Source organism: Carex rostrata, chromosome 13 (assembly GCF_964058835.1).
Source record: "Carex rostrata chromosome 13, lpCarRost1.2, whole genome shotgun sequence".
Classification (NCBI taxonomy): domain Eukaryota; kingdom Viridiplantae; phylum Streptophyta; class Magnoliopsida; order Poales; family Cyperaceae; genus Carex; species Carex rostrata.
Genome location: NC_135930.1, coordinates 11575888 through 11694436, shown reverse-complemented (window position 1 = coordinate 11694436; position 118549 = coordinate 11575888). Strand labels below are relative to the sequence as shown.

The 118549-nt window shown below is 35.5% G+C and overlaps 12 protein-coding genes, 2 long non-coding RNA genes and 1 other non-coding gene across 20 annotated transcripts; 9 read left to right on the top strand and 6 right to left on the bottom strand.

Moving 5' to 3' along the window:
• Window positions 1–19258: 19258 nt before the first annotated feature.
• On the top strand, window positions 19259–19612 carry LOC144563832 (uncharacterized). Its single transcript, XR_013514490.1, has 2 exons — window positions 19259–19398; window positions 19443–19612. It is a non-coding gene; the product is annotated as an uncharacterized LOC144563832 (long non-coding RNA).
• Window positions 19613–28563: 8951 nt separating this feature from the next.
• Window positions 28564–31930, bottom strand: LOC144564562 (thioredoxin Y, chloroplastic-like). 2 transcript variants are annotated; one of them, XM_078314161.1, is made up of 5 exons: window positions 31620–31930; window positions 30921–31009; window positions 30084–30261; window positions 29536–29609; window positions 28564–28834 (listed from the first exon to the last, which is right to left on the bottom strand). In XM_078314161.1, exons 1-4 carry the CDS (start codon window positions 31794–31796, stop codon window positions 29544–29546), a joined length of 510 nt encoding a protein of 169 aa, XP_078170287.1. In that variant the 5' UTR covers window positions 31797–31930; the 3' UTR covers window positions 28564–28834; window positions 29536–29543. The 2 variants fall into 2 exon arrangements, with proteins under 2 accessions (XP_078170287.1, XP_078170286.1); XM_078314160.1 differs by having other exon boundaries at window positions 28564–28863; window positions 31620–31867.
• Window positions 31931–38136: 6206 nt separating this feature from the next.
• LOC144564548 (HIT-type Zinc finger family protein) lies at window positions 38137–42594 on the top strand. The gene is made up of 6 exons (XM_078314146.1): window positions 38137–38466; window positions 38929–39130; window positions 39610–39678; window positions 40918–41050; window positions 41316–41643; window positions 42092–42594. Exons 1-6 carry the CDS (start codon window positions 38238–38240, stop codon window positions 42367–42369), a joined length of 1239 nt encoding a protein of 412 aa, XP_078170272.1. The 5' UTR covers window positions 38137–38237; the 3' UTR covers window positions 42370–42594.
• Window positions 42595–43775: 1181 nt separating this feature from the next.
• NDF5 (NDH-dependent cyclic electron flow 5) lies at window positions 43776–46394 on the top strand. Its single transcript, XM_078314097.1, has 3 exons — window positions 43776–44394; window positions 44954–45376; window positions 45963–46394. The coding sequence occupies exons 1-3, from the start codon at window positions 43867–43869 to the stop codon at window positions 46152–46154; spliced, it is 1143 nt and encodes a 380-aa protein (XP_078170223.1). The 5' UTR covers window positions 43776–43866; the 3' UTR covers window positions 46155–46394.
• A 166-nt stretch (window positions 46395–46560) lies between these two features.
• Window positions 46561–49946, bottom strand: LOC144563800 (uncharacterized). 3 transcript variants are annotated; one of them, XM_078313255.1, is made up of 5 exons: window positions 49661–49946; window positions 48553–48780; window positions 48091–48288; window positions 47197–47348; window positions 46565–47095 (listed from the first exon to the last, which is right to left on the bottom strand). In XM_078313255.1, exons 1-4 carry the CDS (start codon window positions 49667–49669, stop codon window positions 47205–47207), a joined length of 579 nt encoding a protein of 192 aa, XP_078169381.1. In that variant the 5' UTR covers window positions 49670–49946; the 3' UTR covers window positions 46565–47095; window positions 47197–47204. The 3 variants fall into 3 exon arrangements, with proteins under 3 accessions (XP_078169379.1, XP_078169380.1, XP_078169381.1); XM_078313253.1 differs by lacking the exon at window positions 47197–47348 and having other exon boundaries at window positions 46561–47095; XM_078313254.1 differs by having other exon boundaries at window positions 46563–47348.
• Window positions 49947–51911: 1965 nt separating this feature from the next.
• Window positions 51912–52733, top strand: LOC144564643 (uncharacterized). The gene is made up of 2 exons (XR_013514685.1): window positions 51912–52088; window positions 52391–52733. It is a non-coding gene; the product is annotated as an uncharacterized LOC144564643 (long non-coding RNA).
• Window positions 52734–61421: 8688 nt separating this feature from the next.
• SAG18 (senescence associated gene 18) lies at window positions 61422–65113 on the top strand. The gene is made up of 7 exons (XM_078314369.1): window positions 61422–61688; window positions 62177–62276; window positions 62787–62907; window positions 63235–63356; window positions 63896–64017; window positions 64391–64550; window positions 64838–65113. The coding sequence occupies exons 1-7, from the start codon at window positions 61559–61561 to the stop codon at window positions 64962–64964; spliced, it is 882 nt and encodes a 293-aa protein (XP_078170495.1). The 5' UTR covers window positions 61422–61558; the 3' UTR covers window positions 64965–65113.
• A 2910-nt stretch (window positions 65114–68023) lies between these two features.
• Window positions 68024–72787, top strand: CH1 (Pheophorbide a oxygenase family protein with Rieske 2Fe-2S domain-containing protein). The gene is made up of 9 exons (XM_078314368.1): window positions 68024–68340; window positions 68741–68992; window positions 69144–69248; window positions 69640–69936; window positions 70267–70414; window positions 70926–71110; window positions 71237–71349; window positions 71632–71926; window positions 72248–72787. Exons 1-9 carry the CDS (start codon window positions 68266–68268, stop codon window positions 72434–72436), a joined length of 1659 nt encoding a protein of 552 aa, XP_078170494.1. The 5' UTR covers window positions 68024–68265; the 3' UTR covers window positions 72437–72787.
• Window positions 72788–74517: 1730 nt separating this feature from the next.
• On the bottom strand, window positions 74518–82199 carry LOC144564178 (CBS domain-containing protein CBSCBSPB3-like). 3 transcript variants are annotated; one of them, XM_078313719.1, is made up of 14 exons: window positions 81901–82199; window positions 80458–80617; window positions 79957–80089; window positions 79329–79505; window positions 78841–78928; window positions 78346–78459; window positions 77954–78020; window positions 77745–77850; window positions 77598–77659; window positions 77179–77288; window positions 76628–76764; window positions 76238–76320; window positions 75374–75463; window positions 74518–75008 (listed from the first exon to the last, which is right to left on the bottom strand). In XM_078313719.1, the coding sequence occupies exons 1-14, from the start codon at window positions 82035–82037 to the stop codon at window positions 74832–74834; spliced, it is 1641 nt and encodes a 546-aa protein (XP_078169845.1). In that variant the 5' UTR covers window positions 82038–82199; the 3' UTR covers window positions 74518–74831. The 3 variants fall into 3 exon arrangements, with proteins under 3 accessions (XP_078169845.1, XP_078169846.1, XP_078169847.1); XM_078313720.1 differs by having other exon boundaries at window positions 76628–76761; XM_078313721.1 differs by lacking the exon at window positions 81901–82199 and adding an exon at window positions 81029–81263.
• Window positions 82200–88265: 6066 nt separating this feature from the next.
• LOC144564710 (mitochondrial import inner membrane translocase subunit PAM16 like 2-like) lies at window positions 88266–90918 on the top strand. The gene is made up of 4 exons (XM_078314307.1): window positions 88266–88442; window positions 89328–89415; window positions 89777–89907; window positions 90507–90918. The coding sequence occupies exons 1-4, from the start codon at window positions 88440–88442 to the stop codon at window positions 90627–90629; spliced, it is 345 nt and encodes a 114-aa protein (XP_078170433.1). The 5' UTR covers window positions 88266–88439; the 3' UTR covers window positions 90630–90918.
• Window positions 90919–93924: 3006 nt separating this feature from the next.
• On the bottom strand, window positions 93925–95760 carry LOC144564846 (protein MAINTENANCE OF MERISTEMS-like). Its single transcript, XM_078314455.1, has 5 exons — window positions 95532–95760; window positions 95219–95443; window positions 94739–95135; window positions 94501–94654; window positions 93925–94413 (listed from the first exon to the last, which is right to left on the bottom strand). The coding sequence occupies exons 1-5, from the start codon at window positions 95743–95745 to the stop codon at window positions 93973–93975; spliced, it is 1431 nt and encodes a 476-aa protein (XP_078170581.1). The 5' UTR covers window positions 95746–95760; the 3' UTR covers window positions 93925–93972.
• Window positions 95761–100146: 4386 nt separating this feature from the next.
• NDHO (NAD(P)H:plastoquinone dehydrogenase complex subunit O) lies at window positions 100147–102544 on the top strand. The gene is made up of 6 exons (XM_078313941.1): window positions 100147–100447; window positions 101019–101074; window positions 101322–101387; window positions 101838–101879; window positions 102199–102258; window positions 102340–102544. Exons 1-6 carry the CDS (start codon window positions 100213–100215, stop codon window positions 102367–102369), a joined length of 489 nt encoding a protein of 162 aa, XP_078170067.1. The 5' UTR covers window positions 100147–100212; the 3' UTR covers window positions 102370–102544.
• A 758-nt stretch (window positions 102545–103302) lies between these two features.
• Window positions 103303–104810, bottom strand: LOC144564338 (gamma-secretase subunit). Its single transcript, XM_078313943.1, has 2 exons — window positions 104424–104810; window positions 103303–103497 (listed from the first exon to the last, which is right to left on the bottom strand). Exons 1-2 carry the CDS (start codon window positions 104704–104706, stop codon window positions 103337–103339), a joined length of 444 nt encoding a protein of 147 aa, XP_078170069.1. The 5' UTR covers window positions 104707–104810; the 3' UTR covers window positions 103303–103336.
• A 1807-nt stretch (window positions 104811–106617) lies between these two features.
• On the bottom strand, window positions 106618–106690 carry TRNAF-GAA (transfer RNA phenylalanine (anticodon GAA)). The gene has a single exon. It is a non-coding gene; the product is annotated as a tRNA-Phe (tRNA).
• Window positions 106691–112284: 5594 nt separating this feature from the next.
• LOC144564007 (zinc finger transcription factor YY1-like) lies at window positions 112285–116626 on the top strand. Its single transcript, XM_078313488.1, has 6 exons — window positions 112285–112537; window positions 113322–113380; window positions 113806–114008; window positions 114891–114980; window positions 115154–115297; window positions 115817–116626. Exons 1-6 carry the CDS (start codon window positions 112449–112451, stop codon window positions 116396–116398), a joined length of 1167 nt encoding a protein of 388 aa, XP_078169614.1. The 5' UTR covers window positions 112285–112448; the 3' UTR covers window positions 116399–116626.
• Window positions 116627–118549: the final 1923 nt, after the last annotated feature.

Genomic DNA, 118549 nt, shown 5'->3' with positions numbered 1-118549 from the left:
ATACTACTAGAGTGCTAGAAACACCTTCAATTGAAGTGCTATATTAGGGTTGTAAATGTCTTATTATCTTGCAAACTGAAGACACTACTAGAGTGCTCCAAACACCTTCAATTGGAGTGTTGTATTGGGGTTGTAAATGCCCTATTATCTTGCCATATGAAAACACTACTAAAGTGCTCCAAATACCTTAAATTGGAGTGCTGTATTAGGGTTGTAAATGCATCATTATCTTGCCATCTGAAGACACTACTAGAGTGCTCCAAACACCTTCAATTGGAGTATTGTATTATGGTTGTAAATGCCCAATTATCTTGCCATATAGAGACACTACTGCAGTGCTCCAAACACATTCAATTGGACTATTGTATTAGGGTTGTAAATGTCATATTCTCTTACCATCTGGAGACCCTATAAGAATGATTCAAACACCTTCAATTCAAGTGTTGTATTAGGGTTGTAAATGCCCTATTATCTTGACATCAGGAGACACTACTCGAGTGCTCCAAACACCTTCTATTGGAGTGTTGTATTACACTTGTAAATGCCCTATTATCTTGCCATCTGGAGACACTACTAGAGTGCTCCAAACACCTTCAATTAGAGTGTTTTATTAGGGTTGTAAATGCCCTTTTATCTTGCCATCTGGAGACCTAACAAGAGCGCTCCAACCACATTCAATTGGAGTGTCGTATTAGGGTTGTAAATGGCCTATTATCTTGCTATATGGAGACACTACTAGAATGCTCCCAACACCTTCATTTGGATTATTGTATAAGAGTTGTAAATACCTTATTATCTTGCCAACTAGACATACTAGAGTGCTCCAAACACCTTCAATTGGAGTGTTGTATGAAGGTTGTAAATGACATATTATCTTACCATCTAGAGACACTACTCCATCAATTGGAGTATTGTATAAGGGATGTACATGCCATTTTATCCTGCCATATAGAAACACTACTGGAGTGCTTGACAGACCATAAATTAGAGTGTTGTATTAGGGTTGTAAATGCTCTATTATCTTGCCATCTGGAGACACCACTAGAGTGCTCCAAACACCTTCAATTGGAGTGTAGTATTAGGGTTGTAAAAACCCTATTATCTTGCCATATGGAGACACTACTAGGGTGCTCGAAACACCTTCAATTGGAGTGTTGTATTAGGGTTGTAAATGCCCTATTATCTTGCCATCTAAAGACACTAGTAGAGTGCTGCAATAACCTTCAATTGGAGTATTGTATTAGGGTTGTAAATGACCTATTATATTGCCATATAGACACACTACTGGTGTGCTCCAAACACATTCAATTGGAGTATTGTACTTGGGTTGTAAATGCCCTTTTATCTTCTAATATAGAGACTACTAGAGTGCTCCAAACACATTCAATTGGAGTGTTCTATTAGAGTTGTAAATGCCCTATTATCTTGCCATGTAGAGACACCACTATAGTGCTCCAAAACCTTCAATTGGAGTGTTTTATTTGGGTTTTAAATGTCATATTATCTTGCCATATGGAGACACTACTAAAGTGCTCTAAACACCTTCATTTGGATTGTTGTATTAGGGTTGAAAATGCCCAATTATCTTGTCATTTGGAGACCCTACTAGAGTGCTCCAAGCACCTTCAATCGGAGTGTTGTATTAGGGTTGCAAATGGCATATTATCTTGCCATATGGAAACACTACTATAGTGCTCCAAACAACTTCAATTGGAGTATTGTATAAGTGTTCTAAATGCCCTTTTTTCTGGCCATATAGAGAAACTACTAGACTGCTCTTGAGACCTATAATTGGAGTGTGGTAAAGTCATCCAAACACTTTCTTTTGGAGTGTTGCATTAGGGTTGTAAATGCCTTATTATCTTGCCATTTGGAGACAGTACTAAAGGGATCCAAACACCTTCATTTGGAGTGTTGTATTAGGGTTGCAAATGCCCTATTATCTTGACAAAGAGAGACACTATTAGAGTGCTCGAAATACCTTTAGTTCGAATGTTGTATTAGGATTGTAAATGCCCTATTATCTTGCCATATAGAGACACTACTGGAGTGCTCCAAACACCTTCAATTGGAGTGTTGTATTAGGGTTGTAATTGCCCTATTCTTTTACCATCTGGAAACCCTACAAGAGTGCCCCAAACACCTTCACTTGAATTTTGTATTAGTGTTGCAAATGCCCTATTATCTTGCCATTTGAAGATACTACTAGAGTTCTCTAAACACCTTCAATTGGAATGGTGCACGAGGTTTGTAAATACCCTATTATCTTGCCATAAAAAGATACTACTAGAGTGCTCCAAACACCTTAAATTGGAGAGTCATATTCGAGTTGTAAATGCCCTGTTATCTTGTCATATAGAGACACTACTATAGTGCTTCAAACACCTTCAATTGGAGTGTTTTATTAGAATTGTCAGTGAATATTATAGTGCCATATGGAGACACAACTAGAGGGCAATAAGCACCTTCATTTGGAGTGTTATATTAGGGTTGTAAATGCCCTATAATCTTGCCATCTAGAGAAGTACTAGAGGGCTCTAAACACCTTCATTTCAAGTGTTCAATTAGGGTTGTAAATCGCCTATTATCTTACCATCTGGAGACATTACTCGAGTGCTCCAAACACCTTCAATTGGAGTGTTGTATTAGTGTTGTAAATGCCCTATTGTCTTGCCAAATAGAGACACTATTGTAGTATCTCCCAAACACCTTCAACTGGAGTGTTGTATTAGGGTTGTAAATCCCCTGTTACCTTGCTATCTAGAGACACAACAAGAGTGCTCCAAGCACTTTCAATTGGAGAGTTGTATTATGGTTGAAAATCTCATATTATCTTGCCAGGTGGAGACACTAGTTGCTCCAAACACCTTTATTTGGAGTGTTGTATTGGGGTTGTAAATGCCCTATTATCTTGTCATATAGAGACACTACTAGAGTGCAACAAACACCTTCATTTGGAGTGATCTATTAGGGTTGTAAATGTCCTATTATCTTCCCATATAGAGATACTATTGGAGTACCCCAAACACCATCAATTGGAGTTTTGTATTTGGGTTGTAAACGCCCTATTATCTTGCCATCTGGATACACTACTAGAGTTCTCCAAATACCTTCAATTAGAGAGTTGTATTAGGGTTATAAATTCCCTATTATCTTGCCATATAGAGATACTATTGGAGTACCCCAAACACCACCAATTGCAGTGTTGTATTTGGGTTGTCATGCCCTATTATATTGCCATCTGGAGACATTACTAGAGTGCTCCAAACACATTCAATTGGAGTGTTGTATTAGGGTTATAAATGCCCTATTATCTTGCCATATAGAGACACTACTAGAGTTCTCCGAACACATTCAATTGGAGTGTTGTATTAGGGTTCTAAATGCCCTATTATCTTACCATATAGAGACACCACAAGAGTGCTCTAAACACATTCAATTCGAGTGTTGTATTAGAGTTATAAATGCCCTATTATCTTGCCATCTGGAGACACTACTAGAGTGCCCCAAACACATTCAATTGGAGTGTTGTATTAGGGTTGTAAATGCCCTATTATCTTGCCATATCAAGACACGACTGGAGTGTTCTAAACACATTCAATTGGACTGTAGTATTATGGTTGTAAATGCCCTATTATCTTGCCATCTGGAGACACTACTAGAGTGCTCCAAACACATTCAATTGGGGTGTTGTATTAGGGTTGTAAATGCCCTATTCTCTTGCCATATAGAGACACCAGTTGAGTGTTCTAAACAACTTCATTTCGAGTGTTAAATTCAGGTGGTAAATGCCTTATTATCTTCCCATATATGCACACTATTGGAGTGCTCCAGACACCTTCAATTGAAGTTTTGTATTGCGGTTGTAAATGCCCTAATATCTTGCAATCTGGAGACACTACTAGAGTGCTCCAAACATCTTCAATTGAAGTGTTGTATTGGGGTTGTAAATGCCCAATTATCTTGCCATCTGGAGACACTACTAGAGTGCTCTAAACAACTTCATTTGGAGTGTTATTTTAGGGTTGTAAATGCCCTATTGTCTTGGAATTTGGAGACACTACTAGAGTGCTCCACACATCTCCCATTGGAGTGTTGCATTGGGGTTGTAAATGCCCTATTATCTTGCCATCTGGAGACACTGCTCGAGTGCTCTAAACAACTTCATTTGGAGTATTATTTTAGGGTAGTAAATATACCCAATTATCTTGTGATATGGAGACACTACAAGAGTGCTCCAAACACCTTCAATTGAAGTGTTGTATTGGGGTTATAAATGTCCTATTATCTCGCCACCTGGACACACTACTAGAGTGCTCCAAATACCTTCAATTGGAGTGTTGTATTAGGGTTATAAATGCCTTATTATCTTGCCATCTTGAGACATTACTAGAGTGCTCCAAACACATTCAATTGGAGTGTTGTATTAGGGTTGTAAATGCCCTATTATCTTGCCATATAGATACACCACGAGATTGCTCCAAATATCTTCAATTAGAGTGTTGTATTAGGTTTATAAATGCCCTATTATCTTGCCATATAGAGATACTATTCGAGTGCTCCAGACACCTTCAATTGAAGTGTTGTATTGCGGTTGTAAATGCCCTATTATTTTATCATTTGGAGACACTACTAGAGTGTTCCAAACACCTTTATTTGGAGTGTTGTATGAAGGTTCTAAATGACTTATTATCATGCCATCTGTAGACACTACTAGAGTGCTCCAAACTCCTTCACTGGGAGTGTTGTATAAGGCTTATAAATGCCCTTTTACCATGCCATATAGAGACACTACTAGAGTGCCCAGAACACCTTCAATTGGAGTGTTGCATTAGGGTTGTAAATGCCCGATTATCATGCCATCTGGAGACACTACTAAAGTTCTCCAAACACATTCAATTGGAGTGTTGAATTAGGGTTCTAAATGCCCTATTATCTTACCATATAGAGACACCACGAGAGTGCACTAAACACATTCAATTGGAGTGTTGTATTAGAGTTATAAATGCCCTATTATCTTGCCATCTGGAGACACTACTAGAGTGCCCCAAACACATTCAATTGGAGTGTTGTATTAGGGTTGTAAATGCCCTATTATCTTGCCATATCAAGACACGACTGGAGTGTTCTAAACACATTCAATTGGACTGTAGTATTATGGTTGTAAATGCCCTATTATCTTGCCATCTGGAGACACTACTAGAGTGCTCCAAACACATTCAATTGGGGTGTTGTATTAGGGTTGTAAATGCCCTATTATCTTGCCATATAGAGACACCAGTTGAGTGTTCTAAACAACTTCATTTCGAGTGTTAAATTCAGGTGGTAAATGCCTTATTATCTTCCCATATATGGACACTAATGGAGTGCTCCAGACACCTTCAATTGAAGTTTTGTATTGCGGTTGTAAATGCCCTAATATCTTGCAATCTGGAGACACTACTAGAGTGCTCCAAACATCTTCAATTGAAGTGTTGTATTGGGGTTGTAAATGCCCAATTATCTTGCCATCTGGAGACACTACTAGAGTGGTCGAAACAACTTCATTTGGAGTGTTATTTTAGGGTTGTAAATGCCCTATTATCGTGGCATTTGGAGACACTACTAGAGTGCTCCACACACCTCCCATTGGAGTGTTGCATTGGGGTTGTAAATGTCCTATTTTCTTGCCATCTGGAGACACTACTCGAGTGCTCTAAACAAATTGATTTGGAGTATTATATTAGGGTAGCAAATATACCCAATTATCTTGCGATATGGAGACACTACAAGAGTGCTCCAAACACCTTCAATTGAAGTGTTGTATTAGGGTTATAAATGTCCTATTATCTTGCCACCTGGACACACTACTAGAGTGCTCCAAATACCTTCAATTGGAGTGTTGTATTAGGGTTATAACTGCCTTATTATCTTGCCATCTTGAGACATTACTAGAGTGCTCCAAACACATTCAATTGGAGTGTTGTATTAGGGTTGTAAATGCCCTATTATCTTGCCATATAGATACACCACTAGAGTGCTCCAAATATCTTCAATTGGAGTGTTGTATTAGGGTTATAAATGCCTTATTATCTTGCCATATAGAGATACTATTCGAGTGCGCCAGACACCTTCAATTGAAGTGTTGTATTGCGGTTGTAAATGCCCTATTATCTTGTCATTTGGAGACACTACTAGTGTGCTCCAAACACCTTCACTGGGAGTGTTGTATAAGGCTTATAAATGCCCTTTTACCATGCCGTATAGAGACACTACTAGAGTGCCCGGAACACCTTCAATTGGAGTGTTGCATTAGGGTTGTAAATGCCCGATTATCATGCCATCTGGAGACACTACTAGAGTTCTCCAAACACATTCAATTGGAGTGTTGTATTAGGGTTCTAAATGCCCTATTATCTTACCATATAGAGACACCACGAGAGTGTTGTAAACACATTCAATTGGAGTGTTGTATTAGGGTTATAAATGCCCTATTATCTTGCCATCTGGAGACACTACTAGAGTGCCCCAAACACATTCAATTGGAGTATTGTATTAGGGTTGTAAATGTCCTATTATCTTGCCATCTGGAGACACTACTAGAGTGCTCCAAATACCTTCAATTGGAGTGTCGTATTAGGGTTATAAATGTCCTATTATCTTGCCATATAGAGATACTATTGGAGTACTCCAAACACCACCAATTGGAGTGTTGTATTTGGGTTGTAAAAGCCCTATTATCTTGCCATCTGGAGACACTACTAGATTGCTCCAAACACATTCAAATGGAGTGTTGTATTAGGGTTATAAATGCCATATTATCTTGCCATATAGAGACACTACTATAGTGCTCCAAACACATTCAATTGGAGTGTTGTATTAGGGTTGTAAATGCCAAATTGTCTTACCATATAGAGTCACAACTAGAGTGCTCTAAACACATTTAATTGGAGTGCTGTATTAGGATTATAAATGCTCTATTATCTTGCCATCTGGAGACACTACTAGAGTACTCCAAATATCTTCAATTGGAGTGTTGTATTAGGGTTATAAATGCCCTTTTATCTTGCCATATAGAGACACCACTTGAGTGCTCTAAACACCTTCAATTTGAGTGTTATTTTAGGATTGTAAATGCCCTATTATCTTGCCATCTGGAGACACTGGTTGAGTGCTCTAAACAACTTAATTTGGAGAATTATATTAGGGTAGTAAATATACCCAATTATCTTGCGATATGGAGACACTACAAAAGTGCTACAAACACCTTCAATTGAAGTGTTGCATTTGGGTTGTGAATGCCCTTTTATCTTGCCATCTGGACACACTACAAGTGTGCTCCAAACACCTTCAATTGGAGTGTTGTATTAGGGTTATAAATGTCCTATTATCTTGCCATCTGTAGACATTACTAGAGTGCTCCAAACACATTCAATTGCAGTGTTGTATTAGGGATGTACATGCCCAATTATCTTGCCATATAGATACACCACTAGAGTGCTCCAAATATCTTCAATTGGAGTGTTGTATTAGGTTTATAAATGTCCTATTATCTTGCCATATAGAAATACTATTCGAGTGCTCCAGACACCTTCAATTGAAGTGTTGTATTGCGGTTATAAATGCCCTATTGTCTTGCCATCCGGAGACACTACTAGAGTGCTCCAAACACATTCAATTGGAGTGTTGTATTAGGGTTGTAAATGCCCTATTATCTTGCCATATAGAGACACCACTACAGTGCACTAAACACATTCAATAGGTGTGTTGTACTAAGGTTATAAATGCCCTATTATCTTGCCATCTGGAGACACTACTAGAGTACTCCAAACACATTCAATTGGAGTGTTGTATTTGGGTTGTAAATGCCCTATAATCTTATTAGGGTAATAAATGCCCTATTATCTTGCCATATAGAGATACTATTGGAGTATCCCAAACACCACCAATTGGAGTGTTGTATTTGGGTTGTAAATGCCCTATTATCTTGCCATCTGGAGACACTGCTGGAGTGCTCCAAACACATTCAATTGAAGTGTTGTATTAGGGTTGTAAATGTCCTATTATCTTGCTATATAGAGACACTACTAGAGTGCTTCAAACACATTCAATTGGAGTGTTGTATAAGGTTAGTAAATGCCCTTTTATCTTGCCATATAGAGACACCACTAGAGTGCTCCAAATATCTTCAATTGGAGTGTTGTATTAGGGTTATTAATGCCCTATTATCTTGCCATATAGAGATACTATTGGAGTCCAGACACCTTGAATTGAAGTGTTGTATTGCGGTTGTAAATGCCCTAATATCTTGCCATCCGGAGACACTACTAAAGTGCTCCAAACACCTTCAATTGAGGTGTTGTATTGCGGTTGTAAATGCCCTAATATCTTGCCATCTGGAGACACTACCAGAGTACTCCAAACATCTTCAATTGAAGTGTTGTATTGGGGTTGTAAATGCCTAATTATCTTGCCATATGGAGACACTACTAGAGTGCTCTAAACAACTTCATTTGGAGTGTTATTTTAGGGTTCTAAATGCTCTATTATCTTGGCATTTGGAGACACTACTAGAGTGCTCCACACACCTCCCATTGGAGTGTTGCGTTGGGGTTGTAAAAGCCCTATTGTATTGCCATATGGAGACACTACTAGAGTGCTCCAAACACATTCAATTGGATTGTTGTATTAAAGTTATAAATGCCATATTTTCTTGCCATATAGAGACACTACTAGAGTGCTCCAAACACATTCAATTGGAGTGTTGTATTAGGGTTGTAAATGCCCTATTATCTTAGAGTGCTCCAAACACTATTAGGGTTGTAAATGCCCTATTATAAATGCTCTATTATCTTGCCATATGGAGACACTACTAGAGTACTCCAAATATCTTCAATTGGAGTGTTGTATTAGGGTTGTAAATGCCCTATTATAAATGCTCTATTATCTTGCCATATGGAGACACTACTAGAGTACTCCAAATATCTTCAATTGGAGTGTTGTATTAGGGTTATAAATGCTCTTTTATCTTGCCATATAGAGACACTATTGGAGTATTATTTGGAGTATTATTTCAGGGTAGTAAAAAACCTATTATCTTGCGATATGGAGACACTACTAGAGTGCTCCAGACACCTTCAATTGAAGTGTTGTATGGCGGTTGTAAATGCCCCATTATCTTGACATCTAGAGACACTACTAGAGTGCTCCAAACACCTTCAATTGCAGTGTTGTATCAGGGTTATAAATGCCCTATTATCTTGCCATATAGAGACACTATTGGAGTACCCCAAACACCAACAGTTGGAGTGTTGTATTTGGGTTGGAAATGCCCTATTATCTTGCCATCTGGAGACACTACTAAAGTGCTCCGAACACATTCGATTGGAGTGTTGTATTAGGGTTGTAAATGCCTTATTCTCTTGCCATATCAAGAAACGACTGAAGTGTTCTAAACACCTTCAATTGGAGTGTTATATTAGGGTTGTAAATGCCCTATTATCTTGCCAGATATATACACTATTGGAGTGCTCCAGAGAACATCAATTGAAGTGTTGTATTGGGGTTGTAAATGCCCTATTATTTTGCCATTTGGAGACATTACCAGAGTGCTCCTTGCACCTTCAATTGGAGTGTTGTATTTGTGTTTCTAAAATCTCTTTATCTTGCCATATAGAGACACTATTGTAGTATCCCAAACACATTCAACTGGAGTGTTGTATTATGGTTGTAAATCTCCTGTTACCTTGCTAACTAGAGACATAACAAGAGTGCTCCAAGCACCTTCAATTGGGGAGTTGTATTATGGTTGTAAATCTCATATTATCTTGCCAGCTGGAGACACTAGTACAGTGCTCCAAACACCTTTATTTGGAGTGTTGTATTGTAAATGCAGTATTACCTTACCATCTGGAGAAACTACTAGAGTGCTCCGAACACCTCTATTTGAAGTGTTGTATTGGGTTTGTAAATGCCCTAATATCTTTCCATCTAGAGACACTACTAGAGTGCTCCAAACACCTTCAATTGAAGTGTTGTGTTGGGGTTGTAACTGCCCTATTATCTTGCCATCTGGAGACACTACTAGAGTGCTCTAAACAAGTTCATTTGGAGTGTTATTTTAGAGTTGTAAATGCCCTATTATCTTAGCATTTGGAGACACTACTAGAGTTCTCCACATACCTCCCATTGGAGTGTTGCATTGGTAAATGCCCTATTATTTTGCAATCTCGAGACACTACTAGAGTGCTCCAAACAACTTCAATTGGAGTATTATTTCAGGGTAGTAAATACCCTATTATCTTGCGATATGGAGACACTACTAGCGTGCTCGAAGCTCCTTCAATTGAAGTGTTGTATTGGGGTTGTAAATGCCCTATTATCTTGCCATCTGGAGAAACTACTAGAGTGCTCCAAACACCTTTCAATTGGAGTGTCTATTAGGGTTATAAATGTCCTATTATCTTGCTATATAGAGACACTATTGGAGTACCCCAAACACCATCAATTGGAGTGTTGTATTTGGGTCGTAAAAGCCGTATTATCTTGTCATCTGGAGACACTACTAGAGTGCTCCAAACACAATCAGCTGGAGTGTTGTATTAGGGTTCTAAATGCCCTATTATCTTGTCATATAGAGACACCACTAGAGTGCTATAAACACCTTCAATTTGAGTGTGATAGGGTTGTATATGCCCTATTATCTTGCCAGCTGGCGACACTACTAGAGTGATCCAAACACCTCCAATTGGACTGTTGTATTAGTGTTGTAATTGCCCTATTATCTTGCCATATAAAGACACGACTAGAGTGCTATAAGCACCTTCAATTGGAGTGTTATATTCGGGTGGTAAATGACCTATTATCTTGCCATATATGGTCACTATTGGAGTGCTCCAGACACCTTCAATTGAAGTGTTATATTGATGTTGTAAATGCCCTATAATCTTGCCATATCGAGACACTACTCAGGTTCTCCAAACACCATCAATTGGAGTGTTGTATAGTGTTGTAAATGCCATGTTATCTTGCCATACAGAGACACTATTATAATACCCCAAACACCATCAATTGGAGTGTTGTATTTGGGTTGTAAATGCCCTATTATCTTGCAATCTAGAGACATAGCTAGAGTGCTCCAAGCACCTTCAATTGGAGTGTTTTATTAAGGTCGTAAATTCCTAATTATCTGGCCATCTAGGAACACTACTAGAGTGCTCCAAACACCTCGAATTGGATTGTTGTATTAGGGTTGTAAATGCCATATTATCTTGCCATATCAAGACACGACTGGAGTGTTCTAGACACCTTCAATTGGAGTGTCATATTTTGGGTTGTAAATGCCATATTATCTTGCCATATATAGACATTATTGGAGTGCTCCAGACACCATCAATTAAAGTGTTGTATTGGGGTTGTAAATGCCCTATTATCATGCCATTTGGAGACACTACCAGAGTGCCCCGACCACCTTCAATTGGAGTGTTGTATTAGTGTAGTAAATGCCCTATTATCTTGCCATATAGAGACCCAAACACTTCAATTGGAGTGTTGTATTAGGATTGTGAATCCCCTGTTACCTTGCTATCTGGAGATACAACAAGAGTGCTCCAAGCACCTTCAATTGGAGAGTTTTATTAAGGTCGTAAATCTCAAATTTTCTTGCCAGGTGGAGACACCAGTAGAGTGGTCCAAACACCTTTATTTGGAGTGTTGTATGAAGGTTCTAAATGCCCTATTATCTTGCCATATGTAGACATTACTAGAGTGCTCCAAACTCCTTCAATGAGAGTATTGTATAAGGGTTGTAAATGCCCTTTTACCTTGCCATATAGAGACACTACTAGAGTGCCCGGAACACCTTCAAAGAGAGTGTTGCATTAGGGTTGTAAATGCCCTATTATCCTGCAATATAGAGACATTACAATAGTGCTCGAGATATCTTCAGTTGGAGTGATCTATTAGGGCTGTAAATGCTATATTATCTTGCCATCTGTAGACACTACTAGAGTGCTCCAAACTCCTTCAGTTGGAGTGCTGTAGTACAGTTGTAAATGCCTTATTATCTTGCCATCTGGAGACACTACTAGAGTGTTCCAAACACCTTCAATTGGAGTGTAGTATTAGGGTTGTCAATGCCCTATCATCTTGTTATATGGAGTCACTACTACAGTGCTCCAAACACCTTGATTGCAGTGTTGTATTAGGGTTGTAAATGCCCTATTATCTTGCCATATAGAGACACTACAAGAGTGCTTGAAACATCTTCAGTTGGAGTGTTGTATTAGGATTGTAAATGCTCTATTATCTTGCCATCTGAAGACACTACTAGAGTGCTCCAAACTCCATCAGTTGGAGTGTTGTAGTACAGTTGTAAATGCCCTATTATCTTGCCATCTGGAGACACCACTAGAGTGCTCCAAACACCTCCCATTATTAGGGTTGTAAATGCCCTATCATCTTGTTATATGGAGTCACTACTAGAGTGCTCCAAGCACCTTGATTGCAGTGTTGTATTAGGGTTGTAAATGCCCTATTATCTTGCCATATAGAGACACTACAAGAGTGCTCCAAACATCTTTAGTTGGAGTGTTGTATTAGGGTTGTAAATGCTCTATTATCTTGCCATCTGAAGACACTACTAGAGTGCTCCAAACTCCTTCAGTTGGAGTGTTGTAGTACAGTTGTAAATGCCCTATTATCTTGCCATCTGGAGACACCACTAGAGTGCTCCAAACACCTCCCATTGGAGTGTTGTATTAGGGTTTTAAATGCCCAATTATCTTGCCATATAAAGACACGACTAGAGTACCCTAAACACCTTCAATTGGAGTGTTATATTAGGGTTGTAAATGTCCTATTATCTTGCCATATATAGACACTATTGGCGTGCTCCAGACACCTTTAATTGAAGTGTTGTATTGGGGTTGTAAATACCCTATTATCATACCATCTAGAGACACTACTAGAGTCCTGGAAACACCTTCAATTGTAGTGTAGTATTAGAGTTGTAAATGCCCTATTATCTTGCCATATAGGGACACTATTGGAGTACCCCAAACACCTTCAATGGAATTGTTTTATTAGGGTTGTAAATCCCCTATTACCTTGCCATCCAGACACACAACTAGAGTGCTCCGATCACCTTTATTTGGAGTGTTCTATTAGGGATGTAAATGCCCTATTATCTTGCCATATAAAGACACTATTGGAGTATCCCCAAACACAATCAATTGGAGTATTGTATTTGGGTTGTAAATGTCCTATTATCTTACCATCTGGAGACACTACTAGAGTGCTTCAAACACCTTCAATTGGAGTGTTGTATTGGGGTTGTAAATGCCCTAATTATAAAGACACGACAAGAGTGCTCTAAACACCTTCAATTTGAGTGTTATATTCGAGTTGTAAATGCCCTATTGTCTTGCCATATATAGACACTATTAGCGTGCTCCAGACACCTTCTATTGAAGTGTTGTATTGGGGTTGTAAATGCCCTATTATCATGCCATCTGAAGACGCTACTAGAGTGCTCCACGCACCTCTCATTGGAGTGTTACATTGGGGTTGTAAATACCCTATAATCTTGCCATCTGGAGACACTACTACAGTACTCCAAACAAGTTCAATTTGAGTATTATATTAGGGTAGTACATACCCTATTATCTTGCGATATGGAGATAATAAGAGAGTGCTCCGAACACCATCAATTGAAGTATTGTATTGTAAATGTTATATTATCTTGCCATCTACACTAGTAGAGTTACCCAAACACCTTCAATTGGAGTGTTGTATTAGAGTTATAAATGCCCTATTATCTTGTCATCCAGAGACACTACTAGGATGCTCCAAACATCTTCAATTGGAGTGTTGTATTAGGGTTATAAATGCCTTATTATCTTGTCGTATAGAGACACTATTGGAGTACCCCCAAACACCATCAATTCGAGTGTTGTATTTGGGTTGTAAATGTCCTATTATCTTGCCATCTGGAGACACTACTAGAGTGCTCCAAACAACTTCAATTGGAGTATTATTTCAGGGTAGTAAATACCCTATTATCTTGCGATATCGAGACACTACTAGAGTGCTCCAAACACCTTTAATTGAAGTGTTGTATTGGGGTTGTAAATGCCCTATTATCTTGCCATCTGGAGACACTACTAGAGTGCTCCACACAACTCTCATTGGAGTGTTACATTGGGGTTGTAAATACCCTATAATATTGCCATCTGGAGACACTACTAGACTACTCCAAACAAGTTCAATTGGAGTGTTGTATTTGAGTTGTAAATGCCCTATTATCTGGCCATCTAGAGACACTACCAGAGTGCTCCAATCACATTCGATTGGAGTGTTGTTTTAGGGTTGTAAATGCACTGTTAGCTTGCCATATAATGAAATGACAAGAGTGCTCTAGACACCTTCAATTTGGGTGTTATATTCGGGTATAAAATGCTCAATTATCTTGCCATATATAGACACTATTGGAGTGCTCCAGACACTTTCAATTGAAGTGTTGTATTGGGGTTGTAAATGCCCTATTATCTTTCCATCTGGAGACACTACTCGAGTACTCCAAACACCTTCAATTGGACTGTTGAATTAATGTTGTAAATGCCCTATTATCTTGCGATATAGAGATACTATTGTAGTACCCCCAAACATCATCAATTGGAGTGTTGTATTTGGGTTGTGAATGCCTTATTATCTTGTCATCCGGAGACACAGCTAGAGTGCTCCATGCACCTTCAATTGGAGTGTTGTATTAAGGTCGTAAATTCTCAATTATCTTACCATCTGGAGACACTACTAGAGTGCTCCAAACACTTTCAATTGGAATGTTGTATTAGGGTTGCAAATGTCATATTATCTTACCAGATAGAAAACCACTAGAGTGCTCTAAACACCTTCAATTCGAGTGTTGTATTAGGGTTGTAAATATCCTATTGTCTTGCCATATGGATAGAATACTAGAGTACTTCAAACACCTCCAATTGGACTGTTATATTAGGGTTGTAATTGCCATATTATGTTGCTATATATAGACACTATTGGAGTGCTCCAGACACCATCAATTGAAGTGTTGTATTGGAGTTGTAAATGCCCTATTATCATGCCATATGGACGTACTACTAGAGTGCTCCAAACAACTTCAATTGGAGACACTACTCGAGTACTCCAAACACCTTCAATTGGACTGTTGTATTAGGGTTCTAAATGCCCTATTATCTTGCGATATAGAGATACTATTGTAGTACCCCCAAACATCATCAATTGGAGTGTTGTATTTGGGTTGTGAATGCCCTATTATGTTGTTATCCGGAGACACAGCTAGAGTGCTCCATGCACCTTCAATTGGAGTGTTGTATTAAGGTCGTAAATTCTCAATTATCTTACCATCTGGAGACACCACTAGAGTGCTCCAAACATCTCCCATTGGAGTGTTGTATTAGGGTTGCAAATGCCCAATTATCTTGCCATATAAAGACACAACTAGAGTACCCTAAACACCTTCAATTGGAGTGTTATATTAGGGTTGTAAATGCCCTATTGTCTTGCCATATGGATAGAATACTAGAGTGCTCCAAACACCTCCAATTGAACCTGTTATATTAGGGTTGTAATTGCCATATTATGTTGCCATATATAGACATTATTGGAGTGCTCCAGATACCTTCAATTGAAGTGTTGTATTGGAGTTGTAAATGCCCTATTGTCATGCCATATGGAGATACTACTAGAGTGCTCCGAACACCTTCAATTGGAGTGTTGTATTAGTATTGTAAATGTCCTATTATCTTGCCATCTAGAGACACTACTTGAGTGCTCCAAACACCTTCAATTGGAGTGTTGTATTAGTGTTGTAAATGCCCTATTATCTTGCCATACAGGACACTATTGTAGTATCCCAAACACCTTCAACTGGAGTGTTGTATTAAGGTTGTAAATCCCCTGTTACCTTGCTATCTGGAGACACAATAAGAGGGCTCCAAGCACCTTCAATTGGAGAGTTGTATGATGGTTGTAAATCTCATATTATCTTGCCAGCTTGAGACACTAGTACAGTGCACCAAACACCTTTATTTGGAGTGTTGTATTAGGGTTGTAAATGCCCTATTGCCTTGTCATATAGAGACACCACTAGAGTGCTCTAAACACCATCAATTTGAGGGTTATTTTAGGATTTTAAATGCCCTATTATATTGCCATCTGGAGACACTACTAGAGTACTCCGAACACCTTTATTTGGAGTGTTCTATTAGCACATTCAATTGGAGAGTTGTATTATGGTTGTAAATCTCATATTATCTTGCCAGCTGGAGACACTAGTACAGTGCACCAAACACCTTTATTTGGACTGTTGTATTAGGGTTGTAAATGCCCTATTGTCTTGTCATATAGAGACACCACTAGAGTGTTCTAAACACCATCAATTTGAGGGTTATTTTAGGGTTGTAAATGCCCTATTATATTGCCATCTGGAGACACTACTAGAGTACTCTGAACACCTTTATTTGGAGTGTTCTATTAGGGTTGTTAATGCCATATTATCTTGCCATATAAAGACACAACTAGTGTGCTCTAAACACCTTCAATTTGAGTGTTATTATAAGGTTGTAAATGCCCTATTATCTTGCCATATATAGACACTATTGGCGTGCTCCAGACACCTTCTATTGAAGTGTTGTATTGGGGTTGTAAATGCCCTATTATCATGCCATCTGGAGACACTACTAGAGTGCTCCAAACACCTCTCATTGGAGTGTTACATTGGGGTTGTAAATATCCTATAATCTTGTCATCTGGAGACACTACTAGACTACTCCAAACAAGTTCAATTGGAGTATTATATTAGGGATATACAGTTTATTTGGGACGGGGAATGCACCAATATGTGTCAAGAGAAATATTTTTTGGTTCAAATGTCATAGTTATACTTCCTACCTGTAACTAAAATGAATCTTAATCTTATTTAAATGTCTAAAGAGAGACTTTTTTTTTTGCAAACAAGACCGTAGACATTACATCACATTCCCTTTCTCATATTCCATTACATTCATGATTTATATATATACATAATCCTAATAAAAATCAACCTAAAGTTGGTATGTATGACTTGTGTATTGTCATCCTTCAATCCTCCCTTTTCGCTAAAGAATCGGCCAACTCATTGTGACCTCTCCTTATGTGACTGCACGCATATTTTCTGTTCTCCTTCCGCGCATTCCAACATTTAAAAATTTCAGTATAGGCCCTCCATTCTCTAATGGTGATGGAGATAAACTTGTGCCTTTGCAAGATTCTCACAGTCTGTATAGAACATGCACTCATTTTTACCCATTCTTGACACCTCCTGTGTTGCCTACCATAGAGCCATAGCCTCCCTATGTAGTGGTCCACTGACATGAACCCTTGCCGAGTGGTAGCATAACATCTCAAGACCCTTGTTAATTACGTAACTCACACCTCCCAACCATCCATTCTTGTATGATCCATCCACATGGCACGACAATTTAAACTCTCATGTTGTTGTTCCTATATTTGAGTAATATTTTCTGAATTTAGAGAAGCAAAGATTGAGGTTTTAGCTGATACAGCTGCTAGGTACTTTCTGAACTAATCCTTTGTTGGGTGTTTTGCTCCATAAGTCTTGTCATTTCTTACCCGCCAAAGTGCCCATGCAATTGCACAGAACTGCTCCCACTGCCCATTAGTTGTTGTTTGAGAAATGCACATTATAGTCTTCAAATGGTAGATTGAATGCATGTGACCTGATGGGCAAAGTGACCTAAACCAACACCTTCTAGCAAATGAACATAAAAACAACATATGATTGAGATCCTCCTGCTCTACACCACACACAACACATATACCCCCATCAGTTCTGATCCCTCTAGATGCTAATCTATTCCCCAATGGCAATGCATTATGCATTAGTTTCTATACAAATAATTTCATCCTCGCAACACCTTTCATTTACTTCAAATATCCCTCTATATAATTTTACTGATCTTGTTCTATTGGTCAGCTCCAAGTTACCAGCCAAGTGATTATACATTTTTTTTTACCAAAAATTTACCATTTGGTTGAAGGGCAAACAGCCGCATCTTCTCTATCCTCCTTGTTTTGGTACCCTTTAGAAGAAATAATAGTAACACACGCCTCATACTCGAACAGTTCCGCTAACATTGCATGTCTCATGTACCGGTTTCATGCACAATCAAATCACTTACCCGTAGACTTCTATGCTCCCTAGTTCTCGGCAGACTATTTATGGAAAGCAAATAAATTAAGACTTAATCAAAATGGCAACTAATTAATAAGGCAGTATCTCCATTCCTCTTAATTGAATTAAGGGTAATTATATCTTCTCCCATCTATCATTCTTTAATTTCTTTCCCCAACTAACTAGTTTTATTTTCTAACTATAATTATCAATTATAACTATTTTTGTTTCTTTCATCTCTCTACCTTCGCCTCCCACCTCCGCCTCTGCCTCCCTCTCTCACCTCTGCATCTCTCACGCCTGCCTCTCTGTCTTCATTTTTCCATCGATAAGATTCCTCCCTCTCTCACACCTCGAAATGTTAAATACAATAAGCTCCCTCCCTCTCCAACCTTCGCCTCCACCTCTACTTTTCCATCTATGCCAGCTGCTCCCGCTCCAGTGGACGTTCTGCCGGAGATTATCTGCCACTCTATCCCAATGAAGCACGCCTTTGCCGGGTATGAATAAATACTCAACGTGTATGAATAAATACTTCAATGTGTATGAATAAATACGTGATATACTCCATCTCAATCAAGCACGTCTCCGCCAAGTCAGATCCATCATGTCGACCGTCTCAAAATGAGTGCTAAATGAATCGAGTTCAACTAATTTTGTCTCTTTGGATGCAATTAATCCCTTTCGTGTCTATGTTCCTCTTTCTCATGAAGTAGCGAGTTAATTAGCAGAGAACAAAGCTTTATTAATAGTGAATTAGGCCAGTGCATACTAAGTACTAAGAAATGACAGAAAAAAACAATTTGAAAAAAAATAGAGATGTATGAATGAATACTTGATGTTTTAGGTATGAATACTTCAACATGTATGAATAAATACTTGATATCTTAGGTATGAATACTTCAATGTATATGTATGAATACTTCAATGAAGTATGTTTTATTTTTTTTTCTAAATGTTGTTTTTTTTGTAACATTTCAATTACATGATTTGTAAAATTTGATAGATTATTTTTGTTTCGACAGTGAATTATGTGGCAACTATTTTTTTTATTCCAAAAAATAAAATTGAATTAGAAATCAATAAAGCAATGTTCAATACTATTTAGCTGCTTTCGCAAAATTAATCGAGGTATGCACATATGCTTGTAATACTCTTGATACATGAACTATTTACACTTACATGACGAGGTATGAATACTTGCTTGATGATATATTAATACTTGTATGAAGAGGTATGAATACTTGCTCGATGATATATTAATACTTGTATGAAGAGGTATGAATACTTGTGCAACGGACTACTCGAAAGTATGTCATCATGGATCTCATTTGCAAGAGAAATTTGTGTAGAAGACGTTCGTGGTTTTAGATTTGCAAAATTTCTCACAGATTGTCAAAAATATTGGTTAGATTGAACGGAGAAAAAAAAAACCACCTTTAAAAACGTGTGAAAGATGGGTGAGTGGTGTGTTCAGTTTTTTTTTTTAAAATACTTGATATATCATAGATGAATACTTTATGTATTATATATGAAGCACGCGCCAGTTGTAAAATCTTTCAAATATTAGGCGGTTCCCAAATAATAAGTGGTCCCTGAAGGTAGTTAGTAGTGTTGGCTTTTGGGAGCCCTCGACTTATTTGTTTGACTAGATTTGCAAAACATACATAATTGCATTTTACACTCCTCCTCTTGAGTATATGTGCAAGTTCATGACAAGTGAAGGAATAGTAATTATACATCAAGGATGTATTAATACACTGCAATATAACATCATGGATGTGGTCATGAAGGCACAAGACATTGGATAACAAAAGTATTAACTCAAGATTAAGGATAACGTATATGTAAGATTGATAAAATAAGCTTGAGATTGACCTAAGTGAGGCCTACCGTTGTCACGGTCCAGTGACCGTGATAAAGGAATAAATAAATCCTGTACAAATCCCGGAACGCATAAAATAGAATTTAGCGTCACCGCATCGCTAAACCTTCCAGAGGATTACCGTGGTGGGTACCGTTGTCACGGTCATCTACCATGATCAACAGTAACCACCGTTACACTACAAACCACTCCGATTGATTTACCGTTGGCACGGTCCCCTGTACCGTTACAACGGTCATCACCACTTATTTCTTTTTTATCAGCTCTCTATAAATAGAAGCTATACCAAGGTTTGGAGTATCACTCTAGCTGCCTTCAACTTCAATATTTCGTAGTTATAGATCTAGAGAAAGCCGTTGTTGTTTGTGCACTCCAACTTCAATATACACAATCAATCTCAAGCTTATTCAATCAATCAATCAACTCCTAGAGTGATCCTGCGTGATCGAATCATTTACTACTTCGAGCCTTGTGCTCATCTTGCAATCCTTGAAGTCCTTGCGACTCGGATTGTGTTGTTAGGGCCGTGTGACTTCCCAGAAGAATTGTAAGGGCTCACCGATTTCACCTTGTATTCCTTTCTCATTGGGTAAAGAAAGACGCGTCATCTAGAAGGTCGCGAGCGCCGGAGACATAGGCGTTAGTGCTGAACTTCGTAAACAACTCTCGTGTCAAGTGTCTCTAAACTCTACTATTTATTTTACTTACTTTACATTTAGTTTTGGACAGTTATTCTAGTTTCCGCCAAGAATAACTTATAGACTTGTTAGAATATTATTAGTTAGACCAAAAATATAAAAATGCCTATTCACCCCCCCCCCCCCCCCCCCCAGGTGCCTTTGGGACCAACAAGTGGTATCAGAGCAGGAAATTCAAATTAAGGCACACTTAATTTGAAAATTTTATTTGGATCTTTAATGGCACCAATGTTACCAAGACATGTTAAGGAACCTCTAATCTTTGGTCAAGAAACAAATAACTTTAGCCATTGGAAAAATCATATGATTAATTTTTTCAAAACCAATGAGGTTTGGGATATTGTAGAAAATGGTTATGTACCAAAATTTAATGAAAATCATGTATTGACCACCGAATCCAAACTTGAAAGGAAGGATAACCTTTATGCAATAAATTATATAATTAATTCGGTTAGTGGTCATGTCTTTTCATTACTTAAAAGATGTGGATAGTGCCCATAAACTATGGGAGGATCTAATAAATCTATATGAAGTAAATACTCAAATTAAAAGGAGTGAGACAAAGACGGATGGTCAAGATCTCAACCTTGCGTTGATGGCAAAGGGAAATGAAAGATTAATGATGGTGGATGTCGACTCAATTGTCACAAGCAAGAACATCACCAACAAGAAAACCATTGAGGGTCCAACAAACATTGCCAAAACCAAAAACAAGAAGATGGACTCGGATGTTTCAAATGAAGCATCAACAAGCTCCGCCAATGAGGTAACTCTAGCACTTGAAAATAATAATCAAGAGTTGAAAATTGAATTGATAAATAGATGTGTAGAAATTGATGATACAAGTAGTTCTTTGGATAAGGATCAAACACATAGGAATGAAATTAAATTGAGATTTCTTCTTGATAAATCGTATAAGACATTACTTAGGAAAGAAGAAATTATACAAAACTTGAGGTCTAAGATTGTTGCTCTAGAATCTAAGGTAAATGAATTTGAGTCAATGACCATTGAATCACACAATTGTATATTATACTTAGACGAATTAGAATCGGTGAGAATAAGAGCTAATAAATTACAAGATGATAATAGAACCTTAAAAGCAACTAATGTTATAAATAAAATGTTAGAAAGTAAGCTTAAAAGTTATGAATCCAAAATTGGAGAATTGGAAATGATTAGTAAAAGTAACAATTGCCAATCACAATTGAGTGAAATAGAATTTTTAAAAGTTAGAATACAAACCTTAGAAACCAAAAATAAGACTTTAAGATCATGTAACAAGTTTAAAAATATAATTAATCTTGAGCAAAATAAGGTAGGTAATTTGATCATGAATTGCAAAAATACCAAGAGCACTAAAGAAGGAGAGAAACATACACTAAACTCAAAGGTTAATAATAATCGAAAGTCACATAACTATGCATTTAAGTATAGATATAATAATAAAAGTTATAAGGATAATAAGATACCCAACAATTCACAAATATCAAACAAGGATTATTCTAAATGATCAAATCAATGGTTTCATGATTTAAAAGATAAAAATATCTCACAAAATAGAGTCCAGACTAAGAATTCAACTAGGAATATTTCCCAACATCATAATAAATTTAAATCCTTCCAAAATAAAAATGGTTCACCTAAAATAGTGAATTGGAGTTCAAATAAACCTTGGAAACAAACTCAAGAGTTAAAATATCACTTTCAAAATCACTTCAAACAAGGTCCAACCTTGAACTTACCTCACCCCTCAACAACTCTCAAATCCTCTCTTACATTTTGCAATTATTGTTGTAAGATTGGACATACTTCATTAGAGTGTAGGTTTAGGATGAAGTATATTGTTTGTTATTTGGATGCCTAAATTAATCTAGAAAAGAATAATTAGATGGTCAAATTGTCTCCCCACTAAATTCTAATTTCAAAATTACTGAGGGGGAGATAAATTCAAGGTATGTGCTAGTAACCTTGACTAGTATATATCTAAATACGTATGGTTGATTAAGTATATTCAAGAAAATATTTGAACCATTAAAATGATGCATGTGCTATAATTTCAATTACACATATTATGATAGGGTCACACGTATAGATATAATATTATTGAATTAAAATTACTATATGACACCTACATATTAGTACTAAAGAGCATGACCATCATTAAAGTTGAATTTCTTATAATATAATTATCAAAATAAGCAAAGTCTTCCATATCTAAAAATGAATGAATGAATGAATGAGATCTAATGTCACAATTTTGCAAATTAACCCTTGTCAAAAATTAATATTTCAAGATAATAAGACCGAAAATTATAAAATTTTCAGTTTTGATCTGCTACGCATCAATCATTGTTTCCTATGTCCAAGATTGTGTGTTTCAAACTAAAATTCAAGCCATACATATTTGAAAACTATATTTTATCACCTCTCTGAAAATATAAAGAACACAAAAAATTGTTTACTAGTTTGTGAGAAAATTACATTTCAATCTGGGGTTCCAATTCTGAAAACATATTGTAGTTGTCTCCATAATTTTTAGTTTCACACCAAATCCGTGATATTTGTGTATTGCAAAATATAGTTTTTCAAAAACTAGGCTTCATTATCTTTCTAAATTAGGCGGGAATATTGAGATCATATTTTTGTCCTTTTATTTAGGCACTTTAAATGTGGTCAAATAAATGTATAAAATTTATCGATCTCCGCTAGAGGTTGAATAATACCCTTAACGGGTATACCCGCCCGTACCCGCCCGTACCCGCCCGTACCCGCCCGTACCCGCCAGCTAGGGTACCCGTGCCCGAGCCCGGGTATGGGTCGGGTACTCGGGTACGCGGGTACGGGCAAAATCCGGACCGGACCCGTTATTTTAGACCAATACCCGAGTTTACCCTACCCGAGTTAACCCGTACCCGACTAAACCCGTACCCGACTACCCGAGTACCCATACCCGTATACCCGAGTACTGTTCATCACAGTTCAAAATTAAAAAAATTTGATTTTTCCCCCCAAAAAAATCAGAAAAAAACCAGAAAAAATCAGGAAAAACCAGAAAAAACCAGAAAAAATCAGAAAAAACCAGAAAAAAACAGAAAAAAAACAGCAAAAAAAAAAAAATACCCGTACCCGCCCTACCCGTACCCGTACCCGCCTTACCCGTCAAGGGTACACGGGTAAGGGTATAGGACGGGTAGGGTATGGGTTTTGAAAATTATACCCGCCATACCCGTACCCGAATACCCTTGTACCCGAGTATACCCGTACCCGAGACGAACCCGTACCCGAGACGGGTATACCCGGGGTACCCGTACCCGCCCGAGTTGCAAACCACTAATCTCCGCTTTCAATTAGGAATGCTAGAATTAGAAAACTAATATCTGGTATACAAAATAAAACTGTAAATATAAAATTTTCATTTCTATTTCTAAAACTTAATAATAGAAGGCTATGTAGCATCTACCGTGACCACGATACACAGACCGTGATAACGGTTCCCAACGGCAGACCAGAATTTAGACTGATTTTCTTCCAGTTTTTACTGTATTTCCTTCAACAAACCTTCCAAATCTTTATTAATTGATATTATTCCAAAATTCAGTATATTTCTCAATTACAAATTGATATGTTCCTCATTCAATACCAATGTTTCCATATAATTAAAAATGCGTAGCCCTAACTACATCTCTTATTTAAGCACATCTTCAAGTACACATTTCGTATAATCATTTCTCATTCTTTCTCACCCTTCTCATCTCGTATTTCGAATCAAACATGTCTTCCAATTGCTCACAAGACTCTCAAAATGAATACTCTTTTCATGCTTTTCTTCCTTATCTTAAGTCCGATGCTAAGTCTCCAATTTAATACTATGTCTTGGAGTATGTTCACATGCAATGATTGCAACAAAGCCTTTCATCCTCGATGTGTTTTCATCAATCCGGTCCATCCTACTGATCCGATATTCAATTTCTTTATATGCGTCGACTGCAAATGCATTCGTGAAGCACAAGAAATCACAAGAAATCACAAGAGGAAGCCTAATGAATAAATCAACAAGAAGGATGCCAAAAGGTCAAATGAGGAGAAAGAAATAGAAGTGGAGAGTAAGCCCATAAAGAAATAAGTAATAGGAGTTTAGAAAAGAGTTTATTTAATCATCTATTCGTATTTCTATATTTTTGAATTAAATTTCCTTTCAATGATGTATCCTAGGGTATTATTACTATTTTCAATATATTCCATTAAATCTTGTTCTCTAGTGATCATCATGACTATAATCTAATTTCTACACTCCATCTACCTGAGAGACATATGTATCAAATCTCATCCAAAACAAAATAATTTAAAAAAAAAATTGACTCCATCAATATAACTTCGATTATTCCGCCTATTTTAGAAGCACCGACAGTTGATCATTTGTTAAAATTCAAAATTATATCGATTAGAATAATCATTATAATGATCAATTTAAGTTTAAAGAAAATATATTTTCTAAATTTTAATGTTTTGCCTAAAATCAGAGGCATAAGCACTTGATCAATATCTAACCTCAATATTCTCTTAGTTCAAAAGATTTGATTGATCAAGTTAGGTCAAATTTAATTTCAACAATTCTTTGACCAATAAGGAGTCAAAAGTTTCAAATATTGCACCATATAATTTCAAAATTCATAGTTAGTGCAAATTGTCGTGCTTTAATTTCAATATTTTATTGTTGGCCTTAATTTACAATTTTACCAAATTAAGGGGGAGTGCATGAATTGAGGGGGAGCCCTCTCTTCGTTTTGAGCATAACTATGTTTTATTTTTCTACCCTTTTGACCATTTCCAAAAAAGGGGAGAGATATTACAAGTTCATGCTATATTGGTATTCCATGACATATGATACATAGACAAGCAAAATAACAAGGGAAAACAAAAACATCAAAAATTTGAATTTTCCGTACTTTGTGGGAATAACCAATTTATGCACTCACTTGACATGCATGTTTTGTAAATTGTCAAAAGGGGGAGATTGTTGGTTTTTGGGAGCCCTCGACTTATCTGTTTTACTAGATTTACAAAACATACATAATTGCATTTTACAGTTCTCCTCTTGAGTATATGTGCAGGTTCATGACAAGTGACGAAATAGTAATTATACATCAAGGATGAATTAATACACTGCAATATAACATCATGGATGTGGTCATGAAGGCACAAGACATTGGATAGCAAAAGTATTAACTCAAGATTAAGGTAACGTATATGTAAGATTGATAAAATAAGCTTGAGATTGACCTAAGTGAGGCCTACCGTTGTCACGGTCCAGTGACCGTGATAACGGAATAAATAAATCCTGTACAAATCTTGTAACGCATAAAATAGGATTTAGCGTCACCGCATCGCTAAACCTTCCAGAGGATTACTGTGATGGGTACCGTTGTCACGGTCATCTATCGTGATCAACAGTAACCACCGTTACACTCCAAACTACTCTGATTGACCTACCATTATCACGATTCCCTGTACCATTACAACGGTCAGCACCACTTACTTCCTTTTTATTAGCTCTCTATCAATAGAAGCTATACCAAGGTTTGGAGTATCACTCTAGCCGCCTCCAACTTCAATATTTCGTATTTACAGATCTAAAGAAAGTCATTGTTGTTTGTGCACTCCAACTTCAATATACACAATCAATCTCAAGCTTATTCAATCAATCAACCAACTCCTAGAGTGATCCTGCGTGATCGAATCATTTACTACTTCGAGCCTTGTGCTCATCTTGCAATCCTTGAAGTCCTTGCGACTCGGATTGTGTTGTTAGGACCGTGTGACTTCCCAAAAGAATTGTAAATGCTCACCGGTTCCACCTTGTATTTATTTCTCATTGGGTAAAGAAAGACGCGTCATCTAGAAGGTCGCAAGCCCCAGAGACATAGGTGTTAGTGCCGAACTCCGTAAACAACTCTCGTGTCAAGTGTCTCTAAACTCTACTATTTACTTTACTTAGTTTACATTTAGTTTATGACAAAGTTATTCTAGTTTCCGCCAATAATAGCTTATAGACTTGTTAGAATATTATTACTTAGACCAAAAATATAAAAAAGGCCTATTCACCCCCTTTAGGTGCCTTTGAGACTAACAAGTAGTTACTCAAGTAGTTAATAACTGAAGAAAAAAATAGGAGAAGGTTACGGGGAATAGTTAGGTGCTCCCTTGAATTAATGTAAAACATAAAAGAAATATTAATTTGATACATCATCAGATTTCTAGAAGATATTTTGATAAAAATAACAAGTCAACTGCCTAACATATATAATCCTGAACTTCTTTAAAATATAGAAATGTTGTAGTAAAAAAAATAGTGACCCAAAAATAGTTATTAATTAATTAACAATAAATGAATTCTTTATTTGAAATAAATGTATTCAGTTATATAGTGTACCTTTTATAACTTTTTTAGCATTCTCCAATATCTTATGATGTGAATGAAATATGTACTGACATTGTTTGAACAATTAATAGATTTTGGTAAAGGATCATACTATATGGTTTATAATATCATTTCCTCGACCCTAGCAGGCTAGGTCTCACTATTGTACGTAGATTAAAAAACAAATGAAGTGTCATTCTTAAAGGATGATTGCGGCCATAATATATATGCACATTCATGACCTTTTTATTTACTTTCTTAAGTGGTAATTTTTGTATGACTATGCAAGTTAGCATGACTTTATTGCATGTTATCGGAAATAACATATTGTAACAATGAAACATGAAAGTTCAATTGTTGGCAACATTCAAAATAAATAAAAAATAAAAACTTTTGACAAAATTTAATAAGCATCACCACTGGCATCATCACGTGCACATATATTTAATTAAGATTTAGTTAATTAAGAGTATCTATTTTCCATTTTCTTTTGTTGAAAATTAGTTGACAATTATCTTTTAGTAACAGATTGGACTTGAAATTTCTATCTTTAGTCAGAGCTAATTTTGATCACAGTTAATTAAGATTCGACAATTGATTCGTTTCTTCAACAAACATAATGGCTTTAGCAGAAGATGCTACTATATTATAGGAGCTTCTCAGGTTTTATGTATAGGCATCCAGGATAATTCTATTTTTTTCTCGAGTACAGAAGATGTTTAACATTTCAAAGAGGTACAAAAATGAACTCCCTCTACAAAAACACACTTCAACTAAAAGAAATATGAGTATGGCTAATTTGCTGCTGGTAGCACTTCACCGAAGTGCTGTCAGCAGCAAATTAGCCGGTCCCTAGAAATATATGAAGTTCCTCAGCAAAAAATTATAAATTATTGTGTAAATAAATATACCTATGAAAATAGACATGATCAATAATTTAGATTCAACATTAGTCTTAAATTTCAAAACATTATAAAAAAAAAAATTGAGTTTGCAATATTACGTGACGCTAAAAAAGTGTGGTATTAAATTCCTCCACGTTCAAGTAAACTAAATGATAAAACTATTAAATTATATGATGAAGCTAAAAACAAACTCTAAAGATTATAGTAATGAACTAATGATACAATCAACCCCAGTACAGATATGATTGATATCGTTTCTTTCTTTCTTTTTGTTAATTTATGCAACCACCAATGGTTCATGGTAAAGAGATCAAAATAGATTAGCGAATAAGAAAACACCATCCATGCTTTGATAGCTACCCCTAGTTTAGCACCAAAACAATTGGATCACCTTTCCAATTGAGGGGCTTACAAAAAGAGGCGAAATCAATGTTTTGTCATATGCGAAATCAATGTTTTGTCATTTGTTAAGTGACCGATAACTAAATAAGTGACAGCAGAATTAGATAATTTAACGAACAAAAAAAAAAAAAAAGTAACCACAATAAGATGTTTATTGACATTTTACAAGTAATTTCAAGAAAAAACTTGTACAGTCTCATTCCCACTCCACCACTCCCCAACCCCGTTTTTCATCATAGCACCACGGTTCGCAGGTCCATCTTCATCCCATATATAGATTATTTAAAGAATTAATCAAAGCCTCCAACGCAAGTCCTGCCATCCAAATAACCATTTTTTTTACACTGTGGCACTCAAAAATAAAAAATAAAATTAACTTCTGCATAAAGCAAAACCTATTTTTGAAATGGTCCTTGAATTTTTAAGTTTTGTTCAATGTTGCCCTTACCCCTAAAACTTTTGTTCAATGGGGCCAGGCAGCTAGTAATATGCTGCTGGCTCAGGCATACCGGCAAAACAAAAATAATCTCCTCCATCCAATCAAGCTAAAGGCCAGATTGAACAAAAGTTACAGGTCCAGGGGCCATTTTCCAGATTTCTCTCTTTCGAGGTATATATAATATAAAAAAAAAAAAATTGACCATTACTATGGTGGTATCCCCCAAAGAAAACAAGCAGGCTGAATCACACAGTGTAGTTATGTGTTACATTTGTTTGTATGGTCAATCTATGGCTAATATAAGTACCGGCTGACATACTTCAATTCTGCAATTATTCTGTGTGGAAATTGGGACAGAGACAAAAAAGGAATAAACAAGCGTGCAATGAAGTCTCAGGAATAAGCTATCCAATGACTTCAATTAAAATGAACCAACCAAAATTTTAAGGGCAAAAACAGTAGTCATTGCCAATAATATATAGCCTGGTCAAACTAGATGAACTGTCTGATCATTTTAAAGAGGCCTGAAATTTTCCAATCCAAGATGATTTTAATCATAGAAAAGACGAGAATATACCTTAAAAATTACTTAGTAACTTGAAGAGCTTCTTCAATCCGTTGAATGAGCTGATTAGCATTCAATGCTCCCTCCTGTTGATATATAACAAGGAAAAAATGGTAGCAAAATTAAGTAATTGTTGCATTTATCAATGTATCCATAATTCCAATTTTTATTTTTTGTCTTTTCTTTTGGGCCCGATTAGCATTCCTAGTTTTGCATTTATCAATCTACCTACAGTTTACTCCCTGAGGTCTTGCATTGGCTTTGACTACACTAGTACCAAAAATGATTAGAACTAAGAGATTCATAATTCTTAGAAGAACATACTGACAGACGCTTACACAAACTCCAAACCTCTAAAATGGGGATTGCTTTGCAACAGTTTAGCACTGTTATACTCAAGAAAATTTACATATGGTTTTATTTCCTCTCCTTCCAGCCATAATGATACCTTTCTCCTTCTGAGCAGAAAATCATAAGAAACTAAAAGAAAATGAAAAGGATGATTTTGAACTGGAAAGCCTTTTTAGTTAATAAAAAAAGGTGACAATTTTATAACTTACAAATCGGTCGCATGGTTTGCCATCCTTGAAAATGATGAAAGTAGGCAAAGCCTCAATGCTGTATTTGCTTGCGATATTAACATATTTCTCAGTGTCAATCTTCACCACTATTATCTTGTCATTTAGCTTCTCACTCACTTCTTCTAAGACTGGTACCATGAACTGACATGGTCCACACCTATAATTAAATAAATAAAGATACAAACAAATTTAAGCCAACAATTATGTCAATTATACCTCAGTTGAGACTAATGTTAAAACTAAGCCAGAATTCAGCATTTAATCACAATATGGTGTATTTCATTGTTGAGCTTTCAAGTTACTTCTTGTTAGGAATTAAACAAACATACAAAAAAAAAAAATTTAATCAAATTTATAGAGAATTTGACCAACATATTTTAAGTCTTTACAGAGCATGTCCTTACCAGATAATGGACCATATTACTGTCCAGAATTTTGTAGCTACTATGTACAGCAAAGTCCAATTCGGTCCTCAAAAAGTTGCAGATTATTACCCGATTCCATTAAAACAAAACGTAATGCTTAAAGCAGTTTGACAATTTCAAATTGCAAAACATAGAGTCCCATTTTTTTCATATTAACAGAGACTCCTGATTATCACCGTATAACAAACAAATACAAACTTCTAAATGATTAACAGGCATTAGACATTGAAACAAAACACAGAGAAATTTCATGTGAATAAAAACATATACTAAATAAGTGAATAAGTGAATAGGAACATATTAAATAAAAGGGAAAGAGACAAAATGTGCACATTCATAATTATAGGAAAGAAGATAGAAAGATGGAGGAGGAGGAAGAGCTCAATATTACCAAGTTGCATAGAAGTCAACAAGCACGGGCATATCTGATTGCGCAAGTAATTCATCAAATGAGGAGAAGGTTTGCTTCTTTGCTTCAATCTATCAGAAATATCACTTTATTAGTATATTGAGATAGCAATATAAAAATACAAAACAAATACAGCAAATTGAAACTTTCATTGTCTGTGATAAACAGAACAAATACTGTAAGGTGGTGTATGGGCATGAAAAATGCTTGTACACGTGCAGATTGGCAAATTTTGTAGAAAATCCTATGAAATCCATACATATCTTTTGGTTTTCAACAGCAATCATTCCTCTTTTAACAATTTTCATTTTCTTTTTTTCCTCGTTTCTTTATTTTTTTTCATTTAATTGTGAGTGTCGGTGGCGAAACTGAGGAAAAATTAAAGCTGGTTACTAAAATTGAGCTTTATTCCATCTCAGTTTTTTTTTTTTTTTTTTGAAAAAGCGGTCACCCACCGATTTCATTCGAAACCATAATAGTGTTTGCTTCCAATCTCCAAATAATCGGAGAAGGAAACGCATACAGTTTGTACCAAGAAAAAACAAACATAAAAAACCAAAAAGACTGGTCCACAGTGTTTCTAGGCTCAGTTAAATCATAGAATAGCAAAAGCAGATTAGATTTGGGGGGACAGTACAAAAAGTAGCTGAAAACAAAAGAGGTGCTAAATTGGATAATTACCCGAGTGGCAGTGCGGCGGGGAATCAAGGCCGCGAGTCGCGGGAATCTCGACGGTGAGCAGCTGTGAGGCGCGGCCTGGAACGAATGGACGGCTAGGAACTTTGGAGTGGGTAGCAAGGAGCCGATCGGACGGGCGAGATTAGGTGATGTTGTTGAAGACGAAATCGACATCGACATCCTGTTTAGCTAGCCTAGTACTCTTTGCTCCGGATATTTTGGACCTACGAGTCGGCTCGGCTTCTAGTTACTCTTGTTTCTCTGGGCGATGAGGATATATATACGGCTCTTTTGCTAAGTAATCTCAAATTCTCTCCTCTTCTCTTTTTTTTTTTTTTTTTTTTTTTTTTGAGTGAGTCTATGGTTCTATGCATATTACAATTTGTTACTGTACTACGGCTCTATATTCAAGTTTTCAAATCCTAACGGTCGATCCGAACCGTTCATCTTGTTTTCCATATTAATGTGTTTGGAGACCAAATTTTACATTTTTTGAAATTTTTTTACTATTTTTTTAGATTTATTGAAAATCACTGTTTTTGGATGGTCCAGAATTTTCAGATCAAGTGATTTTCTAAATATCTAAAAAAATAGTAAATTTTTTTCAAAAAATGTAAAATTTGGTCTCCAAACACATGTTAATATGGAGAACAAGATGAACGGTTCGGATCGACCGTTAGAATTTGAAAACTCAAATATTAAACCGTAGCACGGTAACAACCCGTGATATGCATATTACCATAGACTCACTCTTTTTTTTTTTCAACAAAATGAATTGACTCTTTTGCTAAGTAATCTCAAATTCTCTTCTCTTTTTTTTTTAATATCTATTTCTCAACAAAACGAATTATCTCGATATATATGGCTCTTTTGCGGAGTAGTCTCAAACTCTTTTTTTTTATTTAATTTCTAACTTTTACTCTGTTAACTTATCTATGCCTTCCAAATGTGTCTTTATTATTACATTAATTGGTTAAATATGCTCGATTGTAAATGACTCCGAATTTATTCTGATTTTTTTTGGGTTACATCGAATAACAAAGATGGGTCGGGATTTGAGAATTTGTAAAGGGGATTTATGAAAATGGATAATTATTAATGCTCATTTGATTTCTTATTTAAATTGAAGACGTTGTCGCTTTCTTAATACACATTTTTCTGGGTTATACACTTTCTTAATATTCTTTTTTTGGGCTATACATTTTCTTAATATACATTTTTTTGGCTAAAATTTAAATTGAAGACGTTGTCGCTTTCTTATTTTTATTAACGATTAAGACTTTTTTATTAGTAAATTGAAATAAATAGTTTCCATTAAGTGTATAAATTTGGAGACTAAAGATTGTGATTCAATTTTCTTTATGTAAAAGATTTATACTTAAAGTTGATTATTATTAGAAATTACTTTCCCTCACTTTGGAAAAAATAATAATTATTATCATTCTAGATGTACATTAAAACAAGTGTGTGTGTGTGTGTATGTGTGTGTGTATGAGAAGGGTTCAAATGCACTCAAATTTTTGTGCATCCAAATGCATTCTATTCTTTTTCTCCGTTTTTAAAGTCCGAATAGTCAATCCGAACCCTCCTCATATATATATATAGGGTCTGTCTAAATTGCTGCTGGCAGCATTTCGGCAGAGGTGCTGCCGGGGCTATATTTAGCCGTGTGATGTCCAAACAACAAATCCAAACCGTTAGATGTTTAATCTATATTATAATCTACTTGGAGACCAAATTTTACATTTTTTTTGAATTTTTTTACTATATATTAAGCTGGTTTGAAAACCGCTGATTTCAGTAAATTTCTGCAGCATTGAAATCAGCGGTTTTCAAACCAGCTTAATATATAGTAAAAAAATTCCAAAAAATGTAAAATTTGGTCTCCAAGTAGATTATAATATAGATTAAACATCTAACGGTTTAGATTTATCGTTTGAACATCAAAAAATAGAAAAAACAGTGGCAGCACCACCGGCAGAAATGCTGCCGGCAGCAAATTAGCCACAGCCTATATATATATATATATATATATATATATATAGCATCAGTACATATAAACTTAAATGCGCATCAAAATTACCGTATTAAGATCTACATAGTATCGAGTTCTTATTTTTTTTCATTAAAAAATAAATCAATAGACTTGTATCAGTCATCTTCATCGTCTATTCTAATTTAATGATACTTGGAATATAATAATTAGGGTAGTTAAGAAGTTCCTTTCATGTCCTTGGCGTAACGGCTCAGAAAACATGCAATCAAGTATTTTTTTTTTCCGGACACGAGAGCTAAAAGTCTAATGAATTTGATTCGGTATCTAAGATTGAATCGTTTAATCTGCATTCTCCTTATCTTCCGAATTTTTTTTATGTACCATAATAAAAAATAAAAATAAACCAACACATCTATTTTGGAAGAATTTCATCTTTAATCAAGTTGCAGATTGGTCTTGCAGTTCCATTTTAGTGGGACCGCACAACCAATATGCGGCCCCAATCAAAAGGTCACACAGCCAATCTGCAGCTCTATATAATCAAACAATTATGTATTATGTTAGTTTGTTTGATTATATTTTGTTATTTTGTATAAAATATCGTTCATTTCTTGTTTGTCGTAGATGACAGAAGTATATCGATGATCTATTTAGAAATGTGGTTTCATCCACATCCATATGTTAGTTATATAAGTTAGTTTTTCTGAAGAGCGATTCCTCTTTTTTTTTCAATAGAGATTTCATCCACATCCACATCCATATGTTAGTTCTAATAAATTATCATCCATACTGTCATACTGACAAATAGAGAGTAGCTCAATGTTAGTTCATCCACATCCACATGTAGCTTTATCCACCAAAGCCGAAAAACAATAAAAAAAAAACTACTAAATATATAGTAGACTGTGTTGTTCAAGCAATAATCTTTTTTGTCTATGTGACTAATTTGCAAAAACATATAATTATTGAATTTTATGATTTTTTTCTATTTTTGAAAGATATATAGGTTCAAGTCAAATGAAATTGTATTATGAAATACTTGGACTGAAGAAATCATGAAGATATGTATCAAGAATACAAATTATAAAATTAGAAACTTGGTAAAGTAAATTTAAGATTGTTTAAACAGGGATCAAACGTTGGTAACATTTGTAAAACGTTATAACATTTTAGGCCTGTCAGAAACGCTGAAGTAACAGATTCATCAAACTCAGAAATAACTTTAAACGTTGTAACGTTTTATGATTGTCAGAACTGCTGAAGCACAGCTGTACAGAATCAACTTAAAACGTTGTAAAGTTTTAGGAATGTCAGAACGTTAAGTACAGCTGTATCAAATTCAAAATTCAATTTACAAGCGTTGTAACATTTGTCAATTGTTACAACGATTTAATTTAATCAGCATTGTAACGTTTTAAATAAATCTGAGCTTCAGAAATTTCTGTTTTTGATCAAGATTTTACAGTGCAAAACGTTATACAATCGTTGTAACGTTTTACTAAGCTGTTATAAAATTGAAACCCTAAATCCCATTTTGAACTAAAACGTTGGCAACGTTATAAGTCAAACAGCTTGTTTTTGAGCTATCTCTATAAATAGGGCTTTCTTCCCAAAGTAATCTACGCCGACCCTAAACTTCTAAAAAGCAATTTTCTGAGAGCTTAGCTTACTCCATTGTAGTGAGAGCTTAAAACTTCAAAATTTCTCAAACAACCTCAAACCCACTTCACTAATCTTGAGTTAGATTAGGTTAGAGTGATCTATTGAGTATTTTTCTTGAGTAACTTAAACTTTGAGACCTTGTTCTCATCTCTTTAAGTTGGCCGGTTGACTTTCCGCTTGGATTGTAAGGGCTCAACGGTTCACAAATTGTAATCTTTTCGTATTGGGTAAGAGGTTGCGAAGTCCCGGAGATGTAGGCCTTTGTTTTGCCGAACTCCGTTAACATCCCGCGTGTCAAATTTCTCTAAACTCATATATTTACTTTTAATTGCAATTATTTTCAATTTTTAGAGCAATTAGTGGTGCAACTAGTATAACAGGCTGGTGTCATACAAAATATTCCTTCCAAGATAAAACTAATTATCCACTAAAACATAAATTTGTTCTGACGAGTACAATAAAAATACTAAATATAAAGAGACAATGTTCTTATATTATTACGAATACAATTGAAATATTCAATAAAACAAAAACATCCTAAAAAATACATAAAGAAACATAAATTGCCTCTCAAACTGCAAATTGATAAAATAATAGTAACTATTAAATCTCATTGGCTCAATAATTCTTGTGTATCTCAGTTGGCTTGGTGTCATTTTCTCCTCTTATGTAGTAAATCCAACCACATCGGAATCTTGTTGTGTCTTCTCCCCAAAGTATCGAGCCTATGTTATAGAATAAGGACATGGCCCTCGTGTTCAGGCCATTCCGACTGATTGTCATAGACATGCCATTCATCGCTTCATGAGTTGATCAATGTCTGAATGTGGTAGTAGTAACTTACAAAATTACCAGGGTTGATGCCTCAAAAACGGCGCACGGTCAGAACATGAGAACACGATATTATGTCCAATTGAGACTTTTGGCATGTGTATTCCACTGTGTTATTTTCTCTGATGATCACAGTGTATTTGAAATTGGCCTTACTAAATCGGCCAAAATCATCAGGTATGAATGCGTGAACTCTCTCTTGTGTAGATGTTACTTCAAACTCATTGAAGTTGTCAAATCTTCTAAACATCTTCATACTATTTGTTTTCTCGAATCTTTTGTTAATAAAGATAAAAAAATGAATTAATAATTTATTTAAATGAATTTGTTCAAACTAAATGAAGGAAAAAAGTACCTTATGAACCTAACATGAGAACTGTTAGCCTTGCCTTGCTTCAAATTCCGCTTTGGCCATCCTTTGCCCAAACCATGTGACACATTTATAAAATGTGTCATCAATTATTGCGGCCACCGGTAACTTATGAGATAACCTGAAGACATTATTAAGCGACTCAGACCCATTTGTAGTCATAATTTCCCAACGGGAACCACCGTCTAGCGCTTGAAATATATTTCATGGTTTTGGACACTCATTCTCATCTTGATCCAAATGTTTACCCCCCCCCCCCCCCCCCCATCCAACCAGTTGAGAACATGGTCACACACATTCTCCATTGCTTGTATCGCCTCATCTTCCTCTTCGCCACACATATACTGAAGAACTTGATTACCTCATCATTGCAGTGGTTCTTCTTCATGTTCTCGGCTATGTGAGTAGCACAAAAATGGTGGACGCACTGATCCTCATCATTCTCATTCCAATCTAAATCATCTTGTCTGAACACCTTTATAATACCCTTCCCCCTATCAGTGATGACACACACGAACCTAAATCGAACTACATTTTTCTGACTTGAGCAAAATCCTAAATTGAAAATCAAGATTGAGATGAAATCGAGAAAGAATCACCAAATTAACAACATAGAAGCTCAATGGAGATTGATTACTCACAAATTATACATAAAATTCGGGTTTAAGCAAAAACCCTAACAATGGTGAAAATTTCAAATTTTGAATAAGAGGAAGGAATTACCAATGGAGAGCTTGATGGAGATATTCAACCAATTTCTCACTTATTTCTTTGATTTTACAAGAGATTGGGTGGGTTTTAGAGGGAGAAGATGGTCTCTCTCTCTTTTTCTTTCTTTTGGCGAAACACAGGAAGGGGGAAGGGACAGAGAGAAAGAAGGAGAGACAACAGAAATTTTGCTAAATAGACTCTCAAGGTGTTGGATAAAACATTAGTAACGTTGTGTAAATCATTATGACGATTCAGCTGGTGAGAAACCCAGGAAAGATTGATCAAACGCATAATATAGTGTATAAAACGTTAGTAACGTTTATTAAAACGTTATAACGTTTTAATTGAATCCAGCTTTCATACAATTGCTATTTTTTTATCAAGTTTTACAGTGAAAAATGTTACATACTGTTTGACAATCGTTCGTAATGTTTTAATTAAATTCAGCCTTCAAACAATTATTATTTTTGATCAAGTTTACAGTGCAAAATGTTACATAATATTTTTTTTTTCTAAAGTTCCTTCTGAACGTAACAGTGCTCCAGTTGAAGGGAACTCATCAAAAGGAAGGAATGGAAGAAGAGGGGAAAGGCCAGCAAACCAGATTTACCCGAGCTCGTTATCTTACTCCAGAAGAGGAAAATCAGGGAAGAAGCAGAGGGGAGTGGAGGAGAGAAAGAGAGAACTAGCTGTAGAAAAGTTCCGAAGTTTGTCACATCTGAATCGAAGTGTAAACAGAATAAACGGCCGGCGGCCCCTTCCCCTTCCGTTTTGTGGAGCACACCTAAGGCACCTAATCCTTTGAACTTGAATCTGGTCCGTTCGTTGTATATTGAATGTGGATCCGGTGCTTTATTACAAGTTTGAACCGGAATGATCTGAATTTGATCGGACGGCTCAGATTCAATTTCAAACGGTGAGGTAACACAGAGGATCCGGACTCTACGATTCACCTCTCCTGATTTCAATAACGAGAAACCCTAAACCTCTTTGTTTGCTCCTAATTCACCGACTACAGTTCGGTCGGCTCCTCGTCTCCGCCACGCCAATAATGGCGGACTCTCAATCCCCATCAAACCCTAATCCCGTCTCTAAGAAGTCCGACCTATGCGAAGAGTGCGGAGAGAACAAATGGAAGTACAGGTGCCCGGGCTGTGGCCTCCTGTCGTGTAGCGTTCCCTGCGTTAAGTTGCACAAGGAAAGGCTTCAATGCACCGGGAAACGGCCTCGCACTGATTTTATACCCATTTCTGAGTTCGATGACAAAGCTCTCTTGTCAGGTCTGTGTGTGAACCCCACCTACTCATACAATATACACTGAAAATGATTTACTTCAACTCTAGTATACTAATATATTAATGGTATCAGTTAATGTATAGTTTGCTTCCATCTGGTCGTGGTAAGCGGAAGTCACTTTGTTTAAATAACAGAGATTCTATTTTAATGAAATTCACTCATTCTAGGATTGCATAATTCAGTTCCTGTCAAGGCTCTATAGATAGTTAACTTCACAATTACGAACTGTTTGACTTAAATGTTTTACCCTGGGTCTTTAATGCACCACCTATTTTCAATTGAGGCGGTTGTGCATGTTATTTGGGCCTTAATGTTTTGAATTTTTTGAGTTGAACCTGATTTTGCCTCAATTTTAATTTCCATTGAGTCCGATTTGACCCAACATAAGATTTGCTGTTGATGTGAATTATCATCCTTTTTCATGATCTTTGTTGTCGTGGAAACAGATTACAACTTTTTGGAGGAAACAAAACGGGTTGCGGAGGCGGCCCGTAGAATCATATCAGGTTTCGGGGCGAGCTATACAGGTTATTTGCCACATAGACTCCAAATTTTAAGGAAGGCGGCTTTTAAAAGGAGAACCACTCTCTATTTTCTTCCGAAGGGGATGTCAAAAAGAGAGTCTAACCAGTCTCACTTTGACATAAGGTCCTAGTTCTTATAATCTGCTCTTCCACTTTATACCATTAAATGTCAGCTTTATAGTTAGTTTATAATGATCATTCAATTGGGTCATGTTTTAATTTTGCAAAATGTGACTGAAATGGCTGTAACCGAGGATAATAAAGTCTACTTGGAATAACTGGGGAAATTGAAGCTTGAGAGTTTATACAGCATAATTGGGAAGAGATTTGGTCTAAATGGGGCTGAAATGTGTTTTGCTTTCGAATTAACTTTTAAATCTTGCTCAATTTACCTATTTTGTCTGATGAGCCATTAGTTCCATCAAATTTTGTGTCATTTAACCCTCACATTTGTGAGTCTCTGACACGTTAAACAACACTAGGCCTCGATCCCCATGTCCATGCAACTGAGTACCAAAAGAAGTCGATATTATGTATGCTATTTTGCATGCAAAACTTCAAAGGAGCTCACTTTCCTAACTGTAAGAATATTTTTTCTTTCAGGACAGATTGCATCTACTGGACCATAGAATGGAGGTTTCATTCCGTGCATTCCACACTTATAGACCACGAGTGAGTTTCCAATTTTTGTTCCTTCACTACAATTTGGCTGGTATTCTAAACTTTTACCTGTATGGTCCAGATAAATAGTTGGCAACAATAGTGCTCAATTAAACCTAAATTGACTCATAGACTGTGCTTTAAGTCTCAATTTGCCCTCAACTTGTTATTAAGAGCCTGTTTGCTCCTTTGAATTTAGGCGGGAAGTAATTCTTTTTTTTCTTAAAAGCTAAGAGAGGCGTTCAGTGACCTAATAGCAAACCAAGGCTAACTGGAGTTGTGCTCCAATAAATACCTCAGATTCTCCGCCTTTTGTGAAAATCCAGTCTCATAGTTTTGGTTGACATTGGATGCTTCTCTTCAATTATCTAATTGTACTGAAATGTAGAATATGGTACAATTTGCCATTTACCCCACTGGAACAATTACCAAGTATTCTATGTTGGTGTACTGTTACAGATGCAAAATGTGTTGTGCTGCAGTACATTTATCATTGATTTGAGATATATTTTTGGAAGTAACAAACTAGAAAACAAAGCACTGTTTTTTTATTACCCAACTATGGTCTGACTTTTTGGTCTTGTTCCTGTGGTTTCTCATGGTTACATCAACACTTTACCATGCCATAGCTTTTGAAAATCTTACTCCTACCTTCCTGAGACTATGGCTTGCTATGAAAAATAACATCACAGGACAGGGCCTAAGCACCAAGTGAGTGGTGAAAACCTAAAGGCACTGTTGTTACATTCATGTTTAAACATGAATATCACCTGCAGTGCTCCAGGGTTGAATAAAGTCAAAGATGACTGAGCTAACATTGATTGAGGGTAGGAGGGATGAAAGGAGAATAATACTGTCAGATGGACTTCGAAAGAATAGCTTGAAACTGTAAAACTTTTTTGAGTTAATTTCAATAAGATCAAGAGGTTGAGAAGTTTGTTTGGTGGAATCCCTTATCAGCGACATCTATTTCTTGATTTTTAACAAACAGACTAAAATAATTACAAATTTGGGATGTTCAGAAAGTAGATCAAGATATAGTGTTTTGTTTATCTTTTCAAGTCCATCCAACCATACAGAAGGTAAAGCCAGAAACCCCTTTCACTCCACTCCTTTTTTCTTAACACAGACATGCTCCTGTACATCCTTAATAGTAAACAGAAGTCCATGTCTGAAATGATGAATACTAAAGGTGAAAATGGGTTTGGTTGATTTTTGAGGATTTAATCCATCTACAATTTATTTTTCCAGTGTACCTGAAACTGAAAGGTTGGAAAGATTGATAGAGAAGCATTTATCTCCTACTCCATGGAATGACAACCTTACCTCTTATCGCAAGGTTCCTTTGTCGGACTTGAGGTTCTTTGTCCAAAAGCACGCCAAGGTAAATTTCATAATTCTGTAGAGCTGATTCAGAATTAATCTGGAATGAGCACTCTATACCAGTTTCTTGGTACAAGGAGAAAGAATTTTTTCTCAGATGTTTTGCAGTAAACAGCCACAGAATATAGCTGTGAATTGCAAATATTTGATAACTCGTGTTCTTTTTGTTTTGTTTTTTTTTTTCTGAGGAAAGCAACTGCAGACTAATGTAATCTTAAAATCCAGAGACATAATAATTTTCTTAAAGGTTATATTTGTTTTTTCAGACATCTAAGTCTTCGTTCAGGGAACTAGACATCAAATTACCGATGTGTTCACAGCTCAGAAGTGTTCTCATTTTAGAGCATCCAGTGATACATGTATATTTACCGACAGAGACACCTGATTTCAATATTGAAAAACATGTAATGCCTAAGAATGCTGAAGGTAGGAATGTGTGTTCCTCGAACCAAGATAGCAATTTACTAGCTGGGGAACCAGCTGCAAAATGTAGCGTCTATAAAGAGGAGGAGATCGAGGAAGGTGAGACAGAGTCAGAGACGCAAGTTGTTGATTTGAGTGAACATGTAGCACAAGATAGCAAATTTGGGAGAGGTAAGAGGCTTCATCCTTGTATGTTTTCGTCTTTGGATTTTTTTTTTTTGTCTCATGTACATAGAAATCTGAATGTTGCTGTTTAAGATGATCATTCTCGATATTTCTAATCTTCTTACATAACGGAATTTCCTGATAAAGCTCAAAAAGTGGTTTTATTGTCTGTAGGGTTTGTGTACTTGACACAGTTTTGCAGTACCAAAGTTTTATTAAATGTATCTGCATCCCATAAACTGTGGCCTACTGCATCTAGACAAATTACTACAAATCCTGCCTAACTCAACTCAAAATCTACTTTGATATAATCTGGTAGAAATATGATATTAACTACATTGATGTTAGATGAAAAATGAAAACTTCTTTGTCCTTTCTCAAATGGTCTGCTGAGAGGTGTATCATAGCCGATCATTTTTTATTTATTTGTTTGTTTATTGGGCATAATTATCAGGGGGAGGCATGCATAAGTGCAGTACAGTGGCAAGTCCAGCAAAGAAAGCGAGACATTCCCGCAATAGTACGGAAGGGACGATACAAGAAGAGGGACAAGGGCTTGATTTTGACCAGGAGGTCGAAAGGGCATACAGCGACCTGATAGGAGGAATAGACCCAGATGATTTCTTGTGTTTTGATGATGATGGTTTCATTAACAGTGTCCATAATTACGAGAATAACACTCCTGGTCCTGGACTTGGAGAGGAACTAGAGGATGGGGAGATCCCTGCATAATTAGTAGCTTTCCTTAAATCTTTTTGGAAGTTTTTTAAGAGCCACTTAAACTTTGAAATTTTGGAAATATAGGACCTTCGTGGTGTTTGCAATAGGTTGAGAATTTAGAGTAACTAACTTTTGTTGCCCATAAAGTTCTTTTTTTTTTTTTTTTACTTGTTGAATATTGAATGAAAAGAATGCAAGCAGTTAACCGTGGAAAGAGATTTTTGTCCGTTCTTTTAATGTGGATTCAAAATATATGTTACACAAGGTATATGAAATTTGGCACTGCCTTGTGACTTTTTGAGACATTTACACAAGGTATATGAAAATTTGTTCACAGCAGCGGTTTTCTTTTCGCGTAATCTCTATCAGATCTCAGCAACTGAGTTATTAAACCAAAAACAGAGGCATACGTAGTGCTAATTATAGTTGGTGCACAATCAATATACAACCCAATTAACTAGCTAGACATTTTATTTGTGCTGATTGATTTTGAGGCAGAGAAGTTAATAAATTATAATGTCTGACGACTACAGCTGCAGCCAATTTCTAAATAAAATGGTTAACATAGAGTTTCGCAGGCACCTCTGTGCATAGTGACAAATGAATTATTCGGGTTCGGTTCGGCGAGATCAAAAATTCGTGATTCGGGTATAATTCAGGTATAATTCGGGAATGATTCGGAATTATCCGGATCAGAAATCTCAGTCTTGCAAAGGAGCAACAAAATAAAAATTCGTGAATAATTCGTGAATAATTCGTAAAATCCGGGAGAAGTTTGTAAAATTCGGGAATTATTTGGGTTTAATTCGGTCAAAGTTTGGTCAACCGAATAATTCGGTGTTCGATTCGGCATCACCTCAAAAAAGAATTAAACGGCTATAATTTGAGTATAAGTCTTGCAAAGGAGCAAAAAAATAAAAATTCGTGAATAATTCGTGAATAATTCGTAAAATCCGGGAGAAGTTTGTAAAATTCGGGAATTATTTGGGTTTAATTCGGTCAAAGTTTGGTCAACCGAATAATTCGGTGTTCGATTCGGCATCACCTCAAAAAAGAATTAAACGGCTATAATTTGAGTATAAGTCTTGCAAAGGAGCAAAAAAATAAAAATTCGTGAATAATTCGTAAAATCCGGGAGAAGTTTGTAAAATTCGGGAATTATTTGGGTTTAATTCGGTCAAAGTTTGGTCAACCGAATAATTCGGTGTTTGATTCGGCATCACCTCAAAAAAGAATTAAACAGCTATAATTTGAGTATAATTCGAGTATCTTGTTACTATACCTCTGTGGACTTTAGTTAACTTAATATCCGACTGCAGTACATGATTCACTGCATCCGTCGCACCACAGAGAATCCTCTCTGAATTTTCATGCATCCAAACAAAGTAATTATAATTACAAACCTTTTCTTCCTCGTGTATTTGAGACAAAAATATCCTAAAATCTTGGTAGAGATAAGGCTTTGCACGCCTCACTGCACACTCTAGAGAAGAACGTAAGCAAATCCAAATGATAACTAAAAATTTAAGGGTTACCGGAAAACTTCCTGACCCCATGGCCATGGCGAACACTTCTCCTTTTCTCCCTACCTCAAAATACCAGAACTTGGTTATTTCTTCAACAATTCAAAGCACGAGAAAACGAAAGAAAAGCTTCTCACTACACGCCTCATCTCAATCCACACAACACCCTCCTCTGAACCTTGACTACCTCAAGCGCGAGTTTGCCGGGCCCGGCGTCAGCTTTGAGTCAATCGGATCAGGTCTTGGATGTGCTATCAGCCTTAAATTAGACAACAAAAGCACGGTCAATATGACAATGCCAGGTGGCATGATCACGTCATATCGGCCAATGATGTGGCACGGCGCCGTTGAGGAGGTGCTCCACACAATAGTTTCCGACACTGGCGATGGAACAGCGAAATTGCAGGGAGGTGTCTCTGTTGATTTTCAATGTATCGGCAATGACACTGACGTGTGGGCCCCGCGGGGGTGGATGTTGCGTGGAGTTAAAGGGAGACCTAACCAATCTATCCAGGTACAGCGAGTTCATAGTGCAGTAATTAGTATAAACTAAAAAGGGAAATTGTTTTTATAACCCATCTATCTAGGCCTAGCACTGATTAAAAGTTTCATTATTCGTAAGATATATCAAAACAGAAGTAGATACCGGAGTTAATAAAAGCTTTATTTCAAAAGAAAAAATAATACTAAAATTACTAGTTAAAACAATTAAGCTACCAATTTGATGTTTTCAGAATTTGCTCAAATCAGACCCATTTTTTTTTCCCAATTATGCAACTAAGCCCTAAACCTAATTTGAATCAGTGAATCGTCAAACTAAAATTCTACACTAAATATGACTCTACTTATTTCTCTACACATATATATGATTCCACTAATATCTGTCTAAGCTTGGCTCAATGTCCAATTCAAGGTAACTGCCCCAATTTACACCAATTTGTAAATTAAAGAAAATAGTTTATACAGAAAGAGGTCCATAGGTGATTGTGTAATATGCCAGTTATGTACCCAACAGAAACATTGTAATCAGTTTCAGATATTTGAATTTCTATTTCATTTGTTCTTATTTTCAGATAGAATTTTTTTGTTCATCTCCGTTGCATGGCAGTGAAGCCCGGTATGCAGTGAGTCTTTGGCCAGACCTAATTTCCACTGAACTCTCAATCACAAACAATAGTTTGTCACCTCTTCACATCACGGGTATTATACTGAACCATCTAAAGGCGAGCACACCTGACGCAACTTACTTAAATGGTATGGAACGGTCTAGTTACTTTACCTGTGGGCCCATCATGTCAGAGTTGGGAATTGTCCCTGGGCCTACATCAAAGACTGGTCTGGGGTGGGCTGAAAAGGGGTTCGATGGATTGTTTGGAGGGAGGAGAGATGAGTTCAGAGGTGAAGAGAGAGAAGAGGAGAGTGACTCTGTGCATTTGTCAGAGGAGTCATACCGATTCTATAGAAATTCACCCAGGGAGTTCACAGTCCTTGATAGAGTAAGTATATATATATATTAGTTAGTCAAGTTCTTATTGTCAAATATCAAATATCAAATATCAAACTTTTGTGCATGAACTGATCCTTACTGTTAGATAGTTTGAGTATGATTTTGATCCTATAGATTGCTTGTATTTTATTTTGAGCAAATTTGTCAGAGGTTCTTAAACTTTGCCTTTTGCCATGAATGAATTGGATTAGAGAGGAGAAAAGTACAGTCAACTGTCAGTCAAATGAAGTGATTTGGAAGGACCAGTGGCAGTGGGGTGGGAAATAGTTGGTGTTGATGAAATATGATGAGTTGTGTGAAGTTGTTACTCATGTCAGCTTCCTTCGCTGTGTTGGGTGGAAATAGTAGCAGAATGATTTCATCGGTACAAAAAAAAGTCCTGCTGATAGCGAAGGACAACTTAAAGTTGAATGACTAATTTATGACGCAAGGCTAAGTTTCATTGATGCACACAGAGAATACTGGCTAGCTTGAAAATTATGCGAGTTAGTATATAACAGGCACAGGTGAAATAACACTAGTCTTTGGAATGACAACTTGACCATCTAACATTTGAATTTAATGGCAATGTACAGGGGAGAAGAAACTCCATCAAAATAGGAAATAATGGATTTGATGAGCTATACATCATGAGCCCGGGATCGAATCATGAATGGTATGGGCAATATGCTTATGTCTGTGTGGGCCCCGCTGTACAACAACCAGTTGTTTTGCATCCTGGAGATGTTTGGCATGGATCACAGTATTTGTACAACCCTAACATGTAAATGAGTACTACCATACATATCAGTTGTCTATGTTGTCTTTCCTTCTATTGGTTTTTTTTTTGTTCTTCTTCCAAGGGGATTGGTGAGTTGGACATTTGGGGCTGTGAATTCTCGGTTATATGAAAGCTGCACAGTTTATTCATTTATTTTGGCAATATGCTTATGTCTGTGTGGGTACAGTCGTATTGGTTTGCAACAAATCTAATCAATAAAGTCAAACTGTATTTTCAGATTGTGATTGATGATGTAATTTATATGAATATCAGCAGTTGCAGTACTGTGTTTCAATTACATGAACAGTTTTCTTTTGTATCCTCTTCTGTACTTTCTGCACTTGATTTCTTTCCACCAGATTCATGCCGTTTTGGTAAGCCTTACGAATGACAAGGAATTTTTTTTTTTTTGTGCATCATTTGCATATATGATCCAAAAATTGCGAAGGTGAAATCCACAAGAAAGAAGCTAAAACAAAATTTAACAAACAATATCACATTTTATCGTCCCATAATTTTTTATACTTCTCACAAAAGATCCTTACCCTCGCAGAATTTGGCAGTTAATAGTAGATATACCATGCTAAAATTGAAGTCTAACAAGATGCATATTCTTCAAGAACCATGCTAGAGACAAGATTTTCTCCTACTTTCAGATTTTATACAATAATCTAGAAGGGATTTTTGGCCATTGCGTACGGCACATGTTTCTTCCATATGCCTCTTTAGTGTAGTTGTGGAACCGTCTTTAGGAATAGTAAACAACTTTTTGCACTTCTTGCATTTTAGTTTCTTTACTTTAAAATTTAACCCCTTTGGTTTCTTTTCAGTGACCACAACTTCAAATTGGGACCACACATCAGATCTTCTCCTAGTTTCCCCCATTTTTGCAGTTTTGTCAGTCTCTGAAACTTCAGCTCTCACCATATCTTCATTCTGAAAAGAGACCTGAAAATGAATTGATTAATAAAGATATCAATAAGTAGAGTGCAACTGTCTTTAGGCATAGTAAACAACTTTTTGCACTTCTTGCAGTTAAGTTTCTCTACTTTAAAATTTAACCCCTTTTGTTTCTTTTCAGTGACCACAACTTCTTCAAACTGGGCCCACACATCAGACATTCTCCTAGTCCCCCCATTATTGAAGTTTTGTCAGTCTCTGAAACTTCAGCTCTCGCCATATCTTCATTCTGAGAAGATACCTAAAAACAGGGGCGGATCTAAAGCCATTCAAAGAGTGTCTGAGCCGCCCCTATGATTTTAAATTTTAGTTATGTGTACTAAAATTTAATTGAATTTTACTTTCTAAGAGCATATTTGATATTATATAGTATAGCCCCCTCTTACAAATATCACATGTTTACTTGTAGTCTAGTGGTTAGAGCTTATTTTGTATTGGTGGTGAACTTGAGTTCAATTTCTACCAACCACAATTTGTGCATTTTAAGTTTTTAGCCCCTTCTATGAAGATTTTCTAGTTCCGCTCCTGCCTAAAAGTGAATTGATTGATAAAGATATCAACAAGTAGATATGTGTTTCCAGTTGAATAAAGTGAAACAAAGATAATGATATTCCAATATTAAGCACTCCTTCGGGATGAGGCCAAAAAAACATTGCAGTTTCATTTTGCTACAGACACAGCCAAGCCCTATAGAAGTATGTTCTGTGCTCACTACCATCCCAATATGGAAATTTAACCTAAGATGATGACAACTAAACACTTGGGCATGACAAAATAAAGTAGCTGAGAGTATCCTCTTAGTACTGTATATAGCAGTCAATGCTCACATGCTGTAAGGATAAGTAATTATTTAATACTGATCTAGATGGCGTGTTTACCAAAGCAAAGCGTCCCTCAGTGGTAGTGTTAAAGACCATGATTGTGGTAACATACCATGTGGTGCAGTAATAGTACTGCTAGTGATCTTGTAATTCAGAGTGTACCTGTTGAAGATGTGGGTGCCGTGCTTCAATGTGCCTCTTTAATCTGGAGGTGGTACCGCTCTTTGACTTGGTGAAATACTGGTTACAGTCCTTGCATTTCATTTTCACAACCTTTTGTAGTATGCCATTGCTAGTTTTTGAAGAAATTTCCACTTCTTCGAAGTGGGTCCACACATCAGATCTTCTCCTACCTCCCCCCTTGATTGATAAAGATATCAACAAGTATATATGTAGTTCCAAATGAATAAAGTGAACAAAGATAATGGAATTTCGATATTAAGCACTACTTCAGGACAAGGCCAAAAAAGCATTGCAGTTTCATTTTAGCTGAGCCCTGTAGAAGTATGTACTGCTCACTAACATCCCAATATGGACATTTTACCTAAAAAGACCATGATTCTGGTAAAATACCATGCCATACAGCAGTGGTACTGCTACTAATCTTGTAATTTCCGAGCATACCTGTTGCAGGCAGCGTACTTCAATGTGCCTCTTTAATGTGGAGGTGCTACTGCACTTTGACTTGGTGAAATACTGGTTACAGCCCTTGCATTTTATTTTCACAACCTTTTGTAGTATGCCATCACTGGTTTTTGAAGAAATTTCCACTTCTTCGAAGTGGGTCCACACATCAGACCACTTCCTCCTTTTCCCGTTTGCATTGATAGGTTCTTCAATTTCCACCGAGGTCTAATATACAAAAGAATTAAAGATTGCTACAAAATAAACTTTTGAAAGAAAGAAAGACCCTAAAACAGGGCAAAAATGGTAAAACAGATTCACAGCCAATTTTGCTATTAACCGCCAAATTAGTCATTTGACTATTCAGCTGTGCAATGCACCTCAATTTAACCTAATTTGACTCTACAGTTTTGCAATTGGACCTCATTTTAACCTAATTTAGCATACATAACCCAAATGTTGCATTCGATCAACTTAGGATTAAATTGAAATTCCGCAACACGCAATGCAATTTGTTGCTTCGATACAGTAGCAAATTTTAGCCATATACACATTTCTTCGCATTTTTTTTTTTTGGCATATTACTTGCATGAATCACTATGATGTGAAATAGAAATAATAACATATCGGTTTATTCAGTTAGAACTTAACATGAACTTAAAAAGTATCTGTATCTCTCTAAAATACCAGTTGAAACAGGTGGGAATCAATGCAAAGTCAATTTTCAAAGAGAAGGTTCAGAAAACTTATCTTTTGCCAGTGGCAAACAAAAATCAGGAAATTTACACAGTAAAACTCTCATTTAGTCTCAAAGAAGTACATAACACTGTCATGCACACCCCTTTTTTGTTCAAATAGGTGAATAATGCATGCCTTTTGAAAGATATTTACTAAAAAATATTGTAACGACTAACGAGTTAAATATCGTTTTAATCAACCCTTCTTTTTCCTAGAACAACCAAAGAAAGAAATTCTGAAGTTTCTAATTGGGGAGCTCCAAGGCTCTCAATAGAAAAAAACATTCCAAGATTTCAAAGAACTTTCAAGAAGTAGACCAACGAACTATAAAGAGCAGATATACAAAAAGAGAAGACTTAAGATTGCATACACGATCCATTGTAGGAAGTTGAAAACCGGAGAGGTGATCTTGGATTCTTCTCCCCCAACCTATACCTTCTGTTTATCTCCGGAATTTCTTTTCCTTTGCTTATATTTGATCTTCTTTAAAGATATATCTCGATTTTATAGTTGTGATGAAAAACACAAGCAGTTCCTGGCACCTCTCCCTTCCCGCCAAAAAAAATCGCAAAATAAATTCTCCCGCGTAAAATTATACATTTCCGATGACGAGTCAGAAATCGAACCGAACCGAGCCAGCTCATTAACAGCTCGTTTTTAGAATTTAGCAAAGTCAAGGGGTGAAATTTCAAAATGAATATGAGGGCCCTGTGGGCGAGGAGAGAAGGAAGCGCCGTGAGCCAGTGAAGCAGCAAGGAGTCCAAAGCTCTCAATTAATGAAGTTAGTATGTGGGAAGGCGATGGAAGAATGGGAATAAAATGGAGCCTTTCATTTAACTCTCTTGTTCTTCCTGCCTATGCTACCTGTTTCTTCGTATCTATAGAAAGGAATATGCCATGTCCCCATTGTATAGGCTGTGTGTTTAACGAGCGGATGGGAAATTCAAGAGGTTTGGATCACCGGTGAGGAGGTGAGGCCTGTTAGCAAGTGGAGAGAGGCGGTGAGAAGGTGAGGCCTGTTAGCTGCGAGACTGCGAGAAAGAAGAGGTTGAGGACGAGCGAGTCGCGAGCTGATACAAACTCGAACTCGGTTCATGAGCTAAGATCGAAAGTCTACTCGTTAGCAGAATTTGAGTGTGACAGTTGCGAGTTATTGTAGAAAGCGGGGCGTCCGATGGGATCCGCACGAATATTAATTAAAGTGGTGTGTACAAATATTGAACAAGGATTGCATGAATTATAAAACGAATCAAACAGTTCTGAACAGACATTGAATTAACAGATTTAAATCTAATGTACATTTGACGCGCCTCGCTCCTTCAGTCCTAATCATGTTCCTGTATTGATAAATTCTGATAGAATTTGATCATGTTCGTGGTTCCAGTCAAATTCGGATCGGATTATGAAAGGAGGTCGGTTCTTTTACTTCCGTGTTTGTAACTTGTAAATTTTCTGGTCCTTGCAGTATATTGATGTTCGTATTTGCGAAGCTCTACCTCGTTCTATGAAATCATATTTTTTTCATGCAAATAATATAAACTATACAGTGATGATGACTTAACAATGAGCACATATTTTCTATTTTGCCCCGTGTTGAGAACTAAGTAGGATTAGGAACTAATAATAGCCTCAGATTATACCATTAAGATTGTTTGTTCATCATAGGCTAGTATAGACATTAAAGGGAGTAACTAAAGTGTATATAAAGTTACTCAACCTTTATTGTTGTTTTAGAAAAGTTACCGTTACTATTCCAACAGCTCTTTGTACATCGTAGCTTATAAAAGCTTTCTGTAAAAAACAACAACAAGAATATACAACACAATTCCACAATTCACTTTCTAGCTGTCTCACTGTCTCCATTATTTTTCCGCAAATTCAACATGGTATCAGAGCACTGATCCATCAGTAAACAAACAAGAGCCTCCAAGAGGTCACCAAAGAACTGCGCAGAAAAATATTGCTACAGTCAACCCAAAAAAAAAATCCCCAAAGACTGATTCAATTCAGCACCAATATCAGAAACTGAGTTTCATCACTATGTCTCAACAATTCGATAATTCCAAACTCACATCCATAACCCTCAATGGTAGCAAAACCACTAGAACCAACCGACGAAGAAACAGAAAAAATCGAGGAATGGCAACAAACAGACCACATGGTCATGTCATGGATAATCAATACTATGGAGCCCCAAATTGCTCAACCATTCATGTATGCCAATTCTTCAAAAGAAGTGTGGGAGAAAGCGAAGAAACGGTTTGGGCAGCAACGCAATTTTGCTCATATATTCAATCTCAAACAAGAACTTGCACAAATCAAGCAAACAACCCAAACCAACTCACAAATGGTAACCGAAATCACAACAAAATGGGAAGAACTCAAAGTATACCTTCCACCAACAGATGATCCAGATGAAATACAAAAAAGAGCCGATCAAGACTTAATTTTTACTTATCTCCCTAGAACTGAGATGCAGGGAGACCCGGCCCTCAGGTGCGATCACTGCAAGAAAGAAGGACATTGGCGGGAGGGATGCTGGTTCCTCTACCCGCATCTCCGGCCTAATCGCAAGGGGAACGGGGGTTTCAACAAAGGGGGAGAGAAGAGACAGTGGGAAGGTCACGATGAGAAGAAGGAGAAGAAGAGGTTTGTGGCATCGGTGACTCAATTTGAGTCGGGCTCGAGTCAGGGGAACGGGTCTCACCCAACCAACTCAACCTCATCTAATCTGGATCCAATGCGGCAGCTTCTGGAGTTCCTATCTGTGCTGCTAAAGAATAATAACAAAAATTCTGGTATGGCAACACATTTAACTTACAATTTAAATTCAATAAATTGGATTTTAGACTCGGTTGCAACTGACCACATGACCGGTAATAAAACATTGTTAAATAATTTTGAGGAATGCCCAAATGACAAATTGTGACCGTGGCTAATGGTGAAAAAATGCAAATCAAAGGAATCGGTACAATTAATATTTTTTCCAAAGAATGTGTTATATCTAGAAAATTGTTCATCAAACTTGTTATCCATTAGTAAAATCACAGACGAATTGGAATGTGAAGCCATTTTTACATCTAAAAATGTGATTTTTTAGGAATGGATAACGAAGAGGATGATTGGTAAAGGAGTTTTAGAGAATGGACTTTATATTTTGAGTCAAGAAAAAATAAATCTAAGTGTCAAGAGACAAGAAGATTTAAGCACTCTTTGGCATAGGCGAATTGGACATCCTTCCGATAAAATTTTAAAATGTATTTTTAATTTTTCAAAAGTAGATTGTAGCAATTGTGAGGTGTGTAAATTAGGAAAACACACTAGATTACCTTTTTACTCATCAAGTTGTAAGAGTGAAAAACCGTTTGATTTAATTCATTCGGATGTATGGGGACCGGCACCCATAGAATCATTTAATGGTAACAAATATTTTGTTCTCTTTATCGATGATTTTTCTCGCACAACTTGGTTGTATTTAATGAAAAATAAAAGTGAAGTTTTTTCACATTTTCAAGAATTCTACAATTTTATAGAAAATCAATTTAATGCAAAAATTAAAATATTTAGAACCGATAATGGAACGGAATTTGTAAATCAAACTTTTTCAAATTTCTTTAAACAAAAAGAAATTTTGCATCAAACTACTTGTGTATACACACCCGAACAAAATGGAGTGTCGGAAAGAAAAAATCGTCATCTTCTAGAAATGACACGAGTATTATTATTTCAAAATAATGTTCCGAAAAGATTTTGGTCAGATGCCGTCCTTACCTCAACATATTTAATAAATAAATTGTCAAGTGCTATGCTAGAGTATAAAAGTCCATTAGAACTCATTTATCAAAGAAAAATTAAGATAAACCATTTGAGAGTATTTGGATGTACTTGTTTCATACACAAACAAAAACAAGATAAATTGGATTATACATCAATTAAAACAATTTTTTGGGATACTCATCACAAAAAAAGGGTTATAAATGTTATGATCCAATTAATCACAAGTTTCATATTTCTAGAGATGTGACTTTCTTAGAAAATGAACCATATTACAAAAATGTTGAAAATGAGATCAACATCCAAGAGCCACTAAAATTGTCCATAATGCCACAAATTGAATACTTGGAGAGAGATAGACCTCAAATAGAAAATGAAAATGAGATAGAAGAAATCTCACAAAATGAGGACAATGAGGAAAATATGGAAGAAAATAGTGTAGAAACGGAAGAAAATAGTATGGAGAAAACTCCACGAAGAAGATCTACAAGGTCTACACAACCGTCGACAAGGTTAAGGGACTTTGTGACATATAAGGTACAATATCATATTGAAAATTTTATTTTTTATAAAGAAATTTCAATTCCACATAAATTATTTCTCACCTCTATTTCTAAAGAACACGAACCAAACAATTATCTTGAAGCCATAAAAAACCCTATTTGGATCAAGGCCATGAAAAAAGAGTTGAAGACTCTTGAAAAAAACAAAACATGGGTAATTGTACAACAACCAAATAATAAAAAACCCGTAGGGTGTAGATGGATATATAAAATTAAGTATAATAGTGATGGTACCATAGAACGGTACAAGGCACGCTTCGTTGCTAAAGGGTACACACAAACCTACGGTATAGACTATTATGAGACATTTGCACCGGTGGCCAAAATGAATACTGTAAGGATTTTATTTTCTATCGCGGTAAACCAAAATTGGAAGTTACACCAAATGGACGTAAAAAATGTCTTTCTTCAAGGAACACTTGAAGAAGAGGTGTATATGAATTTACCACCCGGTCATGAGAAAGAAAATGATCATGCTTTAGTTTGCAAATTGAAGAAGTTAATTTATGGATTAAAGCAATCTCCAAGAGCATGGTATGACAAACTAAGCTCTTATTTAATTTCTTGCAATTTTAAAATTAGTAATGCCGATCATTCATTATTTGTTAAAAAAATAAGAACCGACACTACTATTGTATTAGTTTATGTAAATGATCTTATAATCACCGGAAATAACCAAGAAGAAATTAAAAAAATAAAATTTCAATTGAGGAAACAATTTGACATTAAGGATTTAGGTTATTTGAAATATTTTTTAGGAATAGAAATAGCTTATTCAAAAAAAAGATTATTTATCTCTCAAAGAAAATATATATTGGATTTATTGAAAGAAACCAGTAAGCTAGGTTGCAAACCGGCCTCCACACCAATAGATGATAGGTACAAATTAAATATTGAAGATGGTGAACCTTTAGAAGATGTGAATCAATTCCAAAGACTTGTAGGAAAATTAATATACCTAACAGTAACTCGTCCAGATATTTCTTTTTCGGTAAACCAAATTAGTAAATTTATGCACGCACCAAGAACACCTCATTTGGAAGTAATTGATAGGATTTTAAAATATCTAAAAAGAATACCGGGAAAAGGAGTTTGCATGAGAAATAATAATTCTAACAATGTGTGTGGCTATTCCGATGCAGATTGGGCCGGGAGCTTCGATCGAAAAACGACAACCGGTTTTTGCACATTTGTAGGCGAAAACTTAGTCACATGGAAAAGCAAGAAACAAAACGTTGTGGTACGATCAAGCGCCGAAGCAGAATATCGTGCCATGGCGTTGATCGGCGTAAAAGCGCAACGCAAGTTTCGGTACGCTTGGGGGCGTACCTTTTAAAACCGCGGTTACACCTTCCGATTAGGGTTGCAAGTGTACAACCCTATCGAGGAGTATAATCGGGTATCGATCCACAGGGACGGTTCCTTTATCTAGATATTTACTTATCTCGACTAAAGACTAGAAGTGAGAAAAAGGGGTTTTGGTGTTTAATTTTCCTAAGGAATCAACTCAAGCAATCACACAATGATATAGAATAGTAAATGTGCAAGAAAAGGTATAAACTGTGTTTTGATTTGGGATAAAAGGTGTTTCAAGGGTTTCAGACTTCATCTCTGATTTGCCTCTAGTGGTACGGGCCTTACCAAGTTGGTACGGCCAGGCCGCACCAACCTGGTATGACCAAGCCGTATGGGGCTTGGTACGGGTAGGCCGCACCACTCTTGTAAGGGCCGTACTGGTTTACCAAAACAGAGCTTACAAGTTCGAGTTGATGCATTTCTTGCTGGTACCTCGTATTAAACTCTTGATAAAGGTTCAATTGACCATACCTAAGGTTCCTAAACCTCAACTCTCGTTTGTTGGTTCAAGATCTAAGTTTTGGATTCAATTCTTCACCTTCTAGGGTTTCTAAACCTCAACTCTCGTGTTTTGGTCCAGATCCTCTAGTTGATTGATTGGAGATCTAAGGTAACCTCTAATCTGTCGATTAGAGGAGAATTCAACCTTTCGGCTTCAATTCGATCAAGTCTACCTAAAGGGATTGGTTTGGTTGAGAGAAGGCAATGGTCACATGACCTTGTTAGGGTTGATCTACCACTATAGGCACACCACATGCAATCACAGAAACACAAAGCAATCAAGACAAGCAAATTCACAATCAAATCAATCACAAGAGTTCATACAAGATCTAAATCAAGAAAAGCAACACAAATCAAGAAAATCCATCTACAAACCCTAGAAACAAAAGTCTACTACTCACAAGTCATGGATCTGTCCAGATATACAAGAAAAGAGATAGAGAAAGTCATGAAAGAACTAGATTGAAGATCGGGAATGGAGAAGGTGTAGATCCGTCGATTCTCGCCTCTTCCTCTTCCTTGATCTTCTCTTCTTGCTCCTTTGCTCTCTTTCTCTCTTTCACTGAGCTCTCAATCTGGAATGAAGTGGAATCCTCGAAAATGGAGAGATCCCTCGCTTTAAATAGCCTCTGCCAAGATTTGAATTCTGTCAGGCGGCATCTATGTACGGCCCGTACCAAGGTGGTACGGCCAGGCCGTACAAGATGGGAAAGAGGCTGGATCGGCTAAGTCTGGTAAGGGCCGTACCAAATCTGGTAAGGGCCGTACCAAGTCTGGTAAGGGCCGTACCAAGTCTGGTAAGGGCCGTACCAAGCCTGGTAAGGGTAGGCCGTACCAAGTCTGGTAAAGGCCGTACCAAGGTGGTACGGCCAGGCCGTACCAAGCCTGGTAAGGGTCGTACCAGGGAGTCCAAAAATGTCGTTTCTTCGTGTATTTTGCTCCAATCCTGCAGAAAACAAACAAACTCTCAGCAGTACCAAATTCTAAGGATATATCAATGAAATGCACATGATTTTGACAATTTAGAACGTGAATTTGGTACGAAATCAAGTCAAATATAGGCTAAATATGCGAGGTATCAGGCGTCCACCACAAGTGAGTTGACATGGATCAAGCAACTCCTTTCGGATTTGGGAATTAAAATTAATGCACCAATGCAAATGTTTTGCGACAATCAATCGGCACGACATATAGCATCCAATCCAGTATTTCACGAGAGAACTAAACACATCGAAGTTGATTGTCATTTTATTAGAGAAAAAATTCAAGCAAAAGAAATTGAAACACCTTTTGTAAGAAGCGGAGATCAATTAGCGGATGTATTCACAAAGGGTTTAGATTCGAAATTATTTGAAGAAAATATAGGCAAGTTAGGATTGATTGATATCTACATGCCTAACTTGAGGGAGAGTGTTGAGAACTAAGTAGGATTAGGAACTAATAATAGCCTCAGATTATACCATTAAGGTTGTTTGTTCATCATAGGCTAGTATAGGCATTAAAGGGAGTAACTAAAGTGTATATAAAGTTACTCAACCTTTATTGCTGTTTAGAAAAGTTATCGTTACTATTCCAACAGCTCTTTGTACATCGTAGCTTATAAAAGCTTTCTGTAAAAAACAACAACAAGAATATACAACACAATTTCACAATTCACTTTCTAGCTGTTTCATTGTCTCCATTATTTTTCCGCAAATTCAACACCCCGCTTTAATAATATTTATTGGGATTAAATAAGCTTGTTCGTTCGTGTCAGTTTCATATAGAAAAATACAACATATGAGAAAAAAAAAAAAGCGGAGTGCAATTTGTTTGCCGACCTCAAACCCTAAAACAGCCACCTTCTACTCTCTCCATCTCCACTCCTTAATCCGTCTCTCTCATCTCTTTTAAGTCTCAATTCCAACACAACATCTCCCTCCTCTCTCTCAATTTTTCCTTTTCGAGTGGAGACGAGAATGAGAGAGAGGAGGGACCGGTGCCAAGAGCGTGGTATCGTCAGAGTTCGAAGTATAAAGTATCTTTCTCATCTCAATTAGAGCACAACGGTGAGCAAATCCGATCGTCGGAGCGCGGCGGCAGACGAAAAGAGCGGATCTGGTTGTAAAAAGAGATGTGGATGAGTATTTTTTTTTAGGTAATAGAATAATTAAGAATGTAGTAAATTAGCATAGAGAGTGTTTTTTAGATAATTTCGTGAGAATAAAAGAGTTGATTTAGACATTAAGGTCATTTTACTCGTTGTAATACTTTTTTTTATCAATGAAATTATTAGTAAGTCTTTACAGCCACTATTTATTTATTTTTTTAAAAAGCAACATATCAATATGATTTTTTCCTTGCTTGCAAGATCTGTCCTTAATTGCTTGATTTGATTATTGAGCTTGATATAAATGCTTGCGTATTTTAATTGACACTTCGGAGTTCAAACCATATATAATCATTAATTAAAATTAACACCACAGCCTAGTTCACGCTTGATTGTGTCAAGATTGATATTTCATCCTAATTAAAACTGTAAATATTAGATTTGAAAATTAATAATTGTATCGTGTTAACATTGTGTTAGAAAGTTAAGGTAATTTTAGGTATTAGTTAAGTTGACTCGGTCAATACTTTCATAAAATAATTAAGGTTCCCAATTTTTTAAGGTTAGTAAATATTTCAATCAATCTCTATTAATAATCGGAAAAATTTCTAATGTACTTATTTAAACTTTTGCAATAACCAATTTTTCCATCAAAATACCATAATATTCAATATCTCCATGAAAATTTCAAGTTCTTTCTCATATCCCCTTTATTTATTTTTCTTTTTATTTAACTGTTTTTAAAACTAAACTGACCATTATGCCCCTCTAATTATAAATGGACATGTCCAGTGCTTTTAATTTTTCTTCTTCATACACCACCTCTACTTTTAATTACCTATTGATCTCTCTCTCTGATCGAAACCTCAAATCCCCTTTAAAATGAGAAATAGAATTGAAGAATTCTCAAATTCTCTTATCGGATAACATCTAGCAACAAGAAACAAATTTGTTTGAGGCGATTTGTGGAGAAATTCCGGCTCCAAAAATTTCTCACGAAACTTGGTGAGTCCATGTCGCTTGATATTAATGGTACTAAAATCCAGAAAAGAAAAGAAATACAGAAAACAATTGCCACAACTAAGTACTAAAATCCAGTACCAACATATTGTTGGTCCCAAAGAAATTTAGAGGGGCTGAATATTGCATTTTTATAATTTTTATTCTAAGTTAAATTATCTAGCGTGTCTATAAGTTATTCATAGCGGAAACTAGAATAATTTTAATTTAAACTAATAAATGATAAAGTAAATAGTAGAGTTTAGAGACACTCGACATGAGAGTTGTTTACGGAGTTCGGCACTAACACCTACATCTCCGGGGACCGCGACCTTTGTGATGGTGCGTCTTTCTTTACCCAATGAGAAATTAGTACAAGGTGAAGCCGGTGAGCCCTTACAATCTTCTGGGAAGTCACATGGTCCGAGCACGCAAATGGCTCAAGAAGCACTAAAGGCTCAAGATAACAAAGCGAGTAACAAAGACTCAAAGGGTGAGCAACAAAGGCTCAAGGAATAAGTGTAAAGGATTGATCTCGCATGATCACTCTAAGAGTGTGTGTATTGGTTGAATAATCTTGAGATTGAATAGAATATTGAAGTTCAAGTGCACAAGTTACAACGGCTTTTTCTAGATCTGAGAAATTCGTGTATTGAAGTTAATGGCGGCTAAAAGTGATAATCCAAATCCCAAAATTACTTTTATTTATAGAGAGCCGATCAGAATGAAGTACTTTGGTCTAAGACCGTTATGATGGTTCATGGACCGTTATAACGGTCTACCAAGTTACGGCGGGTTTGGATGCCATTTACCCTAACGGTAGATGGACCGGCGTAATAGTCTCATCACAGTCAACCATTGGAGTTTTGAGGGTGCCAACCGCTTTTTACCATTACGGGATTATTTTATCTGTTGTGCGACGAATTAATTGACCGTTGCAACGGTCACTGGACCGTTACAACGGTCACTGGACCGTTACAACAGTCACTGGACCGTTACAACAGTAGGCCTTACTTAAGTCAATCTTAAGCTTATTTTATCAATTTTACAGATATTGATTCCTAACCTTGAGGTGATGATTCTGTTGTCCAGTGCCTCTTGACTACATCCTGGATAAGTATTGAAGTTATTCATTCATCCTTGATGCATATATCATATTCTCTATAGTCATGAACCTGCACAATATCTCAAGACAAGAAAATTGTAAAATTCAATTAATATATGTTTTGCAAATCTAGTCAAAGAGACAAGTAGATTATGATCCAATCCAACAATCTTCCATTTTTGATGATTTGCAAAATATATATATCAAGTGAGTACATTAATTGGTTATTCCAACAAAATTCGGAATTTTTTGAATTTTTTTTTTCTTTTTCTTGTGTTTGTATGTGTGATGTTATAAAATATCAATATAGTATGAACTTGTAATATCTCTCCCTCTTTTGAAAATGGTCAAAATGGGCTATTACATAATTATACTCAAATGAAGAGAGGGCTCCCCCTCAATTCATGCACTCCCCCCTTAATTTGATAAAATTGTAAATTAAGGCCTAAAATCATATGAAAAATGAAATATTGTAATTAAAGCACGCATATTTGCACCAAAATTGAATATTATAATTTAGAAAGTGCAAAATATGTAAACTTGACTCTTTTTAGTCAAGATATTATTGAAATTAATATATTTATTTCTAAATATCAATTTAGAATTTGTTTTGATCATTTTAGTCTTCTAAGCAAGAGAATATTGTAATTTAAATAATGATCAAACAAATTAGCCTCTTAATTAGGCAAAATATTGGAATTAAAGTATTTTAATATTTTGAATATTGAAATTAAATTCATAATTTGATCATTTTTGTTCTTCTAGATAAAAATATGTTGAAATTTTAATGATGATCAAATTGAATTGCCTCTCAATTAGGCGGAATATTGAAATTAAAGGGTTTAGTCAGTAATAATGATGTTCACTAGTAGACATAATTCTTAAATAGAATATAGAAGTGATATTAGATCCTAAGATTAAAAAAAAAAAACTCGAGAAATCAAGAGAATAGCGAGAGAGAAGGAAGAAACCTGTCTGAGACCATATAAGAATTAATATTCCAGAGACTAGAGTTGTGAAAATTGTAATTTTATTAACCTCTCTCAATTACAACCTATAGTCTATATATAAACCTTTGCTCTAGTTACAATCAGCAGCTCTAACTAACTTAATAAGAGATCCCATAACCTATACAGACCCGTTAAGCCTTTTCTATATGCCTCGCTGTTAAATCTAATACTCTCCTTTGGTAGAATGAATGGTCTGATCTTTTATTTATTTTAAGTCGGGATCTGAAGCGTTGAATCTTATTCGGCAGACCTGAGGAACGAATTCGTATCCTTCGAGTTATCTCAAATTTTGATTTAAGATCTGGACCGTCCGATTTAAATCCGCACTAATAAATATTAAAGGCACGGGCGTGGGCTAGATTGGCTCGAATTCTGATCACACGGCCGAAAATATTAACTCAAACAGTGCGTTAACTCAGAGGATATGTATCACATTCGATCATCGCACTTTTGCTTTTCTTTTTGTTTTGGGTTGCCGAAGCCCCAAATTTCCAACTTTCAACGCCCCTAATATCCCCGAATCGGATCTCTGCAGTACCTCACCGTTTTATTTTGAATTATGACCGTCCGATGGCCAATCCGGCATAAGCCGGTAATGCACGGCCTTTGAGTACGTACTAATATGTAACGAACATACCGGATTGAAACTCACCGTTTGAAGTACCTCAAGTGAACTGAATTTAGCCCCCAGTCTTTTCAGTTCGGAATTGGACACCTGTCTGCAAGGCTGCAATTTCCCTTCTTATTACTTCTTTTTATTTTGGAAATATTCCCAGTTTCTGCATGACCGATGCGCTTCGTAGTTTACCCTGAGAAAGAGAAAGAGAGAGAGAGAGATTAGATTTGAGTCGATTCGACAAAGCTCGTGACAATGGAGAAAAGTAGATGGATTGCGTGGGGAGCGGCGGTGGTTATATTCGGGGTGTTAATGGTGGTCACACCCAAAATCCCTCAATCGGAAGAATATCACGATTTCGCAGACCAGCGGAAACTCCTGTTTGGTGAAATTTTTATTCCATTTTCCATCAAATTTATGTCTTCTTGCGTTCTATCACAATATTGAGAAGTGACTTCAGTTTTTATATAGAGGAATAATTGTTGGCATCCCCATTGAAACATTCTAAATTTCGTATTTCCCCATTCTCAATTAAAAACTTTCTTATTTTCCCTAATATTGATTAAATCTGAATTATTGAGTTTAATTTATCATTTTTTTTTAAAGTTGAAATATCTATTTTAGATGGGTTCCAACAAAAATATTGCAAATAGGAAAACTGTACAGACAGTCTATACTGAAAATATGCACTGATCTGCCTGGCCCAACCCTGGCTGGCAACTTTATTTAGCAATCTGTCCTTTTTCTTACTTCTCTTTTTTTGCATTTGGGGGTGAGGAGTTTGCATAGAGCTCTACATTTTTTTTTTTTTTTTTTTTTTTTTGTGCTTTGTCTTTTTGAATGCTTCCTCATGGCTTCTTTGCTTTCTCACAGGAATTCCTAACACCTTAAATGTGATATCAAACATACCCTTCTTCTTTATTGGCATTATTGGTATTGTCCTTTGTTACTGGAAGAACTATTTTCACCTAAGGTAATATTTACTGCATAAGGATCAAGATTATTGTACCAAGCTTCTTTTTTTCAAGGTTATAACATTTGTATTAGTAAGAAAGCTTAATGTACCAAGCTTCTATCTAGCAACAATTCAGCTTTGGGATGGTATGATGAAATTTCAGCTGTTAAGAGCTTTTAGTGGAACTATATTGTTTGTATTCAATGTTACCTTGGATGAGTATGGAAAGTTGTTTTAGCTATCTAACAGGGTTTAGGATATGTGTTACCAGAGTGGCATCAGTACTTGCACTGATTGGTTTTATCTGATTTTTGCCAATTTGCAAGTCATGAATGTTAATGGCAAATGAGATGATCCCATAACACCATGTAAAACTTGCATGTAACTTCTGTTTATTCACCAATCTATCAGTCAGCTGTCTTGATTTACTGGATATAAGCAAGCAAAGTACTACATTTCTTTTTCTTTTCTGAAAATGAATAGATCTTGTTTCTTTGCTTTTCTCTTATTAATTTCTAAATTGAATAGCTTACAAGGAGAATTATGGGGATGGACACTATTCTATTTGGGTGTCATAGCTGTTGGTGTTGGGTCCTCCTATTACCATCTCAACCCCAATGATGCCACACTTGTGTGGGACCGTCTACCTGTAAGTTCTCTAAAGCCAACCCTTCTTTGTATCAATATTGCTCGGAGAATTTTTGAGGTTAAATTAGGTTAATTGTAATTGCATACAGGTAGGTATCAATGGAGACATAGTATGCATTGTGGTGGTTTAATTGAGGCAAAAGTTGGGTAGTTATGAGTTTTGGTGGTTTAGCTGAGGCAAAATTAGGTTAAGTATGAGTTGTGAATATTAAATGAGCAGTGCTAGCTAGTTTTAAATCAAACTTTTCTCTTTTCTGGTAGAAAATGTTTTTAGTTGGAAATGGTTGATTGAAATAGTGAGTTTTTATTGTTGCATTTGTTGGAACAGATGACCGTGGCCTTCACATCAATAGTGGCAATTTTTATAATTGAGAGGGTTGATGAGAAAAAGGGCACCATTTCCCTATTGCCTCTTGTCTTGGCTGGTGTTTTGAGTATCATGTATTGGAGGTAAGTTTTTATTTTATTCTTTCTTTCCTTTTGATTTAACTTAATGAATTTGTTTGGCTTTATTTTATTTTGAATCATTCAACTTTGTCATTTTCTCGTTCTCTCACCCCTTAACCTTCTGGTCTATACACTTGTCTTAAGAGCTATGAAAACTTCATATCTACCTGGGTCAAAACCTCAAATGTCAGGTCTACCCTGTAAAAGTACTGTTTACTGCATGATCACTTTTTACCCTGTAAAAGTCCATAGTAACTTGGATATGCATTGAAAAGGTACGATATGGGGATGGGGTTGGGGGTGAGGCCGTATAGATTATTATGGAAGTTCCTCTTGAAGCCAATAAGACTAATTTGATTTCACACAGATATAGAGCAAGGGTGTAGCTGATACTTTTAATATAAATGAACATACTATAGAGCTTTTGTAGGGACAGACAGGAAAGATTTTCATACCTATTTTTTATTGTGCTTGCCAATCTATGTTCTAGTGATTTTTTAAAGTGTACTTTTTAATCACATTAGCTGTTTATGTTTGTGTAGATACTTTGATGATTTGAGGCCATATGCAGCAGTGCAGTTTGTTCCTTGCATAGTTATTCCAGTCATGGCCATTATTATTCCTCCTATGTATACCCATTCGAGTTATTGGCTTTGGGCAGCAGGTTTGTTACAAATACTCTTCTGGTACAAGGATTTGGTTAATGTATTGAAATATACCTGACCGAGTCTTAATTTGAGTGTAAATAAACAAGCTTCCTGAGGTCTAAGCTGAATATTAATTGTACAACTGAGAGATAATTGAGGCAATTTGAGAATCAGTTGTAGTTGACCAAAGAGAGTAGCTGTACAAATTTAGGGTTAATTTAGCTTAATTTGGCTAAGGCTGAGTTTTTGGACCATTTAAGAGGACTCGTGTGATATATGTGATATTTGCATGCTTGTACGGTTCTGGGTAATTTATTTGACATTTGCATAAGCATATGTTTTAAAGAGGAATCTCGCCAAAATAACTCAATTACATAGTATGAATTCTAGGGTTCTATCTCCTGGCTAAGGTAACGGAGGCGACGGATAAGCCGATATACAAGTTGACCTACCAGATTGCCAGTGGGCATACCCTCAAGCATCTCTTTGCAGCCATGGTGCCTGTTTATCTAACCCTAATGCTTGCTAAAAGGACCATAGAGCTTGACCGGTACATCTCTCTTCATCTGTAGTTTATTCTGATCGTAAGAACAGGTCTGTATTGAGCTGTAAACCTGTAGTAACTAAAGATACTATACTGTATTTTCCCACTGACCACAATCTTAGTATGTTTGAGTTGGTATGTTGTCAGTATGTACAGAAAGTGCTGGTTTTGATGCTTTGAACCCTTCTACAAAGAGTTGACAATGCTGAATTTTGAAACTGTGATATTAAGAAAATAGTGGGGTTGGGGTATGACTTTATGCACTTAACTTTCTTTTTTTTGTAATTTCACAGGAGGAGTTTGTTGACTATATGGAAAGTTCGTTTGGTAGAAGTGAAAGAACGGAGGAGTTCCAAGTCAAATTCAACAGAGACTAGTTTAGATGTTGAATACTCAGCTGTTTCAACTACAAACGAGTAATTCATAGTTTCATGCAGCCTTTTTGTGTACTCGATTTTAATAAAAAAAAGAAAAAAAAGATAGATAGCCTAGTAAATTATCATAGTGGCTCTTTTCTTTTCTTTTGTAATTATTGTTAGCAATAAGATCCTCTGCCTTCTATTTTCTCATTTCTCCATCCAATTTAGTTAGCTTCTTTGAGATAGAAATCATGAAAACAAACCAATGCAATGGAACATATACACTTATGGTCTCCTTCCGAAAAAAAATGTAAATTATTTAAATGACTATTATTTTCTCGTATTGTATATTGTTTTCTTAACCATATACTTTCCAAATAAGGAAGAATATTTTTTTCTGTGAAAATCAGATCACTGATTCACTGCTGGTAAATGGTAATTGCCTACTACTTGAAAGAAAAATGAAAAGGAAAAAAAAAAATCAGGATCACCTTAGCAGTTGATTCTATTTCCTGTCTTTATAATTATCTTTATGCGGCAACCACCCTTTCATATGATATACATTTCGATCACATTTATCTTGCAAATACTGGAAGTTGTTATACCATTTTGGTAAATAATGTTTTTCTTTGATTTTAACTTGTTGCTTTTAGAACAATTTTTTCACGGTCATTGGTTCTTACTATGCATTCCGAACTAGCAATACTCGTATCAAATTTGATTTTTTTTTTTTTTTTCTTTAGTGGTGGTGCAGCATTTTCCCCGCTGATATATTAACTTGTTAAATAATTTTGCTAAAATAGAGTAACAGAAATCATGCGTAGACATTATCAACCAAAATTACACTAGTATTCTTTTCTAATTAACCGTTGGAAATGGTGCGATGTGCACGCTGAGATCGAATTGATTGATGCTAGCTGTCCACAAATTCAATTAACGTAATCTGATCTGTTAGTTGAAAATTAGACGGTTTAAATACGTAAAGCAAGATGTTACCTTTAATGATATATAGTTTATTCGTTTTCTTCACGTTTGTTTTTATAACTTTAGCTATATCAGCTTTGAATTCGGCATCGAACTTAATTTTATATATTATTTGACATTTTATTAAATACCATTAAATATGTATCATCATAAATTTTATGTCATTGATGAACAGTAAAACTTGCAAAACATTTCATCATTTTTTACTTATATGATACATGCATAAAGTATTAATTACATACTCTTTCACTTATAAGATTTAAAAATTATTTTTATATGATTACGACAGTTTAAACAATTTATATATTAATGGCTCTCCATTCTTACAAATATATCTCTTAAGATGTTGCTAGGTCTTTGATTATTAGGATAGACTATATACAAATACAATGATCCAAATGAAAAAGTTTAATTAATTATATTTTAAACCAAACTATTGACTGGTGGCTGTGAGCCTCTGATATTTCCACGTAAGTAAAGGGGCGGAGAAAAAAAATCTCAACCAATATCTCTTTCCGGTACGAATAAGACATCCGTGATTTGTGACCGCGTAATTTACACAGACTGCGCGAGTGTGGAATCTCTGATCCCTCAAAAGAAATTGATATACGTCGCCAAATAGGTTTCAATTACTTGTACTGATATTCTACTTGAGATCAATGCATATTATGTCCGAAACTAAATAATTACGATTTGATCATAATTTTATTTTTAATACGACTACAGTTTCAAACTGCGGACATAAATTGAGTTTTCGCAATTTAAAACTACAGACAAAATACTTTTTTTTTCCCCTTAACCAAAGCCGTTGCTTTCATTTTTGTGACCCCCAAATTTTTTTTGGCCAAATCAAAATTACTGAAAACCAAATTTTGATCAAAGCCGCTCAAAATCAAAAGCATTTCGTTCGCAGTCTCAAATTGCGGCCATATCATAAAAAAATATAATTTTTCAGAAATCGTAGTTATTTGATTTAACTTTATTTTAAATGATAAAAATAAAAATTTCGGTATTATGTACTTATTTCTCCAAATTTTATTATAGTCGAGTTGAGTTGATATCGACAAGACAATTAAAAGGAATATTTTACTTCTATGTCATTAGTTGCACTTAATTGATTTTGTTAATCTTAACTTTCTAACTTTGAAGAAATGTATATTGGTGAATCATGCAATTAATACAAATTATGTCAACGACTTAACTAAAATTTTATTCAACCTTCACTAACTTGAATTGTACATTTTAACAAAAAAAAATTATATCATAAAGTAGATACAAAATAATGATTCATTTATTAAATCTCAATTCATATTCAATAAATAAAATGACTAAAATAATTTTAGTCATCTAAGTAAAATAATTGAACACTTTGTTATCCTTCTTATTTTTAATTACATAGAAAAATATAAATTATTCCGAACTATAATATTGCAATACACGAAATTTCTTTCTTATTTTTTTAATCAATAGTGAAAATAAAGAACTTTAGATATTATATTTGAGTCAGAGGAGAAGAGGACAGGTGTTTTATTGTGTATTTGTGGTGTTTAATTAACTTGTATTGTTGATTTGTTGTATCATAAAAAATAAAAATAAAAGGTCAATATCAATCACATATCACATTCAACAAAATTCAGTGAGAAAACTTTTAATATTATCATACGTTAAAATTGATACTTATCTCTTGTTGTAATTAAAACAAAGATCTTAACTAAAAAATAAAAACAAAAACCAAAAAGTTGCCGATTACGGATCCATGCGTGTGTTGTTGCCTTGTTGGTGACTCGAAGAAAAATTCAAATAAGACGAACAAAATCCAAACCTTATCCCAGCTCACCATTCCCTTTCTCCTTACCCAGCTGCTTGTCCGTTCCAGAGAGAGACAGAGTGCGTAACGTCTGAGATATCTCAACTTTTGCGGGACCGACGTGTACGGTGTTTATTCGGAGATACCAAGGGACCACTATTATTTTTTTCATTGAGATTCGTGCACAACGTATTTGAACGGTTAAGAGTTTTCATAAAAACACTCAAAGTTTGAGATTTCTCAGAGGATGCAAATTCCAGAGAGACCACACATCTGATCTACATACATCTGCGTATATCTGCGTAAACTTCAAGCCGGTGCAAACAAATAGACTAATACCGGAAACAAATGGCCCTGGAAGCACCAAGTCAGCAACGAGGCACTCACTAAAACGCCACGTGGCACCCCGTGGGAGGCTCTTTCAGATCGCGTGCCCCTCCCGCCTCTTATCGCTACGCCACCAATAGCCAACACAATTCGCGCAAAAAAGAAAAAAAATAAACGAAATTTTGTTTGAAGAGATTTATTTAATTTTCTCTATTTTATTTCCTCTCTCTCAAGTTAAATCTCCATGACCACTGTGGCAGCCTTGTCTCTCTTTCCAAATTTAGTATTCAGGCCTTCATACAACTTCTGCTCCAAAAGGGTACCTTTTTCGTTTTTGAATTTTACTAATTTTATAAAGTTTAATTTGAACTTCCCGTGTTTTGTACATTTTAATTCTACTGAAATTAGAAGATCAACTTGCTTTTCAAATATTTCTGATGTAGGTGATCGCAAAATGCTGTAAATTTAGACAGTTTATAGCCAAAATTTACCCAAAATTCAGATTGATATAGCTGATTACAAAAATCAATAGAAACTAGGATTTTCACTGTAGATTTTTTTGTGCAGCAAAAATATATTCCTCCAAATTTATATAAATTTTCCACCAAAAGAAAGAAGATGAACAAAATTAAAACAGCACGCTACTATCAGTACCTCTTTTTCAGCTGGTAACTCCTCTTAATGGTACATCCATTGTGGGCATTTTTGTCATTTTGTAGGTAGGTGGTAAGAATGGCTTCAAGGTACTCGCTGTTTTCAGCGAAGAGGCGAGTGGATTAGAGAGGAAAAGTAACAGCAGTGTGTGGGGTGCGCTTTTTGATGTAGAGGATCCTGGCCCGAGGCAGCTCCCGGTTGTCAGTGGGAAAATCTTAGATGTCAACCAGGCTCTAGAGGTGGCAAGACTTGACTTACAGTACTGTGATTGGCGGGCCCGCCAGGACTTACTGACGATCATGCTTCTTCATAACCAGGTTAGCACAATCCTGTCCTATAATTTCAAGCATTGCATAAAGATTTGCTAATGAATATCTGAAAGGAAATAACCTCTAGCCCATGTATTGCTGTTTGCAAATCTGTCTGCAAATAAGTCTAATACGGGAGACCTTTGTTTTTTTGATGCAGGTGGTAGAAGTGTTAAATCCTCTGGCACGTGAATTTAAGTCCATAGGTACCATGAAAAAGGAGCTTGCTGAATTGCAACAAGAACTAGCACAGGCTCATCAACAGGTATGCTGGTAATTTAGAGGCCGGAATAAACATATTAATATATATATAGATAGATAGATAGATAGATAGATAGATAGATAATGAGGAACATTTCAGTTACATTTGGCCGGTAAGAAGAATGATTAGTTATGGCCTATACGGGGACTCACTGGCTGGGACTATTGCCTTTTCTCTCTATTCGTCAATTACGTTAAGCCCCGAATATTTTAATTTTTTAAAACCAAATGACCTCAATAGGTTTTTCAAACTCTCAATACTCGAACAAATAAAGCTGTGATTAGCATTCTCTCGAGTTTGCAATGCAACACTAAAGTGTTGCAAAATAATTAACGATAATGAAATTATTGCAAAGTCATTTGGAGTTTCTGGTATAAACCTAATTTTATAACAGGTGCATCTATCTGAAGCTAGGATTGGAACTGCACTAGACAAGCTAGCATACATGGAGGCATTGGTGCATGACAAATTACTTCCAGAACAAAAAAGCAAAAGACCTAGCGGGCCCACAAGTGAACCTGAATCTGAGACTTACTCCCCGACAACCTCATCCAGTAACTCTAGTCAATTGCAAACCAAATCTCAAAGGAGGAATTTAAATGTATCAGGACCTGTCAAACCCTACAACCCGTGCTTGAAGAACTTTTGGTATCCAGTTGCCTTCTCTAGTGACGTTAAAGATGACACAATGGTTAGTTTTTTCATGGATTATGTTTGTCATTTTACTATTACTTAATTGTTTAATCACTTTGCTAGATGAGCCAAATCTTGGATTTGAAGATACAAACATTCAATCTTTGAGTACTTAATTCTGATTATCTGATAAAATTAGGGACCCTTTTCTCCATTAGAGTCTAACCTGTATTTACACTTTAATGTGCCAATTTTGCAGTTGAAGATACCTTAATTGTGCTGTGTCCTTATTTTGAAGGCTTAATTGAATTTCTAACTGAGATAAAATCTGGTGACTGCATATTTCAAAATTAAGAATCTCATCAGTAATTTTTTATATAACTTTCAGATACCAATAGATTGCTTTGAGCAGCCATGGGTGATATTTAGGGGTAAAGACGGGCAACCTGGTTGTGTGCAAAATACATGTGCGCATAGAGCATGTCCCCTTCACCTCGGGTCAATTAATGAGGGTCGGATCCAATGCCCATACCATGGTACAGTCTACTATTCGTATCCATACAATTTGAATTGTATTAGGTGCAATGATAACCCATATTTTGAAGTATTATCAGGATATGGGATTTCATTTGGTACATTTGAGCTTAAACCCATACAAAAACTGGATGGCAATGAGTGGTATTAAGGTTGGCACTGTAATCCTTGTCACATTTGTTACAAGAGGGAGACTTGATAACCCACAAAAAAAGAGAAGTCCGCATATATAGCCAGGGCTATATAGGTACAATGCAAATATAATATATCAGTTCAATAATGTAGTACTTGCACAGGGTATTATAGTTTACGGATCATAACGATAAAATGTGCAAGGTGTATATTCAGCAGTGACATTAAATTATACTAACTAATTGGAGAAGGCTCAGAAGTCTCATCTTTAGAAGAAGTGCACGTGTGATTAATGTTTGAACCTTTGACCTCTTCAAATTCAGTATAGTACCTTGCCACTTGCAACTCGTAAATTCATGGGATTTGAAATAAAAATTTCAGGATGGGAGTATTCGACCGACGGTAAATGTGAGAAGATGCCTTCAACAAAAAAACTTAATGTAAAGATAAAAGCATTACCATGCTTTGAGCAAGAAGGGATGATTTGGGTTTGGCCTGGTACAGACCCTCCCAAGGCTACCATCCCTTCCCTTTTGCCCCCTCCTGGTTTTCAAATTCATGCCGAGGTATCTTGATTATTTACTGACATGCAATTCCCAACTTCAAACCAAACAGTATATATCTTTTTGAGATAAAGAGAAACTTATTAGTTTATAATGGATTTTATTTCATTTTCTTGACATGGGAAATAGATAGTAATAGAGCTACCAGTTGAACATGGACTGCTATTGGACAATTTGTTAGATCTGGCACATGCTCCCTTTACTCACACTTCCACCTTTGCCAAGGGTTGGCCTGTCCCAAGGTTTGTTTGTCATTTTCCTTCTCTTTTTCTATTAGGCCTTAATTTAATCTCCATTTCCTTCCATTATCCTCCATTGTGCAATTAAGCTTTGTGTGACTTATCCAAGTGCCAGAATTAAGCTTCAATAAACATAAACAATCCGAAATGCTATAAAAAACATCAAATAAGTTGAAGAAAAAGAACAAAAGTTAACACCAAAAAGTGAACAAAGCGAAAAGTTTTGTTTACATCCTTAGCAATTCATGTATCCAACATTTTTTATTTTTTATTTTTTAAATACAGCCTGGTGAAATTTCTGACACCAGCATCAGGACTGGAGGGCTACTGGGACCCATATCCAATAGACATGGAGTTTCGGCCTCCATGTATGGTTTTATCCACAATTGGCATATCAAAACCTGGTAAATTGGAAGGGAAAAGCACAAAGGAATGTACCACACATCTACATCAACTCCATGTTTGTTTGCCTTCGTCTAGACAAAAAACAAGGTTACTGTACCGCATGTCCTTGGATTTTGCACCTTGGCTAAAGTATGTTCCTATGATGCACCTCTTGTGGAGATATTTTGCAGAGCAGGTCAGAATAACAGGAACTTTTTTTTGGAATATCTTCCCTTGTAGCCTTATAAAATCTTGAATATCAGTTTGTGCTACTAAACTGAGAGGAATTTTGTACATCTAGAAATTTTGTTAACATATTTTTTCAAGAACTTTAAGCAACAAATTTTCCATACCCAAAAAGCATATTCAAACAGCCATAGTTTCAAAGATTTGCTGGTACACTTTAAAAAGAACATCATGAAAATCCCCATGACTTTAGTAACAACTGGTAATTGTTTTTCTAAACAAACTTTTTGATATGGTCTATATTCTTTTGTTCTTTCTGGGGAAACTGTAGGTGTTAAATGAGGATCTACGGTTAGTACTTGGTCAGCAAGAACGCATGATAAATGGTGAAAATGTGTGGAATTTCCCAGTATCCTACGACAAATTGGGGGTACGGTATCGGTTATGGAGAGATGCAGTTGATAAGGGAGCTGATCGCTTCCCCTTCACTAAACAAATCAACTCTGGTTTGTGGTCTTAACATTGAAAGCATTCTCTTGAATTTCTCCTTTTTCCTGTGGTTGGGTTATTATTTGTGAATGCCATTGGTGTCAAAAGTGCACAAACTCTACATAGAAGTTATTGGATATTTCTTAGAGATGCTGCATGCACACGCTAATTGGAGAGCAGGATCAAGTTGCAACCACCAATTGCTTGTACTATATAGGCGTTCACCAATTTGGGTCGAATGCTGAGTGTAAAGAGTAACTTATTGAGTTGATCTTTTGTTTCTTTCTTTTTTGGTATTATTTTTTTCCTTATTCTCTGTTTGTACATTAAGGGAATAAATACCTGAGTTAACGGCAATAAATCGAATAACTGTCTATAGCAAGCCAACAGGTGTATTTTCTGTTATTGTTTTCCAAATCGCACTTGTTCAATCTTCATACTTTCAAAGTTGCATGACAAGAACAAAAATTATACCAATTTTTATATAGTTACTGTCCTATATCAGCTTCACTAATGCAAGGAACTTTTCATAAAAGCGTTAACGCTATCATATATGAATGGGTGCCAGAGAAAATAAAACTTGTAATTAAAACTGTCACGAACTAATTGTAATTCAGAGAAAATTGAATAATTGTGCGACTGATTTTTGAAGAAAAAACAAAAAGGGATAAAAATGGCGATGAAACGGCAGCAGGAAGGATAAACCCAATTGTTCAGATTCTCCGGGTAATTGACAATAACAATCGACTTACCTTATATAATTCAGCTAAACGAAAGCAATTAAAAATGGATAGTTGGGCAAGGGCGAGATTTCTCTTTATCTTCTCTTACGACCTCGCGCGACCATGTTCAAACAGACTTCAGAATTCAGAATTATCCCTACGTTCGTCTCCAGAGAATCCTCTCCATTACTGATGTATGGCTCCCATCTGTCAGTGGCTGAGGGGTGTCAATGGCAACCTTTTATCCGTTTATCCAACCCTTGCCTTGCCGTATCCGATAAAATGATTACAGGTACGATTTTTATTGATAAAGATTTTTTTTCGTTATCTAAACAGTCAGCTGTCCAGCCTCCTCGCATTTTCCTCTCTCTCCATGCGTCAAGCTTCTGACAGTGTGGGCCCACTGCCTAGAGCTTTCGTTTTCTGACGAAGCCTAGCCCACAGCTCAGTGTCTCATTGCCATACTTCGTCAATCCGATTTGACTTGGTCAATAGAGAGCCTGACAATAACGAGGTTATCCGTTCTCATACTTTCATTTCTCTTATTTAATTTGTTTTCTTCCACTGACCTCAAATCTAGAAAACAACAACATATAAAAGTTCTAAAAATTACAACAGATAAAAAGAGTAACATTTATTAATGTTGCTTTATTGAATATTAGTTTTCTTTGTCCCTTCTCTTCCATTTCTTCTTTGCCCACTTAAGGCTTCAAGATAAAAATATTGACATCATGAGTTTGATCTTCTCTTCCATTTCTTCTTTGTCCACTTCAGGCTTCAAGATAAAAATATTGACATCATTACTTTGATCTTCTCTTCCATTTCTTCTTTGTCCACTTCAGGCTTCAAGATAAAAATATTGACATCATTACTTTGATTTCGTGCAACACATGAGTCGTATATATATTTTATTATTTTGACTTTATTGTTTGTATTGTATGAACTCAAAACAATACTATAAACTCAAAATAATACTGCCAATATACCCTAGTCTCCAGACATGAGAAACGAAAAGTCGACATTCTCGTTACCTGAGAGCATGTCGTGTTCATGCTAACTTAAGCTTTGAGACCTAACTTCGCAGCCTCTGGGAAGATTTAAAAAAAAAAATGCTAACTTAAGCTGACGCTTATACAGTATGATAAGAATTACAGCAATTTTTGTGTAAGTGTCAACTAAATTTTTTACGCTCTCATCATTAACAAAAACATGTATTTGCAAATCTGAGCAATATTTAGTAATTTATCTCTGTTTACTTTAATTATTTACTACAGTTCAAGCTAACAAGATATACTAAAACATAATAATTTAATCAATTTTACATGGAGTGCAACTTAAACTTCAATGTGATTTACATTTGAGTAATACACATACCAAGATCATCTCATAAGAACATATGAGCAGCCATTTATTTATTTGTGATTTACATTTGAGTAACAAAAGATAGTGTGACACACTTTTTGAACTATATATAATGTACTAACCAATAGCCCCCTAAAATAAACTTTGTGATCAATACATATCTATAAGAAAGGAAACAACAAAAAGGAGTAAATTCATAAAATCTCCTCAAATCCAAGCACCGCCTATTCACCCTGGAATGTAAAAATGTTGCTAAACCTTTCTTTTCCTCTTTAGAGAGTTAAAGAATGCTCAAGGCAGTTAAGGTGTCAACTGTAATTTTATTAAAATTTGCAAAAGTATTCAATTATTTGAATGCTTCAAGCTAACAACTATGGCGCAGCTCGCTAGTGCAATTGCACTTGTCATGAGACCAACTTGAAAAGTCGACCAACCTCTTTGTGAATTTGAAATATCACGTTGTGTTGCAAATGTTGTTTTCATCTTCAAGTTTGGGTCATCAATGTGAAGCCTCAAAACCTGTAATGTAAAATTAGTAGAATTAGTCATTAGAATTATTTTTCACCCTCTTCGACCCTCAACCCACAATTGCACACTGTGGGTACTGTCTGGTGCTTTGTGGGACTAAACAACGATATATATAACAGTAATACTGCCTTTGTTGTGCAACCTAACTAGAAATCTAGAGAAAAAAGTAGAATAAACCAGATAGTGGGTTAAAAACTGCCAAATATATTATTGTAAAAAGTCCCTTATAAACTGCTATGTGCCATAGTTCAAAACCTGATCAAGAGTAGCACAATTTCTAATTTGTAATAATCCTTGAAAGGTGTGTATTTCATAATGTTCATGTTTACTTGAGCAAGCAAAGGTAGAAAAGGTACCTTCAAGCCAGCACATCGGGCATGATAGATAGCCCCAATGAGATCGCTATCCGTCATCAAAGTAACTTTATCTTCTTCTTCATCTTCATACTATTATTCCAAAATTTTCAATTAAGTCGGAGAGTTTATTTACCAAGCAATATCATTTTAAATTTCACTACCTTAACAGCAGAAGGACAGATACTTGTATAGTTGTATCTGCTTTCTGATTTCTGAATCATCATTTTATGGGTGTAAATTTCCTGTTTACCCCTGAAACCTTATAACATCATCGGAAAAGTCTGAAATACCAAGACTGCATGCCCCCAAAGTATTATAGATGGCTAGACGCCCTTGCACTAATCATCAATTTTGATTTGTCTAATTGTAGGCACAAGTATACTAAGATTTTGTTGTTGATTTTGGTAATCAACCAATGTAATGCAATTGGTTAAACTAACAGAGTTTGACGGTCTACTAGTTTAACAGTGACCAGTGAAATCTGTAATATTGTGGTGATTTGTAGGGACCCATGACAACATTTTGCAGGGCTGTGACTATATGCCTGATACTTTTGAGGTCTTAGAAAGGGTACACGAAGCTCCACCATTTTTTTGTTATTTTGTATTATATGTTTATTGCAATGCACTAAAAAAGGAAAGCTCTAAGCCCACACCTCCTCAGGTTGCTAGTGAGATCTCCTAAATATACCTATTTAACACTAATATTCTCAGCAGATGCATGGGAAGTGAGAAGAAATTTGGGTATGTTTGAAGAAATTAAGAAGAGAAGCATTACAGGAGGTACTTCCCATTATTTTTCGAATAAAAAAAAAAAGATATACTCAATTTCCAAATTAAGAAGAGAAGCATTACAAGGACTAACCAAAAGTTGAACAGTATTTTTTTCGCCTTCCAAACCTAATCGCTGCATTACAGCAGAAACAAGGTCCTCCAAGCTTTCTGACACTGCAGATGAAGATAGAGATAGTTCTCGAAGTTTTAGGCAATAAAAACATGATATAATTTATAATGTTGCTGCTTTTACTACAGATTTTCATCTTTGCAAGCTTATAATTGATTATCAAAAAGAGAAAATCAATCAAAGACAACAATACTCAAGGACTGAACTATGCAGTTTCGTTTTTTCTCCATCCATTTGTTTTCAAGGACTGATCTAGGCACCAGAATGATATCAGTGCAAGAATCTATTAGCACGGTGACCGATTTTTTAGTAAAACAATGAAATTTTTTTACTGCAATTTAATATACATACCGCAACTGAATCGATGCACACGACCCCTTTGATCCTGTATCTTAAACACAAATGAATTGTTAACATGTGGAGGTGACATCCTCATGTGATGCTTCCCATCCCCAACTTCGTGTGCCATTACCATTGATGTGTCACTGCTGAGGACATATAAAGAGGAAAAGCAAACATATTTACACATGCACAGCTCAATTTTTCAACCATATGTTTTGCCACAGTTGAGACATTACACAATGCAGCTCACAAATTTGGTCTATATCATGCAGAAACTGATGCAAACAGAAAAAAATGCAAAAGAAAAATCAGTTCATTGTAAAAAAAAAAAGATCATCAGTTGTGCAAAAATTTGAATTTCCTTATAAACCATGCTCAATTTTTCCAGGTTTTTAATAATGTACTAGCTTTTACAGGTGTGTTATGATATATCGAGATTTAGTCCCTCAAAGAAAAAATATATATACATATTTTGCCATTTGCAAGGATGTTTCATTTTTATTGTTAGCTTTCTTTGGGGGAAGCGGGTTGTCGGGTATGATCAAAGAAAGAGGGAGGACCTATGGGTGTCGTATTCCTCTTCATGATGTTGCGTATGAAGTGTAGAGTCCCAAAATTTGTGAATCATTGTATTTGCCATCTCATTTAAAGAACTTCCATTTCCTTCAGCCTATGAAAAAATTGTACTAAAAACAAAAATTAGGTCTAAGAAAAAAATGAACACAATTGCTCAATTCATTGGGAGGTGGGGAGGGGGTGCGAGTGCTTTCCTCAAATGGTTAACTAAAACTCGATCTAACCAAGGACTGGTTTATCCTTGATAGTGTGATAGTGCCTCTTTAAGTATTATTTTAAGGATAGTTGTATTGCGAAAGCAAGGAGGCATTTATGTTCTTCATAAAGAAAATGGAAATAGTTGATCCATAGAATGGGTCATATGTGATTTGAGCATGATTTTGTTACGAAGAGATGATCTTACCATTGAGATGGCTGCATGAGTTAGCTGAAGGACATCTATCATTGCGGCAACGTGTCCCTCAACTATTTTCACAACAAATATTAATCATTGAAATGTTTCAAAAATATAATATTACTCTCTTGTACAATAATAAACAAAGATACATACCTTTATCTAGTACTGGGATGTGAAGGAACTTCATATTGTGCATCATATGTAACGTATCAAGAATTGATGTCTCAAGAGTGGCACATTCTGGGTTTGGAGTCATGGCCTTCACAAATTAAAAAACCTTTTTTGACAAGAATATATAAAGATGATTCTTGTTTTTTGCTGCAAAATAATAAAAAACCTCAAAGAGGAGGGAGGAAGGGAACCTTTTCTGCTGGAGTATCTTCTGGGGCTAAATTTTCATTCACCACCCGTGCAAGCAAATCCTTCGGACTGCAAAGCAATTTTATGAAAAAAAGATGTTAATCAAATCACAAGTTCCTTTTTAGGTTTCACTATTTACCGTAGTTGTATATATCAATGACGCCATGTTTAACCCTATGGGACATGAAATAAGGTGATATACAAACAAACATCAATGCATAGACAAGAATCCCTTGTATACAACTTTTCATTCTTTTAATTACTCAAAAGATGCAGAAACTGATGGTCAGATACTTTTTGTTTTGTTGGTGCATGCATGATATATCGGACTTTGTATAGCATACATGAAAATTGTCATCAAAACAAGAGGACGGGGCTAGGAGGGAGTAATTACGTAATAATTCCTTGCAGTGTATCATCAGCCATGACAATCACTGAACTGACTTTAAGGTCCCGCATTTTCTGTGCAGCAACAAGGGCCGAGTCTGAAGACGACACAGATGGTACCCTAAAATAAATAGAAAAATTAGACAAAAGATAAATACTATAAACTTAAAACTAATTCTTTGATAATAAAAAAAAAACAACTTAAAGCTAATTCCGAATTGTAAAATTCAAGTTTGCGAGTTATATTATCCTTTTCCAAATTTCCTTGTAATTTACTTTGTGAAGACAAAATTTCCTAAAAATTATACGGGAATGATTTAAAAAGTGAACTATAATTCAAAAGGTGTATCCTGGAGAAATATTGTGGAAATTAACATATATTCTACTAATGTAATACTGATCAATTTACTTTACTTTCCCCAGTATTAGATCCTGATTTAATAGTAATTTATGGTGATCCGAATAATATTTCTGGAACAAAATTTTAAGAAAATGTACATACACGTTATTTTCAGGGATTATAGTAGACAACGAAGGCTTAAACATTTTCTCCCATAAATTCTCCATGAAAGCATGCCGAGCCAAACCAGCTGCAATACATATAATCAACACAAATTTGTTCTGCGAATACGTACTGCTCTGTTATCTAGCAGTTTTCCATAGAGCTTGAAACCAATACAGGTTCTATTACCAAAATATGGTACCGAACAGGTAGAATTTGGTAAGAACCCATATACATCACATGAATCAGTATAGACCTGACATGCACAAGACCAGTCAAAACACAAATGCATCACCTGATATCAGGTACACTGTACTAGTTACCTGGTACTGAAGTGCCAGTAACAGAATAGTACATGACTGATAAGAGATCGGCACTGTCCATAAAGTACCAGTACCAAGAAAAAGTGGAACTTGCTGGTATGGTAACAAACCTCACACCTTTATTTGTTGGTATTACTGTATGGAAAATGTGGTGCATATCCTTACGTGTGCCAGGAATGTCGGCTCCCAGCTGATACTCGACGCCTTCTACAGCTGCAGCGATGGCCTGGCCTTGCTCGGCAACCTTCTCCATTTTTGAAATTGCCTCATAAAGAAGTTTTGTTATATCCATTATGGCTATCACCTCTCCATTTTCCACCACTGGAAGGTGCCTAAACTTCCCTGGCAAATGGAGGGGATGAACACTAATTTTAGTAGGAAGTTCAGACAATTCACAAAATTTGATCTATGGAATGCAATTCTACCAGTTTAATAAAATTTCCGTCCAAACTTGCTGACTAGTGCATCTGGACTAGAGAAATATTTATCAAACCGCCAAAATAGCAAAGAAGGCCGAATTTATCATCAAGTAACCCTCAACCCTAAGCCTCAATTTATTCCATTTTGGTTCAATGAACCTTCACATATTTGTGCACGCCTAAATTAACCTTAGACAGTGCAACTAATAATCAGAAAATGCATAATACTGAGAGGAAGACAGATCAAATAAAATGGGAAACCTGGGATTGTTCCAATGATGGATCATAATGGCTTAATGCCTGAGACAAAAGTGAGAACTTATGCAAATGAAGATACTGCAGGGGCGCATGCAAATGTGAGAAAGCAAACTAACCTTGCACCATCTTTTGCATGGCTTCAATAGCTGGGGCGTCTGCCATGATAAAAACGGGGTTCTTTGTCATGGCACGACTTACATTTGTCAAATCTGGTCGTAATCCTTCAGCTATCACCTTCTTTACTATGTCCTAAATAAATGAACAAAATACAATAACTATAATTTACAAGTAAATAACAAACCAGTGCAGCAGCTTTCTGTTTTCATGTACATACATGATAGTTTGAGTTTATGATGGACGTAACCGACAGTTTTCTAATAACAAATAGTTCAACAACTAGCTCTACCTGGCAAAACATGAAGTATATCAGATATGTTTACACCAAAAAAAAAAAAAATTGGAACAGAGTTAAGCATATATGACCATCTTGCCACCATGATTTCCTCCTCCACAACTTATTTGGAAAATCTTTCACTCTAATTTTTGTGAGCAAACAGAACAGAAAATTCTAGAAAAAATAGAACATCAATAAAGGGCAAACAAGAAAAAAAATAAACCTCAGCGGTGATGATGCCAGTGAGGAGGCCATTGGGGTCAGTGATTAAGGCAGAATCAACCCGCCTGGATGCCATTCTCTTGCATGTCTCAGCAATAGTGGTGCCTTCTGGCAGGGTTAGTGGCTTCACCTTCTGGAGCCTTTTAACCGTTCTCTCCCCACTACATTATTGTTCAAGCAAAGGCCATGTTCATATCCATTGCACCAAAAAAGATAACAACTTAGATGATTTTGTGTAATTATGGCTTTCATATGATTCAGTTTTTCAGTTTTTCTTAAAAATTTGGTACCATGAAAAATTGATGATATTAGTTTCATATGGTTTCGGAAACATTTACATATGTTTATCTTATTTGCAAAAATAAAGAAAAAAGTATGTCAGATTAAGTAATTATGATTTATGAAGATATATTCACAAAATATTTAAATACTGTAAGGAGAATAAGAAACCGAGTTCACCATATTATGAACCCCAAAAACCAACAAAACCATCACTGGAACATTTCAACGAACATCTTGTGCGCACACAGTATAAAATATAGAAATCAACTAAAAGGAGGGGTGCAACATACCATTGGTTGTTTATAAGGAAACCCCCCACCCCCTCATTGGAAATAAATTCCATGAGCTAACTAATTTGCCATGTCTACACAAGTAGCAGCTAAACCCTATTCTTATCTCTCCACCATAGAAGCTTATCAAAATAATAGTACTTGTACAAACCATAGCATTTGACACCAAACACACTCTTCTCCACTACCCTTATAGAGGATCAAAAGTTGGAAACACACCCGGTATCACATACTGTTGCACTGGTCACAACTCACAACTCACAAGAGGGATATGACAGGTTCCACCAACAGGAATCCTAATCCTCTGAGGTAACAGAATATGTCTGTTTAGATTTGGACCGTCCGATCGGAATTCGGGACAATCCAGCCCAAGGTGTAGGTGTCAGGCACAGTACCCTTTAATCGTGCAGATTCTGTTTGGACGGTCTGGATCCAAACAGAAATATTCTGTTCCCTTTACAGGTGATACGAATTCCCATTTCCCACCACCAGAAGATACCAAAGAAAGGCCACAGTCACAGATTCTGTAGCAGTAGCACCTGTCAATTACGAAATTTTAAAGGCCAGGTCGGACCGGGCTTTACTAGGCCGGAATGGGCCAAACCGAGAAAGTTAGGAAACACTCAGAACACCGTGAAGAACAGAAAATATTTATTTGGTAAGTCTAAAAAGTTCTTTTAAACGAGGTATAGCATAGTTTAAAATGGTATGGTATTGTATACAAGAAATCAAGAATTAATAAACAGCGCATTAAAATGCAAAATCATGCCAGCGTGTAATATAGAAGACTGGGATGCCACAGAGATCAATTGTTGCATCTTGTGTAAAATCTTAAAAGACTGGGATGCCACAGAGAGGCTTAAAAGACTTACTTGGGGTGGGGAGGAGAGGAGGGTTTGGAGGCCCTCCCGGGACCACCACTGATGCCGTCTCGATTGCTTTTTCTCGGTGGCGGTGAAGGTAGAGGCGGCGGTTGCTTGTTGCGCATTGATGGTGGCCTTTTTAGCATTGTATACTTGTGCAACACCAGCTTCCCTTGATCAGAGTCTGTACCTCTAGTTCCTTCTAATTGGCAACGATTTACACTATGTTTGATCGAATTCTTCTCTTTATATCTTTGAATTGAAGAAAGCTTTTTTCTACTTTGAGGAAATTAGTTTTTGGTGTGAGCAGGAGGAGAAAAGAAAACAGAGGCGGAGAAGAAGAAAAGACCAAACAAAGTATCTCTGTTTTGTTCCTTTCTTCGTCGAATCCTAATCTATTATTTTATTACTTTGCTCATAAACCCATATAAGACAAGTAAATTAGACTACAATGGTCTAACCTATTACTAATTGTCTAATCCCCCCCGCAGAAATATTTATTATCTTGAACACAAGCTCTCGATTTTCTTAGTCAGATTCTCCTAATTAATATTTCTTACAAGACATCGAATAAACATACTGCAATGTAATTGTTTTGGGAAGCATTCTTTTAGCACAAGATGCATTCTTCATTTATTTTAATGAACTTTGAAGCATTCTTTTTTCTGAAGATGATCATTTTTATATTGATAAAACTTCATTGAGCATATTTATAGTTATTTGACTAAATATTTGCTTGTAAGTTTTAAGATGGTAGCTAATTTATTAGACATCTAGGTGCTGGTATTTTTTTAGACCCCGTGTTCATTTTTAAATAATTCAAATATGTTTTTTTTATTCAAAAAATACATGTCATAATATATCATGTAAAAACTTAATCTTATTAGTAATAGATTTGGAAGACAATTGAACTTGCTTTGTGCATCGAAATAAATTTAAAAATCTAACCAAAATATTTTTGCTGACTTCATTCGTATAACTGGTAAAATTTTACACAAGACAAATTGGAACAAAAAAAAAAGAGCGAGAAGAGGATTTAACCATCATCTCTGAGAGAAAGACATGAGAAAACACTATCCCTTTACAATTTTAATGCTTAATTATAAACCATGTATTAGAAATAAAGCTTTGGTAAGAAGTTACAATTTACAAAAATAGAAGTACAGTGTGAGTGTCATGCTAAAGTACTATTTTGATTGGTAAATAAATCATATCAAAATTAAACACCCCCCCACCCCCCACAAAAAAAAAATGTCAGTGCGTGTTGTATTATAAATGATTTGTAGGGGCATTCATGACAATTTTCCAAACTTCATCTGCTTAAAAAAAATTCAACGGATGTTATTCCTGGCACGTTGACAGTTTTGTCATGTGGACTAACAAATAAAAAGAAAGTTAGGCCATTAAGTGTCCATATTTGATTTAAATCATATAAGATCAAATCAGTCCATATTTTATAGTTGATATTGAAACGGCATGCTTCGAAATTTATATGAGGGGCCGGGATTGATTGTGGCTTGGGCAATAGAATAATAGATTGCGCAAATTCTAGGTTAATCTTAAATCTTATAATTTATGCAATTTATGAGGTAAGGTCTGAAATGTTTTAGCAAGTGGTGAAATAAAAAAATAATCATATTATCACCTAATTATATCCCATTAATAAATAAAAAAAAATTAATACTTTTAGCAAGTGGTGAAAGATATTTTTGTAGAAAGAGAGCACCTCAGCCTCTCAGGCCTCAGCTCAGGTGCCCAAAGACCAAAAAGTAGTGTTATTATATAGATAGATTTTGACCTTACAATTAAATTAATTGCTGTATGTATAGTTTTGCAATATATATAGTGATTAACTGCTTATAGCTACACTATTAATATATTAATATATATATATAGGTCAATGATCAATCACTTTCACAGATGCTCGCCTCAGGCCTCAGGCCTCAGCTCTCACAGTTTCCTTTCTGGTGGCGAATCAAGGAATTAATGGACTCTCGGTTTTACAAAACAGGGACGCACACAGCGCACTTGTCTACTACTTGTAAAAGGGATTATGATTTGACCAATAAGCTCAATGGAGTTTTTTTTCCATGGATTGCATTCTGATCAACTGTTTGAACTTTAAAAACAGAAGTAAGAATGTGATACATGATTGGGGATGAAAATGATGAAGCATTTTGACCCTACTCAATTTCAATTATATTAGTTCATATAACTAAGTTTAATCTATTTTTTAACACACGAAATATACATCACAGAACATATTTAGTGTGCATTTATCAAATTCTTGGTACATTTCGGATTTGCAATTCAATTATAAGATATTAAGTTTTCAAGATTTTTATACAAATTCTATAATTACTGAATATATTTTTAAAGAGGAGAATTCAAATGCCTCTATATTTTAGTCCTTTATCGTGTCTCCATTTTTTAAATGTTAATAACTATAAATTTAAAACTCAAACATCAAAATAAAACTGTTAAATTTGATCTATATCGTTTTCTCTATCAGCAAATAAAAGATTATGATATTTCGACTTTGATTTGATCGGTATCAAGAGTGGACAAAAATATATTGTATGGATCAATTTTGGTTATTGTTTTTTCAACTTATTGATTTGTACAAAAGCATAACCGAAAATTGATAAATGTTTTGTGTACACGTAGAGAAAATTATATAGATCACATCTAATGATGTTAATTAGTTTGACATATAAATTTTAAAATTTTTATTATTAGAAAATTAAAGATGAAGACATCATCATGAACATAAAAAATAGAATCATTTGAATGCCCCCTTATTTTCAAATATGCTTAAATATTCATCTGACAGCCTGGTCAAGTGAAATTAAATTAAACCGGATTAGAGTGGCGCTTTCCCGATTTTTTTATTTTTATCCAAAAATTAAATTGAATTTCAAAAATCAACCGAACCCCATTTCAAATTTTAAAAGTACCCAAACCGCTAAACGGTTAACCGAACCCTTGGTCCGCTAAACCGTTAACCGAACCTAGGGTCCGGTTAACCGTTTAGCGAACCCTTGGTTCGGTTAACCGTTTAGCGGACCAAGGGTTTGGGTTCGGTTAACGGTTAACCGGATTCGTTGGTTCGCTGAACCGTTAACCGAACCCATTTTTTTTTTTTTTTTTTTTTTTTTTTTTTTTTTTTTTTTTTTTTTTTTTTTTTTTTACTTTTTTTTAAAACAGAAAATTTTCAATTTTTTTTTCTATTGAAAATATACATGAAAATTCGTATTTAGATTTATCAAATTTACACCAAAAATTTTTGTAAATCAAATATGAAATTTAAAATTATAGAAAAATACACATACACATATACATATACATAAATAATATACAGTTACCAATTTTTTTTACTTTTTTTTTACTTTTTTTTACTTTTTTTTACTTTTTTTGAAATATACAGTTACTAATTTAAACTGGGAAATTCATTTTGATGGTTCATGATTACGGATCTTATACGACGAATTTAAACTGAGAAATTCATTTTGGACGAATTTTGGATTAATCCGAGAGTAAATTTTTTTTTGGGATTAATTACTAATTTTAATCGGAGAATTATTAATTTTATTTAATTCTTTGGTTCGTATAAATTTTGAGAATTATTATTCTTGAATCAATTCATAATTATTCTCTATTATTAAAATTTATGGGAGATGCAAAAGTTGGAGACCTTTAACCTCCCAAGAGGCCTCACATGTGCATCTCTATTTTTGCTATATTGGATCTAATACAACTTAAGATGAACAAAAATTCGGTCCAACCTCAATGACAGCCATGCATTTTGGCCAAAAGTTGATTGCATGGCTAATAAAGGGGAAGGACCGAACTATGTGTTATATGTGTTGTATTGGATCTTGACTATATGTTATATGATAGGATAAGATGGGATTGCATGTACAAAAAACTATATGTGTGTATATGTTGCACAAATTGTATTATGTTGGTATTTTCTATGATTTTATATGAATTCATATATAATTTTCGGCCTAATTAATTTTCTGTTGCAGAAATTTATTATATATATTTTCATATAAATAATTTTAGACCTTATTATTATTATTATTTTAGACCTTAATAATTGGATGTTGCAGAAACTATATATATTCTGTCGGAATATTTATTTTATTAATATTCTATATAATCTATATACACTAACCCTAAACCCTAAACACTATATATTCTATATAATCTACATATACATATAAAATAAAATTCGTATTTAGATTTATCAAATTTACACAAAAAAAATTTGTAAATCAAATCTGAAATTTAAAATTATAGAAAAATATACATACACATATACATATACATATAAAATAAAAAAATACATATACATATGCATTTAAAATTTTCTGTTTAAAAAAAAAAAAAAAAAAAAAAAAAAAAAAAAAAAAAAAAAAAATTGGTTTCGGTTAACGGTTCAGCGAACCAACGAATCCGGTTAACCGTTAACCGGACCCATGGTTTGGGTCCGGTTAATGGTTAACCGAACCATTTTGAAAAGGTCCGGTTAACCGTTAACCGGAAATTTGGTCCGGTTAACGGTTAACCGGTTTGGGTAGATTTCAAATTTGACATCCGGTTCGGTTATTTTTTGAAATTTAATTTAATTTTTGGATATAAATAAAAAAATCGGGGCGCTTTCTCTAAAGTCTAATCCAATAAACATTTATATTTGATTGACTGAAAGGGCGCCTCTTGTTTCTAGCACACAGGTTCAAGTTCAACAGCCTGATCAGAACTAGTCAAATAAATATTTCACCAAATACTATAATTTTAAAAAATTATTAGCGTTCAAAGCATTGTGATCAAATTAAAACGACCCCATAATTACATTTTAATTATTGATGTATTATATTATATACAGACTGACTTCCGATTTTTTAAATAAAGCTACAGCCTCATGCTACCTCCGGTCGCAAATAATTAAAAAAAAAAATCTATTTCTTCTCAATTATTGAATTATAAATATTCTATAATCTGGAAGAAGAAGAAGAAAAAAAAAAACACCGAATAAATTAATTTTCTAGATGATAGTTTAAGCTAGAAAAGACCTTCAGAGAAATAAGATGGAACTGCTTTCTCCTTTTAATAATGTTTTGTGCATATTTAAAATAATAATAATAATAATTTTCAAAAAAATATATTTTGGTCTCTAAGAACATTTTAATATGCAGATCATGTTGAGTAGTTTGGATCGACCGTTTAAACTTTAAGAACAGATATACAAACCAATAATACATTTTAACCCTCCTCATTGTACTTCATTGGCATTTTGAAAATTATCAATGCAGATTCACAGAACTTCATTTCAGGGCTTTTGAGAAACTTGAAGTTATGAATTGTTGAGTTATTTCTTAGAAATAACGCTCAGAGAACGAGAGCGGAAGCAAGATGGGGCTTCTTTCGCGCTATTTTTAGACTTAACAAAAACGCTTCACGCTCCTGCTCCGTCAAGTCAAAAACCCTCTCATGGCACCACACGAATGTTTAGACCTAATGATCTGACAACACTCCTTCCATAAGCTCTACTGGTATCAAAATGTCTTTCCCCTTTTATTACAAGTTTGACAAAACGGTGAATTGGGATAGAGAGAATTAATAGGAATTTTTTTTTTTTTTTTTTATTTCCAACAACACAGCACGTCAAGAGGGAAAATCAAGGTATCACAGCATTGTATAATTCGATACAACAATCTCGGTCAAAAGCTTTGCTCCTCATTTAATCAATCAAGAAATTTACAACATGAAAAAGGGTCCAAGTCCTGATGCAGTCAACACTCAACACCCAAAATCTGCTCCAATTAATGGTGGCTAGGGTTTTCTAAGCCTCAGCCTTCTCCCATTTTGTCTCCCCATTGTTCGTAGAGAGGAGTAACGCAGAGATGGATGCAGCGATAGTGACGGCGTGAGAAAAGTTGACAACGCAGGGATGGCTTAGCGAGAGAGAAAAGTTAAAACAGAATTGGGATCCAAAGAAATCAAATGGGGAAGAAAAAAATTTATCGGGTGCTAAAAGGCTAGCGGATATCTGTTAAACGTATCCGAATCCGTATCCGATTCCAAAATCAAAACCGTATCCGTATCTGCATAAATTATATCCGAATCCGCATCCATATCCGAATATCTGAATCCGCAATAATTCAGATACGGATCCGGACGGATAATATCCGATCCGTTTGCACCCCTAAATCAATGGGCAATGGATTTTTATTTTGTGGGACTAAATTTTTCAGACCGTTCTTTACTCAATTAGTGAATTATATTTGTACCCCTCCAGTACCTGAGGGAGACGGATCTATTTAGACTATTTTGTCTTTCTTTTTTACAAGCCCAAGCGGCCGAAGCCCCAAACCCGTCTTGTTATTTAGAACTTCCTTTCCAAGCACAATCCCAAGTCCCAACCCGTCCCGAGCCGCCTTATTTCGTCTCTCTCTCTCTCACACACACTCACAATCCATCTCTAATCTCTCGCTTCCCCCCCACAGAAATAGGGTTAATAGGGTTCCTATACCCTCAGGGCCATGGTAAGCACTCTTTTGCTTGTGTTATTTTTATTTTTGTATGTTCGACCTTGTATTTTGTACTGTGTGGCGATTCGTGTGCTAAAATCACTTCATATCGCCCCTTACTGCTAAGTTTTGTGAAACCTTACCACCTCCGCGTATTTTGTACACCCGTTTCTCTTGGGAATCTTAGCGCCCTTAGTTAAATTTTGAGCTAGTTTCATCTTTGCAAATTGCAATTTTGGTACGGTACATATACTGGTACAAACCAGATAGCTGTTATGGGTTGCTCCAATCAAAATCAGATCAAAATGTCTCCCCTAAAAGTCCTAATCTAGATCATTTGATTTTGATTAGACGGGCCACATCAAATTTGGCAGCGGAGTGGAATCACTTTTATGGCAGCGAAAGGGGTCTCAGACCATACCTAACCAGTAAAGTGTGGTGGTACAACATGTTACTCGTTTGGCTACTGACCATTAATACTTAATTTAAACAATTTTGGTTTAATTAACCATAAGTCTGTGCAATTGTGCACCCCTCAAGCCTCACTTTGACCTCATGTAGCCTCCATTTTATGTCTTCTATTGTAACACGGAATATGAAACTAGATGCACAGACTGAAAATAATCCATACTGAAGTAATGTAGATGGATTGGTGTATTTCTTTGAATTGAATCTTGCTAACCCTCAAAATATCACGCATAGGTTGTCAAAGCAAGTAGATTTCCATGTCCTCCCAAAGTGAAATTGTTCACATTGGCCATCTTTTGAGAATGATTTCCATAAATCTTAAGATTTACAGGGTACTTGTATGAACAGAATTGTAAATTTGAGACATTGGTCTTTCCATGTATGCCTTTTTAACTTTGAGTTGTTTAATTTTTTTTTTTTTTTTTAACTTAGGCTGCCAGAATTCTAGCAAACTTGCTTGTTGCTGGGTCTATGGTGCTGGGAAGAGCTGTTGTTCAAGCGTATCAGAAGGCAATTCTAAGTCCGTATTCAATTTTTTTTTTTATCATTTCCAATTTTCCATTGTTTAGAAATTTCATGGTAATGGTACATGAACCGCGGGCTTGGTGCAGTGGCACGAGCCCTCGTCTCTCTTCCAAGAGGATGCAGGTTCAATTCTTGATAATAGCATCTAAAAGATGTTGGGGTGTACTGGGGCTCTTTAATAAAAGAAAAAAATGGTACATGAAAACATTTATTTCTGTGTTTGAGTCTGGAAGTAGTAAATACGACATGTTTTTACTTACCTCAGCCTATGTGAACCCTAGTTTTTTCAACATTGTAAATCTTGCAAAATTGATTAATATCGAGCTAATGAGTTAATTACATTATGAATATTGTAGATGCAAATAAAACTGGGGTTGCACAAGAAGCTTTGAATAATATGCAAAGAGTTAGAAAAGCTATGACTGAGCAAGAGGCTCGGCTGATATTGGGTATTGGTGAAAAGACTACTTGGGAAGAAATTCTTCAGGTTTGTTTTTTTAAATGTTAGTTGAAAATTGTGCAAATTAGTGTCAACCATAATTAGTTTTTATGGCATTAATGAAAATTTGGTTAATGAGACCCATTTCAACCATAATTAGCCTTCAAATTGTACAAATTAGTGTCAATTTGGTCCTGATTATGCAGTTTTCCTCAATTTGCCTGTGAACATATGATCATGTATCTTGTAAGGCACTGTGTTCCTCAAAACAAATCCCATAAGACCCTGTAAAATATATCTACTCGATAAAATGTCTATCATTTTTTTCCAAATTGGCTACAAATATGCCTAAACTACTAGACTCTTTCACTCGTTGAATGTGAGTGTGAAATGAAAGGTGGGGAATTTCTTAGAAAATTGACAGAATTCTAGGTATGAAGATATGTCTGTAATGCTTTATGGAATGTTCATGTTATTTTCTCATTCTGCAGTCATGAACAAATTTAAGATTTAAAAGGGCAACATTACAAAATCAATGGATTTTATAATGGGCGTCAGATATATTTCCCTTGTAACATATTTTATTGTAAAATTGTCACAATTTTCTTTTCTGAATTCAAGAAAGAGGGATTTTTGTTGATTTGCAGAAATACGATGCCTTATTTGAGAAAAATGCAAAGAGTGGAAGCTTTTACCTCCAGTCAAAAGTTCACCGTGCTAAAGAATGCCTAGAAGCTGCATACCAAAGCAAAGGCGGGCAACCTAGCTAAGAACCCTAACTTCAGAGCTAATTATGTTTCTTTTCTTTGTTGGCTCTATTATTCGGCTGAATTTTTCAAAGCAGACAGCATTTGTTTCTTACCCTTTCTTTGTTGTCTTTCTCTTCTTTTCTTTCTTTCTTAGAATTAACATAAGTACCTGTAATAAACATGACCAGTGCAATCCCTATACTTTTAGAACCAAGAGCAAGAGTTGCCATTTATTCATGGTAAAGGAAAATTGCTCATAGTTGCTTTATATCTTGAAGAGACAAAAAATACAGCTATGCATTCTGGTGTTATTTTTCCTAATCTCAAGTAGATTGATTTGATCTGGTATCGTGCACAAAAGAGAGGTTGATTGAATCAAGTTACATGTAGAAAACAAAGTTGTTAGTTTATGATGTTTGATTGTCGCAACGATTATTGTTTTGTAACTTATTTGGGACATATCAAGTACGGAAACACACGAGAAATCCAGATTGGAGCCTATGCCTTGTCCCAACAGAAAGCTTCAGCACGTCTCCTCTGGATCCACAAAGTGAGTATCCCATAAGGTACCTGACCGTGTAGAATGCTCAAGAATCGTGCCTATTTGGAATATAGAGTTCCGCTTTGTTTGAGACTGATACCATATTAAAATGGACGACTTAGGTCTCATGCAACCTACACGGTCAGGTATTGCCCTGGATTTGAATTTGGATAAACGTGCACTTTATCAGTGCAATACAAATGCACAAGATCACTTCTCATTCCTTGACCTTTCGTAGAATTCACATCTAGTGCAATATCTGAGGTGCAATAAATAGAACCGGGCCATTCTTTTTATCTGGCACGAACCTCTAAATGGATCTTCTATAGTTTTGATAGGTATCAGAATAAGTTCGGTCCAGTTGGAAATTGGAATTAATCCGGACAGTCCATTTATTATTGTACCCCTCTCATATATGAGGGGATACACACTCATATTCGTATCCTCCAGGTACCTGAGGTACAATAGCTAAATTCGGATTGTTCTTTTAAACTGACACAAATCTCAAAATGAACTCTTATATCTACTATAAACATTGAATCTAGCACGATCGAAATTAATCCAGACTGTCCATTATCCATTGCACCCCTCCAATACCTGAGGTGAGACAGATCCGACAGCAGGATCAGCAAAAAAGATATTTCTAGTATTCCAACACTATCTCACATTTGTTAATGTGTTGTCTGAAACTACTAGCTTTTGTATTAACTTATTCTTCGAGTTGATTTTTGATATTTAATTTATATAATACAAGTGTTAAATTAAAAAAAAATTAAAATTAAATATATATATAGTATTTACTCAAAAAATATATATATAGTAGCCGTATCGTATTCAGGATTTTTAAAATGAGTGTATCGCTGTATTATATCATATACAATATCCGTATCCATGTCCATACAACATAGATTTCAAATAATCCAACATGGTACAATGCATATTAATGTCTGACAATATGCGCTATCTTGGCGATGCTATTTGAAATCACATCCTCTCCAATACCTGATAAGGGAATCTTTTACAATAACTTGGCAGGAATCTCAAAGCCCAATAATACTGCCTTGGTGCCTCCTATGGTGATCCGAATCTCAAACCAAACAGATTTAATTTCAAACCATAAAGTGAGAGTAATCATCTGCAATACCTGAGAGATACAAATTCATGCTATCCCACATGTCCTTAAAAAGAAGTTAAATTTAGTCTAATATCCTTTGAATTAAATTACTAAAAGTTTATCCAAAATGTGAACATAATCGGACAAAAGACAAAAGGATCATTAACATATTCAAATTAATAACAACATACACAACAAATGGATCTTCTCTGACCCCTTCTGTCTTAGGTTGTGTTCTGGAGAGGGGGAGACCCCTTTTATTAAAGAGAAGGAACGGGAGCGAAGGGGAATTCTACACGCGTCCGGGTTGTCCATGTCGTTCACCTGCTCTAGAAGAAAGTAATCGGAGAAAGAAATTAATGAATGCCCTACTGTAACGAGAATAACATGCTATACAAACTTTCCAAATTCATACCTCTCAAATCGGAGTGTAGTTTCACTGTAGCGAGGGGAACCACGCGCTGCTTCTTTCTTTCTCTTCCTTTCCGTTCCTCTGTGTGTGGATGTTGTGGAGCACAACCTTAGTCTCTCATAGAAGCCATTCGACAATACAAGATGGATTAAATCTTAATCCGTATTAAAAAAAACTCATATTCGGTTATTTTAATTCATAAATAAAAGCTAATGACACTTATCCTACAAAGAAATATGCAATTTCCAAATTGTACCCACCAAAGATATTTTAACCCCTTTAACAAACAAGTACAAAAACTTGACGGAACATTTTGATAAACCATAATTAAGAAAATGTTTTTTACTGATCCAGCATGATTGTTTTTTTTTTTTTCAAAAACCAGAAGGACCGGAGCGCTCCTCCGGTCTCAAATTTTGCCTTTTCTCAAGACCGGAGTAGCCCTCCGGTCTTAACAATTTTTCACCTTTTTGATTGATAGTGGTGCGGCGGATCGTGCAGCGACTCATTTTTTTTCTTTTTTTCAACTTTTTTTTCTCACCAAAAACCAGAACCAAAAACAAGAAGTTATGTTTTCTGACCTTTGCCCATTAATCATTAAAACTGTACTTATCTGTAATATTTTTGTATAGAGAAGTTATGTTTTCTGAAAACTAGACTTCCATACCTTTAATTTGGTATAAAGTATATCAAAATCCATGTAGCCGTTTTCTCTAAATCGAACTTTTAATATGCTCAAAAGCTGGGACTGCTTAATAGAAAAAATTTGTAGCTATTCTGATCTTTGCCCATTAATCATTAAAACTGTACTTATCTGTAATATTTTTGTATAGAGAAGTTATGTTTTCTGAAAACTAGACTTCCATACCTTTAATTTGGTATAAAGTATATCAAAATCCATGTAGCGGTTTTCTCTAAATCGAACTTTTAATCTGCTCAAAAGCTGGGACTGCTTAATAGAAAAAAATTGTAGCTATTCTGACCTTTGCCCATTAATCATTAAAACTGTACTTATCTGTAATATTTTTGTATAGAGAAGTTATATTTTCTGAAAACTAGACTTCCATACCTTTAATTTGGTATAAAGTATATCAAAATCCATGTAGCCGTTTTCTCTAAATTGAACTTTTAATCTGCTCAAAAGCTGGGACTGCTTAATAGAAAAAATTTGTAGCCGTTTTCTCTAAGCTATGTTTTTTTCCTCAAAAAACTGTTTTCTGAAAACAATTTGAACGTTCTATGTCCCTAGTAGCTCAAAGTTTAAAACATACACAAAACATACAAGTTAAAACTACACTCAGTCATCGTCTTCATCTATACGTTCTCTGTCCCTATTAGCTCTGAATTTCGAGTCGCTATATTTGTTGGGTTTTTTTTTATGCCGGCGAGTAGGATTTACCATTGATGCCGATGCACCACCATCTCCTATGGCACGCCCGTCTATCCTAATATTTTGTAACGACTCAAGAATATCACTTGGATCAGCATGCATGGCGCCTTCAGGAACATGGACCTCTGGATTAATTGGTGCTTGGTCGGGAAGATCATCGCTGACGTTAATATCTCTAAGATCAGTTGGAAGTCCTGCCTCGTTGAGCATGGCTATGAACAGTGCGATATGTCCGAGATCGGATAGGACATCGCGACTACTTTCAAGCAAGAGAAGTCCAAAAGCCTTCTGTCCGGGTGTCCGCACCATGCTAATTCCTCTGGCGGTCTGGTTCAATTGGCGGAATCTCTACAAGAAAATGATATATTTAAAAAATAATTTGTGTGATACAAAAAAATAAGTTCATATATTAGAAAGAAAAATTAAAATACTTACGATTCGAGCTTGAATTACGGCATCTGAGACATACCCAAGATTTGCAACGTCTCCCGGTTCGGGCATTGCCTGGCTCAAAATTTCAAGATTGGCGTGACGCTGAAAAATTGTATACATGCCATTCATGAAGAACCATTCCATATACTCGTGATACCTTGGGAAAAAATAAAACTTATTAACTATTTCATAGCATTGTTAAATGCAGATATTTTATTTTCCATCCTAAATTAAATCGTACCTATCCGGAAGATAAGGAGCAAGGACTCCATTTTCATACCGAGTTACGAAATTTACTAAAGGTGCCGCGATATATTCACTAAAATGTTCGCTCCAGTCCCCAGAGGTTCCGTCAGTATACAACCCATCCGCTCGTGTCCATTTGCGAAGCTCTTCAAGCCTTTTGAAGGATGGCGGAGCCGGTGGAGGAACTGCCTGAAATAACCCGAACTGTCGAAAAACCCTCTCGGGAAGGTGAATCTCTACCATCCAGAAATGGATGCACCACACGCGAGATGCAAAGAACGCCTGGTCTCTTATCCCGATCGAAGGTTGGAGGTATTGGTAACCCCGGTACGGCCTCCAGTTGACAACATTGGCCTTCAAACGCTCAAACTGATCTCGACATTGCTTTGTGCCTAAGTTGTAAACACATGACAATTACATATTGAATCAACACAAACCTATATGAAAAAACATAATATTTATTATTAAAATGTACCTCTCCTAGGGTTACCACCCCAAACATAATATTTTTCTCTCAACCATACAAGACGCATATAGTTCTTTAAGATTGTTGTTTTCTCGTTGGGTTTACCCGCATGCTCCACCTTTTTATAATAAAAATCATTGTCATCCCATTCCAAACCATCATACACTTCATGTCCTAGGCAATCTAAGATCAATTGTGAATAATGATCATCGGTACATCCAGAGATAGGTCTCCCTGTAAACATAGATGTTAAACAAAATTATACTAGTTCAAAATTTTAATTAATAACAAAAGTATAAATTAGCAATAAAAAATATGTTACCGGTAACAGATAAGCCCCACAAACAGCTAACATCTTCCAATGTCACTGTGCACTCTCCCACCGGAAGATGAAAACTATTTGTCTCGGGCCTCCACCTCTCAACGAGAGTAGTAATCAATCCTCTTTCAATCAGACAATGATGTACATTAACCATCTGATACAAGCCTAAATTCTTCAAACCTTCTTTCATCTTTTCTTGGTATTCAATGCCCATTTTGCCACTATCAGGACGCAGTGCATAATCGGGCTGTAATGATAATTGACATGCAAAAAAGTTTAACCAAAAATTAAATTCGAATTCTAAAATTTAATAAGTCAATTTAAATCCAAACCGATATTAAACAAATACCCTCGTATTTGCCACATGGATTTTAACTTCTGTTGGAAGCAACTGCAATAAAGAGTCTTCATCTTGCATTTTTCACTACAATATAAATAAATACATACAAAAAAATATTAACATACAAATCCAATTCAATATTGACATGCACGACATGCAAACCTAATTAACTAGTAACATTCATTTTATTACTTTACATTATTCTACAATTACACTATAAAAATCTAAATTATACTAAAAAAATAAATCATTCAACAATTAATACATGCATGTACACTAAATAATTCTACAATTAATAGTTAAACTATATAAACTTAAATTACACTAGAAAAATAAATATGAATTACTACAATTACTACAATTACTACAAAAATCACTTATTCTACAATTACTACATAATTAATTTATTTATACTACATGCAAATTACATACAAATAAATTAGTACATGCAAATAAATTACTACATAAATCATTTATTTATACTACAACTACTACATAAATCATTCATACAACTATACACATAAACTATTTTGTTATACTAATTGCAAATAAATTACTACATAAATCAATTTTTATACTATAATTACAACATAAATAATTTATTTATACTACAATTACTATATAAATCATTTATACATAAACCATTTATACTACTAAAAAAAAAATACACATAAACCATTTATACTACAAAAAATACACATAAATCATTTATACCACAAAAAGATAAAATTACACATGAACTATTTATTTATACTACAATTATTACATAAACTATTTATTCTAACCATTTATTCATAATTTCAGATTATTTATTAAAAATAAAAGAATTAAATACATACCGAACGAAACTTGTAGATCTGAAGCTTTTCTTGTTCTTCTCTCAAAATACACAAATCTATATAATTAGAATTAAAATTAGATTAATTTGAAGAGTTCAAAAAAAAATGGTGAAAGAACGGTGCGAGAAGAAGGAAGAAGAAGAAAATGAAAATGGGGGAGACAGAGACAGAGACGGAAACAGATAACTCCTGACCTAAACGCTAAATAAAGTATTAAAAAAAAATAATTAAGACCGGACCAATCTGGACCATTCCTTTAACTTCGCACCTATCTCAAAGAACAAATAATATTGGGCCCCTGCAAAATCCAGAATAGGCACCGGCTGAGAGTAAATCTCAAACCATAAAGTGAAAGGAATCTTTTACGCATAAATTGTTAAGACCGGACTGGCCCTCCGGTCTTGTATTAATTTTTGGAGAGACTGGACCGGCCATCCGGTCTTGATTTGTTTAGAATTTTTGGGATTTTCTGTGTCGCCTGAATTGTAATGCAATTCTAACGGTCAAAACCGATTAAAATTTTGGGAGACCGGAGGGCTCCTCCGGTCTTGAGTAAAGAAAAATTTTAAGACCGGAGCGCTCCTCCGGTCTTTCTGGTTTTTGAAAAAAAAAAAGCAATCATGCTGGATCAGTAAAAAATATTTTCTTAATTATGGTTTATCAAAAAAATCCAAAACTTGACTGTCAATGTACTCCTTGCCTCTAAGCACCAAAAGACAGCATTAGGAATCAAAACTTAAAATCAAATTGCAACATTATATTAATAACCTTTGTTTTTCTTTCCTTGACTGTTTATTTGCTCCCCTAGTTAATGGAACTTTAATATTGCCATTATTCCGAACTTGAGCAACAGTAAGATGTCAATTTTAGCTTTATAAATGAGGAAATTGAACAGCACCAGACCAACCACCATGTCAAACCAGTGTATGCTTGCCATTGCCAACCACCTTCCTCGTAAACCAATTTTAAAAAGTAGATTATTTTACCAATACCAATCCAGAAATGGAGAAAACTTCCCGCCAAATTTTCCTTTATATTTAACTTGAATCACTATTTTCCATGTATCAGAATAATCAGAAAAATTAAATTCCCATCACCACTTAGCCAATAGAGATATTAATTGATCTTTATGGAGACCAACAGCATGCTTAGGCATAGAAGCGGAGCCAGACTTTCGAACTATGGGGGTCAATTGTATAAAATTTTTGTGTGGGGGAATGGGAGTCAATTTTCCAGTTTTTTGACATTTTGTCCTAAATTACATAGAAAATCACACATAATATAAAAAAAAAAAAATTTAAATGGGAGTCAGTTGACTCCCATACTCTCTCTTTACCTCCGCCTCTGCTTAGGCACCTTAAAATTTTTATTGTAATGTTTGCAATGGCCCACAACACACCGTCACACCCTTTAGAATTCCAAATTGGAGTGAGGCTATAGTGATATGCATCTTACAAAGTGGCACTTACTATGAATCCATATCTCTATTTGATTCCAACTGCTCCACATAATATTCATATAAAAATGTATTTGAAGATCAAATTTCACATTTTTAAGAACATTTTTACTACTTTATTAAATAGACAGAAAATTACTTGATAAAAAAAATTTGGAATTTTCAAGTAGTGATTTTTTTTTACCTAGGTAAAAGAATAATTAAGAAAATTCTAAAAATATAAAACTGATAATTTTCATATAATGATCATGTTAAGCCAAGCTTCTAAATAGCGTTTATAGCGGTATAGCGGGGAGACAAAAAAAAAAAGCTTTAGCGAATAGCGGAGCTATAGCGAAAGCTATTATAAATAGCGTTTTTTTATTTCAAAAATTATATTTTATATTTCTACTAATAGTAAAAATGTCTCATCAAGAAAAAAAATATCAAATTAATTAAGAAGTTCTAATATTCATATTAAACCAATACAAAGTTCAAATTGTCATTCAAAATATCCCTAATTCAAAAACTATCGATATATTTTATATTCAAAATATACCACTACCATATATTAATGCATGATACAAAATTTAATTGATATAGCGGTATAGCCCGCACATGTTCCATTATATTGATATAGCTTAATAAAGTAAAAAAAAAAAACAATCTAGATATTAAGGCCCATTAAAATTGCAAAATCATGTTTTCAGAAAAAAAAAAATTACAAAATCATAACCCATGTAGCATAGCGGACCGCTATTGCCGCTACGCGCTATAGCGGACCGCTATTACCGCTATAGCGGTCGTAGCTTGATTAGCGCAGTTTTAGCCCGTAGCTTAGCTTTCTGGGTCCAAAACCGCTATAGCTAGCTATTTAGAAGCTTGTGTTAAGCTATTCAAATTCAGTGTTTAGATTTTAAAAATGAAAATATAAGTTCATAATAGAGACTGATTTGTAATATGCATATCACCGTAATAACTTCACTCTAGAGGTGCTATTGGGTCGGGTCGGGTCTGGATACTATTATATTTGGACCTGTACCCTAAAAGTGTTCGGGTCCAAATTTCGATCCATACACTTATCTGTTTCAATTCGGGTCGGGTTCGGATCCGAGTATCTATCTACCCGTAGATATTTCGGGTCCAGTCTTTCGGTTCCGGGTAGATATATACCCATAACTTGTTTGTAGATTATCGGGTCTGGTTCAGATACGGGGCGGTTCCAGATTCGAAGCGGGTATATGTCACAAAAAAATCAAGAGGATGGAGAGAAAATAACTTTTGAAAAAAAAAATTGAAAAAGAGATAATTTTTAAAAAGTAAAATATTAGAAATGACGATTTTATTTTCTATAGTTCAAAAAATCTATGAATGAAATACTAATAATTTGTAGAAATGACATATCAATGAGAGTAATAAATTTTCATTATTATGCAGAGGATATCAAGCCAAATATTGAAGGATGTATCCAACTATCCATAGTAATAAATTTTATTTAAAAAATTAATGCGGCTGTTATAGAAGAAATAAATTTGGCATCCATCTATGTGTATAAACATAACGAATATGTCACTACATTCTATTTTCTCATATTCAAAAAAGTACTGGACTCACCACGGCTTATGCAAAAATTAATATGCAAAGTTGTATTTATACGGGTATCGGATCGGGTTCTGTTATGGGTCGGATATTTAAATGAAACCCATATCCTACCCATTACAGTATCGGTTTCAGGTCGGATATTAAATTATTAATTTTGTAATCATATCCATAATTTAACCGGTCATATTTTTTAAACCATACCCTATCCAAATTAATCGGATCCGGATCGGATCCGGGTAATCGGGTAAAAGTAGCACCTCTACTTCACTCTACTAAATTACAGGACCATTGGTGTAATGTTGCAACGGTCTTATTACATTCCCGTAAAATTCTAAAAGATAGAGGACCAGACCGCAAATATTACAAAACTCGATGACCATTGATGCAATATCCATCCTTGTATTATCTCTCATCAAAAGCGGGTGGAGAGCGCCAGAGAGCACCAGTAAAGATAGAGAATAAACAATGGCATCTCCGCTTAAAATCTCCCACCACGTCCCTCAATGGCTTCTCTTCTCCTCCAACTCCTCCTTCCCATTAACAAACCGAACAGTAATGAATGCACCACTTAGCCGTGAGCCGATTCATCCAGGAGCTATACGGCTCAAGCCGGCTTGCTCAGCTGCAGCTTCACCTTCCGGTCCGGCCGAACCGGCTAAGGATAAGCCGAAAGTTCTGCCTAAGAAGCCAGTCTACTCAAGTTTGAAACCTTTTTATAATGATGTTCTTTTCTATTGTAATAACTTGACAACAATATAATCTTCAAATCAAGTTAAAGAAGTTGGATGTTAAAGTTCAAAACTTAAACTAAAAACATGCTTCTAGGTAAATTTCTGGGTATGAACATGGTTTGCATTTCAAAATTTTGTGTGATTTCACTATCACTTGAAATCCATTGCATTGAAAATTTCAGAAAGGTAATTTTGGGAGTTCAAGTCTGTTTATGACGATCGCCAATATGATTTCCAAGTTAGACTCGCTGTCAAGTGATCCAAACCCTTAATTCATATTCTGATGCTCTTTTGCAAATACAAAGAATCATTCACATATCATCTAGAAACTTAGTAACAATATTTACGCGTGAATCCTAATCCGAACAGTGTGGCAGTCCTTGTAGATATGACGGAATTGTCAATAGTACCAATATCAATTTGCAAATAGTTTCACAAAAGAAAACTCATTTGTTAGACAATACTCAATTTAAAAAAAAAAAAAAAAAATTCAAAAGACGAAAAAATGAGAATGCTTGAGCTTCTTTTGTTCTTTTGTAGTGAAAAAGGGGCAGATTGTACGTGTGGATAAAGAGAAGTACTTGAATAGCATCAATGTGAGTTGTGTGTTTGTTTGTGCACGTAGCATGCATTTTATCCTCATATGTACCTGTTGTACTGGATTTTACCTACTGATTATTAGCAGTTTAATCTTTATTTGTGGCAATGATAACCATCTGAGGTTGGTTAAGTGCTGGTTAGCTCCAGTACTGGTACATCATATTTATGTATTAGATTATAGTGGGCTAGCACTTTATTATGTCAGCTTAATTTCTAAACAGTTGAAATATTTGTTAATTTCAGTATTTATCAGTTGCCCATCCACCTTACTATAAAGGCCTGGACTACATATATCAAGATCGTGGTGAGGTAATATCTTATGTCAATGTTCCTTTTGTTTTGTTATCAGTTTCTTGCTGTAAGTTTTATGTCCCACTTAGTGATAAATTGATGCTAATTTGGAGAAGTTAAGGCTAACCTTGGAGTCAATGAGGACGACTGCTGGATAATCTAATCCCATTGGACTAAAAATCCTACTGGTTTCTAATTTTCTTTTGTTTTCTTAATAAAATTGAACCTTTCATGTGAAAATGCAAAATTGGAGACACAATTGTGATAATATAGTTCTAAAGTCGAGTGCTACTTTGGTAAAAAAATCACATCCTTGGATGACTGAAAAAAATTGTGGATGAATTGCTCGGTCGGAGCTTATTGTCTCTGTGAAACCTTGATTTTGTTGCTGTTTAGTTTTACTTGGCACTAATTACCAATCTATAACAGCTAGATAATTTGTGTCTATGTTTTGTTATTTTTTTATAGGTGCTGGACATTAGAATTTTTGAGACCGGCGAATATGCTCTTGTATGTAACATTCTCCCTTTATTTGGCTGTTACTTGCTTGGACCAGCTTGTACAAGTCAGTTTGGTATTGAAACCTAATACCTAGCTAGGCTTAATTGTCAACTGGAGGGAAATTGCCAGACAATTGAATTAGCATTGGCCTTGACTACTTGTTTAAAAATCGAGACAACTAATTAGGTTGGTGACTGGTACCTGTCTTCAGTGTCTTGTGTGTAGTCTCCTCTTAAACTGTCAGGCACACAAAACACACGAATATTCGAATTGAGCAATGAGTGTAAGTGTAATAAAATAATATAAAAAAGAAATTTAAATGTGACAGATTGCTTGGGTTGGTATCCCGACTCCGCCAGCATGGCTGCCTACTGATATGCTTATCAAGGTACATAAATTGTTACTTTATTTCATTGTAGCATATGTTATTTGATTTTAATTTTTTTTGTTTCTGTTGCTTGTCTTGTAGTCGGAGAAGCTTGATTATGAGAGAATATGATCTCAGAACCATCATCGGATATGCAAATGGCTGAATGCTTTACACGGCTTAGAAAGTCTGTTTAATTCATTATTGTCTTTTGTTTTGGTGCATATTTTTTATGATTTTTGTACAAGTAAATCTTTGGAAGCATACATATGTATAGTTATCATTTTATTTCAGGTTTCATTTATGATGTGTGCGTGTGTGCAAGGGACAGTACTAGTAACATATAACAGCATTAATTACTTTTAAATTGATTAATCTTGTGTTAACACCCGAAAATGTCAAGCACAACTGTAAAATGGCTTCAAATTGCAGATATGTAAGGGCTCAGTTGTGTGACCTGTCTGGAAATTAATCCAGCTACTGTTTTTCAACATATCTTGCTATTCACTTGGGAAAAGAGCAAAAACATCCACTGGCTTTCGGGCCTTTTTCTTATCTTTTATACCAACAGTTTAGATCTTCTAATGTTTTTAATTTCAGGTCTTGTTACTGGAAATGGTCGTTAGGAAAAAATTTTAGTGGTACCTCAGGTATGAGAGATTGCAAAATGGACATAATAACGATTTTGAAGACAATACAATATATAATAGTCACTTGTGGTTCAGAGCAGTTTGGTCAACGGTATAAAGAAAAAAAAAAATATGAAGAGCTTTTTGTTGACATTAATTTGTTTAACTAATATATACATCTTTTTGTAGACGTAGCCTATTTTTTGTTTACTTATTTTTTTTGCCAATTTGAGCATGGTACTGATACTCCATTAGTTTTTTCTATTATTCTGATTAGAATAAATCCAAATTTCAGTAGCTTCAAGACAGATAAGAATTCCAAAACCAAGTTTGCAACATGAGGTAAACTTCAGGTGACCATCCCCATTTCTTATAATTCTCACATTAAAGATCAACAGCACGAACATATTACCACAGTTTCAGTTAATACCTCCCCCCCCCCCCCCCCCCACCAAAAAAAAAAAGTGCAATTACATCCAACCAGTAAGCTGCAATTTCTCAGCAAGATTGTACATAACTAACTCCTTCCAGACTGGCCCAAATAGATGCTCTCCACCAATGGCAAATGTGAGGGCCCATCCTGTCAGAAGCACAGCAAAGACAATGAAACCAATGCTTGACCGCACCACATCTGCACAGGACATGCAATTAAAAAATTGTAACACGGATAGTTTACATATATAAACATATTTAGCATGAAAAAGGCTAAAACAAAAAATAAACGATGTAAAATGAACATTTTTCAGAAATGAAATTATCCACTGGAGTTCTTATAAGTGCAAAGTGCCCCAACATGATCCAATTACACCCTAATGCAATTAATCATCTATTGGAGTCAATTAACCCAAATTAGCCCCTATTATCAGAAGCAAAGAAAGCCTAACAAAGCCAAAGTCGTTATTAATTAATGAAATGGCATCACATTCTCTTTCAACTTAGCATGGTATGTAAGATTATGGGAAAGAGTAAAGATAGACGAGATATTTCAATGACCATTTGGACGTATTTTGCAGTTCCCTAGTTTATACCGTTTGCCTGATTAATCTCATAGTTGTGCCTCTGAGCTAAAAGTTAAATCAATTAAGCACCGGCTAACTCCCACTTACAATTATGTCTCATAAACTGTTTATTAAACTATATTTTTCCTCAGTTTATCACAATTGTATGAGCATTGGATGTGGAAGAGCCACAAGTGAATACCATTTTGGTCTGATACTTTAACTGATATCACAGGCTCAACGAGCATTTAAGGCCCTTGTAATTTAGGATTAAATAAAGCACAGCTTGAATTAGCAGGTTGGTTGACGTAAACATGGTTTAAGATGATTCCACATTTGCATTGAACTCCAGCCATGTACTGACAGCATAGTAAGGTTTAATTGCAGTATTGTACCCCAAATTATGAAATATAGGTATTTCAGAGTCAGATGAACCAATTAGTTCCCTGTGGTTTCATCGGCTTGAGTTAAGTAATAGACAACAGACACTTGTCATTATCACACCAAGCAAATCGCCAATTTAAAAGCAAATGGGGTTGATTAGAAACGCAAAACTTACAGGGACGAATTCGACTGAAGGAAGGAGGAGAAGAAGACGATGCCTTAGAGACGAGAACAGGCCAGAAATAGAAGCAATTCACAGCCCAGAGCAGGGGCAAACACGCAAATCCCCAGAGAAAGAATCTTTTCGCATAACCCTCGGCCTCTTCCCACGATACACCCAACGGACCGTCCACAGTTGCCCACGTCACCACCCTGCCAGATCGGGATCGGACAGCGGAGGGGCGGAGGCGCTCGCCGGATTCCACGTCGACTGCTGATTGGTCGTTCCGACCATCCATTTTTCGAAGAAAGTTTTGTTCCAAGCTCAGAGACCAAATTGATGTACTGCCGCTTTAACAAGTCTTCCCTGTACAAGTGCTAAATTTTATTTTATTTTATTTTATTTGTTCAAGAGGAAATTAAAGAATTTTGGTAGGATTGAAATTAAATTCAATTTAGCAGAAAAGGAAAAAAAAAATTTGGGAATATATATAATTTCTCTCTTTCACTATATATATATATATATATATATTTTAAAGAAAGCTCTCTTCCACTTTTTATATATATCAAACTAGTGTATTAATTATACCCCAATCGGGTATACCCTACCCTGCCCGTCCAAACCCTATGCCCGGGGTACCCGTGCCCGAGCCAGGGTATAGGTCGGGTAAACGGGTACGGGCAAAAACCGGACCAGTCACTGTTTTTTTGGCAAATACCGAACCTTACCCGGACCGACCATACCCGTACCCGACCTTACCCGTACCCGACTTTACCCTACCTGGGTACCCGTCTACCCTTACCCGTACTCGTACCCTTATACCCGACCCACTTTAATTCAAAAATCAAACCCAAATTTCAAATTTCCCCCCACCGGTTCAAAAAAAACAAGAAGAAAAAAACAGAAAAAAACAGGAAAAAAAAAAGAAAAAAAAACCCGGACCGGACCAGACCGCCTTACCCCTCAAGGATACCACGGGCACGGGTATAGGACAGGTAGGGCACGGTTTTTGAAAAAAAATATCTGAGGCCCGAGATACCCGTCTACCAGTGATACCCGTGCCCGACCAATACCCTTGCCCCTGCCCGGGTATACCCGGCCCGCCCTGCCCCTGCCCGACTTTAATCCACTATACCAAACACAATTAAAGTTTTAAAAATAGTTTAATTTTCGAGGTTCTTTTATTCTCGCTTTATTCTATGATAATATGATTCACCGAACAAGCCTTTGATGACAAGAAGTGTAAATATGATCCATACACATATTCATATTCCGTAAGGTGGATATGAGTAATGGTTTTATTTATTAGTTTATCAAAGAAGAGTTCGGACATTTTTTTTTTTTTGGTTTAGAAAAAATAAATTAAGAATACATGATTACATGTATAGTAGAGTTACTTTATATTCGTCACCGTATAAAATAATTGATAAATAACAAATCATAAGTGACAGACAATTAATTCCTACTATTTTATTTAATCATATAATACTTGCAGTTCATACAAAATTGATTTATGTAACATGTCGTATTGCTGTTTATTTAGTAACTGATTATTAATTGTTGAATGAGACCAAGACCAAAAATAAAATTTCCCTCTTGCGATGAATTATTAACGGATATATCCGTTTTCTTGCTTCTTTGAAGGTTTTGGTGATATAATTTGTACTTTATTTACAAATAATTCGTGAATAAAATATATTTTCTGTGTTTTCGAACCAAACAACAAATTATTTGGTTGATCGAATTATTTGTGAACAAAACGCGAATTATTTATGAAAAAACGTTTTTTTTTTTCTTACTTGTGGGACCGAATCGTTTTTTTTTTTTTTTTTTTTTTTTTTGCTTAGTTCTGAATTCTGATTCCAATTACTTTTATCTTAACATCAGTTTGATTAATTTTGGATGAAATACGCTTCGTATAAAGCAAATCTACACTGATATCATTAATGGGATCTTATTGTATTATATAACTAGCCCTTATAAATGTAAACTGATTAGAAGCACTCAGAATTTAGCACTAAGTTGAGTATATAGAATGAAGCAAAGTTTCCTTAAAAAAAAATGGCAAAGGGGCTGCGGGCCAACGGGCCAACGGGCCATGTAAGAAGTAAGAAGTAAGAACCAAACAAATATTCAAGAAACTGGGCTAACGTCAATTTTGGGCTGCAGAGAAAAAAAATTAGTAAGTATTCAACTTGGAAATAAAAAATGCGGTGAGCGTGGATCGAACACGCGACCTTCAGATCTTCAGTCTGACGCTCTCCCAACTGAGCTATCCCCGCTTTTGTTTATAATTCAATATATTATTTTATATAACTAAATAATATATGAATTAAGAATTCAATAGAATATAATAGAAAAGAAAAGAATATAATATACATGATTTTACATTGAAATTTTATGATCGGCTAGACTATTATCTCAGAACGAACTCATTCTCAACAATCTTATAGTTAGCCTCAAATTTCTTTCAATTTAGAAATAATGCCATCAAAACCTAGCTTTTATGATTTGAGTTTGTAAGAGAAAAGAAACAAAAAAAAAAGGTATTGACAGTGGATAGGAAGAAGAGTGGAGGAGAAGAACTAAAAACACACCTAGTCGGAGCAAAACGGTAAATGAAAAAGGAAGAAGAAGAGAACGGGAAGAAGAAGTGAACAGGAGAAGAAGGAAGGCTTTTTGCATCTCTTCACCCAGTTCCGTACAATTCTCGCCAAATTCTTTTGTTTTAGCGTGGATTTCCCAGCAGGATTTCGAAGGAAAAAAGTCGCGTGAACTCCTCTCTTTTCCTTCGTCGCCTCCGCTTCCGATCAGAAACGTGACACGAAATCTGATTCTATTTCTTGTTTTATGCGGGGTTACCCCTTTCCGATCACAGGGTGCATTTTCGAACTAATTTTCCCACTATACAATCGGTATCTCATTTTAAACTCCAGTATAGAGTTGCACAAAAAAATCATAGTTCGTAAATAATTTGATTCGAAATAATTCGAAAAAAATTAATTCAAACTAAATTTAAAATGGATCTGGTTCGTTTGAAATAGGTTCGCAAACTATTATAGTTTGAAATTAAAAGTAACGTGAACCGTTGATTTTCGCTGATGACTTATGTTCGTTGATGACTTAAAAGTTAAAATATAAGACCGCCCAGCCATAAGTCATAACTCGTAAGTCGTAACCATCGCTTTCAGTTCTAAAACTCTAGACGACTTTTACCTCTCGCTTTCAGCAACTACGATCACTATTTCTTATTATAAAAAAGTTCATAAAAAATTTGAAATTGAGTTCATTAAAAATTTGATTCAAAATTAATTCAAACCAAACTCAAATTAGGATAAAGCCCTACTCCAGTAGTTCGGTGAACCATATATAATTGGCAATTTGGCACCATGACTGGCGTATAAGCATATATAGTATGAGATGATAAAAATCAAAATTACGTACTAAAAAACAACCTCAATTGACTAAAAATTTAGTAAACATGTAATTGGGTGTCTAGAAAAGATCCCTCAATTGACTGAAATTTCAACTGCACAACACATAAAATATTATTTTCTCACAAGGGTCTGTTCAGCTATGATCAAAACCATAAGAATTTCCCAAAATTTGATTCCGGTAGACATTTTTTCCTACACACCATTCGATTACATATTTTTTGGAAATTGGAGTTAGCTTTTGTTCCCATCTCTTTGTTATTTGATGAAAAAAAAAAAAAATTTGATTGAACTGCATTATTTTTTTTCCTATCTGTTATTGTTTGATGTTTTTCTCTCCATTGAACAATAATAATGCAATTAACTCATAAAAAATAAACTACCAGCTAATTAATTATGTAATGGCATGTTGATTTTGATTTTATTTTTGGAAAAATATGGTTGCTATTAGAGTATACATAATTACATATAAAAACAATTTTGTCAGATAATCTCTATTCTTTTAAATGTAACAAAAAAATATCATGCCAAATCAACGACCACAACAACAATTATATACATATAAGTTTTTTTTTATTAAATATTTATAATATAAAATGATGAAGTATTTTTTTAATTATATATGTATTTAAACAAATAAATATTTTTATTGTTGTGTCGCTATTAATCAAAGTTATTTAATTATAATAATTATTTTATTAATAAGAATAATTATATAATATCAAGCATTTTAAAAATAAAATAAAATTCCTCACAACTAATTTGACGGTACAATCGGACATTCATTTCAACACACTTCCATACATACTCGTACATTCATTTCAAAATTCATCTAAAATATATTTTCAAATTTAGTTGCCACTTCTGTTAGTTTTTTATAAATGTTTTATAAATGAGGAGGGTTCGCAGATACAATGACATAACTTTAAATTATTTTTGATGGTACAACTGTCAAGCACTCAAACTTGAGATTATACACATTGGGGGAACCGGGGAAGCAGCTGCTGCGAAATAACAGCTTGGCCTATGAGCAAAGTGGATCCAGGATTTTCGTTACGGATTTAAATTGTTGGGTAAAATATTAAGATGGATAAAATAGCGGATCACACGACAAATCAAGATAACAAACAAGCAAGCATAAGAAATAAGAAAAGACACAGGATTTTATGTGAAAACTCTTTCGAAAAAAAAACCACAGAAGCACACGACACAAATCCACTAAATCAAAGGAGTCTTACAAGTACAAGAGATCATCAAACTCAATAGCGCCATCTCACACACTCTCTTACAAATTTCAAGAAGAAGAGAGCAAAACCTAGAAAAGCTTGGTGAAAAAGCAACAGAGACAGAAGCAGCGACTTCTCTTAAACTCACGAAATTGGCTCAAATCACGTCGAGAAGTGACATGAAAAGAGATTGCTGAATCAATCACCCCCAAGTGGAATATTGACTTATGTAGTTGACAAACCCATCATCATAAGCAATGAACACTTCACCGTCACACACGATGGCCGTGGTGTTTTCCTTCTTATTTTCATCAAATTTAGGTCTATATTGATCTCACTTATATTTTTCTTTCAATTTTCTGCACTCGGATTTTATGTGACCCGGCTTGCGGCAATAGTAGCAAATAATGCTCTTACGAGACTTTGATCTCCCTGTTAACTTGTCATTGTGGTCATGACCGTGAGGGTTTTCTATGTGAACTCCTTTCACGGTTCTCAGTAACAAGAGCTACCGACTCATTTGTAATGCCTAACCCTTTACACCTCAATTCCTCATTTTGCATGTTGTCTTTCACCATAGCAAAAGTGACAATACCATTTGGTGCCAAATTACTCAATGACACCATAAGAGTCTCTCAACTATCTGGTAAAGAACTCAAAAGGATCAAGGCTTGCAAATCTTCTTTCGAAGTCAATTTCATAGTTGACAGTCGATTCACACAATCCTGGAACCGACTCAAATGCTCACTCACAGATAAGCCCTCATGATACTTCATGTTCACAAGTTTTCGAATGAGAAAGGCTTTATTTTGGGCAGTTTTGCACTCATACAAACTTTCCAGTTTTTCGCATATTTTCTTGGCATCAGTTTCAGTTAAAATATGGTGAAACACCGAATCATCAACCCATTGTCTAATCAATGCAACGATCTTTCGATTTATGTTAGTCCAAACTGTTGGGGAATCATAAAAGGCCAAACAATTACGCCTTATCTAGAGATCAAACAATTACATCTCATATAGGGGTCAAACACTTACACCCCGGAGAAGGAGAAACAGTTCCCCATCTAAACCTAAGGACCGTCCTATGCCAAAGAGACCCAAAATATAAATCATAAGTGCGGAACATAATACCTGAATTCATGTTGTTTGTCATGGAATAACCAAAGCCTTGTAGAGCAAGCCGTCTACATGAGCACGAGACAAGTCTTCAATGACAAGAAGTCCTTCTCGCCTTTTGTCGTCGGGTCGAGGAATAAGTCTTCCAAGACAGGAAGGTGTGGCCCTTGAGAAATCCTCTCCAAATTTTTCTAATTGATTTCTCTTCTCTATTATTTGATGGTGGAAAAAGAAGAGAAGACACGCAGAACTGTATTTTTCTTAAGAGAAAAACATATGTTCAGTTTATGTGCTTTTCTTGGTTACCTTGTGCCTTGGGGACCAATCCTTATATATAGAGATGTAGAGTCGACATATTGCCAAACCCTAACCCCAAACCAATTTTTTGGCCACATGCCAACTTAAAAAAAACGTGCATCAAAAAGCGTGCAACTGCATCAAAATCCGTGCAGCAACTGGAGAATCGGTTTCCTTAATTGCAAATTTCAAAATCAGTTCATTAATGATTTGATCTTTGTCTAAATTGTTCTACACATTTATGGACCACATCCTAATTAATATATTAATTGTCTATTACCTTATTTTATCACTTTAATTGACAATCATATATGACAGTAAACAATCCATAATTAGATTACATATATGCTCAATGTTGGCATTAAATCCAACGAGGTTGGCAATAAATCCAACACAAACAGCATCAGTAACATCTACTGGTTTAAAACCGATTACTGGTTCATATGCATCTTTACAAAACAATATATCATCCTTTCTAGACTTCCAAATAGAGTAGTTTGTGGAGTTCAATTTAATCATGGTACCACTACTACTACACTCCTTCATTTCAAAAATTTACCTCAAACTGCAGTAGAGCAAATGGAAGAGCAACCTTTGTCCTTGAACCATCAATCAAATCCGACGGTAGTGTAGATCGGCTCTGATACCACTTGTTGAGTAAAATATTAAGATGGAGAAAATAGAGGATCACATAAGAAATTAAGACAACAAGCAAGCAAGCACAAAAAATAAGAGAAGACATAAGATTTTACGTGAAAATTCTTTCGGAAAAAAAACCACAGGAGCACACGATACAAATCCACTAAATAAAAAAAGTCTTACAGGTACAAGAGATCATCAAACTCAATAGCACTCTCTTACACACTCTCTTACAAATTTTAAGAAAAAAAGAGCAAAATTTAAAAAGACTTGGTAAAGAGACAACAGAGACACAAAAGCAGCGGCTTCTCTCAAACTCACGAAATTGGCTCAATCAGAGAAACTTTGGCGAGTTATATCCTCTGAAACTCACGAAATTGGCTCAAGCAGCAGCTTCAGCGAGTTATAGCCGCTGCTTGAGCCAATCAGAGAAACTTCGGCGAGTTATATACTTCTACTGATAGCAATGGATTAATTACCATTTGTTATGATCTTCTTGCCGATAGTAAAAGACACCAATACCATCAGTTGATCATAAAAGTGATGGCAAAGACAAAACAAATGCCAACGGTTTAACACTAAATTTAACTTAAATTACAAATCAAGCATTTAGAGGGTCAAAAATAATTTCAGGAGAAACCAAAATCGATCAATGCCGATAGATCACTATTAAAACTCAAAATCGAGGGATTAGAGTTGTCGAATTCGCATCCTCTGAGATGTCTCATATGGTGCGTGACTTTTTGGAAAATCTCAACAGTCCAGCTACGTACTGCACAAATCTCAAAGCTCAAATAATACTTGCCCCCTGTGCCATCTCCGAATAGGAACCAGACACATCGGTCACGCAAAATATGAGATATCTCAGATGATACGCACTTAGAGTTGTCGCCCCTGTTAGATGAGGGAGAGTATCCTCTGCGGAGTATTTTCTGCGAAGCTTTTAATCTGGTCCGTTCATTTTAATTGGACGGACCATATCAGAAAAACCTAAATTTTGAGATCTAATCTGATATGTCCGATCAAAATGAACGAACCAGATTAAAAGTTCCACACAGCTCCGCAGAATATATCCACAGAGGATAGCGTTCCTTGGATGATGGGTCCGCACCTTCCCATGAGCCCAAGAAATTATTCTACTACTTGATCTCTCCATTTTCAAATAAATGGAGATGATAAAACCTCGAGATTCCTTTTCCCTTCCCTCCTCTCCCGTTTCCTTCGGTCCTCCTACACCTACACCTACACCAGTCCAGTTCGTCACTCCCGCATTTCTTACTCGGCCGTGCAGTGCTCGACTCACCAGTAACTCCACTTGCATGTAAAATGGAGTACCAGCAAAACCTGTACCAGTACTATAAGCGCTTCCCTCCAGCCCGACAGCGAGCCCCAGCTGTCCGATGGGTCAAGGAATGGTTCGTCTCACTCACACTTCACACCTCCTCTTTTTGGGTCTTATTCTTTGATCTGTCTGTTGAAAATGAATCTCTTATGCTAGAAAAGCCTTCAGGTCGGGTGGATTGTTTCGTTATATTCTTGTACTTCAATTTTGCCAAGCCATGATGAAAGAGTTCATTGATGTTAGTGTAGAATGCTTTAACCTTTTCGATTCCTCTAGAGAATTCATAGAATTTTCTTGCTCCAACTTAATATTCAACTAATTAGTTCGTCTTAGTTTATCAAGGTCAGTTAATATCCATAAGTCTGATCTATTGACATTGAAAGATTTTCCTTTGAGTAGTTTTACGAAGATTTGGTATTTTATTATATCCGTTGGAATTTCTGATTTTAACTAATTTTGTTTTGGTTAGTTATCATTTTATACTGTTGAAACATGATTGTTTCTCAATTTCTCTCAAGACAAAACAACCAAACAACAAAAGGAACCAAGCACTACAGCACATTCTCTATCAATATTACTGAAAATTTAATTAGGGTTATCCTTTACCAGCCAAAATTTTGTGCATATGAGTTCCGGTATTTTAATGATGATCATGATTTCATGGTTAAGTCACAAGAACAACCAATTAAGTAAAAGAGGAGCAAATACCTGACTGTAATTTAAGGGGTTTAAGTGATTCCTATTTTTCATTTTTTTCTATTGCAGGTGGGTTTAGGTGTGTTATGTAGCTTGTCTTTTCTTTGTTTTTTTTTTTTTAATTCTAACTTAGTGATAGGAAAATTGGTTGGCTATTATAGGATCCCGCAAGAGCTTTCTGCAGCTGGTGGGAAGTGCTCTCTCTTTCGGTGGGTCAGAGGTACTGCAGAAAATTGTAAACTTCAAACCTAGTTATATTTACTAGTCTTTCTGGTATTTGTTGAAATTGTACAACCTCTTTTGTTCAGATCACAAAATTACCAACACCTTTTTAATTTTTTGCAAGATTAGCAGCAGACCAGAAGAATGGTATTAAACCAAGTTTAAAGATCACCAGATTGCATTCAAGTGTTAATGAGTAATACCAACATAAAATCTGTGGTAATTTAAGTTTTGAACCCAGACAACCACCTTATGGGTATGGTTAGTACCTATGAAGTGTGAACCATTTTCTACCTCTACTGTGCCGAACTTTATTATTCTTGCAATCAGCAACCATTACTATCATTGATGTTTTAACAACAATAGCTATATCTGACCCTCAAATTATTCCTTTATTTTCCATCTTTTCTCTTCAATTTAAAGAGGATATGGTACAGGCTTTGAAGGAAAAAGAGAAAGGACGGGAATTGGAGGTGGCACCAAAACCGGAGCCAACTACAGAGGTTCTATTTCTTTGCAGCTATGAGAGTTGTGGTAAGACTTTCACTGACGTGGCTGCTCTGAGAAAGCACGCTAACATACATGGTGACAGACAACATATCTGCAACTACCCTGGCTGTGGAAAGGTACTTCTGTTTTCTAATTTTTCCAACATCAGTTGGTGATCTTTTTGAAGAGTATTTGTGCAAATGAGTATCTTTTGGAGGGGTAATTTGGGTTGTGTCCAGAGTCCAGAATTATCTTAGTTAATTTAGGTGAAATTGAAGCTTACTCCACACTAATTCTGGTTAAGATAGGGACCAAATGCGCATTAGAGTATGGAATGTCTTATTGTGGAGAACTTGAGCTTTACCTTCAGCATCATTGCATAATCAAGGTTTATGTTGTTGTAATCAAACTTAAGCCTAACAGTGTTGTTAAGGGCTTAAGTTTTTGTCAGTTGTGGAAAGGTGTTGAGGTTATTCAGTTATTTCCACGCGTTACTCACTTGAGGGTGATTTCTGTTCAATTGAGAACAGTTGGAGACTTGGAGTTTTTAATATATTAAACTTGAGTGCTCGTTTATAATTTGACTAAATTGGATTATGTTCAAGGCTTAAGTGGGATATTGGGGTTCCATTGAGCCAATTGAGGGATAAATCATAAATGGGAGCAATTTGGGTTCAATTGAACCTCATTTACACGATTAGGGGATAAATGAGGATAATTTAAGGCTAATTGAACCTCATCAGAGGGCTTATTGGGTCAGAAAGAAGTATAATACGATAAATTGAACCTATATGAACTATTGCAAATCGATTAGAATTTCGTTATTGAGACTAGTTTTGATCTAAATGATACAATTTGGAGCTGATCATGCAATGAATGGATAAATCAACTTAAAACTCAGGGGCTAATAAAGAACAGCTGAACAAGGGAAAGGCTCTCAAGATGGGTACTTTTTATGTATACTTAAAGGAACTATTCTAAGGAGTAGATGACATTATTTTTACTGTGTCTGTGTGCAGAAATTTGTAGATAGTTCCAAGTTAAAGAGGCATTTTCTAATCCATACAGGAGAACGAGATTTCGTCTGCCCTTTTGATGGATGTGGCAAGGTTCGAGTAAAAGATAATGTGTTTTAATTTTTTGTTGAGCCTAACTTTCCATGAAATCACATCATTTCCTTAGAAAATACATGTCTTTCTTAAATTTCCTTTTCTTGCTTTCATTTCCTTTTCAATTGTTAGTTGATTCCTTATATTGGTTCCACTTAAAAATAATGCATCAGGCCTTCTCATTGGATTTCAATTTGCGGGCCCACATGAAAACACACGTAGTCGAGAATTACCATCTTTGTCCCTACTCAGGGTGCGGAAAGAGGTATACTAATGAGCTCAAATTGAGAACCCACATGAAGGCTCATCATGAGAAGGTACTAGGAACGTTTTCCTTCCTGATATATATTTAAATTAACACTTTTTGTTTCCTTATTTTACCCTGGGATCTAATTCTGGGAATAGTTATGTGATGCAGCAGCATGTATGCAAACAACTGATCATTCTCTAGTTTCTTTTGAATTAGCACTCTACATTCCACTTTAATCATCCCTAGACGAACTGGCTATTTTGAAGGGAATATATGTCGTGTCCACTTAAAAATCACGAAAGCAAGACAAATATCCCAATAATATAGGATCTTCCTTATCCAATTTGCTACGGAAGCTATTCATACCACTCCCCTATTTACTCTGAACCCCCATGAGCAAGAGTAGGTTTTTGGTGGCAAAATTCATGAAATTATGAAGACAATGATCCTAGAAAATGCATCTATGTCTGTTGGTTAGAATAAATTTATCACTTGTTAAGGCTGTGGTTTTGAAGTTTTCAGACATCCATGTAAATTCATATTATTCCTGCTTAAAATTTTGACAATCTTTTTCATGCACACCCAGAGCATGCCAGTTGAAGCAGTAAAACACACTCCACCAGCCGAGAAGCCACTGCCCGCCTCAAAGACACCTGCATCATCATTGGTCTATGTCGGCCCTGCCACACCGGCTCGTCCATACGAATGCCCCTACAAGGGATGCGGCAAAGCTTACATACATGAGTACAAGCTCAACCTCCACCTCAAAAGGGAGCACCCCGATCACACCAATGAAGAAATGGATACCTATAATAATAAATTTAGCGTGAGTAATGGGAGTAGCAAGAGAATTGCAACTCCCTCTCCAGTTAACCCTTTAACAATTGGAGAAGGGAGGGGGAAGGAGAGGAGCAAGACAAATCTGACAGTTCAGATGGCACCAGCTGAAGCGATTGGTATAAATCAGAAGATAAAATCAGAATTTGGATCGGGACCAAGGACTAGTTTAGGAGATCCAAAACAGGTTTGGACAGGAAAAGAGGTCTATGAAGAAGACGAAGAGGATAGTGAGGAGACTGAGGATGCAGAGGGAAATGGAGAGGTTGGCTGGGGATATGGGGAAGGTAGAAATAGAGATATTGATGAGGAGACCGAGTATGAAGAATGATAAACCTATGCTCTTAATGGTTTCTTCAGACTAAATCAGAGCTCCAATAACCGAGTTGTCATGTAACAAATGTGTTTGCTGGTATCGGATTTGATTCACCTGACGTCTTTGCATTTGTTTTGTTGTCAAAATGTTGTTTTGTCTTGTTAAGCTTTATATTTGTACAGCTAAGCTAATATGTTTTCTCATTTGCATATTTCAAATAATTTTAGAGCAAGTTCCGCAACTCTCTCTCTCCCCGCAGATCTATACCATACTAACACTAATCATCAATGAATCAACTATCTTTAGATGAATTATGTCATTATTTTGTTTTCATCCTTATTGTTTTAATTGTTGAAGTTCACATTTTGTTATTTGCACAAGTGGTTAGAGAAAGAAAATTTTTCTAAATCCGTCCTTTTTTCTAGGTTGAGAACCTATCCGTATAAAGTTTTAATTTGGTTTCTCAATGAGTATAATCATCCACCTAAAATTTTTAAATTGTTAAGTTCCGGATGTGCTTGTTTGTATAAAAGTCGAATGAAAATCGGAAACCCAATATTTTGTGATAGCCGTGATCGCAGATATTTATTTTCTTCAATTGATAAATTGTGTTTAGTAATGAAAGTCTAAGAGCCCCGTAATTTATCTAACCATTATTTGTTATGGTAATCAGTACACTCATATTGACCAACGTTTGCCCTTTCAAATCTCTCTTTAATCAGCCTCAAATTCTATCCCCTCTACAATTCAAAGGGTTTATATATATATATAGAGAGAGAGAGAGTAAGGCTACCATGATTTGCAAATTAAAGTGGGTGTTTTAATTTGCACTCATATCTCTAATTTCAAAATTTAAAATATCGATCCGAACCGTTCAAGATGATATTCATATTAAATTGTGCTTGGAAATCAAATTTTATATTTTTTGAAAAAATTTTACTATATTTTTAGAATTTTTGAAAATCACTGTTTTTTCAGAAAATTCTGGACCATAAAAAATAGTGATTTTCAAAAAAAATTTAAAAATAATAAAAATTTTCCAAAAAATATAAAATTTGGCCTCCAAGGACAATTTAATATGAATATCATTCGAATTGACGTTTTGAACTTTAAAACTAGAGATATGAGCGCAAATTAAAATACTCACTTTAATTTACAAGAGAAAAGGTTCTTGTCCACTGGCATTTGTCCATGGTTTGTCCACAGCGCTTATCCAGTACCGATCTCGACGCGCTTTTAACTGTCCGCCTCCAAAGTCAAAACTTCCCGATCTTTCCTGTTCTCTTTCCTCTCTCTTCAAATTTATCGATCAGTTTCACTTTTCAGAGAAAATCCATGGCCACTTTCTTTCCGAATCAGTTATCTTTCTTCTCCGACTTCCTCTCGGACAGCCTCTCCTCTGAGAAAATCTAGCTCACGCCGGAGGACCTCACCCCTGCGCACCGCCATAGCCGTGCCATACCTCCTGTTCAGTTTTTGTTACAACTTCTACTTCTGCTCAAATCAGGTCACCATTAACAACAGTGAGATCTGTAATCTATCATCGGAGGGTGCGATTGAGCATGCTTCCCTTGTGTATCGCTCGTACTGAAGTGCCGGATCTGACCCCCCTTGAATCTGTCATTTTACATCTTGCAAATGTGTTGCACTGCGTTGCGTTGCGTTGTTTCTATATTGCCCAGCAAATTGCAACAATATTCACCGTCAGGTCCCTCCTCTGTCTCACACATGTGTTGCATTGAATCCCCTCATACCAGCAATCCGGTATTGATGACCTGTCCAATGAATTTTTCTATGGACCTTCGTTTCTTGCAATGTTAATTTCTATTTACATGCTCGATATAGTTGGATGAACAGATCAGGCAGATCTCTTGCTTTGAATCTTTGAAATCTTTTAGAAGTTAAATATTGTTTATATATTTTTTGTTAATACAATTATTTATTTAAAATTTAATTGGTTCGACTTGCAAATGCTATTTCACCTTACATCATTATTTTGCTCTCATAAAGAGATGATAGAGAGGCGATACGGAGTATTGATCTGTTAATTTTACTGTATTGCCCCGTTAATTTTACTGTATTCATCTGTCATTTTACAGTATTCATCTTGTGAAAATCTAGAGGAAATAGATGATAGAGAGGCGATATGGAGTATTAATCTGTTAA

What these genes read in the sequence shown, in the direction of transcription:
- LOC144564562 (XM_078314161.1), bottom strand. Translation starts at nt 31,796, where the DNA reads ATGTCGATGTCGATTTCGTCTTCAACAACATCACCTAATCTCGCCCGT. An exon ending in GTTGACTTCTATGCAACTTG is followed by an intron (nt 30,262 to 30,920) that starts GTAATATTGAGC and finishes ATTTAATTATAG; the next exon opens with GTGTGGACCATGTCAGTTCA. An exon ending in GCAAACCATGCGACCGATTT is followed by an intron (nt 29,610 to 30,083) that starts GTAAGTTATAAA and finishes ATATATCAACAG; the next exon opens with GAGGGAGCATTGAATGCTAA.
- LOC144564548 (XM_078314146.1), top strand. Translation starts at nt 38,238, where the DNA reads ATGGCGGACTCTCAATCCCCATCAAACCCTAATCCCGTCTCTAAGAAG. An exon ending in CAGTCTCACTTTGACATAAG is followed by an intron (nt 39,131 to 39,609) that starts GTCCTAGTTCTT and finishes TTTTTCTTTCAG; the next exon opens with GACAGATTGCATCTACTGGA. An exon ending in AGATAGCAAATTTGGGAGAG is followed by an intron (nt 41,644 to 42,091) that starts GTAAGAGGCTTC and finishes CATAATTATCAG; the next exon opens with GGGGAGGCATGCATAAGTGC.
- NDF5 (XM_078314097.1), top strand. Translation starts at nt 43,867, where the DNA reads ATGATAACTAAAAATTTAAGGGTTACCGGAAAACTTCCTGACCCCATG. An exon ending in GACCTAACCAATCTATCCAG is followed by an intron (nt 44,395 to 44,953) that starts GTACAGCGAGTT and finishes TCTTATTTTCAG; the next exon opens with ATAGAATTTTTTTGTTCATC. An exon ending in AGTTCACAGTCCTTGATAGA is followed by an intron (nt 45,377 to 45,962) that starts GTAAGTATATAT and finishes GGCAATGTACAG; the next exon opens with GGGAGAAGAAACTCCATCAA.
- LOC144563800 (XM_078313253.1), bottom strand. An exon ending in AAGTACGCTGCCTGCAACAG is followed by an intron (nt 48,289 to 48,552) that starts GTATGCTCGGAA and finishes TTATCAATCAAG; the next exon opens with GGGGGAGGTAGGAGAAGATC. An exon ending in GGCACCCACATCTTCAACAG is followed by an intron (nt 47,096 to 48,090) that starts GTACACTCTGAA and finishes ATTCATTTTCAG; the next exon opens with GTCTCTTTTCAGAATGAAGA.
- SAG18 (XM_078314369.1), top strand. Translation starts at nt 61,559, where the DNA reads ATGGAGAAAAGTAGATGGATTGCGTGGGGAGCGGCGGTGGTTATATTC. An exon ending in TTGAGTATCATGTATTGGAG is followed by an intron (nt 63,357 to 63,895) that starts GTAAGTTTTTAT and finishes ATGTTTGTGTAG; the next exon opens with ATACTTTGATGATTTGAGGC. An exon ending in AGGACCATAGAGCTTGACCG is followed by an intron (nt 64,551 to 64,837) that starts GTACATCTCTCT and finishes GTAATTTCACAG; the next exon opens with GAGGAGTTTGTTGACTATAT.
- CH1 (XM_078314368.1), top strand. Translation starts at nt 68,266, where the DNA reads ATGACCACTGTGGCAGCCTTGTCTCTCTTTCCAAATTTAGTATTCAGG. An exon ending in ACAACTTCTGCTCCAAAAGG is followed by an intron (nt 68,341 to 68,740) that starts GTACCTTTTTCG and finishes GTCATTTTGTAG; the next exon opens with GTAGGTGGTAAGAATGGCTT. An exon ending in GATCCAATGCCCATACCATG is followed by an intron (nt 70,415 to 70,925) that starts GTACAGTCTACT and finishes TAAAAATTTCAG; the next exon opens with GATGGGAGTATTCGACCGAC.
- LOC144564178 (XM_078313719.1), bottom strand. Translation starts at nt 82,037, where the DNA reads ATGCTAAAAAGGCCACCATCAATGCGCAACAAGCAACCGCCGCCTCTA. An exon ending in CATCCCAGTACTAGATAAAG is followed by an intron (nt 77,660 to 77,744) that starts GTATGTATCTTT and finishes TTGTGAAAATAG; the next exon opens with TTGAGGGACACGTTGCCGCA. An exon ending in TGTGCATCGATTCAGTTGCG is followed by an intron (nt 76,321 to 76,627) that starts GTATGTATATTA and finishes CTTCATCTGCAG; the next exon opens with TGTCAGAAAGCTTGGAGGAC.
- LOC144564710 (XM_078314307.1), top strand. An exon ending in GTATCAGAAGGCAATTCTAA is followed by an intron (nt 89,416 to 89,776) that starts GTCCGTATTCAA and finishes TGAATATTGTAG; the next exon opens with ATGCAAATAAAACTGGGGTT. An exon ending in CTTGGGAAGAAATTCTTCAG is followed by an intron (nt 89,908 to 90,506) that starts GTTTGTTTTTTT and finishes GTTGATTTGCAG; the next exon opens with AAATACGATGCCTTATTTGA.
- LOC144564846 (XM_078314455.1), bottom strand. Translation starts at nt 95,745, where the DNA reads ATGGGCATTGAATACCAAGAAAAGATGAAAGAAGGTTTGAAGAATTTA. An exon ending in GGGTGGTAACCCTAGGAGAG is followed by an intron (nt 95,136 to 95,218) that starts GTACATTTTAAT and finishes TTTACAACTTAG; the next exon opens with GCACAAAGCAATGTCGAGAT. An exon ending in GCTCCTTATCTTCCGGATAG is followed by an intron (nt 94,655 to 94,738) that starts GTACGATTTAAT and finishes TTTTTTCCCAAG; the next exon opens with GTATCACGAGTATATGGAAT.
- NDHO (XM_078313941.1), top strand. Translation starts at nt 100,213, where the DNA reads ATGGCATCTCCGCTTAAAATCTCCCACCACGTCCCTCAATGGCTTCTC. An exon ending in TAAGAAGCCAGTCTACTCAA is followed by an intron (nt 100,448 to 101,018) that starts GTTTGAAACCTT and finishes GTTCTTTTGTAG; the next exon opens with TGAAAAAGGGGCAGATTGTA. An exon ending in TATATCAAGATCGTGGTGAG is followed by an intron (nt 101,388 to 101,837) that starts GTAATATCTTAT and finishes ATTTTTTTATAG; the next exon opens with GTGCTGGACATTAGAATTTT.
- LOC144564338 (XM_078313943.1), bottom strand. Translation starts at nt 104,706, where the DNA reads ATGGATGGTCGGAACGACCAATCAGCAGTCGACGTGGAATCCGGCGAG. An exon ending in CTTCAGTCGAATTCGTCCCT is followed by an intron (nt 103,498 to 104,423) that starts GTAAGTTTTGCG and finishes TGTCCTGTGCAG; the next exon opens with ATGTGGTGCGGTCAAGCATT.
- LOC144564007 (XM_078313488.1), top strand. Translation starts at nt 112,449, where the DNA reads ATGGAGTACCAGCAAAACCTGTACCAGTACTATAAGCGCTTCCCTCCA. An exon ending in GTCCGATGGGTCAAGGAATG is followed by an intron (nt 112,538 to 113,321) that starts GTTCGTCTCACT and finishes TGGCTATTATAG; the next exon opens with GATCCCGCAAGAGCTTTCTG. An exon ending in TGAAGGCTCATCATGAGAAG is followed by an intron (nt 115,298 to 115,816) that starts GTACTAGGAACG and finishes ATGCACACCCAG; the next exon opens with AGCATGCCAGTTGAAGCAGT.